This window comes from Vicugna pacos, chromosome 23 (assembly GCF_048564905.1).
Source record: "Vicugna pacos chromosome 23, VicPac4, whole genome shotgun sequence".
Taxonomy (NCBI): Eukaryota; Metazoa; Chordata; class Mammalia; order Artiodactyla; family Camelidae; genus Vicugna; species Vicugna pacos.
In genome coordinates, this window is record NC_133009.1 from 7,256,525 (window position 1) to 7,398,360 (window position 141,836).

General features: G+C 47.6%; 4 protein-coding genes across 15 annotated transcripts; 1 reads left to right on the forward strand and 3 right to left on the reverse strand.

The window, feature by feature from the left end:
- The first annotated feature begins 10,407 nt into the window (after positions 1 to 10,407).
- ADORA1 (adenosine A1 receptor) lies at positions 10,408 to 50,166 on the forward strand. Of its 7 annotated transcripts, none has more exons than XM_006218492.4 (3): positions 10,408 to 10,616; positions 11,480 to 11,877; positions 48,234 to 50,166. In XM_006218492.4, exons 2-3 carry the CDS (start codon positions 11,537 to 11,539, stop codon positions 48,871 to 48,873), a joined length of 981 nt encoding a protein of 326 aa, XP_006218554.1. In that variant the 5' UTR covers positions 10,408 to 10,616; positions 11,480 to 11,536; the 3' UTR covers positions 48,874 to 50,166. The 7 variants fall into 7 exon arrangements, with proteins under 7 accessions (XP_006218554.1, XP_072804525.1, XP_072804524.1 ...); XM_072948424.1 differs by having other exon boundaries at positions 10,422 to 10,616; positions 11,564 to 11,877; XM_072948423.1 differs by lacking the exon at positions 10,408 to 10,616 and adding an exon at positions 10,634 to 10,782.
- A 464-nt stretch (positions 50,167 to 50,630) lies between these two features.
- Positions 50,631 to 58,806, reverse strand: MYBPH (myosin binding protein H). The gene is made up of 11 exons (XM_072948421.1): positions 58,527 to 58,806; positions 58,282 to 58,416; positions 57,460 to 57,627; positions 54,924 to 55,012; positions 54,365 to 54,560; positions 54,040 to 54,179; positions 53,322 to 53,481; positions 51,962 to 52,098; positions 51,647 to 51,833; positions 51,266 to 51,317; positions 50,631 to 50,766 (listed from the first exon to the last, which is right to left on the reverse strand). Exons 1-10 carry the CDS (start codon positions 58,726 to 58,728, stop codon positions 51,301 to 51,303), a joined length of 1,431 nt encoding a protein of 476 aa, XP_072804522.1. The 5' UTR covers positions 58,729 to 58,806; the 3' UTR covers positions 50,631 to 50,766; positions 51,266 to 51,300.
- Positions 58,807 to 61,851: 3,045 nt separating this feature from the next.
- Positions 61,852 to 69,005, reverse strand: CHI3L1 (chitinase 3 like 1). Its single transcript, XM_006218490.3, has 10 exons — positions 68,869 to 69,005; positions 68,629 to 68,658; positions 67,528 to 67,729; positions 66,955 to 67,011; positions 66,051 to 66,201; positions 65,141 to 65,262; positions 63,977 to 64,100; positions 63,207 to 63,389; positions 62,633 to 62,749; positions 61,852 to 62,429 (listed from the first exon to the last, which is right to left on the reverse strand). The coding sequence occupies exons 1-10, from the start codon at positions 68,891 to 68,893 to the stop codon at positions 62,289 to 62,291; spliced, it is 1,152 nt and encodes a 383-aa protein (XP_006218552.1). The 5' UTR covers positions 68,894 to 69,005; the 3' UTR covers positions 61,852 to 62,288.
- Positions 69,006 to 100,929: 31,924 nt separating this feature from the next.
- CHIT1 (chitinase 1) lies at positions 100,930 to 131,538 on the reverse strand. 6 transcript variants are annotated; one of them, XM_072948241.1, is made up of 13 exons: positions 131,373 to 131,538; positions 130,783 to 130,976; positions 113,156 to 113,185; positions 111,694 to 111,801; positions 110,117 to 110,318; positions 109,133 to 109,189; positions 107,727 to 107,892; positions 107,435 to 107,559; positions 106,671 to 106,794; positions 103,805 to 103,990; positions 103,415 to 103,528; positions 101,943 to 102,069; positions 100,930 to 101,354 (listed from the first exon to the last, which is right to left on the reverse strand). In XM_072948241.1, the coding sequence occupies exons 5-13, from the start codon at positions 110,191 to 110,193 to the stop codon at positions 101,110 to 101,112; spliced, it is 1,221 nt and encodes a 406-aa protein (XP_072804342.1). In that variant the 5' UTR covers positions 110,194 to 110,318; positions 111,694 to 111,801; positions 113,156 to 113,185; positions 130,783 to 130,976; positions 131,373 to 131,538; the 3' UTR covers positions 100,930 to 101,109. The 6 variants fall into 6 exon arrangements, with proteins under 6 accessions (XP_072804342.1, XP_072804339.1, XP_072804341.1 ...); XM_072948238.1 differs by lacking the exon at positions 111,694 to 111,801 and adding an exon at positions 112,139 to 112,176; XM_072948240.1 differs by lacking the exon at positions 111,694 to 111,801.
- Between the last annotated feature and the right edge of the window lie 10,298 nt (positions 131,539 to 141,836).

Below are 141,836 nucleotides of genomic sequence, written 5' to 3' on the forward strand. Positions count from 1 at the left end.
CCCCACGCTCCCCCACCCAGAAGACTCTGAGATGTCGTGTTTCCCAGAGCACCTCTCCAGGATGGACCCTGACTGGATCAGCTCTGTTATCAAAGAGGCCAGTCTAATCCCCCAGAGGCCTGACCCTGAAAACAGGCAGAGGTGGAGGGAGGGCGGGAAGGAGCGAGGAGAGAAGGGACAAGCATGATAAATAAAGCACAAATAAGTAAAGCATTTTACCCAGAACTGAGGAACAGACAAACCACCTGCAGGTAATACATAAATGTATCTACCGAATGTCGACAATCCACAGCGAGGTGAGAAGAGCTGGTTGGCTGGGGGAGGAGCGGGTAAGGGGAGCTCCTCCAGAGCTGAAGATGCTGCTGAAGTTTAGATAGGGTGATCCAATCACCCACCCCTTGCCCCAGGCTAGGCCTGCCTGAGTCTTTGCAGGTTCTTCTGACAGCTAGATGAGTGAAAATCAAGAGAAAGCTTTGAACCAAAAATAATTTGGGCCAAGGAAATGGGCTGAGAGGCAGAGGCATGGATGCAAAGACTTTATGTTCATGTGGCACGGGGAGCAAGTGGACTTTCAGGACGCCATCGGAGTGTGGAGGAACTCTATAGGAGAAGTGGAGGGGGAGGTGGGGAAGGAGGGTTGACGTGACCCAGTTTCTCCAGCTAGGCTCTAGGGAAAGATGGCAATTTTACCCTCTGAGGCACAGATTCCTCACTCCCTCTGAAGGCAGACATGGAAGTTATCTTTCCCCAGGCGGAAATTCCTCCTCCCCCAGGAAGATCCAACCCGCCCTCACCCTCCTCCTCCTATCGACTCCGGCTCCAGCCCCACCCCAGGCCACTACACTTCAGCACAGACCCCCAGCAGAAGCAGTGTGTTCACCCTTGTCAACCAAAACAACAACAACAACAAAACACAACACGAGAGTTGTGAGTCAGGTTTTATTTGGGGGCAAAATGAGGACTATAGCCCAGGGGAGAGCCTCTTGGATCGCTCTGAGGAACTGCTCCAAAGAGGTGAGGGGGAGGTCAGCATATACGTGATTTTTGGGAAGGGGGTCTTCTGCAGTCAAGCAAGCACTTTGGCAGAAGTCTGCTGCTGGTCACAAGGAGCAGGTGTCGCCATTCATGATGGTAATGCTTTTCTAGATACGAGAGGACACAGGAAGTTGGGCTCATAATATCTTCTCCTAAAAATGTCTATCTGAAGTTCTGTTCTGCACAGTTTTCCACATTCCTGACCTCCACCTTGAACTCCTGTGTTGAAGGTCAATGACTGCAGTGGCTAGTGACCTAATCCTTGTAGAGGCAAGTGACAGGTTTAGTTAGCAGGGCCCCCTCAGGGTTATGTATTCGACCGTTTGGGGTTTGGGAGGCACTCCATGCCCATTTCGCCCTGCGGTGCCAGGAATGCTCGTCCCCAGGTCAGGCGAGGAGTTTGTTGCTAGGCCCCTCAGTGCGCTACTGCTGCAGCAGGCCTTGGTAACAGCAGCCACGGTCTCTGGACCACCTGTCCTGATCTGTCATGGTCCAGGAAATGATTCCCGCTTGATTCCATATTTAAAGTTGCACTATTATAATCACCGATCTCACATATTATATAATGTATCTAGTCAACTGCTTCAGGTCACCTAGTCATCATTTTACCAGAGGCTCAGCCACACATTTGGTAATGCAAGAAGCAACAGCTTTGTAAAGCAGACAAAATACAATTGTTGGGAGGAGCACTAAGGACGTAAGTAATTTATACCAAGAACGTCCACTGGGTATATCCCCAGGTGAGATGACTTAGTCTGCTCTGCACCAACCCTTATCCTTACGGGAAGCTGTGTACTGGCATTGCTCGTAAGGCGCCCAGCCCGGCTTCTTGGTGTTATTGGGCTGCTTATACTTAGTGCGGGTTAATTGTTCCCAACCTAATGGGGGGGGGTCTTAAACTTAAATGACCACAGCCTGGTGTTAGCCACAGAAGTCCAGCCCACAACTAAGGGAAGTTACAGTCCTTTGTTGAAATTTTGCTTGTTGCTCTGATTGATCTTGAGTAACTGTAGAAGAAAATTCGTATTTACGGCCAAGGTCGAGAGGGTATTAGAAATTCGCCAGGTGAGGGGATCCCACCTAGTAATACCCACAGTGGCTTGAACAGAACTATAATTTCTTTTTTTATAATAATTTCCTGAAGTCCTTCCAGTGAGAGCCTTGGAGGGGAGAAATCCACCGAGGTAACCCAGAGGAACTGGAAACAGGTAATTGACCATAAAACTAACAACTGGATTAACTTAAACTCTGCATAAGACTGGGAGATGCAGCTGGTTCATGCACAAAGGTGTGCGCAATTATCAGAGTAATTACAGGCCTGGTCTGACCTCTTGGGTCAGCTGTCTACTTCGGAAGTTGTTCTCCTCATCCTGGTCTGGTAGTTCTCCTCTGTTTGAGCTTTGTTTTAAGGTGATTTTAAGGTCAGCATTCCTCTCTACAGGCCAGTTCAGTGCAGGGGTCCTTTCTAAGTGGAAATATTAATCCAAGAGTCAATTTATCTTCAGTTTTGCTGTGCATGAGCTAGTTAAGGGTACCTGATAAAAGTCCTTCTGTTACCGAGTCCAAACTCGTTCTGCTCACTGCACGACCAGCCAATAAATCGGGAGATGAGGTGTTGGGGCGAGGAAGAGTGACTTTATTTGGAAAGCCAGCAGACTGAGAGGATGGCAGACTAATGTTTTGGAGAACCATCCTACTCCAATCAGAATACAGGCTCCTTTTATACAAAATAAAAAAACCCCCAAAAAACCAGGGGAGGGGATGTGGTTGATTGTTGCAAACTTCTTGCTGCAGGAATTCTTTGTCCTTGCAGTAGTCAGTGGGCCAGGCCATGATGTCCTGTAAACCTCCAGCAAAACAAGGGTTATTCTCTCTTTTGCAACTTGCCATCTCTACCTAAGTGAAGAAGTGCTGACATCCTTAAAGGTCAGAGCCTTGAGAACAGGCTCTCCTGTCTATTTCAGGCTAAAGGCAACATTGTTTCACAAAAGGAGCAGAGCTGGCAAGACTGAGCCTGGAAAACAGGGCACAGTGGTCAAAAGTAAAGAACAGATCCAATATGGAGTCAGATTTGTTCTCCTCTGTTTCAGTTCCATCTAGATTAGAGACAGTCCTTTAAATTATATCTTTTCTGGTATGCGTACTCTCCTGATTGCTGGTCATGGGGCATCTATCTTCATCCAAAGACAGATTACTGATATAATTTTCAGAAATAAACTTAGAAGTCTTTTTAATAATTTAATTAAACTTTACAGTAATATAATATAACAGCAAGGAGCTGTCTAGGAAGTGAGTCTTAGGAAGTACAGACCTCAATTAACAAAAGTAGAATTTAATATCCACTGAAATATTATCTTTTTATGTCAAAAATTACCCTCATTTCTACCAAATATAGCCAAGTTAAGACGAAACTGTTTGCAAAATAAGTCTGGTTTCAATAAACTTGACCTGATGATTTATATAAGTATAATTGATCATATAGGCGTTTAAAAAAAATTGGCTTTGCTGTAACTTTTTATAGGGATGCTCAGATTAAATTTTTTAAAAGGCCTTTCAAGGCTAGAGAAGCCATTCCAAAAGCTTGTCACAGATGTCACCTACAATATTCATAGATTTGGGTAATTTCTCCTTTTTCAGTGTCTCTAAAATACCGTAGGATTCCTGGACCTGTTAGAAGCTGGCCTTCCTAATTTACCCGATAAAACTGCTGGGAACCTAAGTGTTTCCAATCTCTGGAAGGAGCAAGTAGAGAGAAAGGATAAATGTTTCAGTTCTGCTTACGGAGGAGTAATTTACCAAATTGCTGCAAGTCATGACTAGCTTGAGGGGAAGGGTTTCCTTATATCTGGAAAACACAGGTTAATAAGTCAGTAATGTTTCAGTCAGAAACCATAAAAATTATAACCGTAGTCATCAGTTCACTCAGTCCTATGAAACTAACCCTATGAAAAATAGTTTTGTAAAGCCATCAGGTTTTTCATTAGATTCTTTAATGTCTTACCCAGTTCAGCAGTATGATCTGAAAGTTATCAGGAATCTGTACTTGTGAAAAGGTCTTTGCTATGAGTCTTCTTGAACAGGAAGCGTTTTTTGCAAAGGTATTAGAGTAAAACAGTAACTCTCTGGGAATGATAAAAGACTTAAGAAGTCATGGCTGAAGACCTGATTACAATGCAATTAAAAAAGACACTTGGTTACGGCTGCAACATATAAGATTTTAAGATAATAACTAGAATTATGACTGATAAATTTTACCAAGACATACCAGATTTTTAGGAATTCCATATAATTTCCAGAATATCTAGATTAAAAACATTTGCCCATATACTATAAGCTAAGAAGATTTATTACTCATTTGACTACGCTTCTCATGTAATGTAACACACCAAATGAGCCTAATTAGTTTAATATTTCTCTTTGGGATGTTTCAGGGCCCCCTTGAGGCATTCCAGAGTTAGCTAGAGGTAAAAGAAACTTCATTAGAATTTGATTTGGGAAGTTTGTCAAAAATACCAAGAAGATCTAAAAACACTTGGTCAGACAGTATCACAGGTCACTGCGAAACAATACTTACTCACTTAACCAGAGTAACAATAAAAGATTTCAAAGGCAAATACAGAATCGATCACTTAAAACGTAAAGAAACTTAAAATCTATAGGCAAAACATTATCTGACATACATTTCAAAAATTTTCTCCTAGAAGAAATAAAAGCAAGAATAAACAAATGGGACCTAATGAAACTTACAAGCTTCTGCAGAGCAAAGGAAACCAGAAATAAAACAAGAAGAAAACCTACGGAATGGGAGAAAATTTTTGCAAGTGAAACCGACAAAGGCTTGATCTCCAAAATATATAAGCAGCTCATACGACTCAATAAGAAAAAAATAAACAACCCAATCCAAAAATGGGCAGAAGACCTAAACAAGCAATTCTCCAAGGAAGATATACAAATGATCAAAAAACACATGAAAAAATGTTCAGTATCACTAATTATCAGAGAAATGCAAATCAAAACTACAATGAGGTATCACCTCACACCAGTCAGAATGGCCGTCATTCAAAAATCCAAAAATGACAAATGCTGGAGAGGCTGTGGAGAAAGGGGAACCCTCCTACACTGCTGGTGGGAATGCAGTTTGGTGCAGCCACTATGGAAAACAGTGTGGCGATTCCTCAAAAGACTAGGAATAGACTTACCATATGACCCAGGAATCCCACTCCTGGGCTTGTATCCAGAAGGAAATCTACTTCAGGATGACACCTGCACCCCAATGTTCATAGCAGCACTATTTACAATAGCCAAAACATGGAAACAACCTAAATGTCCATCAACAGGTGACTGGATAAAGAAGATGTGGTATATTTATACAATGGAATACTACTCAGCCATAAAAACCGACAACATAATGCCATTTGCAGCAACATGGATGCTCCTAGAGAATGTCATTCTAAGTGAAGTAAGCCAGAAAGAGAAAGAAAAATACCATATGAGATCGCTCATATGTGGAATCTAAAAAACAAAAACAAACAAACAAACAAACAAAAACAAAGCATAAATACAGGACAGAAATAGACTCATGGACAGAGAATACAGACTTGTGGTTACCTGGCGGGGGCAGGGTAGAGGGTGGGAAGGGATAGACTGGGATTTCAAAATTGTAGAACAGATAAACAAGATTACACTGTATAGCACAGGGAAATATACACAAAATGTTATGATAAATCACAGAGAAAAAAATGTGACAATGAGTGTGTATATGTCCATGAATGATTGAAAAATTGTGCTGAACACTGGAATTTGACACAACACTGTAAAATGATTATGAATCAATAAAAATGTAAAAAAAAAAAAGAAACTTAAAATCTGTTATCAAAATCAGATTAACATTTTAACAAAAAATTGTTTTCTTAACAGAGAAAAACCAGATTCAAGTTTTGCACCAGCTTACTTTTAAAGTGTATTTACTCAATCAAATTTATTCCAAACTTAGCCAATTCTGGCCATGCAGAAAACTTTTCTCAGAGTTTCCTTTTCCACAATTCTTCCATCGCTTTCTGTATCCATGTTAGTTTGTTCCTTATTTTTTCCATCCAGAAGCAACCAGCTCCAGGACAAAACTACTTTATTGTCCCTTAATAAAACGTGATTCCATTCTTCATACCTTCTTTCATTGAAAACACACATCTTACTTTCCTACTGTATACTGAAATGTTTCCTTTATTATTTCTAGTAGCATTAATGACATATTTGAATTAGAATCCTCTACTCTTATAAACATTAATTTCTAGTGAAAACTAAGAAGTAAGCGATTATGAACTGTCTTTTACACTAGCATTCTGTAGAGTGACAGACATAAATACCAATAATAGTTTCTAAAACCATGTGTTTTCGTATAGAAAATATCTCAGTGTGGCACCAAACGTATGTTTAACAGTCCTTAATACTTTTAATTTCTCTAAAAGAAAACTGATGTTCAGTAATTAATGATTTACTATGTTATTTTATTTGGGAATGACCTAACTATTCAATAAATGTCCATCATTTGACTTAATTTAGCACAACTGTAAAATGTTAACTTACCAGATATCTGAAGAGATTATTTTTAAATAGACAGTCCTAAAACATAATATTCCTAAACAGTTCACCCCAAAGCCATTCTCTTTTTTATACTTTTTCACTTATAAAAACTTCATCGTATCAAGTGATTTTTCTTGCTGACAAATTTGCAACAGATACAATAAGATCTTACTCGGCTTCTGTTACATGTAGGTACAATTAAAGTATTATATTTAATGCTGATGACTCTAAAGACATATATAAATTAATGTCATTTATTTAATACTGAATATTTCCTAGTTCACATAAACCTGAAATTCACTCTGGCCAGTGTACTTCTAGATTTCTGAGAACTTATATAAGTGCTTAATTTTCTTTAAGCCAATTAAGTGGATTTAATACCATCTAAAGGTATAGACATATATGCACACATAAACATATAGACAGACATTACCAGAGATCCCAGCTTCATTTGATTTAACAGCTTCATTTTATTTTTAAAATTCTTTTTGTTGTAGTCGATTTACAATGTTGTGTTAATTTCTGATGTACAGCATAGTGATTCATTTATGCATATGTATACATTCCTTTTCATATTCTTCTTCATTGTAGGCCATTACAAGGTATTGAATATAGTTACATGTGCTACACAGTAAGACCTTGTTGTTTACCTATTTTATATATATCTTATATATAAAAAGTTAGTATCTACAAATCCTGAACTCCCAATTTATCCCTCCCCACCCTCTTTTCCCCCTGATAACCATAAGTTTGTTTTCTATGTCTGTGAGTCTGTCTCTGTTTTGTAAATAAGTTCATTTGTCTTTTTTAAAGTTTCCACATATTGGTGACATCTTATGGTATTTTTCTTTCTCTTTTTGACTTACTTAGAATGACGATCTCCAGGTCCATCCATGTTGCTGCAAATGGCACTATTTTATTCTTTTTTTAATGGCTGAATAGTGTGTGTGTGTATGTATACACACACCCCCCCCACACACAACTTTTTTATCCAGTCATCTGTTAGTGGACATTTAGGTTGCTTCCATGTCCTGGCTATTGTAAATTGAGTCACAGCTTCATTTTAAAACTTAGTCGTGAGTGAGGTATTACAATATAAAACTCACTAGTTCATAATAGTTATTTAAAAGGCTTCTTGCCCCTGCTTTTCTCCCTCAGTCTCAGGAATTAGCGATAGTCTAGAGAAGGTAAGTGTTCTTGAGAACCTGGTCTCAAGGCACAGGGAGAGTAGAGCAAATGCTTCTAGAAGGGCTCATTCTCTCGGGGTCAGAAGTCCGAAAAGGTGTTTTATCAAGCCGGCTTTCTCTAACAAGTGCATACACAATAAAAGAGCTCATATCAGCCACTTTCATGGCAAAATTTTCCTTTAATTCCCTATTAAGTAAGGACTTATAAGTATAACTTTTGTTCTTACATAAACCTGGCTGGAGTGTTAGTCAGAAGCTGGCTTTCTGACACCTCTTATTTCTCTGAGAGATTCTGTTTCCCGTTTTAAAGTTGAATTAGTTGAATTTTTCAGGGATGGAATTTACTAATGAAATTGCAGTTGGGCCGGCGTGCTACCTGTGCGCTTAACGCCTCTAAGTGTCACTCTAGAGTTGTTTCAGCCCTTTTACGTGACTCAGTTTCTCCCTTCAGTGGTCTAAGACCACCGTGGGTGCTTGGATCACCGAATGGCCAGTTCTTAAACCTGATCTCTGGATGAGTAAGTCTTTTGATTAATGAGTAGGTTTCCCTATGGGACCACTGCACAACATGAGGACGCTGCCTCCACCACTCCAAAAAATTCCTCAGTTGCCTGAGAAAGCCTGTAACCACAGGGGGAGTCTTGTCCCCCTTCTTTGGAGCAAAGCTCTCATATCGTATCTTCACTTCTATCCCAACAAATTCTTTTAGGGTAGCCGAATTGAGGAAAGGTGCCAGATGAACCTCTTACCTGACCATTCAGCACAGATAGCTCAGTGTCTTTCAACCGAGCAAGCCTCCGTGTCTCAACCAGGCCCCCTCCCCCAACATCTTTCACCTGGGAGTGGGGAGGGGCAGATACCTGTTACAAACTCAGGGTCACCAAAGATTATGGGAGATCTGAGAACCAGGAGCAAGTCATCCAAATTCATCTAGACCCTCTGAGGAGGTGGAGGGGCCCAAGGGGCCCCTGCTGGTACCAAGTTCTTGTTCCTCCTAGAGTTCAGGTGAAGGAGAGGAGTCTGCTCTGGGTCCCTTTGTTGGTTGTCAAAGCTGTAGGCTGGAAAAAAAAAAAAGAAGCACAACATGAGTTGCGAGTGAAGTTTCAATTGGGGCAAAATGAAGACTCTAGCCTGAGGGACAGCCCCTCAGATAGCTTAAAGAACTGCTCTGAGGGGGTAGGTGGGGGAGGTCAGTATATATATGATTTTAGTGCAGGGGGGATGCACGCAATCAAGCACACATTTTGGCAGAAGGTTGCTGCTAGTCACAAGGAGCAGATGTCTCTGTTCATGAATTTAGTACTTTTCTAGATGTAAGAAGATGCAAGAAATTGGGTTCATAAAATCTTTTCCTCAAAACGTCTGACTGTCTGAAGGTCTGTTCTGCCAGTCTCTCCCAGCGCACAGTTTGCCTCCTTCCTGATCTCTGCCCTGAACTCCTGTGTTGAAGGTCAGTGACTGCAGGGGCTAGTTATCTAATCCCTGTGGAGGCAGATGGCAAGAGACAGATTTCAGTTGGCGCTCTCTTCTTAGCAGAACCCCTCTCTTGACATCCTGAAACCCGACAAGAGCGCAGGTGTGGCTAGGTGGCACGGAGCCCCCCAGCCTGACTTTCTGCTCTCCCAGGGCCCTTCCCCAATATTCGTGTACAGGGATTTCTCAGGTTGCGATCTCTGTAAGGCACCTGGTCTGAGTGAGCATCTGCCCTGGGGTAGTCCTTAGTCAGTACCGGTGGCCCACTTACACTGCAGCAGGAGACAGCCGAGCAAAGGATCAGGGTGGAGCAGAGTGGGGAGAGCTCCGTGCTGGGAGCCAGGAGCCTGTTTTCTCACTCTGGTCTTGTTAGGATTTGTGTGGGGGCTTGTGAACGTCCCTTCCTTCCCTGAGTCTGCTTCTTTATCAATAACATGAGGAAATGAGATGGGAGACCTTATGGCTTAAGTACTGCTCTATGAAGAGGGAGAAGAAGGAAAGATGATGGGCACAAAGGGGGCGACACTGGTGGAGATGCCCTTGGGAAGCTGGGCCACTTCTCTGAGCCTCAGTGCTCTCATCTGTAAAGTGGAAATTACTAAGACTAAAAGGCAGTTATGAAATATACAGGAGAAAGGAATGTAATGAATGACTCAGGATAGAGATGGCAAAGCGATGCAAAGCAACGTGTGCTGGAAGCTCCTAGGAATATGCAAGGGGCCGATTTCTTGGGAGAGCAAGGTTTCAGGATTGAGGGGTGGAGGAGGGTGCCAAGGCTTCCAACTGACTATTGGAGGAAGCGGAGAAGGAGGGGCATCCTGGAGTCCTTCAGGTGAGATGCTTTGCTGTGACCCGTGGAGGGATCGCTGGAGGCCAGACCAGCCGTTCTGGGCATGTCACATTTTGGAAGGCAGAGAGTGAACCCAGGGAGGCTGCACCTCTGTCTGCTCCCGAGACTGGATTCACACATCAGACGTTGCGGAAAAGCTCACATTTTCCCGGCTTTTCTCAAGCAGAATCACCGCCTTTGTTTAGAGGAGGGGGTGGGGGAGGAGACAGAGGGCCAGGAGGGAGGGGCCCGCGGGTGCAGCCGCCGCCCCCGCCCCCTCTGGGTGTGCGGAGCAGGATTGTCACTCAGCTCCGGCACCGGGGGCGACGGAGGTGCAGGCTGCCGGAGTAGAGTCCCAGCCAGCTACCATCCCCCTGGACCTGACGGGCTGGCCCTGGATTCTCCAGGCATCCCCAGAGCGAGCGCCTGCTGAAGGCGTAGAGCGGGGAGGGCGCCTGGACAGACAGAGCCGTTCAGGTGGCTGGGAGCTCTGCCAGCTTTGGTGACCTTGGGTAAGTCTGTGCCTCAGTTCGCCTCCGGGACGTCTCCAGTGGGGATGCAGCAAAGGGTTGAAAGAGGAAACCAGATTGCTCCCTTGGGGCGGGTGTGTGCGAGGGTCCCCGCAGAGCTGGACCGAGACCTGGGACTGCCAGAAAGCGGGCGCCAGCAGTGTGTCAGGTGGGCGGGCGCAGGGCACGTGTGGGCTGCACGCCGGGGAGGGAGACCCCGCGCCCTGGCCCGGTGCTGGGCTCAGTCCCCCAGACCCACGTCTGCCAGTCCGGTCCCAGGTGCGAAACAGGGGCACTACCTCTTTAAAAGCGTCCGGGCTGAGCCTCTGCCGCACCATGTGATTGCCTGAAAGGCCGGGCTGGGAGCGCTGCGGCGGGAGCCCAGAGGACCGAGAGCTGCCGCGCGCGGTGCCCAGAGCCCAGCCCTGCCTGGCGCGGCCTCGAGCCACCGGGCGGGCGGCACCAGGTGCCCGGAACTTTGGGCGCCGCCGCTGGGACCCCCCTGGCCACCGGCAGACAGGATGGTGAGCTCCCCGCATCCTGTTCTGTGGGCAGAGGTGGGCAGAGCCAGGCACGGGGGACCCCTGTGGGCTGTGTGTGTGCTGGGATCTGCCTCACACCTGATAAAAAAGCCAGCGGAGGAGCGAGTGCTGCTATTTTAAGTTGTTGAATGGATCCTCTGGGGATGATAAGGGGAGCGGACAAAGATTAGGCAGAGGAAGGGCCAGGGTACCCCACCAGCTTCGGCAGGCACTACATGTGCCAAGTGGGGCACCTCTCCAAAGGGCAGCTGGAGCTCCAGAGCTGCCTGGGCTCCCCTCCCCCTCCCAGGCAGGCCTTCCCAGCCCAGGCTTCCGTGACCACAGGTGCTTGCCTCCTGCCCCTTGGTGCCTGTCTGCTGATGTGCCCAGCCCGTGCCCACCATGGCGCCCTCCATCTCGGCCTTCCAGGCCGCCTATATTGGCATCGAGGTGCTCATCGCCCTGGTCTCCGTGCCTGGGAACGTGCTGGTGATCTGGGCAGTGAAGGTGAACCAGGCACTGCGGGATGCCACCTTCTGCTTCATCGTGTCACTGGCGGTGGCTGATGTGGCAGTGGGCGCTCTGGTCATCCCACTTGCCATCCTCATCAACATTGGGCCACAGACCTACTTCCACACCTGCCTCATGGTCGCCTGCCCTGTCCTCATCCTCACTCAGAGCTCCATCCTGGCCCTGCTGGCAATTGCTGTGGACCGCTACCTCCGTGTCAAGATCCCACTCAGGTGAGTCCAGAGCAGCTGAAGGTCCCCGCTGCACCCCATCTTGGGTGGCTTGAAAGCCATTGAGAGAGGGTAAAATGTAGAGCCTGAGACTCCAAGTGAGCCAGATATTCTCCGGGCCATTGTGCCCCAGCCCTCACTCTGCCATCCTGCCCTCTGCTCTGCAGGACCCACCAGGCTGAACTGCAGTTGAAGCAAGACGGGGCTGGATGGCTGGAGGAATGGGGTCCTGGGCATTGCCTGAACAGCGCTGAAACTGCTGCTGTTCTCCTGACGTGATCAGGGAACCTGAGGCTGCCTGTCCAGCCTAGAGTGGATTTGGTGGGGCCACTGAGACCGTCGCAGCGAGCCCTGGGTGGGAATGAGCTGAGCTCCACCAGTTGGAGGGAAGTGGGAGGGGAGGAGCAGATTGTTAGGCGGGGCTGAGGGCGTCACACCATGGGCAGGAGCGGTGCTCCTCCAGCCAGACCTGGGCAGGCTTCCTGAGGACACTCCTTAGCTCTTTTGTTCTCCAGACACCCTGTGCTAGCCAGCTACGTGCTCCAGGGCTGTCCTGCTGAACCCAAGCAGTCTGATGTCCTCTGCCCAGTTCCCACCTACGGGATCTCTGTTGCAGGCAGGAGGAGGGAGAAATACAGGCTCCCACTCTTAATGTTTCTGTTCTGTTGCAAAAACCACAATGTCTTCCCAGTCACAGCAGAGATGCTTTTGCTGTGTCCAGGCAGCACCAGGGTGAGTGGCATAGGGGCAGTCCCCTCATGCAGGTGTCCAGTCCACACTGGGGCTCCTTCACTGGGTCTGCCAGGCCATAGTCTCATCACCAGGCAGTGCCTGGGCCACCAAGTGCCAGCAAATGCCTGGGCACACTGCCAGGGCCAGCCTCACTGGGACAGTCTTGTGAGGCGTGCTTGCCCCCTCTTTAAATCTTCTCACCAGTAGCTCCCCTTTCTCCTGGGGAGATCTGGCCATCTTCAGCATCTGACATCCCTGGAGCCACTTCCGTATCTGGGGCATGGGGCCTCTGGCTCCACTGGGCATCTTGCCTGGGCAGGCCGAGTCACCCACGTTTCTCCTCTCTGCCTTACATTTGTGCACATTTAATTTTTCAAAGCTTTTTAATGCACCCTCCCCCTCCCTTTCACCATGATCCTGCGAGGGAAGTGAAGTAGGAGCTGGTAGAGGAGAAGCAGATCCAGAGAGTCTCCTAAAACAGAGCCTTGATTCCACTGCCCTATTGCTTCCGGATTCCCCTGTGTCCCGGCCCTGGATGCCAGTCTCTCCATCCTGTTTACCTCCCTCACAACTTCTAGGTTTCCCAGGGGAGGGGAGGTGAAGGCTGCTGGTAGGGGGAGAAGGGAAGGCAGGGGAGGCAGCCCAGAAGCCCTGTAACCTCAGCCACTGAGTGGCCTTCATGCTACCATTAGTCCCGGGTCATGCCTGGGTTGTGCCAGTGAAGCCGGTTTCAGCCCATTAGAGTGGGCTGGGCCTCTGAGCCTGACCATTAGGCCACATTAGGAAATTCACACAGATATGTGGATACAGGAAGGCTGCTTAAGAAATTCAGTCTCCTGAGTGTGTGCCAAGGTGAACCAAAGGCCTGGTTATGATGTAACAGAGACCATAGGCCCACAGAATGTGCCCTGCTTGCCCTGTGGGGATGGAGGTGGCTGTGCTGGCAGGACCTGGAGGCTCATTCCTCCAGAAGCCAGCTTCTGTTGCTCCTTGCTCCAGTCTGGAGGAGCTAGGGGTCTTGAGGAGCTGTCTCTGGAGGGCCAAGGGTGTGCGTAGGGGCTGAGAGCACAGGCCGGGGTTCACATCCTTGCTATGAATTCCTAGCTGTAGGACCTTGAGAAACTCACTTATTAACCTCCTTCAGTTTTCATTTCCACATCAATAAAAGGAGACATTACTTTCTTTCTAGGATGATTGGAAGATTATAATAAACTCCTGCATAAAAGCACTTAGTAATGTATAATACACTTAGTACTTTATGTAAGCCATAAATAGCAGGTTTATGTTTGTAGTCTTATTATCATTATTAATGTATTGCTCAGAGAGGGTCTGAATATGCAAGCCCTGCGCCCCCACCCTACACATACTCATTCTCTCATATAGCCACACATACGCCCACACACACGTGCACAACCCCCGTGGGCACACACAACACACCACATTTCCAGGGACACTGTTATATCGTATTTATACATGTTTTTTCTCCCTTGCTGGATTGTCATGCCTCAAGGGCAGTGACCTGGGCAGTGACCACATTTTGTTTGTTTCTGCAAATTCTTCAGAATGCCTGGCGTAGTGTCTGGCACATAGCAGACACTTGGTAAATGTTGATTGAATTGGATGAGTCTTCAAAGCTCACACGGCTGAGCCTCAGGCGGGCCTTCCAGGAGTCTCACTTCCATCCATCCTGCTGTGGCCGATGCCTTCCCAGCATTCTACATCAGCGGCTCCCATCAGCTCAGGCCGCTCCTTCAGAGCCACACATCGGCAGTGCCTGAGAGAGGAGGCTTTCTCCTGAGTCAGAGAAGGGTTCCTGGGACCTAGTTCCAAAGCTGGACTCCTGGAGGCTGGGCTGAGGTGATGGGCTGCCCCAAGCCCTTGCTGGTCACTGCTCAGGTGGCCCCGCAGGGGGAACAGCATGCATTGCTCCCCTCTGGGCTGCCGGAGTCAGCAGGCTGCTGGGTCTGGGAGAACACCTTTCAGCCAGAGGTCCCCAGGTGCCTGGCTCCCAGCCTTGACAAGCCAGTCAGGGGTGGATGCAGCCTTGGGCATCAGGGAGTAACACTGACGAAGCATTGGTGAGACATGGATGGGGCCTTCAGTGACAGGAGTCAGCTGGGCCCCTCACCAAGCAAGGCATCATTTGGTCAGTCAACCACAAATTTTACTTCCTTCCACTTGGCAGACAGCCAAGAGGAAAAAAAGGTTGACATCATGTAGTGTGATCCAGTTACCAAAAAACCAAAAGCTTAAATTGTTGGTTAGTTCCATGTATTTTGCAGGTTACTTGCACAGCACCTCTGCGTGTTTGGTAATTGACACCCTGTTCCCCTCAGTGCCTACTCCTAGGGAATCTCCAGTGTTCATTGCATCACACCCCTCGCCCTGGGTCTTCATGGTGGCACCTACTCCAGGGGACTCGTTATGAGAAAGGGTGCCCACAGTGGGCTCCCTGACCAAAGCCCACCCTGTGGGAAAGAGACCCCTGAGTAAGATCTGTCTGTAGCCAGATGGGTTGGGGTGGGGTGAAGGGGTGATGGGTATCGGGGAGTCAGGTCCAGGTCTGTCTAATAGATGCCTTTAACCAGTGAGCCCGTGTGCATTTTAAATCAGCCCCAAGAAGCTAAATGGAGGAGTTTCCTTAAGACTGTCAGTGGGGGTGATCTTCTCTGACTTCTGCCAGTGGCGTCTGCGCTCTGCTCCAGCCCACGCTTGGTGTCTCTCCCTCCCTCCTCACCTTCCCTCCAGTGGGCATTTGAGCCCTGGCAGCCCTGCCTCTGTCCACAGCTGGAGGCCTGCCCAACTGGGCTGCTGACCAGGGAAGCAGAGCAGGGCGTGGGCGAGGCTGGCCTGCTGGACCAGAGCTCTGGCTGGGAAAGAAATCTGGTAGATTAAGATGTGTTTGCTTTTAAGCATCAATTTGGCCCCCCCTTAAACCTCATTCCCCCCACCGCCCCCGCCAACCAGCCTGGGCTTTCCTTGACAACTAAAGTACTGGTACCCCAGCAGGTGACCGTCTGTGGCCTCAGGGTCCCAGAACATTTGCTCTCTGGTGGTGCCATCTGCTTCCAGCAGAGGAAGGCCGTCTCTGGCTCCTCTGTCTAAGGATGGAGTGGTCATCCGCCTAGGGTGTCTGAGACAGGAGTGGTAGCCAGCCCTGAAGCCCAGCTCCCTCGCACCTGCAGGAGAGGAAGCAGGCCCAGGGTTCCAGCATGTTCAAGGCCACTCCACCACAGGCCCTTTCCTTCTCCCAGTTCTGACTCTTGCTCCCTAGCCTCCGATGTAACACCCCTCCAGGAACAGAGCAGGAAAATGCCGCCTCCGGAGGTTAAGTCAGCAAATTAGTGATGGGCTTGGAGGGGGAAGTGATGGAAGGATGTCAGCTTTGTGATTAAAAAGGTAACTTCTTGGTTTGAATTAGGGATAGCTTTCAGGTGGCTTATGGTAAAGAGCACACGGAGCAATCTGGGTTAGTGTCAGCGGTGAAATCTCCCGGTTGGCACTGGAATGGCTTCTAGGAAGCCTCCAAGGGTTTGAGGAGCAAGATACCAGGTGTGAGTGCTGCCTGGAAGCAGGGAAATGGCCAGGACACCGTCTGGAGAACACCTCTACTCAGAGATCATGGAGTGGGGCCCTAGAGGCTGTACCCCGACATTTGATATTTATTTCTGAGTGTGAAAGCAGTCCAAGTTTATTGCTAAAAATTTGAGAAATATAGAAAAGAATAAAGATGGCAGAATCACCACTAATTCTATCACCTGTAGATAACTACTGTTAACATTCTGGTGTTCCAGAAAAATTTTCCCAGATAGATAGATAGAGAAATTATTTTTACATAGTTGAATGCATCTATGATTTTTATATCCCATTTTATAATACAACATAATTCACTTAATGTTATATTATAAACGTTTTCCCCCATGTCAGTAAAAAATATTTTGTAAGGGTTTTTATAATGGCATAATATTGGATTGTATTTTTAATTCATCTGTTAGGTCTGAGCTAAAACAGCCCCTTTTCAGGCCTTCTGTGACCCCCTCTCCACCTGGACCAGGTTCATGTCCTGTGTTAAGTCCTCCAGTTGGATCTGTTTCTCCTTCCCCATCTCTCCTGGCCCAGGTGCATTTTTCTGGGCTTGGTGAACACTGAAAGGGCCCGGATCACACCTGCTCAGATGCCTGCCCCCAAGGCCTGCCACAGAATAGGCATGCTGCAAACCTTTTTTTTAAAGAAATGATGACCGTATTTTATTGACTCAGACATCTTGACTGTTCACAGTGTTACTAATTTTCAGTTTTTATAAATAACACTGCATTACTAATTTTCAGTTTTTGTAAATAACACTGCAACGATTCCCACAATTAACATTAATTTGTAGGCTCAGGGCCAAGTCTGGATCTCTGGGTTGTGCCTCTTGGTAAACAGCGCAGTTTCTGTCTGTAAGGATTGTCTTATAAGGTTAAATATTTCCCAACTCCCTTTCCTCCAACTCTCCCTGCTCCTCCCGCCCAATTTCACCCGAATTGCAAACCCCAGGAGGTGCACCTGGCATCCGCCTGCCCGTCTGCCCTGCTGGGCTAGGTAGGGCAGGGCTGTCTGGGCCCCAAGTCTAGTCCACACTGCCTCGTCTCTCTTCTCTGAGGCCTGAACATCCTATTTCTTTGCCTCTTGGTGAGGGGAGCAGTCCCCAGGGTAGAGAGCTTGGAGTGTGAGACTTCCTGGTTGGCCCCACTTGGCAGGGTGAACACAGAACAGAGAGGAAGGCGGACACGCAGCTCCTTGAGCTGCATGAATTACCCCTTCAGCCTCAGCCTCCTTCACTCAAGCCCGAAGGAGGCTACCAGCCCTTAGAACAAAGGAAATGCTGGCAGCCGGTGGTGGGAAGGGACAGGCAGGGGAGGGAGGGGGCTGAGCCTTGGCATTCATGTCCCTTTGGAAATACTGGCTTTGGGGGTGGGCAAGGAGATGGGGGCAGCTGGCAAGGGGCTTCCCTGCTCCCAAAGAAAAGGAGGTCGATCGGGCGTCTTGTCATGCAGTGCGCCTCACAGGTTTTTCTTCAGCAGGATTTAGTGGGGTTAGGGAGCTGGGGACATCTGTTTATCTATTTCATAAGCTTGCTTTGAGCATTGACCGTGTCCCAGGCGCTTTGTGGGGCCTGGGGATACAGAGATGGGCCGGCTGCTCTGGGCTCTGCCTCTGTCTGGGAATTCTTAGCCACTGTTGAGATTGTGGATTCCTGCAGACCGAGGTGGCCAAGTATAAACCCCTAACCTGCCCACGGTGGGAGGAGGGGTGGCCGGAGGTGCATCTGACACTTTATGGTACTTGGGCTGAGCAGCTGGGCCCAACTCCACACCCACTCTCTGCAGCCCTGGCTGTGTGGGAGAGGGCCTTTGGGACTGTCTTCCTGCCACCTGTCCCTTGGGAGAGGAGGGTAAGGAGTCACCCTGACTTGTCTCCACACAGGGCCCTAATATAGAAGATGCGTGCCTTCGGTCATGCAGCAGGACTCACTGAGAGCCTCCCACGTGCCAGGCATTGCTGCGGGTGCTTGGGGTACATTCAGTAGCAAGCAAAGATGTTCGCAGAGTCTGCGTGCTAACAGGCTGGCAGACAGACATGATGCCTAATACGTAGAGTGTTTGAAAGTAAAAAGAGCAGGGCGCATGGGACTGGAAATGCCAGGAGAGGGTGGGGAGAAAGGTTTGCAATTTTCAGTGGGATAGTCAGTGAGGCTTCCTTGAGAAGTTGCCATTTGAGCAAAATCTTGGGGGTGAGGAGCTTTGCCATGCAGATACTGGGAGGACATTCCACACAGAAGGAACTCGCAGTGTGTGAGGACTAGCGAGGAGGTTTGTGTGGCTGGGATAAAGGGGGAGAGTGGTCGGAGACAGGCCTGGAAAGACAGTGAGCTGCTGGCTTGGAGGCCACGGGAAGGACATTGGCTTTTACTTTGAGGGAAGTGGGGAGCCATTGCAGAGTTTAGAGCAAAGAAGTGGCGTGATCTGACTTAGGTTTTAAAGGCTCACTGTGGCTGCTGTGCTGACAATGTGCTGTAGGGGCAAGCAGAGGATTAGTTAGGAGCTGTGGCAGTAATTCAGGCAGGAGGAGAGGGAAGTGGCTTGAATCAGAAAGACAGCAAGCAGAGGAGGTGGTGAGACGTGATTAATTCTGGAAGTGCGTTTTCAAATGTTAAATTTTTATATCCTTTTAATGATGTAAAATGTTCATACAGTAAAGTGCGTAAGCCTTAAGTGTATATAGCTGAATAAATATTTGCACATGGGTGTATCTGTGCCACCACCACCCAGATCAATATTTGGAACGTGTTCAGCGCCCCAGAAGGCTCCCCTCTGTCCATCCCCGTCAGTCCTTTCCAAAAGGTAACGATTCTGACCTTTATCCCCTTAGACAGATTTTGCCTGTTCTTGAACTTTTATAAAGAGAATTGAGTCGTATGTGCTCTTTTGTGTCTGGCTCCTGAAGCTTAAAATTATGCCTGAGATTCATCCCTGTTATTGAGTGAAATAGTAGGTTTTGTTTGTTTTTATTCTTTTCCTCATTGCTGTTGGAATTCATTCTATTGTATGAATGTGCCATGATTTTTTAAAATTTCAGATGTGTTTTGAAGAAAGAAAAAAATTGCTTATAGATTGGATGTAGGGTGTGGGAGTAAGAAGAGTCAAGTATGACCAAACTTTTAGTTCACAGCAGCTGGAAGTGCAGAGTGGGGCATTTCCCAAGGTTAGAAAGGCTGCAGGTGATACAAGCTTTGGGAGAAATAAAAGGAGTTGAGATTTAGACATACTGAGTCTGGAGCATCTATTATATGCCTCCATGGAATGTTGAGCAGGCAGTTGGATGGATACAAAAGGATGGTGTTCAGGAGAGAGATCTGGGCAGGGGTTATAAATGTGAGAGCCACTGGCATGCAGATGGGGTTTAAATCCACAAGGTCAGATGGGATCCCCAAGAGAGAAAGTAGAAATAAAACAGAGGATGCAGATTACATGAAACCACACATAGAAAATCCTAAAGACACCACCAAAAAACTGTTAGAGCTCATCAATGAATTTGGGAAAGTTGCACGATACAGAATTAATATACAGAAATCTGTCACATTTCCATATGTTAGCAACGAAGTATCAGAAGGGAAAATTAAGAAAACAATCCCATTTACCATCACATCAAAGAGAATAAAACACCTGGGAATAAACCCAAGAAGGCAAAAGACCTGTACTCTGAAAACTGTAAGACATTGACCAAAGAAATTGAAGATAACACAAATGGATGGAAAAATATAGCCTGTTCTTGGATTCGAAGAATTAATATTGTTAAAACAACTGTACTACTGAAGGCAATCTACAGATTCAATATAATTGCTATCAAAATACCAATGGCATTTTTCACAGACCTAGGGCAAATAATTTTAAAATTTGTATGGAAATGCAGAAGACCCTGAATAATCAAAGCAATCTTGAGAAAGAAGTAGAGAGCTAGAGGAATCACGCTTCCTGACTTCAGACTATACTACAAAACTACAGTAATCAAAACAGTATGGTTCTGGCACAGAAAAACAGACACATAGATCGATGGAACAGGATAGAGAGCCCAGAAATAAACTCACACACTTATGGTCATTTAATCTACAACTCAGAGGGCAAGAATACACAATGGAAAAAAGACAGTCTCTTCAATAAGTGATGCTGGGAAAACTGGACAGCTACACCTGAAAAACACGAAATTAGAACATTCTCTAACACCATACACAAACATAAACTCAAAATGGAGTGGGGAGGGTATAGCTCAAGTGGTAGAGCACATGTTTAGCATGCGTTGAGGTCCTGGGTTCAATCCCCAGTACCATCTCTAAAAATGAATAAACCTAATTACTCCCCTCCCACCAAAATAAAATAATACAATAGCAAAATGGATTAAAGACCTAAATGTAAGACTGGATATTAAAAAACTCCTAGAGGAAAGCTCAAGAATGCAGAATGCTCTGACATAAACTGCAGCAACATCTTTTTGGATCTGTCTCCTAAAGTAAAGGAAATAAAAGCAAAAATAAACAAATGGGACCTAATTAAACTTGAAAGCTTCTGTGCTGCAGAAGAAACCATTAACAAAATGAAAAGACAAGCACTGAATGGGAGAAAATATCTGCGAATGACGTGACTGATAAGGGATTAATACCCAACATATGTAAATAGCTCATGCAACTCAACATCAAAAACCAAACAACCTCATTAAAAAAAAAATAGAAGAATTGAACAGACATTTTCCCCGAGAGGAACTGCAGGTGGCCAACAGGCACATGAAAAGATGCTCGACATCACTCATCATCAGGGACATGCAAATCAAAACCACAATGAGATATCACCTCACACCCATCCAAATGGTAGCATCAGAAAGAACACAAATAACAAATGCTGGAAAGGATGTGGAGAGAAAGGAACCTCACCCTGTACACTGTTGGTGGGAATGAAAATTGATACAGCCTCTGTTGAAAACAGTATGGAGGGTCCTCAAAAAATAAAAAATTGAACTACCGTATGAGCCAGCAATTCCAGCTCTAGGTATATATCCGGAAGAAAGACAAAACCGCTAATTCAAAAAGGTACATGCATCCCATTGTCTGTAGCAGCATTATCTACAATTGCCAAGAATATGGAAACAACTTCAGTGTTCATCAACAGATGAATGGATAAAGAAGATGCAATGTTATGTAGACAATGGAATACTTCTCAGCCATAAAAAAGAGCAAAATTTTGCCATTTGCAGCAGCCTGGATGGACTTGGGGGGTCTTATGCTAAGTGAAATAAGTCGGGCAGAGAAAATTGTGTGATGTCACTAATAAATACAACTAAAAAATACAACAGACTAGTGAATATAATAAAAAAGAAGACGTCTCACAGAGAATAAACTAGTGTTTACCAGTTATGGGGGGCAATATAGGGATGGGAGGGTGGGAGGTACAGACCAGTGGGTGTAAGATGGGTTTAAGGGTGTCTTACACAACACACGGAATATAGCCAATATTTTGTAATAACTGTAAGTGGAAAATAACCTTTCAAAATTCTATAATTATTTTCACTTAAAAAAAGAAAGGAGAGGACCAAGGACTGAGCACTGAGGTCGGGGAAGAGGTGAGGCATTAGCCAGACGGACTGAAGGAGAGCCGCAGGTACAGGAGGCACCCAGAGCCCATGTGTGGTGGCCTGGGAGCCAAGCACAGAGACCGGCGAGGAGAACCAGAGACTGCCCGTCACATGCTGCCAGCGGGTCAGGTGGACTGAGAATTCCCACTGGATTTAGCAAGAGCAATGTTAATGGGGTGGTGGGAGCAGAGAGCCTGATTGGAGGGGCCTCAAGAGGGCGGAGGAGTGGACCTAAAGGCAGCTCTGGCGTAGATGACTCTTTTGAGGAATTTTGTGGCAGAGCGGAGTCACTGGGCAGGAGCTGTCAGGAGAAGTGGGCGCAGGGCATTTCGTTTTGTGTCGTTTGCTAAGTTAGGAAGGACATTGGTATGTCTGTGTGCTGACTGGGACTGCGTAGAGAGGGCAAAACCAATGATGGGGCAGAGGAGAGAACTTCTGGACTGACATCCTTGTTCAGGCACGCAGGGCAGGGACCTAGGACAAACACGGAGGGACTTGCTTTGGAGGGAGTGGAGATCATCTCACAGGCAGGCAAGCAGAAGGTGTGGATGCAGAGGCTGGAAGGTGAAGTTCTCTTCCGAGTGTTTCGGTTTTCTTAGTGAAGTGGGAAGCGGGGTCATCAGCTGAGCGGGAGGAGGCGATAGAGTAGCAGGTGTGAAATAAATCTTCAGGAAGTGGGAGAATGACTGCACTCAGAAAGGCGAGTGTAACTGGCAGCACTGAGGACCCCCCGAAGTTCATGGTGATAAACTTGAGTGTTCAACTGCAGGGGCGCAGGCACGGAGGAGGTGGAGAGTTCATTTCTTCACTAACTCAGAAGGGCCAGATTCTGTGCCAGGCGTTAGGGATCTCATCATGGTCAAGAAGGTGGCCCCGGTCCCTGCCCTCATGGAATTTAGAGAGTGGAAGCGAGCCAAGACATGGATAAACAAGCAGGTAGCTACAATTACAACTTGAGAAGAAGTCAAGGAAGGAAGCCATCCTGTCGTTCACTGTGGCTGCCCCTTGTTGGCTCCTCCAACCCCCTGTCCATGTCCAGAGAGACCTGCGTGGCCCGAGGGCTACGGGAAGGCCTGTAAGCCTTGTGGTTAGCGGAGCTCAGTGAGGCCTTTGAGCGCTTTAAGCAGGGAATGACACCATCCGAATTACATTTTAAAAATGTCAAATGTGCTTAACAAAATGTTAGCAAATCCAATACAGTAATACATAAAAAGGATAAAACCATCACAAAATAGGATTTATTCCATATATGCAAGTGTGGCTTTAACATTTAAAAAAAAATCAAATCGGTGTATTCACCCCATTCGCATAAGAGGGTCACCCTGCCTGCTGTGTGGAGGATGGCTTAGAGGGGGTAAGAGAAGACAGCAGGAGAGCGTGGCAGAGGCGGGGGGCTGGGGCAGGCTGGGAGCTGAGGGAGGAGGCGGTGGAGATGGGGAGAACGGGAAAGATTCAGGTATGTAGAGGTAGAGCCAGCTGGTAACGAACTGGATGTGCCAAGTGGGAGAAGGACCAAGTGTGACTCCCCAGGACGCTACGGGATGGATGGTGGTGCTGTTTTGGGGGACAGGGAAGGCTGGGGAAGGGAGGAATGAGGGGAGATTCAGATCCTAGTAGGTACTTGAGTGGAAGTGATGTATTGGTAGCTCCACTGGTGGTCTTTCTCTTTTTAAAAAAAATTTATTTAGAGAGGAGGTAATTATGTTCATTTATTTATTATTGTTAATACTATTTTTTAAAATGGAGGGACTGGGGATTGAACCTGGGACCTTGTGCATGCTAAGCACACGCTCTACCACTGAGCTACCCCCTTCCCACGGTATGCCCTACCCTCTCTTGCTCATTCCCCAGCTTCCGTCCCTTCACGTGGCCCAGTGGATGGGCCCCTTCTTGCCTCGCACAGCCTCAAGGAAGGAACCCCTCAAATACCCAGCAGGCTCCCTGTGTGCCTCCCGCTGCTCTGTCTACTGTTCCCGCCGCACTTCTCGGGAGGCTGCTGGCTCTCCTGGGCTGAAACCACAGCAGTGAGAACATGTGGCTTTGGGCTCCCCAAAGCTTCCAGAAGGAGACAGCAGAGCTGGGGTTTCGCCCTTCCCGCCAGGCTTTATTCAGAATGAGACACGGTAGCTTCTGTGGTACTAAGGCCCCCGATGTCCGCACATGCTCAGTCACGGGGGCACTCTCCTTGGATCCTCCGTGTGCACCCACAGCCTCGTTTCCCGCCCTCGTTGCTGGGACCCACTGGGGCCTGGCCCTGGGGATTGAGTTAACCCCCAAACGGTGCTCATGCCTCCCCATCTCCTCACAGCTGCTATATTTGGCACCAAGTGGCCCTGTTTCAGCAAATGCAGCAGAGAAGATGGTCAACCAATAAGCAGGCAGTTGTCGGTATGGGCTCCAGCCTCGCCCTAAGGGGCAGAGCGGGCAGGATGGGGGAGCCCAAGGCTCGCACAGGGCACACAGGGACAGGGTCGCGGTTGAATGGGCTGCTTGGAGACACGCCGTCTGCTCTTCTACGCAGAAACAATCTTTCGCCTTGTGTAGCAGAGCACGCTTTGCAGTGCACTTGGCAGGGTTGGCGCCGGCCCTGCGAGCCAGGCCTCCCAGCTGTCACCATGCCGCCTGCTCTCAGAGTCCACCGGCTTCCGACTCTCTGCTTCCAGCCCCTGGGAGAACAGGGACCTCGACTGCAGCAGGGCAAGAGCTGCTTCTCAGCCCTTTCTTTCTATCCCAGTGGCACCGAGGGCTCTGCTGCACCACCCACCCAGCTGGCATGGGAACTCAACAGGCGACATTCTCTTGGAAACACAAGAGGGGAAGCTCTATTGGATAAAAGGTCCCTCTGCCCCAGAATTTTTTCCTTTTTTTTTAAATTGAAATATAATTGATTTGTAATATTATATTAGTTTTAGGTGTACATCATAGTGATTTGATATTTTTATACATTATAAGATAATCACCAGGATAAAGTCTAGCTATCTGTCACCATACAAAGTTATTACAGTAGTATGGACTGTATTCCCGGACATCCCCGTGACTTATTTTCCCCAGATATTTGTAATGATCACCTTTGCAGAGCGGCGCCTCTCCCCCTTCCGTTTTGGAGGTATACCAGTAGAATGAAGGGTAAGCGCAGTCTCCCCAGACAGAGCGTTCAGGCACTTAGAACTGTGTCGTCTCGGAGTAGTTAACCCTTCTGAACTTCCATTTCCTCTTCTGCAGAAAACAGGCTTCTTAATACTTCCTTTCAAAGGTTGTTAGGAGGCTTAGAGAGGAGGCACATTAAGGGGCTGGCACACGGTAGGCACTCAGTAAATGAGGGTGATTACTGCCTCCCGATAATCCAGACTGGGTTTTCGCTTCCCACTTGACGTTAGGTGGCTGCTGGAGTCCCACTGGGACCAGGTCCTCGTTGAGATGAGCTGCCTGCTCTGTGAAAGCGGGTTCTGCCCATCTGCCTCACTCATTGGCCTTCAGTTCCTAACGACACACGCCTGGCTGGCACTTAATAGGTGGCCCAGTGTCTGTGATGGGAAAGAAGCCTTTGTGGGGGAGACTGAGCAGCCAGGCGGGGAAGAAGTCAGTTGCGTATTTCACATGTACCCACAGAGGGCAAACGCAGCTACTGGGCAGTGAAGGGTTATTTCATCGAAACACCCCCAGGAGCTCAGAGGAGTAAAGGGTCTCACCTAAGCTTACCTGGCAAATTACAGGGGACTACGCTGACCCCCAGTTCAGCTCCCGTTGGTCCCTATGACCCTGCTTCTATGAGGAAAGGGTGTGAACAGCCTCTCCTGAGCTCTGCTTGTCCTCCCTGAGGGCCTCATCCTTTGTTCCTGGAGGGTTGGCATCTGAGGGAGCTGAGCAAGGGCTCCCCTGGGGGCTGGCATCTCCATAAATCCTCTCTGGGGAGGAAAACATTCAGTGTGTTTGGGGACTCGCTGTGCTCAGGAGAAACACCTGCCACACTGGCCCATCCTCTGCAGAGTAAACACACCACCCCCAACCCCGCAGTATGGGCTCCCAGGGCCGCCTTGACGCGAATGGTCCAGCAAGGGCTGGGAGGGACACAGGCACCACGCAGAGCCGTGGTGTCAGGCCCAGGGGCTGACCGCCTGGGAGCAGCCAGCAAGCCAGAGAGGGGTGTGATGGCACAGCGCCTTCCCTCTGCCCCCGTCACCTTTAATCATGACAGTGGTTGCGGAGGCCTCAGGCTCTTAGCAGGGGTATGTGTGTGTCTGTGTCTGTGTGTGGCGGATATAGCTTTTAACTTTTAAAAGTCAAAAAATTACATCCTGGGTTTCCCGACCTTCCATTCAATTCTGCTTGCTCACCCCTGCCCCCTCCCATCCCAGTCGTCCATCCAAGGCCCAGGGAAGAGTCCCGGCCAGACTGATCTCTTTCCTGTTTGTGCTCCACCCAGTCCTCACGCCCCAGCCCCACCGTCAGTCCTTGACATAGGACCACAGTTTATAAGTGCAAGTTGACAAGTATTTTCTGACCACACAAGTCCTGCCCTCGAGGGCACAGACCCACAAACTGCTGGGCAAGATTGATGGTTTACCCGCTGCCAAGCAGCAGGCGGCCTGAGCAGGCCTGGCCCATGTGCAGGCATGAGGCCGGGGTTACTTCCCCAGCCCGGGATGCTCAGCCCACCCCTCCTGTAACCTGTGCTCACCGCTTGCTTTCCCTGCCTTCTGGCCAGTCACATCTTAACCCGTCCAGGCCTTGGAGTTTCGGAGAAGGATGAAAGTAGGCTATTTAACATGTAAGACGGTTTTAAACCGTCTTAAACACACACATACCCTACTCAGGAAGCTGTTCCCTTCTTGTATCTAATTCCTATTAGGAATTCCTATTAATTCTTTAATACTCAGTTCAGGTGACACCTCCTCCAGGAAGCCTTCCTTGTTTTGTTGTCTTTACAGCTCCCCCACGCTCCCCTGTAAGACAGCCGTTGTCACATTGCACTGACATAACCTCCCTCACTGGAGGGAGCAGTGAGCAACTGAAAGGTGAGATCCAAGCCGATTCACCCCTATCTTCACAGTGCCAGCATAGTTTCTGCCCATTTTTGATATCCAGTGCCTGACCTAATGACTCAATAAATGAATGGTAATAGCAGCAAGTGACTTTTTAACACCTAAGATTTGCGAGGCCCTGTGCTGAATACTTTGTATGGAGTTTATTTAAATCCTTGCACAGTGTTATGAAGAGGCACTCACAGTGTTTTATAGTAATAGTTATATTACTATGTTCCATATTTTCTGAGGAAGCTGAAACTCAGAGACGACAAACAACTTGTTATTCCTCACACAGCAGCTAAGAATAACTAGAATTGCTGAATGAAAAACTGAACAAATGAATGAAAAGACCTGTATTAAAGCCTAGATTCCTACACTTACTGCTGGGTGATTTTTCAGTAAGTCGCTTACCGTTTTGGATCTCAGTTTCCACATCTATAGAATGGGCACAATTCTGATCCCTACCGCAAAAGTTGTCTATAAGACAGTGCTCTCAGAACAGAAGAGGAGAATGGCTTCATTGTTTCAGGGTGAGTTGGTTCTGGGCGTGTATGTGGGGGGAGGAGGCAGGTACCCCCACCCTGCCACCCCAATCTGTTTTCAGGCCTGTAGTTCAGAGTAAGACCCAAGCACTGGCCTGCTCTGGCACTGCGGTGGCAGCAGGAGCTAATTTGGGCTGCAGGGCTGTGGGTATGTGAGTGGAGCAGAGACCCGAGGGACATACACAGCTGCTGCTGGGAGGTGAGAAGGATCGGGAAGTGGGCGCTGCCGCATGTTGGCAGAGCAGCCGAGTTAGCCGTTGGAGCTGACGACTAAGGAGAAAACGTCTGCCTTCTCGGATGTCCTGCCACACTGCCTCCCACCTGCTGGGAGCTGTGGACGGCTCCTGGCTGCGGGGAGAGGGGCCGCGAGCCTCCAGGCACGCTCAGCAGGCAGCGGGCTGCCGACAGAATGGGGCTGCGCCCGCCAGCGCCTCCGGCCGGCAGCGTGAGCTGGGCGGGCATGCCCTGGGCTTGGCGGCGGGGGGCTGGCGGGGGTCGGCCGCGCAGCGGGTGCTGCGCCCAGGCCCTCCGGGGGTCTGCACAGGAGCGGGTGTCGCCTCCCCCCGCTGCAGCCCACGCAGGCGGGAGGGGCGTTCTCCGAGCCGCAGTCTTCCTGCCAGGACATGGCCCGAGTCTGAGCTCAGTCCACTGTCGAGATTTGAAGGAAAAAAAATGTTCCAGGGAAACACCTGGGAGGAGAATCAAGAACAGGGGCGCCCCCTCCCAAACCAGGGAGACATGATCCCCCAGTTCGCTCAGTACCCAGGGAGGCTCAGAGCTGGGAACCGGGGGCTGGACTCCGGGGCTGGGCTGCCACCGTGCACACTGGGACAAGCCAGCCTGCTTCTCTGGCCCCGCGTCCTCATCCGTAAAGGGGACCCATGGTCCCTGCCCGACTTCTCAGGGTCGCTGCAAGGGCCCAGTGAGCGGTGTGCGTGCGGAGTCCGATGAAGGAGGGGGCGCTGAGAGGCACGGAACCCCGACTGCCTCAGGAGTCAGGCGGGCGGGGTTGGTCCCCAGTCCTGGCTCTGCTACTTGTTCTGTGATCTTGGCCCAATTCTCTGAGCCTCGGTTTCTTCATCTGTAAAACGGAAAGAATGAGATCTACCTCATGGGATGGTTAAGAGGATTACATGTGAGAATAATGTAAACCTGCCGTCTCTCCTGTATCATGCGATTTTATTTTATTTAAAAAAATTTTTGATGTTTTTTCTTTTTTAACCATTTTTATTTACGTATTTTTATTTTACAATATCATATTTTTAATTGCAGTGTAGTTGATATACAATATCATGTTACAGGTGTACAATATAGCGGTTCACAATTTTTAAAGGTTATACTCCATTTATAGTTATTATACAATATTGGCTGTATTCCCCACAGTGTACAATGCATCCTTGTAGCTTACCTTATACCTGATCGTTTGTGCCTCTGCATCCTCCGCCTCCGTCTCGCCCCTCCCCCTTCCCTCTCCCCACCAGTAACCACCAGTTCCTTCTCTACGTCTGTGAGTCTGTTTCTTTTCTGTCATATTCACTAGCTTGTTGTAGTTTTTGAGATGGCACATGTAAGTGATATCTTACAGTAGTTGTCTTTCTCTGTCTGACTTATTTCACTTAGCAGAATGCCCTCCGAGTCCAGCCATGGTGTCCACCAGAAACTAATACATTTTAAGTCAGCTGTATTTCAATTAAAAAAGCAAACAGCCAACCCATTTAAAATATGAGCAGAAGAACTGAACATTTTTCCAAAAGAGGAAATGCAGATGGCCTAGAGGAGCGTGAAAAGCTGCCCCACATCACTAATCTCAGGGAAATGCAAATCCAAACCACAACGAGACGCCATCCCACACCTGTCAGAACGGCCATCATCAAAAAGAACACAGATACCACATGTTGGCGAGGAAGGGGGAAAGGGAACCCCTGTACACCGCTGGTGGCAATGTAAATTGGAGAAGCCATCATGGAAAATCACATGGAGGTGTCTCCAAAACCCAAAAACAGAACCACCATATGGCCCAGCACTGCCACTCCTGGGTATATATCTGAGAAAGATTCAGTATCATAGGATTTTAACTAGTTCTTTGGGGGCAAGGAAGAGTTATTAGCCTTATTTGCTTAGTTATTTTTTTTAACTGGAGATACTGGGGACTGAACCCAGGACCTTGTGCCTGCTAGGCATGTGCCCTACCACTGAGCTACACCCTCCTGTCCTCTTCAGTGTCTTAGGGCTCCTTCTTCCCCTTTCCTGCTGCTTCGTGGGAGGGAGGAGGGTGGGCGGAGAGCGGCGTGTGTGCATGTCTTGGTTGTCTCTTGCGGTTGGGGTGGACAGTTGACACACCCGCCCACCAGTGTGGCTTGAAGGGTTCCTTTACATGCATGCCATGGCCTAATGGTGGCAAACCTGGCCTTGGGGAAGTGGCTGTGGCACGGCTGGGAGGCACATAGAGCCCTATACACAGGGACGGGTGTGCTGTGTCACGGGACAGCGCCCAGGGCACCTCCCTCTTGGCTTTAAGCTCCTCCCTTAGCCCAGGGGCTGCTGGCATGAGGGGACCCTGTGGAAGGAGACGTGTGCTCTGGGCCACATGTAAATACCAGGGACAACTTTGGGGGCCTTCTTTGGTAGCATATTTAATTTTATTTGGCCCTGCGAGGCTAGTGTCAACACCATTTTATAAATAAAAATACAGAGAAACGGGGAGGGGGTTAAGGAACTTGAAAAGCGTCCTCCAGCTAGTTAAGTAGCAAAGCTGGGATTTGAACACCTGCTTGCCAGATACCAAAGAGAATATTGCTTGTGATACACCCAGTCCCCTGGCCACTGTCCTCAGGGATTTACAGGCTGTGGGAAGCCACAGCCCTTGTCCTCAGAGAGCCTCTAGGCTGAGATGGAGGCAGAACGCAAGATTTTGGAGGTGAACAGGAGAAATCGACACGGCCAAGCTAAGAGGGCTGAGACCTGGGACAGAGGCTGCGGGTACACACAGCCTGGTCTGCCAACTGGCTTCCTTCAGGCCCTGCCTTCTTTCTTCTGGGTTCTGGGGCCTGCATGGGCTCATTTGCACATCTACCTCCATCACAGGTGCAGGGAAGCTAAATCAGGAGGTGTTGCTAGCATCACGGCGGCAGAAATAATCCCATGAGGTCCTTGGAAGTGCGAGTGATGAAGATGGGCTGGAGAGGCAGCCCTGCGGGCCCTGCGCCGGGTCCTAGGGCTGCGTGACGTGAGGGGTTCCGGGTGGCCTTCTCTGCCACCCACAGGTAGCATGTGTCCTGTAGAGGGCACTGGGCCAGAGTCAGGAACACTAATCAGCCAAGCGGTGGCCTTGGGCAGGCACTGAACCTTCCTGGGCCTCGGTTTTCCGGTCTGTAAAATGACAACAAGATCTGCCCTTCCTGTCATGCTGGCTGATGTGTGTGAGAAGGACCCTTGGTTGCAAGTTGGGTAGCGCTGTGCTGAGCCACTGTCGTTTCGCTGAGGTGGGGAGCCTCTCGCCCTCTCCCTTCTCCCATCCTGGCTCCCTGTCTTTCCTCTCTCCATGCGGTGGAGATGGCTGTCCGTTAAGACAAACAGGTCACACAAGTGGGCTTGCCAGAGACCTGGCACGGACCTGAGTTCTTATTTCCTGCAGAATCTGAGTCAACACCTTTCCTTTATTTCTGGGCTCCTCAGACAGCCTACTCCCCAAACAAGGGTGGGGAGAGTGACTTTTGCGCCAGCCATCAGGCTGGTTGCCATTGGCCTTGCCACTCACACACGGCAGTCTGAGAACTTGGACAATAAGGGGTGCTGGGGAACATAAGACTGTAGTCCCCATCCTCAAGGTCCTCACAGCCTCATGGGAATATCCTTGTGTGAAACACAAAACACTGGCTTGGGAGGCGGCTGACCTGAGTTACAATTCCAATTCCGGCCACCGGCTGTGTGACCTTGAGGGAGTTACCCAGTCTCCTCAACTGTAGAGATGCTGCCTTCCTCCTAGGACGACTGAAAAGAGGGAAGGAGAGACGATGTAAAGCTCAGTGCCAAATAGTTGCTATAGAAACGCCAGGAGGTGGGCTGGACAGACATCAGCTCCACGTTAGATGAGGAAGCTAAAAATCTGAGAAGTGACACAATCTGCTAACACAGCAAGTTTGTCTGATTCGAACCTGGGGCCTCTAATGCCTGTCGAATGCCTGCCAGTGTTTTGTTCCTGGAGCCTCTTGCTTCCCTGGCCAACTGGTTTGACTCTGTCAGAGACGGCGGGCACCAGCTCTGGCGGCCGGGGGTGGGGAGGGTTGTGGGTGGTCAGGGCTTTGTGGGATTTAAAAGTTGGGGGCCCTTGGGTTGAACCTCCCAAAGATCCCAGATTATTGGTATTAATGTCATCTGGGGCAGGGAAGCCCCTTCGATGTCCCTCCCTCCCCAGCTGACAGCAGTGCCTGTCCCACCTGAATGTCCCTCCCTCCCCAGCTGACAGCAGTGCCCGTCCCACCTGAATGTCCCTCCCTCCCCAGCTGACAGCAGTGCCTGCCCTGCCTGAGCCTTGCCTGGCTGAGTCCCCAAGGCCCGTTATTGCCAGCTATCCACATTTTCTTTTTGCAGCTCTGAGCACAGCACTTTGAAGTTTTCGTGAATGGCGGATGGAGACAAAAAAAAAAAAAAAGGCTTTGATTTAAAAGCTTCCTCCTCTCCCACACACATCATAATGTGAGAGTCCCTCACCCAGGGTCGTAGCAGATGTGAGTGGTTTACAAGGCTGGCAGAAGTGGCTGAAGGGACTGAAAATGAGGTCACTGCTCAACCCTCAGAGAAGCTGCCTTGCCAGGCCCCTGCCCTGGGATTCAGGCAGCGGCTCCACGCTGTTCCATTATCCCGGGGCAAGGCCAGCTCCTTGCCGAGAACGAGACAGGCTGTTCCCTACTCCTACCCAGGGCCAGCAGCGAGGAGAGGGGCTAGGAGGAAGTGTGGTCAGACTCTTGCTAGAACCTAACTAAATGGCTTAATGTACTAAGCTGGGTGACACAAAGGGGCTGGGTGACTGAGGCAGAACCTTAGAATGGATATGAATCTGTTTTCTCTTCTAAAAATGTTGTCTGCCTACTGGGTGCCAGGTACCGTGGTAGGTGCTAGGAATACAACACTGAATGAGACCCGCCTCCTGCCCTTGGGGAACTTGCAGTTACATGCTCAGGCAGGAAGACAAATAATTTTCCTGATTGTCCCACGTGTGGAAGAGGAGGGCACCAGCCCCCTTCTTGATCCAGGAGAGCCTCCTGCATGCTGTCCCGGGAAGGGGGATCTATGCCTGACCTGCATCTACCCGGGCAAGCCTGGGTGCTTCCCCACCTTCCTCTGCATCAGGACCCTCCTCCCTCCCAGCCTATCTCTGGGGCTGGGGCAGAAAAGAGGGGGAAAACATGGAGCAAATGCAGGGGGTTTGAGGCTCAGGGTGGGTGGGGTTCAGGGCTGGCAGTGGCGGCTGAACTCTTCTGTGTGCTGTTGGCTGGGTGGCTGCCCTGGTTCCTGGATTGGGCCTGGCCTGAGGCTTCATGTAAATGTTCCTGCACATCGTGGGGCTCAGTGGATAAGCACATGGTGGGATACAAGACAAAGAAACCATCAAGAGACACCAAAAAGGGACGATGGACACCGCTGGGGGCTGGGGCTCTTACCACTGACATTCAGACTCCAGACCACACTGACCTGGATATGAGGTGGGAAGAAAGGCCAGGACCTAGGAGAATATGACTGCGTCTTCTTCCAGGTCCCAAGAGCAGTACTGCTTTGGGTTGTGATGCAGCAGGAGGGACTGAAGTTAGATCCTGGGTAGGACTTCCTGATGTAAAAGTACAAGCTATGGCATGGAGGCCTGAGGGTAGGGGTGGACCCTTTCTTTGGAAAGACTTCCAAGGTGGAGGAGTCTCCCTGTCCTCTCTGTCCTCCCCCAGCATCCTGCCATCTGTTGTTTCTTTTCTATAGCAGAGGGCTAGGTGCTCTGAACTTTAGGGGGCCCTGAAAGCCCAGGTAGCAAAAGCAGAGAAAGAAGAACTGAAGCCCCGTGAGAGCAGCTGCCTCCTCAGGGCTAGATTCCCCATCTTGCAGGCCAGGGACAGTCTGGGCGGGGCAGTGACTATGACTCCAGGCTCTGGCCACGACAGCACTGGGTCTGCTGCCTGGGGCTCCCCAGGCTGCTGCCTTTGGGCTGCTCCTGGAGTCTGCGTATTGTCTCTCCAGCAGAGCTGGGTCTTGGTCCCTTGCAGGAAACAGGCCTTTAGGGGGATGCTGAGTACTGGTTCTAGACAGGCCAGAAGATGAGATGCGCAGAAGGGAGGTGGGAGAAAGGTTTCTCCCGAGTCTGCCTCCCCTGTGTCAATGAAAATAGTCAATAAACAGTCAGTAACAAGAATAGAACAGAGTTTTATTTGAGCCAAACCGAGGACTATATCCCGGAAGCCCGCTTCCCGGATTACTCTGAGAAACTCCTCCTGAGGAGCAGGGTTTCAGCACAGTTGGATATCTTGTCCGAGCAAAGGACATGAAACAAGTCAGGGATACATTTCCTCAAGGTTTCGAGGGGGGAAAAGAAACCAACCAGACCAGCACATACACATGCAGCACGAACAGTGTGTCCTTGGCAGCTGGGAAGGGAGTCTTACCATCAAAGAAGGACCACAGTGGGTCCCGATATGAAGGGCATTTAATCTTTATTTTTAACACGAGCATCCTTTACTTGTGGTCGGTGTGCGTTTTTCTTTTTCCAGTTAAAAGAATTAGCTATATTCAGGCACTGGAATTCCATGTCCCTATTTATCTGTTGTATGTATAGTAGCGTGTGTCTGTTAATCCCAACGTGCCCTCTTCTTTAATAATTAAAGCAGATGTACAATGCATGTTTAATAGGCCACGAACAGGCTGTTCTAGTTGGCATAAAATTCAAGTTAGCTCATGTATAAGCCAGAATGACTTCCCCATACCTCAGTATGTGAAAATTTCTTTTATCGCCCATCTCCAGCCCCCATGCTGGCCACTTAACCCAAGAACGCGTTACTGGGCTTAGCCAGGAATTGTGGCTCCATCAGGGCCCTGTATGGGGTTTGGTGCTGGCTCAGCAAGCTCCCACATCCTCACCCACACCCCACCTGCACCCCACCGCGGACTCAGACACTAGACAGATCAGGGAACGCAGACTGATTCTGTACCGAGGTTGAGTTAGGTGGGAGAGCTGGCTGTAAAACAGATTCTAAAGCCATGTGACCATGTCAGTGCTTCCGGAGTGAAACAAGTAACTTTTGTTTGTCCCTGCAACCTGTTTTGTATCTTTTCAGGAGCTGACTGTATTTTCTGGCGAAGTCAGGGATGTCCTTGGAGCGTGGGAGGTGGCAGGTGGGTGGACAGGAATGGGCACCAGTTGCCGCTATTCACAGAGGGTCCGAGGCAAGTCACTGCACCAGCCTCGTGGTCACAGGAAGCCAGCCAAGCAGGGCTTCTTGTCCTGTTGTGCTGAAGACAAAACCAAGGTGCAAAGAATTGTTCTTGGTGAAAGCCGCAAGGTGTTAACTGGAGTCAGATCTAACTCCAGGGCACTTTTCGTTCATTGATTCACTCACTCACTCACAACAAATATTTATGTCTCTTTCCATGCCCCGTGGCTCCCCCATCTTCCTCGTCACGGGGCGCACAGCTGGGGCGCGCTGTGAGGAGCACGCAGTCCTCAGCGAGGGGGCTCCCTCCTCGGGAGCTGTATGCTCCTCTCAGCTGCTGCCCCTGGGTTCCTCGCCCGCAAACTGGTTTTCAGTGCTCCCTCCCTTCTGCTAGTGCCAAGCTTACCTCTCTCCACCTAAGACGACTTGACACGTTCCAAAAGAGGGGAGTCTGACCTTTCAGAGCTCAGGAAACACCTCATTCAGTCTCACATTATCCAGCTGAGGATACAGATGCCCCAAATGGGAGGAGTTCCACGCAAGGCCAGCTCGCTCCCTCCTGGCAAAGCCTGGACCAGAACCTAGGTCTCCTGGCTCCCGTCACAATGAGATACTCCAAGGGAGGACTACTTCTCTCTGGGAGGGTTGGGGGGCCTCACATTGCTGCTGTCCACGCAGAAACCTGGACGGGCAGTGGGGGGCCCTGCGCTCTCGAGCCCTCACTTCCAGCTTCTCCCTGTTCTCGCCCTCCCAGTGTGCCTGCCGGGCTGCAGGACTCCCTGCCGCCTCTTGAAAGTGACAGCTCTCTTCAAAGGCCAGGGAGGCCTGAGGGGGGTGATTCAGTCAGCTCCCTCCCTTTGTCGTGCCAGGCCTTTCCACTTCATCGGAAAAGGAATTTGACCCCCTTTACCACCACGGTCATCCCATAGGGCTCCACTGCACCAGCGACTCATAGGTCATTAAATCTATACTCAGACAGGATGGATTTTTTCTGTCCCATCAAATGAGTCAGAAAGTCTCCCACGGCTGGCGGGGTCATTTGGCCGCGGTGTTTCAGCCATCCTGGCCTTACTCCAAGAGCTAGAGAGAATCAGATCTCAGGGCAAGACACGACCGGGAATGCTGGGGTCTGGGTCCAACTTCCTGAATTTATGGTTCAAGTCAGACACCTTCCTCCCTGAGGACCAGTCTGTCACTGGGATGTGGGCTGTCAGAGGGCTGGGGGTGGGGAGGAGGTGGCTGCATCTTAAAATTCCCCATGGGATTCTGTCAAAGCGCAGTCCCTGGGCCTCCCATTGTCTCTGTGGGGACATTCTGATGTGCCCTGGACTGGGTGAAAGATTGAGGGATCAGAGGCAAATCTACTTTGAAAATACGCCTTCCCCAAACCTGAGAACCTCCCTCCCGACACCCCACCCCTTGTAGCCTCCTGTGGATCAGATTCCCTGAGTAAATCCCAACCCCCTCTTTGTAAGGATGAGGGACACACCTGGTGATGAGAGGCACTTTGTCACAGGTGCACAGGCCTATGATGGAACTTGTGAGGTCAGTTACCTGTGCCACCGCTGAGCCTGTGGTGGACGCCAGGAACTTCGGCCTTGCGTGCTGTAGCTTGGGCTGCTCTCCCATCAGACTGGGTGCGCGCGCTGCTCAGGGGCTACACCCTCCCCGCCAGACAGCGCGTCCCTTTAGGGCAGGGGCCGCGTTTCTTCTGCTCACTCCCAGAGGCAAGGTGGGGCTTGGAATCTGAAATGGGGAGGGGAGGGGAGGTTGCTCAGCATACATACATAGACATCGTTGTTTTTCTCAACAGGCCGGGGAGCTATTTGTCCTCAGAACATGACCACGAGTTAATTTCAAGGCTCATTACACTAATAACCTAATTAATCAATCCAGATCTGTTCTTTCAAGGAGTTCAGTGTCTGCCCACCCCCATCGCCTGTGGTGCTGCAGACTAGCCCTGAGGGTGTCAGACAGACCCCCCTTTGGGGGATTATGGACACTGATATGCAAAGATGACCGGTGATGCCACATGGCCTGAAGCAAGCCAGATTCAAGGCAGGGTTATTAGGACCCAGACATCCTGGCCCCTCCCCAGGGGCCCTGATCCAGACTCCCCTGGGCAATGTTACTATTAAATCTGTGGCCTCTGGAGTGTGCCCAGCACCTTTGATTGTATCGTTTCCTGTTCTCCTCTGAGAGGAAGACTTTCTCTGCAGGAAGTAGTTTAATAGTCTGAACGCCTTACTCTCCTTGTCTTGAGATCCAAGTTCCAGTGAAAGTGGCTGAGGTCCTTGATAAGAAGCGGGGCCAGGAAGGAGATGGCTAGAGGTGTAGACTATGGCTCCTTCTCAGACATCAAGGAAGGGGGTAGGGAAGAGAGGAGTCAGCCCCCGAGTCTCCCAACGGCAGGTTGCGGAAAGAGGCAGACCCGCCTTGGGCCCCCACCCAGCCTGCACACCCAGCACCTTGGCGAGGAGCAGGTGACAGGAGACAGGGACAGCTGGGCCCGAGCCCCCTGCCCTGGTCTCAGCAGATCACAGGACACTTCATCACCCCTGCCTTCAAGCAGAACCATATTTAGCCTTTTTCAGACCCGCTCTGATTATCTCTTCCTCTGAGTCAACATGTATTTATTGACAGTCTGGTCAGTTCTCTCGTCCCTCTGGTGGGGAGAGGAGGGCGATGAGCTGTGATGGCTGACTTCAACTCTTCCTGTTCCACTCTATTGAGTCTAACCAGGAACACAGAAATCACTTAGGTATTTACAACTGAGAGCTTTTAATGCCAGGAATTGGTCACACAGGTGACGAAGCATCTGAGAAGCCAAACGGGATGGTGAGGTAGCTCAGATGGACAGGAAGCCACCCTTAGGCTGAAGGACAAAGGGAGCAGGTCGTCCTGGAGCCCAGGGGCTGCAGGGGGCCAGTGAAAGCCAGAGCCATGGTGGGCCTGGCTGGTGGGACGCAAGAGAGATACCCGCCGTCGGAGACCCATATTCTCCAATGCCTCGCGTGAACCTAGCTGACTCAGGAGCTTGGGAAACGCAGCCCACAGGGGTCGAGGTCGGCCCCCTTCCCAGTGACCCAGAGCAGCGCTGGGAAAGCTGAGGACAGACAGCTTCAGGACCAGCACGTTCCAGTCTTGTTTGTGCAGTGATGGAGCGGCTTCTCTGAGTACCTTCCTCTGTTGGTCAGTTCTCAGTCCACTGAAGAGATTTTTTTAAGGAGCTCTAGACACCCCCTTCTCTTTCCTCTGTCAAATGCTGCTTTCCAGCCTAGGTCCCCTGGTCTGTTCATCACCTGATGTCCTTCTGACCTGTTCCTGTTCTAAAGAGTCTTGTTGTTAATGTTCTCAGAGTCAGCCTAAAAAATCAGTCCTCAGCGATGTCCGGGAAGGGTGCTCCTCTGAGGCTGTCGGCAGGGGGAGGCCACCCCTCTGTGCACAGTCAGGCCTCCGACTGGGAGTGATCTCATCCATGAAAGGGGCCTATTCATGAAGCCAAGAGCCAACAGAGAGCTCAGGCACACTCATGGCTGCTGCTTGAGTTGGAGACACGGCTTCTCTGGAAGACTCGGGGAGGCTAGTTCTGGCGGGGGGAGCCTCAGCTGGTATCACGGTGTGCAGGGACAGCGCTGGGGCCCAGCGCTGCCGTGGATGTGCTGGAGGCTGGCTGGCGGCCTGGTGGCACTCGCTCATACGTCTCATAAGAGGCCTTCATCAGAGCAACCTAACTTGTCACAGGGAGCAAGCAGGGGACCGGGAGCTGTCTGACTTAGCAGCAGGCACACCGCCCCTTCTAACTCAGTGGAGTATGGGCAAGAAAAAACTCTTTTCATCCAAGGCACTGTAATTGGCACTGTAATTGCTTATCTTTATGTATTTTCTTTATTTTTTATTTTTTATTCTATTGAGTTATAGTCAGTTTACAATGTTGTGTCAATTTCCAGTGTAGAGCACAATTTTTCAGTTATACATCAACATACATATATTCATTGTCGCATAATTTTTCACTGTGAGCTACCACGAGATCTTGTATGTATTTCCCTGTGCTATACAGTGTAATCTTGTTTATCTATTCTACATTTTGAAATCCCAGTCTGTCCCTTCCCACCCCCTTCCCCGCTGGCAACCACAAGTTTGTATTCTATGTCTATGAGTCTGTTTCTGTTTTGTATTTATGTTCATTTGTCTTTTTCTTTTCTTTCTTTCTTTTTAGATTCCACATATGAGCGATCTCATATGGTATTTTTCTTTCTCTTTCTGGCTTACTTCACTTAGAATGACATTCTCTAGGAGCATCCATGTTGCTGCAAATGGCGTTATGTTGTTGGTTATTATGGCTGAGTAGTATTCTGTCATATAAATATACCACCTCTTCTTTATCCAGTCACCTGTTGATGAACATTTAGGCTGTTTCCATATCTTGGCTGTTGTAAATAGTGCTGCTGTGAACACTGGGGTGCAGGTGTCATTTTGAAGAAGGGTTCCTTCTGGATATATGCCCAGGAGTGGGATTCCTGGGTCATACGGTAAGTCTATTCCTAATCTTTTGAGGAATCTCCACACTGTTTTCCACAGTGGCTGCACCAACCTGCATTTCCACCTGTAATTGCTTCTAAGACTACAGTTATGCCTTTCTAGTTTGACTGTCTCTAACTGAACACCTACCGTGTAATCATTATCTCTGCTTCCTGAGATGTACTCATATGGTAGGTCCTCAATCAGTGATGAGTGACTGAATAAGTCATTTTGATTTATCATTGAATAAAATGTGTTTATCATTGAATAAATAAATGTATGGATTTATGTGTCCACTGTCAGATGTATTTATTCATTCATTCAACAAATGATTTTTTCCTTTTTCAGTTTTATTAGGAAGAATTATTACAGTCTGACTGCACATGCACATTATATTGCATGTAAATACATATATACAGTATACTGCACACTTTTTTTTAGTTTACATATATGTACTGATCATTGTTTCAAGAACAGATTAGAGCTTTAGAATTTTTTTTTTAGTTTACATTAGGGTTTACTCTTGATGTTGTACATTCTATGGGTTTTGGCAAATGCATAATGACATGTAGCCACCACTATGGTCTCGTATAGAATAATTTCATTGTCCTAAAAATCCCTTTTGCTCCATCTATTCATCCCTTCCTCCCTCCTTCTCCCCAAACCCCTGGAAACCACGATCTTTTTATTGTTTCTGTAACTGTGCCTTTTCCAGAACGTCATTTGGTTGGAATCGTACAGTTTGTAACATTTTCAGACTGGCTTCCTTCATTTAGTAGTATGTCTTTTAAGTTTCTTCTGTGTCTTTCATGGCTTGATAGATCATTTTTCTTTTACTGTACATGTATTCTTAATTTACATATATGTACTCTTCATTGTTTCTAAGAACGTTTAGAGCTTTAGCTTTTTAAACTTACATAGTTATCAAAGAAATAAAGCCAACCACAAAATAAGAATCAATAGAATGCGGTAATCCAGTCATAAAGGACAGTCAAATGTGCTTACACATATTCAAGAGATCAGTCATCTGAGTTATAAATAATAAGTAGTTCATTTGTGTCCTTATTTAAAAAAATTTTTAGAGTCCACTATAAGTGATATCATATGGCATTTTTCTTTCTCTTTCTGGGCAACTTCACTTAGAATGACGATCTTCAGGTCCATCCATGTTGCTGCAAATGGCATTATTTTATTCTTTTTTATGGCTGAGTAGTGTTCCATTGTATAAATATACCACAACTTCTTTATCCAGTCATCTGTTGATGGACATTTGGGTTGTTTCCATGTCTTGGCTATTGTCAATAGTGCTGCTATAAACATTGGGGTGCCTGTATCTTTTTGAATTTTATTTTTCTCCAGATATACGCCCAGGAGTGGGATTGCTCAATAACATGGTAAGTCTATTTTCCATTTTTTGAGTAATCTCCATACTGTCCTCCATAGTGGCTGCACCAATCTACACTCCCACCAATAGTGTAGAAGAGTTCCCTTTTCTCCACACCCTCTCTAACATCTATCATTTGTAGACTTTTCAATGATGGCCATTCTGGCTGGTGTGAGGTGATACCTCATTGTAGTTTTGATCTGCATTTCTCTGACAATTAGGGATGCTGAGTACTTTTTCGTGTTCCTATCGGCCATTTGTATGTCTTCATTGGAGAATTGCTTATTTAGGTCTTTTGCCCATTTTGGATTGGGTTGCTTGTTTTCTTAATATTAAAGTGTATGAGATGTTTGTATATTTTGGAAATTAGTCCCATCAGTTGCATCATTTGCAAATATTTTCTCCCATTCTGTAGGTTGTCTTTTTGTTCTGTTGATGGTATCCTTAGCTGTGCAAAAGCTTTTAAGTTTAATTAGATCCCTCTTGTTTATTTTTGCTTTTATTTCCATTACCCCAGGAGCTGGTTTAAAAAATATATTGCTGTAATGTATGTCCACGAGTGTTCTGCCTATGTTTTCTCCTAGGAGTCTTATAGTATCTGGTCTTACATTTAGGTCTTTGATCCATTTTGCATTTATTTTTGTACATGGTGTTAGGGAATGTTCTAATTTCAGCCTTTTACAGGTATCTGTCCAGTTTTCCCAGCACCACTTATTGAAGAGACTGTCTTTTCTCCCTTGTGCATTCTTGCCTCCTTTGTCGTACATTAATTGACCATAGTTTATGGGTTTATTTGTGGACTTTCTATCTTGTTCCACTGATCTATGTCTGTTTTTGTGTCAGTACCATACTGTTTTGATTACTGTAGCTTTGTAGTATAGTCTGAAGTCAGGGAGTGTGATTTTCCCCAGCTCTGTTCTTTCAAGATTGTTTTGGATATTCAGGGTCTTTTGTGTTTCCATACAAATTTTAACATTTTTTTGTTCCAGCTCTGTGAAGAATGTCATTGGTAATTTGATAGGGACTGCATTGACTTTCTATAAATTGCCCTGGGCAGTATGGCCATTTTAACAATATTTATTCTTCCAATCTAAGAACATGGTACATCTTTCCATTTGTTTCTGTTGTCTTCAATTTCCTTCATCAGTGGCTTACAGTTTTCAGCATACAGGTCTTTTGCCTCCTTGGGTAGGTTTGTTCCTAGGTATTTTATTCTTTTTGGTGTGATGGTAAATGGTATCATTTCCTTAATTTCCCTTTCTGCTATTTCATTGTTAGTGTACAGCAATGCAACTGATTTCTGTATATTAATTTTGTATCCTGCAACTTCCAAATTCATTGATGAGCTCTAGTAGTTTTCTGTCACTTCTTTAGGGTTTCCTATGTATAGTATCATGTCATCTGCAAACAGTGACAGTTTTACTTCTTTGTTTACAATTTGGATTCCTTTTCTTTCTTTTTCTTCTCTGATTGCTATGGCTAAGACTTCCACAACTGTGTCAGTCAACAAATAATTATTGAGCACTGTTGTAGGTGTTGGGGATGCAGTGAAGAACTTGCAAAATAAAGCCTCTGTCCTAATGGAGCTTACATTCCACTGGGGAGAAATAGATAATAAATTCATGAAAAGCTGCCTGTCTGTACATACATCTATATAGAAAGAGGAAGAGAATGACAGGTGGATGGATGGATTCAGAGAGTCAAGAAGTGATAAGCTCGCTCAAGAAAATTAGAAACAGCAGGAGGCTACAGAGTGACAAGGGCTCCTTTTGCAGGGTGTTCAAGGCATCTCTGAGGAGGTGATATCTGAGCTGAGATCTGGATGTGGGGGAAGGAACCTTCCCAGTCATCTCGGAGAGGTGAGCAGGAAGTGCAAAGGCCCTGAGGTGGGAGGTGCCTAGAGATGCACACAAAGGACTGCAGTAGCGCCAGGAGTGAGCTAGCAGGGGGTTGGGAGTAGGGGAAGGGCTCCTGGCAAGGGAGGAGTCAGCTTCCCCTCAGTGGTCAGGATCAAAACCTGAGCATCATCCTTGTGATTCTTTCTCTCACCCAGACATCCAAACTCAGCAGCAGGTCCCCTTGGCTCCGTCCCCAAATACATCTCAAAGCCATGCACTTCTCCCCACTTTCCACTGCCATCAGCCAGAGCAACCACCTCATCTCTTCCCTAAAGAGCTGAAATGGGCTCCCGTGGTGTTCTCGCTGCCCCTGGTACACACCACGCGTTCTCCGCCTGCAGCCCTTTGAAAAACAGAAATTGGATTATATTAACTCCTTTGTTTACGATGGCTTCCCCTGCACAGGAATGAACCTTGAAACCTTTTTTTATATATAATTTTTTGTCGTTGCATTTCTGTTTGTTTTGGGGGTGAGGATTAGGTTTATTTATTTATCTTAGTGGAGGTACTAGGGACTGAACCCAGGACCTCTTGCATGCTAAGCATGCGCTTTACCACTGAGCTATACCTTCCTCCCAGCCTCACCTCCAGCCTTGGAACTTTTCATGTGACCTGCCCAGCCCCGGGTGGCCGTCCCTGACCACATCTCTGATGGCCCCGCCCTGGCCCTTGCCTTCACTTCCGGGACGCCCCTCTCGGGCTGCTCTGCTCCTTGAGCCCACACCGGCCTCAGGCTCTCACCTGCCAGTACCTTCCGCCTGGCTGTTCTGCGTGATCACCTCTCAGCTCGGTGTCTCCTGCCCAAAGAGGAGGACTGGTCCCGCCCACCCACCCAGTCCAAGCCAGCAGCACCCGTGCCCAGCCACTCGCTCTCAGGGCATCCTGTTTATTTCACTTGATAGGTCTTTTCACTCTCTGTAACGATCCGTCTATTGGTTTATGATTTGTTTCCTATCCCCTGCTTCTAGAACATTCCTGTCTTGAAACCCTGTTCTCTTCAATATTCCTGAACCCCAACACTTAGACCTTAGCACCTCAAGGCCCTTGGCAAATATCTGTTTAATGCATGAAAGGGAGGGCACCCCAGCTGCCTAGCTGTTCCAGCATGACGACTGAACGGCCAAGCAGACCATGAATAGACCAGTCTAAGGGCTGCAGAGAGGTCGGACTTGGAGGGCACTGGGAGGCTCCCGGGCAGGTCTGCCACCACTTTCAGAACCCGCCAGTCTACGGAGGTTTCCTGAAGCAGGTGAGGCCCACCGTGACTCCCTTCCTCTACGCTGGACTCCCACCCTCAGAGCCCCCCTCATCCTCCATCCTCCTGGACTGGCACAGCTGGGGCCCAGCATGGGCTTTGGATTTGAACAAATCTCAGTTGTAGAAATCCCATCCCTGCCTCTCACTAGCTGAGTGACCTTGGACATGTTTCATAATCTGAGGCTCATTTACTGCGATTTGCAAATGAGAATAATAAGCATAATAGTAACTAACTACGGGGCTGTCTGTAAAGTCAGTGCCAGCACACAGAGAGCATCCGTAAATGTCAGCTGTCATTAGTATGGTTATTGCTATCGATCAGTTAACCATGATTTTTGAACCTCCCTCCACCCCCGGGACAGCCCTGCCGGCGTGTCCAGGGAAGTAGCAGAAGCCTCCTCATCTCGCCCTATTTGGGTGCAGGGTTTGTAGCCCCTTCCCTAATTTCTACCTCTGAACCACACTTACTTACTCCTGCTGTTATGTTATGAAATACTTGTCTGTTCGGCTTGGCCAGCTCTCGGCAACAGTAGACTTTTCTACCTCTTTCCTTAAGCTCTCCCTTCCCCTCTCGGGGTCTCTGCCACCCCTGTCCTAGGTACCCAGTTTTTTTCACGTTATCATCATCAGTAAGAAGACACTGACTAATAGGGAGATGGGTACACAGCTCGGTGGTAGAGCGTGTGCTTAGCATGCACGAAGTCCTGGGTTCAATCCCCAGTGCCTGCATCTAAAAATAAATGAATAAACCTAATTATCTTACCCCCAAAAAACAAATAAATAAATTGTACCAAAAAAAAGTATTCTAAAAAAAAATAAAAGAAGATACTGACTAATAAAGTAATTCATACTATGGAGTTAGTGTTATCTTGGCTTTAAAAATAACACACAGAGGATGATTCTTGACCCACAGGAACAGCTCACCAGTGGCTTGTGCACTGCGAGGGAGGTGTAGGGGGCCGGGGGTGGGCTCCCCCGGGGTCCTTCCATGACACCTTTAAGAAGCTGCCTACCCTGCCTGCCTGAGGACCGGGCTCCACTTGGTGTTTTGGTGCCTCCATTCTGTTGCCCGAGACTGCACACTCCTGAAAGCAGCCATCTCTCTGGCTGGTTCTCAGCGTCGCCCTGGGAGTGGTGAGGCCTTAGACCGCGATTTGGGAGGGACATGCATTTAAGGCACATTCAACACGCCCCACCCCGTGCACCCCAGAACTGCTTCTCTTCCCCACGTGTAGGGAGAGGTGAGTTTCTCCCCCAGCCCTGGGAGGCAGCCCTTCCTGTGAGAGCCTGCTCCACCTCAGCCAAGGTCCTGGGTCCAGCCCTTTCCCACCGTGGAGAAAATAGCAAAAAAAAAAACAACAGATGAGAACTGATACCCTAAGCGGCAGGGTCTGCTGGGACCTGGCCCTGGAGGAGCCCCAGGAAAGCTTTAACCTCAGGGCTCCAGGCTGTTGGGAAGGGTGAGGGGAGGAGGGGAGGGGGGCACCTCTAGCTGCAAGTTGCCTCCTCCTTCTCTCCCACCTGAGACACTGTCAGTATTCGCCTCTTTTCTCAGTGGGTCGTCAAGGCGGAGATGTGCGGCCTGGGCTAGGACCCCACTCCCCGCGTCCTCAGGCTGATCGGCAATACCAGAGGTCGCCTTGCCCCTCCCCCTTACTCTGGGCGGTACCACTTTTGTATTCTGACGGGGAGGGAATTAAGTTTCTTCATTGATTTCCGCTTGGAGGAGGTTCGGGGACTGGACCCAGGACCTCTTGCGTGCTGAGCACGCGCTCTCCCGCTTGAGCTGTACCCTCCCCGTGGCGGTACCACTTGTCAACAGGGGCTGAACATTCCCGTTTTAAAGCTTGTAAGAAAAGGACATTCCTAACCTGCCATCCACCCACACCCGTTATCAGCCCGGGGCCCGGAGGAGAGCTGGTCTTGGAGCAGGAGACCAGGGCACGTTATTGCCCGTTTCTGGACCTCACGTTCCTAGTCTGTGAAATGGGGATTCCACAGTGTGCTGTCCTGACCTCGCAGGGGGGTTACAGGGATTACCTGAGCTATGAGTGAAGAAGGGCTTTGTAAATGATAAACATGGTGTAAAATACATGCATGTGATGGGGGGGGGTGCCTGGCCTCCCTTCTTCCTTCTGTTGCTGCAGCCACATTTGGTCCTGCTGAGGCTCACCCTGGGGACGTGCCTTGGGAAGCTATGGCACTGTGTCCCTTGGCTGTTTTCTCTTTTAACAGAGTGAGCTGTGTTCCTTTGGTCTCACTCCATAGACTCGCCCCGAGCTTCTTTCGCCATAGGACATGTGGGGAGCACTTTGAGCTCATCAGAAACAAGCCCTGAGCCAGATGTTTGCAGAACCATTAGGCTGTGTTTGCTGAGCATCCAGAGATACCAGGGTTTCCCAGCTATGAGTGTTTCCCCGGGGCATGGAGGGGTGGGAAGTCAGGTATGTTGGTGGGGTGCTTACAGAGCATTTCACGTATGTTATCTCATCTGAAGTGGGTCCCACGGTCTCACTTTACAGAGGAAAAGCTGACCTCCTAGACTGCAGACCCAGGGCCCAGATATGAGTCTCTGACTCCAAAATATGCACCAGGCTGGCTGTCTTGCTAGGGAGCCAAGAGGCAGGGATGGGATTTAGTTAGAGCAGGAGAGCAAGGATTAGATCCAAGACAACTTCAGGGAGGCGTAAGCAAACTGGGCAGCTTTCAAGGCTCCTTGGAGCTTTGGGGACACAAGGACCTTGTGATTGCAGAGGAGCGGGTGCACCACACCGAAGGTGCTGGAATCCTCTAGAGGCCTCAGTCTCCTCATGAGAATGCTGCGATTGGAAACGCGGTTCCCAAGGTCCCTTCTGGTGCTTGCTTTCTAGATGAGGAAGAGGTGGGGTCTGGTTGCTCTCAACCCCCAAGTCTTTCCCCTTCCCACCCCTGTAGAGCCTTCAAAAAGCAGTGGGTTTGAGGGGAGGCATTGAAAGATGTCCAGGATGAGAGGGACCTTAAGTGTCATTGCTGTGAAGGAGAGAGTCGCAACAGATTCCACAGGCTCGGGACCGAAGAGAACAGAGTCTGAAGGAGGTCTCCCTCTTCGCACCCATGGGACTCAGTAGCTGTTTACATGCTTAGGAGGGCACCCACCCATCTCGGAAGCTGCACTGGAAAATAACTCACGGGCAAGCACAGAGCTGGGAGGGCTCCGCCCTTGGCACTCGCTCCAAGGCCAGTGTGTGGGCAGAGGAGTTGCTGGCTGCAGGCTGGATTGGCATAAAAGGAAGCGGGGAGCCCCCCGGGGTGCCCCTTCAGCTCTGGGGAGGTGGGCGTGGGCGTGGGTGCCTCCCCCCTCGCCCGAGGGCAGCCTCATCCATTCTCTATGTCACCCAAATGTTGTCGTCTTCTGTGTGTGTCATGACATTGGAAAAGATTGGAAGCTCTGTCCCTTGATATTGTCCTGTTTACTTCCTTCAAAGGACATGTGCCAGTCTCTAATTGTCTTGTTTATTTCTTTCCTTACTTTAGTGTTAGCTGTTTTTTCCTCCAAAATGTAAGCTGTGTAGAGGTAGGGATTCTTTATCTTATTCCCAGCACAGAGACCAAGGCTTGGCCCAGAAAGCGCTAAAAAACGAAGGAACGGACCCATGCAGGCAGGCATAAACGGGAGTCCCTTACGGGCAGTAAATGCTCAGCGAACCTAGGTTTTCTTTGCTGAGGATAATTTCCAACTAGCTCGGGGGTGGAGAGCTGGTTCTTGAGATGAACCCCTCAGGAGATAAGCACTTTACAGTGATTGAAGCAGGGAGGGGAGGTGGGGATGGAGGTGGGAGATGGGGGCACTGGCAGAGCTGGAACAGAGCCAGAGGAAGGAGGCTGTGGGAAGGTGTCTTATGGCAGTGCGTTAGCTGGCCCAGGGAGGGGCGGGCTGTGAGTCACCTGGTGGTGGTGGTCACCGCCGACATGTGTGAGGAAGCACAGGACAGTGTGGCCACCTTCCATGTGGTCTCGGGCAGGACCTGTGACTACGCTGAATCTCCGTCTCCTCAGCTGTCAAATGGGCACTCACTCCGCTGCTGCTTTTCTGCCCCGAGGCGACAGTCACAAAGCAACGGTGAGGTCACCAAATGGGGGTGTGCCAAGCTCACGTGAGGGGTTTGTACTTTGATGGTTTTATGAAAACTCTGAAAGGAGGTCATTGTGTTCATTTCTACTATGATTTTTATTATTAACCAGGCTTCCCACCCCCAGCAGGAGCCATGAGCCAGTGCCTTGCAAGCTCTGGCCTAAATTTTAGACCCCGAAGACTTGGTTCTCTAGTCAAAGACATGCCCCTCCCCACTCACTGGGCCGTGGTTAGGCAGAGGGCCTCCCCTCAGAGACCCCCGGAGGCTGGGTGAGTGGAGGAGGGGCCTCACGCTCTGCCCTCCCCTCCGCTTCCCCAGGTACAAGACAGTGGTGACTCCCCGAAGGGCTGCGGTGGCCATCGCTGGCTGCTGGGTTCTCTCCTTTGTGGTGGGCTTGACCCCCATGTTCGGCTGGAACAACCTGCACGCGGTGGAGCGGGCCTGGGCGGCCAACGGCAGCGTGGGCGAGCCTGTGATCAAGTGTGAGTTCGAGAAGGTCATCAGCATGGAGTACATGGTCTACTTCAACTTCTTCGTCTGGGTGCTGCCCCCGCTGCTGCTCATGGTCCTCATCTACCTGGAGGTCTTCTACCTGATCCGCAAGCAGCTCAACAGGAAGCCGTCGGCGCCCCCCGGCGACCCCCAGAGGTACTACGGGAAGGAGCTGAAGATCGCCAAGTCGCTGGCCCTCATCCTCTTCCTCTTCGCCCTCAGCTGGCTGCCGCTGCACATCTTTAACTGCATCACCCTCTTCTGCCCTTCCTGCCACAAGCCCACGATCCTCATCTACATCGCCATCTTCCTCACACATGGCAACTCGGCCATGAACCCCATCGTCTACGCCTTCCGCATCCAGAAGTTTCGGGTTACCTTCCTTAAGATTTGGAACAACCATTTCCGCTGCCAGCCCGCACCCGCCGTTGACGAGGACCCTCCGGAAGAGAGACCCGATGACTAGACTCCACCTTCTGCTCCCACTGGCCCGCATCCGGGGCGTCATCTCAGCCCAGTCCTCACCCCCCTGCTGTCCCACCTGTCTCCCTTGTGTCCCTGACCCTTCCCTGCTGGGCTGTGAGCCCCCTGCACCTCTGGGTCCTGGAGGAGGTTTGGTAGGGCAGTCCACGGGGAAAGAACCGGGTGACCGGAGGGGAGGAGGAGAGGGGCTTGAGCCTCCCCACCTGCCTGCCCATCCCGCGGGCAGCCCAGCGCACCAGGCTGGGGGGCCCTGGGAGACTGAGGCTGCCGAAGGGCCAGGTAGGCCGGGGGGCAAGCCCAGCTCCCACAGTGGCCAGGGGTGTCTGCACGTCTTAGGTGGTGGTGGTGCAGCCCTGGGACCACACTTAAGGAGGGGAGAAGATCCAGTCTGAGATGGAGGGAAGGAAAGAAACTGGCTCTCCTGGCCTTGCTTCCTCTCCTGTTCTGTGGGAGCAGGTGGCCAGAGCCACTGACAGGCAGGAATCAAAGAGCCTCAGTCCGCACCTCGTAGGACCCTATGTTCCCAGCTGTGCTGGGCGCCAGGTGCCTGTTCTCCATGCCCTGGGGACTCCAGGGTTATACTGGGAGAGGCAGAAAGAGCGGGTCCAGAAATAGTTTCCACTACTTGCTTTACTCTCTACTAACCCTTGGACCTTGAGTGGGGGCCTGCGTGGAATTGTAGGTGTGGGCCTCCGATGGCCACTAGGCGGCAGCATTGGGCCCTCAGTCTTGTCCTGAGCGTCCGAAGCAGGCAACTGGCATGTAACTAACTACCTGTCATCTGGGCCACCAGCTCTGCCAGCCTCCAGTGATGGGACGGTACCCTCCTAGGTGACATCCATCTCTGCTGCTTCTGAGACAGACAGAAAGCAAAAACTCTTGGGAGCGTTCCGCCTGCCTGGGGAGGGGACGGACAGAGGAAGGCGGGCTGCTGTGGGCACTCTGGGATGAGGTGTGGCAGGCTGGTCAGGCCAGAGGCGACCCTCCTGTGCGTGGGCAGGAAGGACTTACTGGCATTTAAGTGCCCTCAGGAGCCCTGGCGCTTAGCACAGTTTTCACGGGCTTTGGGGTTGCAAAGTCTAGGCCTTTAGACCCTTGGGGAAGGGGCCACTCCCTGCTAAGCCCGGAGCTCCGGATACAGAGGGGTGGGGGCCAGCTTCTCAGTGTGAAGAGCAACTCCAGGCCTCGATTCCAGGCCCTTCCCACTCTCGGGGGTGGGATGTCCCCTGGCTCCTGGGGAAGGCCACCTGACTAATAAAAATGGCTGTGAACCCTCTCAGAGAACACACCCCATCACTGTCTGAGAGCAGCAGACAACCTCAGCAGGGAAAAGGCAGTGGTGGGGGCGGGGGAGAAGCAAAGCGAGGGGGGCTGTGGAGGCGTTTGGAGCAAGAAGGGTTGCGGAGAAGGCTGTGTCTATGCCTCGGTTACCCTCTTGAGGTAGCAAACCCTGAACATGAAAGTGAGGTCCTAAGAAGTGTCAGGCCTGGAAACCCCCGATACCTCGAGTCCCCTCCGCTCGCCCCTTCCTTAGGGTGTCATAGGTGGAGACGCCCTCATGATGAGATGTTCGTCACCCCCTGGCGGTGACAAAGTGCCGCCCCCATCTCGATGGTGCTCGCTGGCGCAGAGGCCCCTGCACGCTTAACAACACACCTTTATTCAAGTGTCTCTCGCCCAGCAGGGCGCGCCAGTCTTTGTGGTCAGGAAGCCTGGCCTGGAGCCTGGGAAGCCCACCCCCAGGGGAGAGAGGGAGGCTAGGCAGGCACCAAGGAGCAAAGAAAGCCAGCAGCCGTCACTATGGAGATGGAGGTCTGGGGCATCTGCGGAGCTGGATTCTGGGCCCGGCTGCCCTGACGTCTCAGGCCTACGGCACCTGGCAGAGAGCACATCTCATGAGCCCCTGGTGTGCAGCAGAGCTGGGCCCCGCGTGCCCTGCCGAAGGCTGGGGTGGAGCAGCGGAAGCAGACCCTTTTCCCTTCCCAGGCCTCCCTCCCTAAGGGCCCGGTGCCCGGTCTGAGCTCTGCCCCCTGCAGCTCTAGGGTATGTCGTCCCTTGTCCAGAGCCTCAGAATCCCCTGGGGAGGGTAGCTAGGGCGTGGTCATTGTGTCCACCTTTTTGACTGTGGAAACAGGTCCAAAGGAGGGCCCTGGCCCAAGGTCACTCAGCCAGGACTAGACCCCGTCCTGTGTCCATCCCCTGAATCACCCCCTTCCAGGCGTCACCAGCGTCACCTGCCCTGCCGCGTTTCTGGAGCACCCCAGGGCGATGCGTGTGCATTGCCTGGGACCACGGATGTGTACCGGAGCTGACTGCCACCTTCCCTTCTCCGCCCACCCCCAGGGGCAGCAGAGGGAGTGCCCTGGGTCACTTACTTTTTCTCCTCATCACAGCCACCTCCAGCCGCCCTTCAGTGTGTCGCTGAGGCTGGGAGAGATCCAAAGGTTAGAGCTCGGGGAGGGGGTGGGTGTCCGCCAGGGACCCGAGTGGGGAATGAAGGTGGGTGAGGGAGTCAGCCTCCCTCACCCCAGTGATCCATCTATCTGCCAGGCAGACTCGACCATCTTTTTTCCCGCACAGTGAGCCATCCTCCCTCTTGGGAAGTCCTTCTGACAGTCTGACCTCAATCTGCACTGTCTTGCTTGTCTTGCCGTGATTTTTCTGAGCACAGCCTGGTCTAGTCCAGCAGGAGAAGTGGCTTCTGTTTTCCCATCCATGGGCGGGTTCTGAAGGAGTGACCCCTCCCTAGCTCTCACCTTTGACCTCGAGCCGGCAGTCCACGGCTGCCTCCCCCAGCGCATTGACGGCCTTGCAGGTGTAGACTCCGGAGTCGAAGGGGCTGGGCTTCCGGATCTCCAGGGTGCAGACGCCCTGCTCAGAGAGGGCGCGGTACCTGGGGTCGCCCTGGATGTCCATCTTGTTCTTCATCCAGATGATCTTGGGCTGGGGGAGCGAGGTCACAAGACAGCTGAGAAGGTTGAATGCAGTCCTCAGGCGTGAGCAGAGACTTCTGGAAAGTTTCTTCAACCCCGCTGCCCCCGCCCAGGGCACGGTAGGACCCTGCCCCTCACCTTGGGTGATGCTCGGACGCTGCAGAAGAGCTGAGTGCTGTAGCCAGGGGTGGAGGTGTGGTCAGCGAGGGGCTGGGTGAATGAGGGGGCTTCGGAGAAGTCTCGCTCAACAAAGCTTTTCGGCTTGGCCACAGTATCTGAGGAGACAATATTCAGGGGAGAAAGTGGGGTGAACTTGAGGTTTATAGGAGGAGCCCTCTTAGGACTGACTGAAATATTTCCCTAAAATAATCAGTACAGCTTACACCTGGCTGTCTCGTTTAAGCTGCACAGCTTTCCTCTGCAAGGGTAGGCTTCTCATCCCGGCTGACAGAGGGGAAAGTGAGGCCCTTCATGGGTGAGTTAATACCACTTAGTGAGTGTGGGGCGTAAGGCGTGGAAGGTCACGTGATGACACAGAGCGGGTGGTCCGGAGGAAGATCTTCCATGAGGAGGGTGGGTGACACTCCATTTCACGCACACCCCGTCCTCTGGAGCCCCAGGGCAGGGCCTGGGGCTCCTGGGGTCTTTGGGAAGTCAGGCACAACCATCCCGTGGGAACTTACTGACAGAATGTCTCAGAGAGGCAGAGGGAAGCCGAGGCCGTGGCTGGGTGAGTCACGGAGGGGAGCAAAGAGGGGAGTGGGCAGGAAACCCAACAGATGAGGTGGCCAAGCAGCCGGAGGCACCACATGTCATTTCTGTTTGTCTTTGGAGACCTGGCTGGCTTTCCTCTGTTAAACAAAAATTTGTTCCTAATTCCGCGCAGCTCAGGCTAGCATCAGAAAGAATGTGCCTTCTGGAGCCCACACAGACTGCGTGGGGGAGGGCCTTGGAGACCGCAGGGTGACAGGGAGAAAGGGCCTGGAATCTCACATTTGACGCAAGAGGGTCATGTGCCTGCGTGGAGACAGTAAATACCCATATCTCTCTTGTCCATCTGTGTGGTGATATTTTAGGGTCCAGAGGTTTGTGCTTTCAGCAAACTCGCCAGTCTACCTCTCCACGCACGTTGCCCTTCAGAGTAGCTCCCGTGGGACACTGCGCATGAGAGTCAGTGACCACTGGGATGCTGGCAGCTACCCGACATCGTTAGCATAAGCGCACAGCCTCCCTAGGGGTGCTTCTCGTTTGCATGGGTGTGCGCTGGTGTGTTCGTTGCAATAAGTCAACCACATCCATCTCTTTACAGTCACTCCACATGACCATGTGTATGTGGCTGTGAAGTTGGGTGTGGAGGGGCAGCAAAGGTTCCATCAAGGGGCCACCCACGAGAAGCCTAAAAGCAGGGATGCTGATGCCCCAAGGACAAGGCAGAGACGGGGAGAAGGGCTAGCTTGGCCAGGCCTGGCTTGGTTTCCGGTCCTGGCCCCGGACTCACCTGTCTTCTGGATGTGAGCCATCTCCTTGGTGACGGCGGCCGACTCACTGAGTCCACACAGGTTTTCCGAGAAGACCCGGAAGGAGTAGGAGTTGCCCACGATGAGGTCGGAGACAGTGCAGGTGGTCGGGTGGTAGCGCTCCAGCACTGTGAACCATTGCTGCAGGCAGCCTGCCCTGTCAGCCTCACTTCTCGTCCCTGCCCCCATCCCTGCTCCCGTGTGGCCCCTTCCCCGGGGCAGCTTGCTCCCTTCCCCATCCCTGGGAGGCTGAACCAACGAGCTTTGGGCCTGAGGGCCTTTGAATTGGGAGAAGGAGCCCCTATTGGAGCAGGTGACCTCTGGGGTCCTCAGAGAATTCTAGAGGCTTATTGATCAGAGTGTGGCCCGAGGACCTGCAAACTGAGAATCTGGGAACTTCACAGAAGTGCAGGATCTCAGACCCCACCCCAGACCTACTGAATTAAGATCTGCATTTTAGCAGGTAATTCATATACACGTTACACTTCCAGAAGAACTGCTGTAAAGCGTGAAGGGCCAGAGGGGGAAACTGAAGCCCAGAGAGGAAAGAGATTCACCAAAAGCCACCTAGGGAGTCAGGCTAGCAGTGGGTAGGCCAGAACTCCTTGGTCCCTTCCCAGCCACCCAGGCCACTTCCTCCCACCCTACCCCGTCCACTCAGCCCTTGCTCCTCCCCGCGCTGGCTCCAGCGGGCCTCACCCCTGTCTTTCTGTCTGCCTTCTGCACTGTGTAGCCCAGGAGCTCTGTGTTGCCTGTGTCCTGGGGTGGTGTCCACTCAAGGGCAGCGTTGCAGCCCCAGACGTCCAGGAGCCTGATGGTGCTGGGGCATCCAGGTTTCTCTGCAGGACCAGAGTGTGAGGGAGAGTGAGGGTCGGGGAGGGGGCTGGGCTTGCTGCAAAACCCTCCTACCCACGATCTGGCTCCTGTCCTCCTCCCTTGGCCTGACCCCGCTGGCCATCAGCTCAGGGGTAGCAGGTGGACTCTGGGTCCCCAGCAAGTCAGCTTTGCCTCCCTGACCCCGTACCAATCACCAGGACGTTGATGGCTGCCTTGGCCTCCAGGCCTTCCAGCTGCACGGTGAGCTCGTAGCAGCCCGAGTCGGAGCGCTGGGCTGAGCGAATGAAGAGGATGGAGTCCTGGTCCCCGGTGCGCACATTCACCCGCTGGCTGTCCAGGGCGTGGCCGTTGTGGGTCCATGAGGCCTGAGGCTTAGGATTCCCCTGGGAGGGAGGAGCGCTCAGGGTGGGTGCAGAAGGTGCCAGCACCCCCAACCCCACACAGATCCAGGGATTTTGGAGCTGTGCCCAAGGGATCCAGTCCCATTGGCCCTTCCTAGGAGGGTGCTGCCTTGAACCTGATTTCCCAGGTGTCCATCCAGCCCCGGGACCACCTACTCTGTTCACAAGCTGGAGAATCACAACTGAGTCATGGTCACAACAGAGGAGAGCTGAGCCCATCTTAGTGGGTGGGACCCAGGCAGACCCCCCACAGGGATACTGACATCTCCTGGCTCCTCCAACACACCTCAGATGGGGGCCCTGATTTCCACACAAGCTCTTATCTTGGGCTGGGGGCGTACCCACCTGGAAGGGGATTTGCAGGTTAATCGTCTCTCCCACCTGACGGATGTAGGTCTGACGAAGGTGGCGGGGGACACGGATCTTGGGAGCCTCTGCATTAAAGAGAAAGGCTAGGCTTAGCACAGCAGGGGGAGCTGCGGACTGGAGGCTTCCCGGCAGGGGTAAGGGACAACTGCTGAGGCTGCTGGCTGGGTGGGAGGGCGCCCGGTTGTGCCCCGAGGCTGCCTCCTTGTGGGAAGGGCCAAGCTCACTCCTGAGATCCAGGGGCCCAGATACCCTAAGGCCCTTGGGGACTTGAGAGCCAGGAGGTTCCGGGAGGGCAGGGCCTCCATGGTGTGAACCGGTAGGCATCCCGGGCACTCCCTTGGTGCCCCGACCCTGCCAGCCTGGGATTTGCCCCGCGGCCCAGGCATTCCTGGGCTCCAGCTGGGCCCCGGCTGGCTCCCTGGCTCCACCTAGCGGGGAGCAGATGCTGCACCTGTCAGCCTGCATTCCCGGGGAGGGTGGCAAGGCTGTCTTCTTCCTACCCCTCTGCCCGCCTGGCCCACACCAGGCCCAGGCCTTCAAGAAGCCCCTGGGAGACCCATTTGCCCATTGCTCTGGCTCCAGGCCATATGGCGGTTGCACCTGCCTAGGTGATGATCAGGGAGGTAGCTCTCTACCCTAGCACGGGGCTGAAGTGAGGTGTCAGGGAGGACTTCCCAACTGCAAGACTGAAAGGTAGTGGAAAGGGGGACAGGAGGAGGGGGGTATGTCTGCTCTGGCTTCACTTAGGCAAGGAGAGCCCCCAATCCTCCCGAGGCTGCTGGGTGTTCCAAGGGAAGGGGCCAGAGTGCCTGCACTGTCCCCTGGGCGGGGGCGGGGTAGTGGCGGCTGAGGCTCTTCAGTGGCAAACAGGTGGCAGCAGTTGGTCAGTGGCACGCCGGGCGGAGAGGGAGGAGACAGTGAGAAGGAACACTGTGTCTCTGAGGATTAGCTGGGCAGGCACTTGGCCCTGGGAGCATGGGGTGTGGAATGTTCCAGGGGCAGCTGCGGGGGGCCAGGAATGCTTGGTAGCTCCAGGTGGCTGGGGAGGGACAGCTGAGCAGCCGAGGATTCTGGACAGGGTCCCCACCCTGCCCTGCCCTGAGGAGGGCCTGGCTGCTCCCTGCGTATTCTCGGCCTCCTCCCCATCTTCTCTCCAGGAAGGCTCCTTCTGTCCTGCCAGAGGAATTTTAACAGAGTAGTGGGTGCTGAGTCTGGCTGGCTCCTCCAGTGTGAGGCCTTGAAGCAGAGGCTGGCGCCTGCAGCCTCTCAGAGCCTGAGCTCTCTGCACCCAGGGAAGGTCCAGGATGCCTCCCTCACCAGGAGGACTTCCTGGCGCCTCCAGGCAAGAGTCAATGTGTCCATGTTGAGCTGCCAGGTGGGGCCACTTCTCACCCAGACTCAAAGGATGGGACTGTCCCTCTGGTTCTGAAAACCCCCAGAGAAGACACCCCGTCGCCTGGTGGGACATGGACAGTCCTGTGTGGGAGTCAGGTCCTGGGACTGCCGCTAATAGGCTGGGTGACCTCAAGGAGGTCTCGGGGCGCCTTGGGACCTGCCTGGCTTGGACGGCTGAGCCATGACAGTCTACACATCTAAGATCCTAGCCCCGTGGCTCCCACATCTCTCAGGCCTTAGAGTTGAAAAGTATTTCCTTGAATCCAAACTTGACCCCTTCGGTGGCCATGAAACCCCTTTTACTAGAGGCCTTGTCTGGAACTATGAGGTCCCCCTCTGGGGGCTGAGAAGGGGGAACAAGAAGGAAGGCGAAGAAGACCTCAGGCCACCTGCTGGCCTGTGTCTCTCTTCACCCTGGGGCTCTGGGCTGTCCCCAGAGACCTCGGATCAGCCCAAATGACTCATTGCCATTAACAGGCTGAAACCTGATCAGTCCTGGGAGGGGAGCAAAGGCAGGCGTGAGGCTAACGCACCCTACAAATAGAAATCTTAGCAAGGGGACAGCAGCTGGTTCCCAGAGCGGCGCTGGCCTCTGGGGATGGAGAAACCTTCACGAGCTTTTGCAGGAATTTGCCTTCCTCCCACCAGGGACATGGGGCAACAGGAGGCAAGCAAAGACTTCTCTCTGTTCCAAACCTTGCAGAGAATCTGGAAGCCAGGCCACGTGAGATGAGCAGAAAATGGGCTGCCATGGCCGCTGGAGGGATTAAGATCAGATGGGAGGAAGCACGGAATGACTCCAAGCATTGGGCCTGAGGCAGGTGACCTGGGGGGCTTGAGCTTTCATTCTGGGGGGGGGTCAGGAAGCCCCTCCCCACTGTGCTGGGGGCTGGGCCACTCAGGAAAGTGGCCTCTTTGACGTCCAGAGGCCCCTTGCTGCTGAGGAACCTGGACTTTCCTTAAGGCAAGATGCAGATAGCAAGGTGCCATGTTCACCTGAGTGTGGGACGGGGGACGACCACCCTGTTCGTTCTGCCCTTTGGCTTCCGTTTCTCCATCCATTAGATAAAGTGCCTGAGGAGGGCTGGGGAGCGGGAGGTGAAGGGACAGGCTTTACCGATGGTCTCTTGGATGTGGACAGGCTGGTCCAGCACAGCTGGTGGGCCAGACCCTGCAGAGTTCACCGCAGCCACACGCACGAAGAACTTGTCACCCAGAGCCAGGTTCCGCACGGTCTGCTGGGTCACCATCATGGGCCGGGCATTCACAGGCACCCACTCCGAGGCTGAGGGAAATGAAGAGAGAACGCGTCCGTGGCCCCATGGCCGGAGGCGACCTTCTCTGCGGGGCTTCCCTGCTCGCTGGTGATCTGAGGAAGCTGACCTCCTTTTCTGGGTTTTATTTCCCCCTTGCTCTTCCTCCCTGACTTCTCATTGTCAAATGGCATCAAAGACATCTGATGTTTGAGCCCTTGAGCGGTGGGCAGAGATGGGGTTGCTGAAGCCCAGAGAGGGTTGGACACATTTGCCAAGTCACACAGCAAGGTAGAGGCAAAGGCAGAGGCCAGGCTGAATTGGCTGCCATGGCGGTGGACCACAGGACAGTGGCATCAGGAATTTGGCCAGAGTCCCCGTCCTCTATTTCTCTTCACTGTCTCTTGCTCTGACTTACCCGCCACCCCCCCCCCTCAGCTTCCTGGCTGTCCTGGAGCTGGAGGACAACGGGCCTCCTGAGGTCGCTTGGACACCCCCCTTTTCTCGGAGGTGCGCTGGTGGAGCGAGAAGCTGGGGTGAGTGGGTTGAGGGGACTGCTTCCACCTCCTCTTTCTGTTTGTTCCCTCGGACTGAGCCAACTGCAGGGTCTGAGGGCTTGTCCCTGCCACCGTGCAAGCTCCCCTCCCCTCCCCCCATGTATATGCAGGGCTCAGCCCAGGGCTCACCTCCCTCTCGGCGGAGCTCCAGCACGTAGCCCTGGAACCCCAGCTTCCCTAGCCTCTCGGGGGGCTCCCAGCTCACAGCCACCGAGCTCTCGCTCACATCCTCCACGGCCAGCAGCAGCGGGGCACTGGGGACATCTGAGGGAGAAGCAGCGGGAGGTGAAGTTCAGGGTCCATGGTGCAAAGCTCTAACCCGCCACTCCCTGCCGTGCCCACCTCCCTCCTCCACCTGCCCTGCCTCTTGTCACCTTCACTCGGAGGGGCAGGTTTAGTGGCTGCGGGGGCAGGTGCCTGAGGGGCAGGCTCCTGTGGCTTGGGAGCCTGGTCTCCCCCAGGAGACTCCGGTGCTGCCACCTTTCCAGAGGGCTCTGGGGGGCCCACATCTGCAGACTCAGAGGCGGTCTCCCCTGGACCACGGGTGGGGGCCTCCGAGGTGGCTTTTCCTGTCATTCTGGGCTGGGGGGTCAGGCTGGAGAGTGCAGGGATTAGCCGCGGAGGGTCTGTGCTGCCAGGGCGCCGGGACACCTAGGTCCAGGCTTATATAGGCAGGGGACTGCCCCACCCTCCCAAGCAAATGATTCCCAGCTGTGCGGTCAGGTCAGGCAGGGGGACTGGGGGGGCAGGGAGGCGCCTCCGAAGCCAGGAATAGCTCTAGGGGAGGAACTGCAAGGGTCCCTTGAGGAGCATGCAACCTCGTCCATCACCCTGACTGCATCTCAGCAGCCAGGGTTCTGGTGCCCAGATGGGAGGAGGGACAGACGGGCGAGATGGGACATTGCCGGGAACCTGTGCCAGGGCTCAGAGCTTCCATCTGGAGAGTAAGCCCGGACCAGGCTGCGTGTTTGGTCTTTGTGAGGCCCAGGGCTTTTCAGCTTGGGTGGTGGGGTCCAGACAGCCTGAAACGGCCTTCCCTGGGGAGCACTCCCAGCTCCGTCCCTGAGGTCCCACCATCCCCTGGTCCTCACATTCCCTGGGGATTCTCACTTGTGCTGTATGAGGTTGAGGGCCCTAGGGAGAGAGTGAATTGGGCTGCCCAAGATGGGGTTGGTTGGAGAAGGTCTTCCAGCAATGGGACTCCAGGGAGGGCATCGAAGACCCCTGTTTACCCAGCTTCCGCAGTCCCTGCTCCAGGCCTCAGTTTCCCCATCTGTTACAGAGAGCACTGCCACAGTCCCCTCGTCCTTGGGGGTCAGATAAAGTCATAAGGCAGAGCTGAAAGAGGCTTTGGAGGAGGATATCTCTCTGAGACGTTTAGACTCTTTGAAGTGAGACATGGTACGAATATTTGCATGCCATGGGGGAAATGAGGCAGATCCAACCAAACTTCTAGCCTTTGATTCATTCGTCCAATAAAACATTCAGATTGGTAATGACTGAATAAGTCTGAAAATAACATGTGTCAGGGAAGGGGGAAGTCAACAAGAACTCTCGTGGCTGGTGGGAACATCGACTGGAGAAATCTCTTTGGAAAAAGTGAGACAGTATCTGGTCAAGTTAAAAATGTGCAAATGCTATGACCCAGCACTTACACCCCCAGAAACACTCCCCGCTGTGCCCCAGGCGACGTGCTTGCCAGCATTCACCGCAGTGGCGTTTGTAACAGCCGGATATGGAGAACACAGCTCTCCGTCCCCAGGGGATAGTGAATAACCGTGGGGTATATACGCACCTATAAACCAAAAATGGAATAAAAGGGACAAGCTTCAGCGGCACAGATGATCCAAAAGGCAACGCTGAGCGAAAGGAGGCGGTGGGGTCTCTCATTCGTGTTCAATTCAAACGTGGGCAACACCAGCTCTCTTCTTCCAGGGGCATCTCCAGGTGGCGGGACCACAGAAGGCGGGGAAAGTCGGGACAGTGCTTGTCTCCTGGCGGAGGGCCAGGGATGTACGTGACTGTGGAGTTTGGGGGGCACTAGTGAGGTCTCATTTCCTGTCCTGGGGGGTGGGTGGTGGCTACACAGGCTTTCACTATACAGTAATTCTTTAAATTAAACAAATACATTTTATGCACACTTTAGCATGCATGACATATCCCACAATTTAAAAATAAATACATGTGTAATCTATTTAGGGCTCACATGCTCACCCTCCCCCTTCCCAGGGGGCCAGGGGCACCACAGCGAGGCCACCTCTCATCCTAACTGTCCTTGTTAGGGAGAGGCAGTGGAAGGCCTGGGGAGCCTCCAGATCCTGCCCTGCTTGGGTGCTGTGCCCTCTGCTGTGTGACTCAGTGTCCTGCCGGGCAAGGGGCCGGCCGTGGAGACCCGATCCCCATCCCTGGCCTCTGACTCTGCAGCTATAAGTGACTGTGACTAAGTCTGCAGGACCCTGAGTCAGCCCTGCAGAACCTGTCCCAGGAGGATGGGGGAAGGGTGGCCAGGGGAGGCGCGATGTGGGTTGGCTGCCCTGGAGGACTCACAGCCCCTGGGGTTTTAAGCAAAGACCCCTGTGTGGTGAGGTGGGGAGGAGACTCTTGGTCCACTGGCCAGCAGCGAAATGCCAGGTACGCCCCTGAGGCTCTGGCCAAGTTCTCGCTCTCTTTGCCTTTAGCAGGGTTGTGACCTTGGGATCAGCTGCATCTGCCGAGCTCCAGCTGGTTCAGATTTCAGGGTCGCCAATAGGTATTTCCTTCCCCACACCTCAAACTAGTGTCACAAACCATTAGGCCAAGGCACAGATAATCCAAACACCAGGGAATCCACAATTAAATTCTCTTTGGGTTTGGAGTGTGCACCTGGACTCGCTTTGGATACATGGCATGTCCGGGGCTCTGGGAATTCACAGGGACTGGTGAGAACAACTCCACTCCATCAAGGCTGGAAGGTGGGCTGGTCTTCTGAGCCCATCCGTGAGATCCGTCTCATCCCGTCTGCCCTCCACCTCCTGTCCCAGGCTGAGCCAAGGAGCCCGGGTCTCTGCATGGGCTGAGGGGGGCTAAGTGTGTTCGGAGATGGGGGAGACGGAGGGCTGGGCCGCAGCCCTAGGACATCTGACAGAAGCCAGCCCAGCAGTGGGAAGGGCTCCTTTAAGGCAGTGGGCTCCTGGTCACCGGGGGTGTCGGGGGAGGGGCTGGAAGGCCACCTCTCAGGGCCCTGCAGAGACTCCAGGCCTGGGATGGAGGGAGGGCGTGTGAGAAATTGGTGTCTCCTTCTAGCCCTGAGAGTCCAGGGCAGGGCTCTCTCACCTGGCCCCTGTTGGCTCTTACAGCTGCTCAGGGTGAGAGGAGATGAAGGGCTGGGATTAAAGGGCTCCCTCCCTCGTGCCTGCTGGCCTTCTGGAAACACAAAAGGCTTCTTTCAGCAAGTGACTGCGTCGTGAAGTCTGGACAACAATGACCTTTAAGATCTGAAGGCTACCAGCCCTCTTGGGTTAAGTCCACGGCAGATGGATCTGGGGGTGTGGGCCTCCTCTGGGGACTCCCCGGGGTCTGGCAGAGGACAAGGTGGCTTCACCTTCTGCAGCTCAGGGCTTCCAAGCCTGAGAGGGGGGAATCCAGAAGAGATGTGGGCGGTGAGCCCAGCGGACCCACAAGAGACTGAATCAAACGTCAACACGCTGGTGAGCTGTGGTGCTTTACTGAGCAGCTGCAGAGTGAGGAAGGGGAAGCGGGACGGGGCAGGATCGTGTTCCTGGGGACGCGTCAAGTCGGGCTTTGCAGAGTATAGTCAGTGTGGCCACTGCTTCTTGTAAGATGCTTGGCTCTGGGGTGGTAGGGCTTGCCCAAACGGTGTCCCGAGGCAAGGGGGCCTGGGGGTGAGGGGATTGAAACAACTCCCCTTGCGTGGGGCGTGGAGCCACTGAGCAGTCTCACTGATCAGCAGGTATGCCGGCCCCACAGCCCCACCCCTACCTGCCTGTCCACCAGAGCAGGGCTCAGAAGGGATGGCTGTGGCCCTCCGCACGGGCCCACGAGAGGGGACTCAGCAGGGCAGGAGATCAGGCTTCTGGCCAGTCAGAGCCAAGCCGCGAGGGGCGCCCCGGCCCCACCGTGCGCTGCAGGACAGAAGGCTAAGCCGCTGCAAGTGCATCCTTGATGGCACTGGTGAGAGGGAAGTGCAGGTTCCGGCCACAGAAGGTGCCCTGGAAGTCGTCCAGGTCCAGGGCCCACACCATGGCGCCAGCCAGCTTCCTGCTCTTCAGGTACTTTGCCTGGTGGGGGGACCCAGAGGGGCAAGGCTGGGTTCCCTGGGCCACGGTCTGCATGGGGTGGGGGGCATGCTCTCTGGACGCCTCCCCAGGGGAGAGCAGAGCAGGTGCCTGAGACCCCAAATGCCCCTGTAACCCAGGCCTGCCCTCAGAGTGGGGGCTTCCCTCCCCCTTTTCATCCCCGGGGTGAGGTCTCGGGAACGCACCTTGTTTTTGACGCTCTCCTCGTCATCATAACCCACCCACTGGTTGCCCTTGGTGGCATAGGGGACCTGCTGGTCCAGGAGTCTCTGGACCGTGGCGCCGTGGAGGAAGTCACAGATCTGAGAAGAGAACAGGGCAGGGGTGGTGTGGGGAGTGGTGCTGAGACTTTCAGGTCACTGGGGGATGCCGCTCCCCAGGTCTCTTTCAGCCCCTTGCTGCAGCTTGGAGGCCACATCTGCCCCTGGAAACTGTAGGCTTTGTGTAACTTTCCTTAAAACACGCAGATATCCCAGGGTTCCTTGACTGCTGTACCCTGAAGGCATTAAGGGGGCTGGACAGATGCAGGAAATGGAGGGTTGACACTGAGGACTGGCCCAAGGCAGCACGGAGTAGCAGAGGCTGGGCTGACGCAAAAAAACCCTCCTCCTCGACATGGTTCTGCCCTGGGCTGGAAGGCAAGGTCCACTGGAACTGTTTTTCATTCCCAAAAGAGTAAAAGTAGGGACAGGGTGGGAGGCTCACCTTCCCCGGGACTGCGGGTGCTGTGGGAACATTGACCTACTCCCCAGCTCATACCTCATAGTAGGCGAGCATCCCTTCTTCCTTGGTGAACCGGCCTGGTGCTCCCGGCCCCGAGATCGGGGCTCCCACATCTGTCTTGGAAGAGGCCAGGGTGAAGGTCCTCCCAAAGGTGGGGATGCCCATCACCAGCTTATCCGCCGGGGCCCCCAGCCTCAGCACGTAGCTCACGGCGTAGTCCTGGGTGTGGGTGGGGCAGGACGGGTCGGGCAGTTAGACACTTGGTGGTGCGAGAGGGAAAGATCGCACAGAATTCCCACTGCTGCCTTGGGAAGTGGAGTTCCAGGTCGAGATACATCTGGAATTCCCTTCCTTCTAGGAACCTATAATGTCAGCCTGAAGTGCACTGTAGAGTTTCAATCTCGAAAAAAATCCTCTTAGGTATAGGAAGGGGCTGTTGCTATTTGATAGTTGCAGAAATCAAGTGATTGGCTTGGGCCACACAGCCGGCAGGTCTAGACTAGACCTGCACCTCCTCAGCCCCTAGACCCCTTTGTGTTCTCTCCAGTCTGCCCTCTGCCTTCGCTAGGTCCACCCTTCAGGCCCATCGGGAGATGTCCTGCTCCTTTATGGAAGTACCACCTCCTCAGTTGTCAGAGATGTGGAGAGCGCATAAACTTCTGGCCTCAGTTTCCTCATCTGTGAAGCAGGCTCCATGACCCCACCCTTGCAGGATTACTGAGGAGTGGAGAGGTTGGGGTGTGAGCACTGGCAGGTGGCAGGTCTCTATGGGCCCCTCCTGGCCCTGCCTCCTTCAGGGCACTCACAGCATTGTTGAATCTGTCAGACCTTGGATCCTTCTGGCCTCGGAACAGGGGGCTGGGATGTCCTACGGTCTGGCGCCAGGCTCCATGAAAGTCGTAGGTCAAAAGGTTGATGAAGTCCAGGTGTCTGTGAAAGACGGGATGGAGGGCGAGGCGGAAAGTTGGAAAAGCTCTTGGCCTCACACGCATCAGCCCAGTGGGACGGAGCAGGAGAAGCAGGCAGCCAAGAGGCAAGGCATCGACCCCAAACCCGGGAGAAGCCACTGATCTGCCACCCTGGTTGCTGCACCACCTTTCCCGAGCCACGCCGGGGAGTGGGCTCAGGGCCCTGCAAGAGCTTTTAAGGCAAGAATGGGGTTCTTCTGTTCTGCCCCCAGCACGCAGTTGGAAGCTGGCCTCCATCTCACCTCGCCCCCTCCACCCTGGCTATGCTCATCTTGGTGAAAGCAGATTAAAAGTGGCATCAACAGAGCCTGCGGGGAAAGAGCAGTACCAAAGGATGGCCTGAGCCTGAACCTGTGATCCCTTGGGGTGCGGAGCAAGGTTTCCACACACACAAGGGCGGGAGGTCTGCAGGTGTTCACTGCATGAACATGCGCTCCAAGTGTTTGGGGCAACTGGTTGAGAGCCACCTCTTTCCCACCCTCTAAGGGATCAGTTGAAGCACTGAGTCGACACCTCCCGGAGACCCTAAAGACAATTCTAAAGTCAGAGTGAAGAGCCTTTGTTTCGTACTCTTGGGTTTCCTAAGCCCCGTGGCCGGGGACTGCTCATTCCCGCGCGCATCTGGGGGCGGGGCAAGGAGGGGCGGGGCGCCTTGAGGACTCTCAGCAGTTAGAAATGAAAGGTTGGTTGCTTCTGCAGAGACTGGTGCCCCTCGGCTCAGCCTGGCATGGAGAAGCGCCTGTTAGTGACTGGCTGGTTTGCATAACGTTTCCTACTTCCCTTTCCGCAAATACATACATTCATGGCAACTTTCTCAGCAGATCAGCACGATACCCCTAGCGACAAGGAAGGACCGGGATTATTACGCCCATTTGCCAGAGGAGGAGGCTGAGGCACAGAGAGGAGAAGTGACTTGCATCAAGTCTTTGGAGGAACAGGGACTGGAAACCCGGTCTTCTGAGTCTGCATGGAATGCGGGGCAGAGCAGGTAGGGTGACTCACTGGGAAATCTGGGCGATGTCATAGCCCGCGTCGATGGCCACCTTCCCCGCAGACACTGCTGCGCTGAGCAGGAGCTGCTCTCTTCCTCCCTGGGCTTCCCTTGCAAACTCAGCCTTCATTTCCTGGTTGGGGAGAGAGGCAGGTGCATGAGGGCAAGCCTCGTGCAGAAAGACTCTGAGCCTCCCACAGGCCTTCCGGGTCTGTTGCGATCCCCGGCCTGACCAGGGCTCGGAGGGAATGATAAAGTCGCCCATCCTCAGGCTCACTCGTCCTTTTCCTGAAAAACAGTTTAGATCAATCTCATCCCTACGCCCCATGCATACCCATCAATACTCAATTACTCTCTGTCCTGGAGGGGCCGTGAGGATAGAGGGCGATCCCACTTGGCCCACAGAGGGTGCTGGGGGAACTTTGCCTGTTGTCCTGTGCTTTGTTCAAGCACGTACACGAGAACACAAAATGAAAGTGGCTTATATTAGTACCGTGAACAATTTGTTTAAACGGCCACTCTGCCCCTGGGGTAACTGGGGATGCTCGGGCTGCCCCAAGACGGGGCCGAGCACCCCCGAGCAGTGCATGCTGGGACGTGGGCAGCGCCAGTCTGGGAATGAATAGTGGCCAGTGATGCTCTACTAAGTGGGCAGTGAGGAGCGGGCATTCTGCTTAGTGACCTCTGCCCCTTAGAACCGCGTCGCACTTTCCACTGTCGTCACAAGATATCTTCCCTGCTGTGTAAGCTCTCAGGACACAGGCCAGCTCATCTTATCCCTGGTCCAGATCTCAGGATCTTAAGCAAGGAGGCTTCAGTTTGCCTGCCTCAGGAGAACATCCCTGAAGGCAGCTTCTACCCAACCCTCGACTCCCTGATGCCCGCCTAATCTTCTGCCTTTTTCCCCGACCCAACCGGCACCTTGACCAGAGTGGTGAAATGCTGTTTGTCTCTCCATCCAGGGAAGAGCCAGGCTAGGTCCAGTCCATCAAAACCATGGGTCCGCAGAAATGTGGGCACCGACTTGATGAAAGTTCTGAGACTCTCGGTGTTGGAGGCTATTCTGGAAAATCTAGAGCCAAAATTACCCCCAGAAGACTGCTCAGCACCAGTATGCTGGGTGCCTTGGCTCTCTGATGCAGTCCCTGGGGCACGTGGAGCTGGGAGCCTGAACCCACACAGCTCTAGGAGGGTGTGGTTGGAACAGGACCCACAGCCAGGCATCTTAGAAAGATGTGCTTTAGAACCAGTTATCCCTGGCTTTATCACCTACTAGCCAAGCCACTTTGAGCAGGTTGTAACCTGAGCCTCAGTTTCCTCATCTGTAAAATGGGCATAAATACATCTCCCAGTGCTGTTGTGAGGATCACATGTGATTATGGCTGGACAGAATGCCTGACATGCTCAACAAATGGGAGCAATCATGGCCATACTTTGTTCCCTTTTTAAAGCCTGGTCCAACTCTACCCACTCCAGGAAGTCCTCCCAGGGTCTCCACTCCCAAACTTTCCCATTCTTTCAATCTCTCTCCTTCCAGACCTTAGGACAGTATCCCCCGGAGGATGTTTGTTGTCAGGTCTGAGAAGTAGTAAAAAAGAGCATTGACAAGAAATCACAAGATCCGCTACCAATTCGCTGTGTGACCCTTGGCAAGTTCCTTTCCCTCTCTGGGCCCTGATTTCTTGATTGTACGTGAGGCAGGCCCCTGACAACCATTTAGGCCCCTGTGCCTGACCAGTGTGGAGTCCCTGTGACCCCCATAGAATGGGTGAGGAGAAACCCATGCCTCCTTCAATTCCATCATCCCCTGGGGAATGCGTCCTACCTTTGAGAACCAAAGTTCCACCCTCCAACAGACAAGAGGGTCTTCAGGTTGGGGTTCCTGTGGGGCACAGGGAGGCAGAAGGGCAGAGGTGGAGTGAAGCTGTTGTGGCAAGGGGTAGCCCCATGTTTGGGAGGCTGTAGCAGGTTTCTGGCCGAATCAGGCCTCTGAGGTCCTTCCAATCCTGAGATTCAGTATTCTAAGAGGTTGAGACTTTGTGGTAGCTACTCTGAGGGATGCTGTTCATTTTTGTTCCCTCCAGTGGAGAAGCCAGGATATGGCAAAACAGAGTCATGAGCACTTTCCATGTGTCATGGAGAGGGACCCTCAGGGATGGAGGGGGCTGCCTTTCTCAGGGGAGCTCAGCTGTGCCTTCTTCTCTGGTCTGCCTCTTCCAACACCGCAACACCTGCCCTCACCACGTTTTCCCACTTAAGCCAAGGCTCTCCTGTTCTCCACCCAGAGGTGAGTACTGGGGGCCCCACCCATCCTCTTGAGCAGAGGGGCCTTGCCCTGACACCAGCCCTGCCATGCTCCCCACGTCTTCCTCCTGTCCTGGCCAGCCAGTGGCCCAACCTGCTCTTGAGCGCGTTCAGTGTGTTGTAGAGCGTCACGTCATTCCATTCCCAGGTGTCAATCTCATTGTTGCTTATGTTGGCAAAGCTGTAGATGACGTGGGTGCAGAGGAAGGGGTCGATGGCATCTGGGAAGCAGCTCCCATCGCCCTCCCGGTACTGGGACCAGCTGGTGTAGTAGCAGACTAGCTTGTATGCCAGGCCTGAAAGAGAAGCACAGGGTGGGGCCTGAGCCAGGACTGAGCCAGGGACCCTCCGGCTGGCCCCGATCTGGGCACCCACGGGGTGTTGGCGGTCTGGTGGGTGGGCGGAATTGCGAGCAAAAGTTAGAATTCTCAATGAAAGGGGCCGGCTCAGCTCCCTCTACCTCAGGGGGCATTCCTCGCCTAGTCTGAAAATGCTTAGAAAAAATCAAAGGCGGTGGATGAACATACTGCAGACTAAGGACAAAACGCTGTGCAGGGGGAGGGTGGGGCTGAGGAACAGAGATGAAGTGGGACTTGGTACAACTAAAGAAGACTTCCTGGAGGCAGCGGCTTTGAAGGAGAGGAAGAACTGAGCCTAAAACAGAAGACCCTGGCCCTCAGGGGAGAGCCTTGCAGGACCTTTAGCGGAGCCTTGATCTGAGAGACATCAGCCAGCCTCTTCTCTACCAAGCTGTAACCCGCAGAAGGGCAGTCCTCAGGCCCCCCAGTCCATCCCCCAAGCTGGGGCACAATATCACAGCAGACCAGGCCGCTCTTCCTCTCCCCGCATCCTAATTTCTCCTGCGGCAAAGTTGGCCTTTCCTGACCTCTTGGTTACGGAGGACCAGCAGCTGGCCTCACTCATCCACATGGCTCCTGGCCTCTGGCGGGTGGCTCCCACCAGGCCCTTAGTTGAAGCCTTCACTGAATCTGAGTCTTTGAAAGTTTTTCATTTTGAAAAATCTTAAATAGACAGAAAAGTTGTGCATAGTATAATATACATATCTATATCCATCACCTTAGTTGAACAGCTAATATCTCAGCGTCATTTGGATCACAGGAGAAACGGGGAAGGTCTCCCCCACACAGCCCTCCCCACACCCCCACCTCCCAGGACGTAAAAAGGGTTTACTTACAGCTCTGGAGCAGCACCAGGACCACGAAACCTGAAGGGAAATCCAAGGTGAGACCCCTTGCAAGTACCTCCTGCCCTTCCTCCTGCTTCCTGCACCCCCTCATCAAGGAATCAAGGGCCTCTTACACCAGCCCCTTCCCCTCTGCCTCCCCTGGCTCTGCTTCCCCCCCACCCGCCCCTCCCCGCCAGCATGTAGGAGTCCAGCAACTCTGTGCCGCGGCTCTGTGGCCAACCCTGAGACCTGTCGGCGCCACCCTCAGCCCCATCCTGGCTGCAGCAGAGGGGGACACGGAGTGGCCTCTGCCTGCGTCCTCAGGCTCCTGGTGTCCAGCTGCCTAGACCAGATGGCTTCCCCAGACCTCACACTTCCTCTTATACCTGTCCTGCTCCACTCCCCCGCGCCCCAGATCATCCCATTTAGGGGAAATTAGCTGTGTGTCAAGGAAGGAAATACCAGGCTGGAAAGTGGAGGGGGAGGAGCGCTGCCGGCCAGCCAGGGAGGATTGAGAAACCCTGGAGAGTTTTGAAAACTTGGGCCAGGTCTTCCTGAGGCACCTGCCATCAGAGCCACCATCAGGGTGCTGTCCGGGGGCTCCGGGTGAGTGACTCAGCCTCCCACTCTCTTTTCTCGAATTTTTTTCCACCAGCAGTTTCCCAGCTCTTCTGGCAGCCTCTACCTTTGCCTCCCCAGCCCTCCATCCAGGCCCTCGGCCAGGTTGAAACAGGGCGCAATTGAGTTTGTGACCCACAGAGCCCCAGACAAGACCATTATTTACTCTCTCCCTGAGAGCAGTGCCCTGTCTGGTCTCCTCTCCCCTCTCATGCTGTTTCCCAGCGCCCGAGTCAAGTGGGAAACTGTCTGAGCTGTTTCACAGCAACTGATAAACTGAGTATTTTAAGGACAAACTGGGACCTCTCTGAGACCTGGTACCTGACATTTTTGGAATGTCAGTTAAAAAGGGCCAGAACGAATCTGCAGCAAGCCTGGGGGAGTAAATCCAGGTGAATCTCAGTTTCCCCCAGGAGCAGATAATCTCAGAAGCTCAATAATCTCCATCAGCTCTGCTCTCAGCATCTCATAATCTCCATCATCTCAGCTCCCCTCTTTTGAAACCCAAGCCTAATGATGTCACCCCTCCCTAAATCCCTCAGTGCCTTCTTAGCACTCTTCAGAGACGAGCAAAACTTCTTAACAAGGCTCTGCATGCTTTATCCTCTGTGGATGCTTTTTTAAACTTTTTGGCCAAAGATCCTGGACAACTCCACACTTTGCAGGCTATCCATTAATTAATAGGCAGTGAGTGAAAAGTTCAGAATTCCAATTCCCAGAATGGATCAGAGGGCTTCTCAACAGGTACCTTTAGTTTTACAAAAACATTAGGAAATAATCCGATATTAGCCTCGCTGGTTTCACAGCCCTCTCTTGTAAGGGCTCTCCCTCTATCCCCCTTCTCTTCCTTTCTCTCCCTAGAAAATTGAAACAACTCCTCCTCTTTACTGTAAGAGAAATGGACAGAAATTGATTTGTCCAGAGCCAAACACGTGAACACTGTAAGGGTCGCTGCTTCTCCCGGTTGCAGCAGCTTCTCCCCGTTGCTGCAGCTTCTCCCTGTTCCAGCAGCTTCTCCCCGTTGCAGCAGCTTCTCCCTGTTGCAGCACCTAGCCTGCTTTCATACCTAGATGACTGACAGCAGTCGAAGTCTGTGATAACTTGCCCTTGTCCATGGGGGTGCTGGGAAGTGGACCTCCTCTCATCTCTAACAGAGGTATCACACAGTAGCATGCATGCAAAGATTTTCATAACGGTGAAGATGTTAAGAAAACCCCTATTTTCACTCTCTTTCTTTGTTAAAAGTTATTTCACGGGGTCGGATTGGCCCAAGTCTTGTCCTGTGCTCACCCAAACCCAGTTTATTAATCCCACGTGTTCCGTGTGATGGAGGCATTGTCGTAACAAATGGCCAAGACATCCCACAGGCCTTCCTCTGCAGGACTGGCCGAGGATCCCAAGGCACATCGCCTCCCTGCTCGTCTCACGCCGTGCCCCCTTCACTCCCTGTCACCCCCGTGCACGCCTTCTTTCAGATCCTTGTCTTTGCTCTCTCCTGTCCCACCAAAGAGCCTTTTTATATGCCATCCCCTCGCCTGTCCATAACTAGGAAAGGCCTGAAATTTTATAGTGCTTGTGAGCTAATGAGGTGGACAGCCGTAGTCTCATGGGTTCTGGCAGGAGATATGAGAATCCTAGGTCAGAGACAAAGCACTTACTCGTAACACAGCAAATGGCATGAATTTCATGTTGGCATCACTTCCGGTGATAAGAAAACAGCTATTTTTGACGGGGTTGCTGCTATGGCATTTGCTTTACGTTTCCCAGGGCATCTTTTTTTTTTTAATGTCTCTTTGTTCCTTTTATTTTATTTATAAATTATTTTGGGGAGGAAGTAATTAGGTTTATTTTCTTACTTATTCATTTTAATGGAGGTACTGGGGGTTGAACCCAGGACCTCGTGCATGCTAGGTGTATACTCTACCGCTGAGCTACACCCTCCCGGCTCCCAGGGCACCTTTTAAAATAAACATTTAAAGTTGAGCCTTTGGAAAGTTAGTGACTGCTCCCCAACCACCTTATAAGTAAAAGGTCCTTGCTGTCTGTGTCCTACTGGTTTGTGACCTGGAACAGCGGACTGCCCCTCCCCGGTTCATTGTGCACAGCACCCCACACACACAGTTTCTAGGATCTGTAAGTAGTACATTTTGTTACTTTACTTCCTTTGTGTGAGTGTATTGAAACTGTGCCTTCAACCAAAATGGCCCCGGGGATTTTTATTTTTATTTCCCCAAAGGGGAAGCTCGGACAGTGAGGGAGCTACTGGCCAGCCCTGTGCAATGGCTTCTGCCTCCTCATTCAGAGGGTCATAATCTCCGTATTCTTAACATACCAGCCGAAGCCCCGCCCCCAGCACACTTCCCTCGGCCTCAGGCTGCAGGGGGCTACGCTGCAGCAGCCCAGGAGGGTGCTGCGCATGCGGTGGGCCGCACCACAGCAGAGGTGCTCTGAATGTAAGGAGCCCCAGTCTTCTGGACTGAGCTAAGCTGGCCTCTCCTTGCCCCGGACGGGAGACATTATCTTTGTTATACTGGACAGTAAACAAATCTGCCTTTTGCTCCAGAGGGAAATGCTGCTTCTATCTGCCAAGGCTGTTTGCTCTACAAACACCTTTGAAAAAGTAGCTTGGAACAAAGACAGCCAGAGCCTCTGGTCATACGATGTGCAGAAATGCAAGAGACCCATTGAGAGGTGTGTCTGGATCCCACCCTTCTTTGGCCAGTTTACCCCTTTAGAGCTCAGCAGGGTTCAGAGAGGGCGCTTACTTTATTAACATAAATGAACTGATTTTCTGCATATTTAACAATGTATAAAATAACCAACAATTTTCAAATATATTACTTAACCAGCTATGCCTGATAGCAGAAATGACTTTTCACAGCCAATAGAATTTTTGAATGTTTCCATTAGATACCAAATAATATCATGTTCCATATAATAAACATTGTGCTGCTGTAAATGATAGAATTAAATATATTTTTAGAAGCCAATTTGTGTTATTTACCCCAAAAAAGTTATTCCTTAAGTTGTATATAAATATATAATTCCACTTACGCCTTAAAGAATATGTCTAAAAAGCATTAAACAATTAGTCAAAGCAACTGATATTTCAAAGCCACTGTGGAGTAGATATATCTTAAATTATCAAAATCCCTTTGGTCCCAGTCTCCCGGAAGCCAGTAATGGAAGCAAGGGTGGAACTGGATAGAGAAGGAGTCTTTGTTTAGTCAAATATCCATCAACTGCACTAAACCACATCCAAGTAAAATTATATGAGTCAAAGTATTGTTCCTGTTATGTGAACTTAATATCAAGACAAGTTTCTCAGGTGCCCCTTTCCGACGACTGAGTCTGTCTTATTCACCTTTGTACCATCCCTAGTGCTTGACACATTGTAAGTGCTTAATAAAATACGGACTGAGTGGCTGAATAAATGAATGAATGATCTCAAGATGGTACACAGATCTTCTGTTTCGAGTTTGGAATCTGATGTTCTAGAAGTTTCATCGCTTTCAATAGTTCTTGTCACATGTAAATAAACAGCCTAGGAGGTACCATGGGACCACAGAACAATCACCCTGCCTTGGTTTCACCCTGATCCAGTCTTTCTAAGCCCTCACACTGCCCTCATCATTCATTTACTCATTCAACCAATGCTTGCTGGGCACGTCCAGTTGCCTTGCACTGTAGGAAGTGGTGGAGGCAGAAAGGTGAGTGAAAACAGGGAATCAGTGCCTGTCCTCATGAAGTATATGATCTGGCAAAGAATATGGACATTAACTAAAGACTCACATACATAAGTAATTTGTTACAACAGTGAGAAGTTCAACAAGGCAATTCTGAGGGTCGGGAGACTGTATAAAGGGGTGCAGGTGGTCAGGGAAGGCTTCCTTGGGAAGTGATGTTTTAGCCAGGGTCAGAAGGAACAGTAGACAGTAGCCTGGCAAAAGCATGTGAGGCAGGAGAAATGGAAAAAGCCTGGGGTGGGAAGAGGCTGCCATGTTCCAGGACCCAGAAGGATTCAAGGGTGGTTGAAGCACAGAGTCGGGGCAAGGAGGGTACTGATGAGGCTGGATCAGGAGCCTCTGGATGGACAAAACCACCGCAGAGGACCAGTTCCTGCATCCCAAGAGTGGCCTCTCAGGCATAACTGTTTTGAGGACCCCTTCCTTTTGCATGGAGTGTCAGAGCAAACGAAGGTGGTGGCAACATCCTGCTAAATATTTGAGAAGTTCTTTATTTACAGGTAGATCTCTTCCTCCAAGTTCATTTCCAGCTCCTCTGCTCCAACATGATGTTGGTGTCAGCACATAGGAGATGCTGCCAAAGACTCAGCAACAGTTAGACATGAAAACAACTTATTGCAAAAAGGCAAAGGGAGTCAGTCCGACTTCAGAAAGAAAGATTGGTTTGCCAAATACAAAACATAAAGGGGAAAAGATGACCAGGGCTGCCGTGTTCATGGCAATAGCTTTCTCATGTGTCCATCATACTCACAGTTTATCTTCACTTGTTAGCAAGTAAAAATCAGGGAGAAAATGATCTTTGTCAGAGAGTCCACGTTTATAAGAAGTAGTCAAGGTTTATTATTTTGGAGTCCTGAACAGGGCAGGATAGCCCGTTGTGTTTGGTTTCTCTCCAGATGCACAATGTCCACATCCCCAAACCCCCACCCCTGAGTGGTACTTAGTCATGAATGAAGCAGAGCAAAGTGTCAGGTTTTGCTTCTGCAGTTTTTCTTTTCTCGTGGGCAAGTTCTTGCCACTGAGAAAACTTAAGTTGATTAACAGTATTCTGACTTGGTGTTACTAAACTGATATTTCGTTGTATTTGGCTTAAATTTATTTCCACAGGCGTAACAACAGCCTTGATGTAACACTTCCACTTTGAATGGCGAACAGAGCTAGAGACACATAATGTTGAGGCTTGACAGACAACTTCTGTCTGGAGGCTTGCAAAATTCCTGGGGTTGGGAATTTCTTTCATCTGTCAGAAGAATTTTTAGCATCCTCATTAGCACAGTTTTCTCTAAGATTCCCATATTTGTTAGCATTTCTGACCTGCCAGAAAATGAAATGTTTACTATCTGTGAGGCTGGAATTTCAAGTCATAAAGCCGTCCCACAGAAGTTTTCCTGGGAGGACTCCATAGATGTCATTCTCACATGTGAAATGTAGTCTTTGTTCCTTAATAAGGGGGTGATCACACCTAATCAGTGGAACTTTTGGAATAGTCAATAGTCCGTTGTAGTCTGGTAGAAAAAAGGACATATTCTTACTGAACCCATATAAATAACCTACATGCTCCCTTAGAGATGAATGAGCTGTATCAGTTTGTTTGGTTACATTGCTTCAAATTTATAAAATAAGAAATTTGGCCATAAAAAGTATAGGACTACAGTAAATAGTGCTGCTTTGACCACTGGTGTGCAGGTGTCTTTTCGAATTAGAGTTCCCTCCAGATACACGCCCAGGAGTGGGATTGCTGGAGCATAGGGTAAGTCTATTTTTAGTTTTTTGCCGAATCTCCATACTGTTTTCCGTAGTGGCTGCACCAAACTGCATTCCCACCAGCAGTGTGGGAGGGTTCCCTTTCTCCACAGCCTCTCCAGCATTTATCGTTTGTGGACTATTTAGTGATGACCATTCTGACTGGTGTGAGGTGATATCTCATTGCATTTTGGATTTGCATTTCTCTGATAGTTAGTGATATTGAGCATTTTTTTCATGTGCCTATTGGCCATTTGTATGTATTCACTGGAGAATTGCTTCTACCCATTTTTAGACTGGGTTGTTTGCTTTTTTCTTATTAATTTGTACGTGCTGTTTATATATTCTGGAGATTAAACCCTTCTCAGTTTCATCTTTTGCAAATATTTTCTCCCTTTCTGCAGGTTTTCATCTTGTTTTGCTTATGGTTTCCTTTGCTGTGCAAAAGCTTGTAAGTTTAATTAGATCCCATTTATATACTTTTGCTTTCATTTCAGTTGCCTGGGTAAACTGTCCCAGGAGAACATGAGCCAAGACATGGAAGCAACCTAACTGTCCATCAACAGGTGAATAGATAAAGAAATTGTGGTATAGTTAATACAATGGAATACTACTCAGCCATAAAAAATGATAAAGTAATGCCATTTGCAGCAACATGGATGGAACTGGAGATCGTCATTGTAAGTGAAGTAAGCCAGAAAGAGAAAGAAAAATACCATATGACATCACTCATATGTGGAATCTTAAAAAAAAAAAGAAAAAGGAAAAGAGTACACTAATGAACTCATCTACAAAACAGAAACAGACTTGCAGACATAGTAAACAGTCTTACAGTTACTAGGGGAAAGCGGGTGGGAAGGGATAAATTTGGGAGCTTGAGATTTGCAAATGTTAACCACTATATATAAAAACAGATAAAACAAATTTCTTCTGTATAGCTTGGGGAACTATATTCAATATCTTGTAATAACCTTTAATGGAAAAAATATGAAAATGAATATATGTATATATATGCATGACTGGGACATTATGCTGTACACTAGAAGCTGACACATTGTAACTGACTATACTTCAATTTAAAAAAAGCATAGGAATTTAGAAAAGGCACTTTCCATATTATTTAACCTGTGTTATCATTATTTTGTAGACAAGGCTAATCAACGCATGTCATTATGATTTACAAAGTCATTCTTCTTAAATTGTCCTAATGATATATTAGCTTGTAACCTATATTAAGATCATTCACAGAATATTTTTTCCTTTTGAAATTTCAACATTGAACTGGGACAAAGTGACATTCAAAATGTGTTCAATGGGCTGTAACTATAAAAATAAACACTGGATTTAAAATAAAACTGAAGATACAGAATGAAAAAATGTAAAATACCTCATTAATATTTTTCGATTGATTACATGTTAGAATATTAATTTGTGGATATATTGGGTTAAGTAAAATATACTATTAAAAAATTTTTAAAGGACTGCTTCATTTCACTTGTCTAAGTTGAGGTCAAGAAACACATTCAAAAAGAAAAGGTTTTTTCTTAGCTCAATTAATATAAATAATCATTATGAAGTCAGTTCATTTAGTGCATTTAGTTCTAGGTAGTTGATTTTTATTTAATGAAACTGGGGTTGGATACTCTACTTCTACAAATTTGTGTGCTTTTGGCTCAGCAGTGCATTCCGTGTGCAATCACTCAATCCGCAGCTGTAGTGGGAAGGCAGCCATAGATAATGCTGACTCTGTGAGTGTGGCTATGTTCCAATAAAACTTTAGTTACAAAAACAAACAGCCAGTTGGATTTGTCCAGAGGACCATAGTTTGCTGACCCTTCTGAATCTAGACCAAAACCACTCTAGGGATTCTGGCCCACTCAACTGGTTTAGCCTAACAAGTCCATGGTAACAGTGTCCACTTACACAGGGAGTCTGCCCCTGTGGGTAGATAGCCCTTGGTGTCCAAGCCAAGAACACCAGGGTCAATTCTTTACTGATGTTCTTTTGTTATTTCAGAAGACTGAATTCCTGATCTTTGGCTTTCATCAGGGGTCTTAGTAGATGCAAGAAAAAAGGAAATCTCATCTATAATTATAAGATTAGTTACCTTCTGTAATAATAAGATTAATTAGTTCTGATTAATCCACAGATTGGGGGAACATGGAGCTTTTTTATTAAAGTATAATATGTGATCAGTTTGTATAAGAGAGAGTGAGGACGTGAGCAAATCTCCAGGGCCTTTATTTTATGCCGTAAAGTAAGAATGTCACCACTTGACAGGGATATTGAACCTAGGGAGAAAACCTAATATAAATAGATGTCTTGGCAATTGTTGTGTCAGTTTCTGTATATGAACATCAGAATGTTTCTTTTCAAACTGCAATGTGAGTATGATTGTTTTCAGTGGCATCACTGAAATGTTTAAATGAGCACATTTTACTTATTAATACTTAGCTCTAGAAAGCTGAATGTTTCTTTTTGATGCGCAGAATGAACAGGATGGCTTTAACAACTATGTTGAGCTAATCAATCGTCTGGAGAATGTCAAATATAATTATTTTTCATATCTCAACTTGTATAAGGTAAAAAGTAAATTCATTGTTTTATTCTTTTTATGGCAGAGTAGTATTCCATTGTATAAATATACCACAGCTTCTTTATCCAGTCATCTGTTGATGGACATTTAGGTTGCTTCCAGGTCTTGGCTATTGTATATAGTGCTGCTGTGAACACTGGGGTGTATATATCGTTTCAAATTAGAGTTCCCTTGGCTATAAACCCAGAAGTGGGATTGCTGGGTCATATGGTAAATCTATTTTTAGTTTTTGAGGAATCTCCATACTGTTTTCCATACATTCCCACCAGCAGTGTGGGAGGGTTCCCTTTTCTCCACAGCCTCTCCAGCTTTTATTGTTCGTGGACTTTTGAATAATGGCCATTCTGACTGGTGTGAGGTGATACCTCATTGTAGTTTTGATTTGCATTTCTCTGATAATTAGCAATATTGAGCATTTTTTCATATGCCTATTGGCCATTTGTATGTCTTCATTGGAGACTTTCTTGTTTAGGTCTTCTGCCCATTTTTGGACTGGGTTTTTTTTTTTTTGTTATTAAGTTGTATAAGCCATTTGCAGCAACATGGATAGAACTAGAGATTGTCATTCTAAGTGAAGTAAGCCAAAAAGAGAAAGTAAAATACCATATGATATCACTCATATGTGGAATCTTTAAAAAGAAAAGAAAAGGACACTATGAACTCATTTACAAAACAGAAACAGACTTGCAGACTTAGTAAACAATCTTATGGTTACCAGGAAAAGGAGGTGGGAAGGGATATATTTGGGAGTTTGAGATTTACAAATGTTAGCCACTATATATAAAAACAGATTTTAAAAAGTTTCTTTTGTATAGCACAGGGAACTATGTTCAATATCTTCTAATAACCTTTAATGGAAAAAAATATGAAAACGAATATATGTATGTATATACATGACTGGGACACCAGAAATTGACACATTGTAATTAACTATACTTCAACTAAAAAAAAGTAAATTCATGTGTTACCCATGGCCATCTTAAAAAAAATCTATAAATGGTTTGGTGTAAAAGACATCTTAACAGTTTTACTATTCTGAATATGGGGCCTGAATTTGGAAAGATAAAATTTGAAGGAGTTGTCAGAGGACACAGATATGAACTTACATCATAAGTATTAAAAGGCAAGAAATAATTACAAACAATGTTTTCTAAAAACACACAGAAATAGGTAGTCATAATGATTAGAAATGTTAATGTTTTCAAAAAGAAGGAATTTTTGTTAAAATGTAAAAACATGCTGAAAGAACTGAGAGTTAACAGCATATGTTGACAATAAAAAGAGACTTCTGTTGTTTTGGAGGACGTTAAATGGATTATATAAGCAGGCAGAAACATCTCAGTAAAGAATGCAATACTAATGAGTAACTTAATTTACACTGGGCTAACTTCATTTTTGTTGTGGTGGTTGAAGTGTAGTCAGTTACAATGTGTCAATTTCTGGTGTACAGCACAGTGTCCCAGTCACGCATATACATACTATGGGCTAACCTCATTTTAAAATTTAACACATACCATTATAGCTTTCAAACTCATTACTTGTAGGCATTTTAAACACAAGAAAATAAAGTTTCCTTCCCCTCAGATCATCCAAGCTTATGGCACAACCTCAACTTTGTCTCTTATTATCTCCTTTTATGTCTTGGCACAGCAAGAACATTTTTAGTTAAAGATAAAATTTTATTCTTGGGGGGAGTGTGGGTATAGCTCAGTGATAGAGCACATGCTTAGCATCCATGAGGTCCTGGGTTCAATCTCCAGTACCTCCATTAAAAATAAATAACATGAATAAGAATTTTTAAAAATTATTCTTTTTCCCCCCTTGGTTAAAAACACATCCATTATCTTGCAAACACATCTCCCTACTGTCACAGACATTTTGTACCTTTCTTAAAAACTCAGTGTGTACATATCCCAAAGGCATTTATATAAGCTTTCAACCTCTTCCTGCTGGCTCTGTTGGAATGTATTAAACGACAGTAAGAATATTTCAAAATTTGTTGTTCAAGTATCCAAAGATTGTTTATTACTAACTCAAATTAATACAGTATTAGTTGAAGGTCATAAAGTTAACTAAGGATCTGGAAATTACAATTTAAATTGACACATCAAGTCTGTCATCTTTTAGCATCATGTAAAATAATCTCCTTTTGCAAAGATATTACTTACTATCAACTATTCAGCTGAACTCTTTATTTTGCAATTTTATAATCTTAAATAAATTGACATTAATTTATATGACAAGGAAAAACAGTAGAGGAAATTCAGGCAATTCAAAATAATTCGGTTTTTCATGAGAAAATAAACCCAAGAGTTACAAATTAGAATATTGCGTTCACATTGTTTTCATAATGGTGGTAAAAACAGGAAGAAGTCATAGAGCTGTTTTAAATAAAAAATGTTAAACCAGTTTAATTTTTCTAAAGAATCATCTTGAGAATATTATACAGATTCTTCTTCTTATACAGCTATATATTATATATTCAACCTTTCATCTTGTTTAACAGTAATGCTTTTGCTTCTTATTTTGTACACTAGTAACCAAGGTCATTAATTAAACCCATAGTCAAAGCCTTTTTTTTCTTTCTTTTCCTGAATTACAGCTTTAGCAAAAAAAAAAAAAAAATCTGAACTAGTCAACAGATTTAAAGCATGAAAGTAGAAAATGCCTCCAAAATCTGGATTATTTTACATTTATGTGATTACTTGATATGGTAGCATGTTTTTGTAAATAAGACCATCTGGAACAGGAGCGTGCTCCGTTAGATTTAAAAACCTTATAATTTGATAAATCTTTATTCTGACTTATCTCCAGAAGTGGAAAAACTATATCAGATTGTTTGCTCAACATTTTTCATATTTATAAATATGAAATTTATAAATTATAATAATTTATAATAAAAATTATAAATATAATTTTATCAACTCTTGTTCAAGTTGGAGGAACTAACAGCGTCTAAGGTAGAAACAGGGACTACCAACATCTCTTAAGAAGAGTGATCTAAGACGTATAATTAAGCACCATTAGTTCTTGCTGGCTTGGGGGAAGCATCATTGTTGAAAATCTGAGTAATCTGGGGATTTCCTTCTGAATTTAGCTCTCTCTATTTTAATGTCCATTTCCCTTTTTAACCTTATATACAAATTGCGGAAGAGACATTAATTTTTGAATTCCTTAATTGTTTAGAGAAATTAAAGAAAGCTGGTACGTTTCCTGTCACTGTCAGTACAGGCCTTCCCCCTTTGTAGCTGTCAACGGCTACTGGGACCATACTGAGCTATACACTCTAAAAGCCAGAATGTGGGGATGAGGAAAAAAGCTCTGAGTTAACAGAACCGCCACTGGCACCATCATGAAACACATGAACATAGAGAATTCTATCAGTGGTGACAGAAACACAGACACACACACACAGACACACACACGAACTTTTTCAACTCTATATTCTCAGATGCCAGGACGTATCAGAGTCCTCAGACAAACACATTTTCCTCAAAGAAGCCTACCAGGGAAATCAGATTCCAGAAGCCCCATCTACTGCCCCCTGACAGAAAGCACTTAATGGCCAGTCCACATACCACCCCTCCTGCCACTGGTGTGGACACAGCTGGCTGTGCTCCATCAGAACCAGAATGAAAACTGGCTACGAATCAGCTTTAGCACTGTCACCTCACACGAGATTCCCCAGAGGAGTCGGGAGGTGAGCCAGGGATGCAAGGGGACTGGGACCGGATAAGGTGCACCGTAGGCTCCAAGTGTCTGTTGGCGTCATTGGTGGAACACCTAGGAATGTCAAAAGAGGACCAGAAACCAGTGCATTTAGAAAAGGGAAGAAAACATTCACTTGGAAAGACTGTGGATGGGCTGGCCTTCAGACAACTGGACTGGCTGGTCAAATACAAAACACAAGTATTTGAAGGAAAAAAATTTTAATGGCCAAGATGACCATATTCATGGTGGGAACGGCAGCTTTCTCACATAACCATCACAGGCACATCACATCCTCAGGTTTCAGCATGGCGAAACTCAGGGATTCAGTCGGTTTTGTTAGGGAGATTAAATTTCCAGGAAATATTCAAGGCCTATTATTTGGGGGCCCAGAACCGGTTAGGCTAACCCTGTTGGTTTGTTTTTCCCTTTTTTCTGACTGTGGTATGTGTGTGTGTTTAGTCATTTTGGAGACAGGGCAGGATCCGCTTTTGTTTCTGTAGCACTCGACACACATTTGTTAAATTAACTGCAGCTGATGGTCCCTCACAAGACCATGAAAACCATGGTCTCCCTGGAGAAACCACATAAAGATGGCTGTTGGACATGTGATGGTACAAGTTCTCCTTGGCCAACCTGAAATCAGTTTCTTGGTAAGCAGACAGGGTGGGCCAAGTGCCCCAGCCCCACGTCTCCTGGACAGATGGGAAGCCAGGGGAGGGCCTTGGGGAAAGGCTTTCTCTGTAAGGGCTCCCTGTGGATCTGTGTTCTCTGAGGAGTGGATGGGAAGAGAGAGCCAAATGAGGAACCACTCAAGAACTTGGGGCCAGCGGTCTGCATCCATCCAAGGATGTGTTTATTTTTCTATGGGACCCATCTTGTTGAATAAGTGATGACCACGCCATGTGATTGCCCGTCCAAGGCCTCAGTGGGCTTGCTCCCACCTCTCTCCCCTTCACAGACCTCTCAGATTGCTGAGCTCCTGTCCCAACTCGCACACTCTGGGTGCCAACTCCCTCCTTCAGTTCCCCTTTCTCTGCTTCCAGGCTCACTTCCTCCTGGAACTTCCCTCTTTAAGCAAGCTTGCATCTTATGGCTCCTTTCTATGACTCTGGCTTTACAACCACTGAACCGTGTGGACTGGGGAACCCCTGCCTCTGTGGTGGTGTGTCGAGTGCCTGGTGTGTTACAGCTTTCCTCTCAGACTGGGAGCACCCCGAGGGAAGGGGCTGTTTCTTTCTGTCTGCCACACATGGATCTCCCTGAACGTAGGAGCTCTTTCCTCCCTTCCTTCTCAGATCTGGTGCCTCCTGAGCACAGGAATTGTGTCTCCACCACCATGTCTGTTGAGGAGAATGGCTCTCAACAGACCTCTTTAGCTCAAGGACTAGTCTCTGACAGATGTCTTTGGACTGATGATGACAGTGATTTCAAGCCACTATTTGGGGGGATTTCTGGCACCCATCCACAAAGTGAATACAGATGTGTCTTCAGTGGGCCTCCCTTCCTGTCCAGTTGACAATCTTAATCTCCCAACCCCTAGGACATTCCCCCCGCTTTCCCTCTCCGTTTGGTTATCCAGAGGTAAGAAGGCGCTAATGTTTCTTTCTCTCTCTCCCTCCCTCCCTCCCTCCCTCCCTCTCTGCTCTGTAAGCTCTAAATCTCATCTACAGATGTATAGCTCTAGCCTGTCTAAATAGCCATTTTCACCACAAGAGATGGTCCTCTTATTGGGATTGCTTATAATGCCAAGAGAGAAGAATTGCTGGTAAAATATAAAACCAGGGCCCCACTGACCCCAACTCCACACTGTGTTCAGGAAGACTCGAAAAGAACCCTTTTACTCCTATTCAGCTCTGCCACCCGCTTACCTTGGGAATATTATTCCATCCTTTTGAGCCTCAGCTTCTCCCAGGACTAAGTGAAAGATCTGAATGGAAGGGTCTGGTACAAAGCAGACGCTCGTCAGACGCTTCTCCACTCCCCACCTTAATTTCTGGCTCTTCCACAGGACTTCCATCTTTGGTAGCTGAGATGTTTCTGGGGCTCTCCCACTAAGTAGTGAATTTTGTAGAGCAGAGCTACATGAATCTCTTATACCACAGCCAGGAGACGATTCAGAGAAGACTAAGAAGTTCCTTTAAGGGCCTTCAACACTAAACCAGGAAACTGGAGGCATCTACAGCCCCTCCATCCTCAGGGATCTTGAGCCAGTGATGAGACAAGAAGGGCCCTTCTGGAGCCTGAGAAATGGATGAGGTTTGAAGAAAGACACTTATACAGTAGGAAGATGATGATAGATAGAATGATGGTCCCCTAAGGTTAGTCACATCCTGATTCTCAGAACCTGGGAATACGGCACCTTACAGGGAAAGAGGCTTTGAAGATGTGTCTGAGCCAAAACTCTTTTTTTGTTGGTGATGACTTTTGTTTGTTTGTTTTTGAAAATTATTTTTTTAATGAAGAAGTTTTGCTCGAATAATTTGTTGGGATACATCCATACATCTTTGACAGTAGTCATTACTGAAATGTGGCAAAGTCTTAACTTTGATGATTAAAACCCCTTAAACTAAAAATACTAGGAAAAAAATCATAGTATTTCCATGTCCTTATGTAACTGTCCTCAATGCTATATAAGAATTACTATATTAATTTTTAAGTTCCAATTTCCAGATTCAATTTTATTTTTATTTTTTTTAAACATTTTTTATTGAGTAATAGTCATTTTACAATGTTGTGTCAAATTCCAGTGTAGAGCACAATTTTTCAGTTATACGTGAACATACATATTCATTGTCACATTTTTTTCGCTGTGAGCTACCACAAGATCTTATATATATTTCCCTGTGCTATGCAGTATAATCTTGTTTATCTATTCTACATTTTAAAATCCCAGTCTGTCCCTTCCCATCCCCTGCCCCCTTGGCAACCACAAGTTTCTATTCTATGGGTGATGACTTTTTTTGACATTTCCATTTGATTTATTTTGAACATCTTTTTTTTAAATTGAAGTGTAATCAGTTGACAATGTGTCAATTTTTGGTGTACAGCATAGTGTTTCTGTCATATATGTACTTACACATATTCCTTTTCATATTCTTTTTCATTATAGGTTACTATAAGATATTGAATCTAGTTCCCTGTGCTACACAGTAGAAACTTATTGCTTATTTTATATATAGTAGCTAGTATCTGCAAATCTCAAACTCCCAATTTATCCCTTCTCACCCTCTTCCCTCCCAGTAACCATAAGTTTGTTTTCTGTGTCTGTGAGTCTGTTTCTATTTTGTAAATAAGTTTATTTGTCTTTTTTTTTTTTTGGATTTCACATATGAGTGATCTCATATAGTATTTTTCTTTCTCTTTCTGGCTTACTTCACTTAGAATGACGATCTCCAGGTCCATCCATGTTGCCGCAAATGGCATGATTTTATCCTTTTTATGGCTGAATAGTATTCCATTGTATAAATATACCACAGCTTCTTTCTCTAGTTGTCTGTCTTTAGACATTTAGGTTGTTTCCATGTCTTAAGTCAAGACTTGGGATGGGGAGATTACTTTGGATTATCTGAGTGGGCCTGGTATACCCGCAAGGGTCCTTCAGGCACAGAAAAGGGGATATGATGATGGAAGCAGAGGTTGGAGTGATGTGCTCTGAAGATGGAGGAAGAGGCCACAGGCCAAGGAATGCAGGTGGCTTCTTGAAGGCGAAAAAGGCAAGAAAATGGATTCCATCCAGGAGGCTTTAGAAGGAATACAACCCTGCTGACACCTTGAATTTAGCCCCATAAAACTTATTTTGATTTCTTTCCTCCAAAACTGTAGGAAAATAAACATGAGTTGTCTTAAGCCACTAAAATCTCTGGTAATTTGTTACAGATACAGAGGTCGTTTTCTCCATCTAGCAACGAGGAAGCTGAGGGCAGGTGACATTGCCTGGTCACTCAGCTGCTGGTGCAAAGCCTGCCCGAGAGCCCAGACTTGTTTTGTTTCACCAGGCACAGCCCAAAGCAGATCTGAGTTCAGGGACTGTGAGGACGCCCTGAAAGTGCATGTTTTCCTGCAAAGCAGACGCCTTGGGGAGGTAAAACCTGCCTGGTGTGAAATGAAGGCCTCTGAAATTTTGAAAGGGTCATTCAGCGCTCTTAAGCAAACAAACTCCAGGCAGGGGCTGCCCTGGAAGAATTCCCACGTGGGAGGGGCGCCGGAGCACTTGGCCCTTACTCTGTCCCAGGATTCACCAAGGTGCACCTTCTCGAGAGGTGATCACCAAGATGGCCTTGGGGACACCGGCTGTCCTTTAACACTCAGCAGTCTGTGCCCAGGAAGGGGCACAGACTCCCTCTACAGAGCTCAGCCTGAGCCACAGCATGCAAATAAGACTTTCCGGAAGGCTCCAGGTGTCAAAGGGGAGCGCACACTGCCAGGCGGGTACCGGGGAAGCAGACCTCTGGCTGTGCTGGGCCCAAGAGAATCAAGCCCAAGAGATGGGAGGCGCTCTCCCGGCTGCCTAAGACCGGTCCTGGGAGATCGGGGTTCCAACGAAGATAGGCCCTTTCCCCACTGAAGTGCAGCCCTTGGTCCCAAGCCAACTCCTCCTCACTTTCCTCTTCGGGGAGACCGAGCTGCTGCCCTACAGACGTGACCTGGCTCACCATTCAGGCCACAAGAATGTACCAGTCACCCAACACCATATCGGTTACATGCGCACCCTGTTTGGTTAAAGCACTAAGCTGTTCACTAGCGCCTAAGAGTCTTTCGGCTAAAAAAATCACACCATTTACCCATCCCAAGGGGGAAAAGGGCACTTTTTGATGGGTTCCAAATACTAGACATATGTTATGCCAGCCACCCCTTGGCAATTCCTGGAACGGATGTACCGTTCTTAGCCCTGTTTTACAGATGAGCAAACTGAGGCTTGGAGCGGAGAAATAATTTGCTCAAAGTCGCACAGATTTTATGAGGCAAAGCAAATGCTTGAACCAGACTGTGGCCTTTCAACTAAGCGTGGGGGTGGTTCCAGAAAGGTTGCTCTCGTGGGGAGGGGAGAGGGAAGGGAAGGGCAGAGTGGCCATATGGGAAGAAAACTCATGGTACATAGTCAGACAATAGAACATAACGGTGAAGTCGGGCCTGTCCTAGATCACTGGTAGGACCTTGCCAAGAAAGGCAGTCAGGAGCTAACTATAGAGCACGGCCATGTCTACAGGAACTCTGCCAGTCTCTGGGCTCAGCAGTCTCTCCCCGTTGGTGGTTTTCCACTCTCCTCCCTTGTTCCCCTGCAGTGACTCAGTGACTAGCTTTTAAGCCCTGAAGCTGACGGCGACAGCCAGCAAGCAGGTAGCCGAGGAGTCTTTGTCCAGCTCTGCAGCTAATTTTGGAGAGGAAAGAAACCCCTCCATCTGGTGCTTGTGTGGGCGGTTTTGAGAACATGTAAAACTGAGGGGAAGGTGCTGGATCCCTGGTGGCGTGGAAGGAGGAAGAAACAGACCTCCCAGCAGCCGGCCTGGGCCCTGCCTATTCCTTCAGGGAGCAGTGGCTGGGCCCCTGTCAGGTGCCAAGTCCTGGGCCAAGCTGGGCGGGGTGAGGAGTGGGTGGGGCACTTACTTTAGTTTGGATGATCAGAAAGGCCTCTGGGAGACGAGCTCAAGCTAAAGTCTGAGGGACGAGAGGGAACTAGCCATGCCAAGAAGCAGGGAAGTGATAGAGAATGCCAGACGCCAAGTCCCAGAGGTGAGAAAACAGCTTTGGGTGTTAAAAAGAGAAAAGTGAGAGCAGGGCCGCGTGGCTGGAGTAGACCGAGCCCAGGGGGACAGAAGCAGGGGGCCCGGAGGAGAGAGGGGACGGTCGGGGTCGGGGGACCTGGTGAACCATGGAGGGGTTTTGCTTTTGTGGGCAAGCAGATGCCACTGAATGCTTAAGCCAGGAAGTGCAAGATGGATTTATGTTCTGAAGAGCCACTCTTGCTGCTCTGTAGAGACAGACATGGAGCAGGACAAAAGTAGAAGAGGTGAGCCCATAAAGAGCTATTAAAGAGGTCCAGGCAAGAGACGCAGGGGCCTGGACCAGGCTGGTGGCCATGAAGAAAAGTGAGCGGCTTCTAGACATTTCTGGGAGGGAAAACGAACAAACTTACCAATGAGTTGGATGTAAAGGGATGAGGGAAAAGGAGGAATCAGGAACCCCCTGGGGCTTCTCCCTTTAGCAACTTGGAGAGGATTGTGGTAATTTTGTAAAGTGAGGAACACTCAGGGTGAGGACAGACTTTAGAGTAAGCGGTTCTGCTTCAGGCATAGCTGTTTACACTTCATCTGAGTGGAGATAGCATGTGGGTGAGTAGATATATGTGTCTGGAGCTCAGAGGGGAGCCTTGGGTTGGAGATGCTTTGAGTGTGGGAGTCATTGACATAAAGATCCTATTTAAAGCCATGGGAATGTATCAGATCATGCAGGGACAGAAGGGCAGAAGGCCTCTGTCCAAACCCCGAGAACCCTGACATTAAGAGATCAGCTGGAGTTGGAAGAGACCAAGAAGTTGCACCTCCAACTACTTTGTTCAACCAAACATTTATTAAGCCTACAGACTGGGCTGCACAGGCGACAAATGCTGGAGACCACGGGGGACTAGGACGAGGCCCTTGTCCTGAAGGGGCTCACAGTGTCCAGGAGCAGGTGTACAAGCTGGTAATCACAGTGCAATGTAGTGAAGTATTTATAGAGATGGGCTCAGGAGAAGGGAGAAGTTCTCAGATCCCTGAAACTGGGGGTATGGCTGAGTCTATGGGAAGACTGTGGGCCTCAGAAAGATGATGAGAAGGGATGTAGAGGCTTGGAATTATTCCAGACCTGGTGGATCTCCCTCAAGATTCCCCAAGTCTTCTTGAACCCAGCTTCACCTCTGCCCTGCCCTCAACATCCTGGTCTTCTTCCACCAGAATTCCCCCATCCACGCCAGCACCACGGAGCCCTGCTCATTCTTCATTTCCATCCCCATCGCCAGGCCCCCAGGACTCCACCCCTTCCCAGACAGGCTCGCACCCTGAGGAGGAGAACTGTTTTCTGAAAACAGAATTAACTTCATAGCAAAATGACCATAGCCTGGAGCCTTGCCCTCTATCAAGGCAGGACGCTGTTTTAAAAGCTGTTGCTTCATTTCCTGCTGTTGAGAAATGTGTGTTGACTGGCTTGTTTTTCACACTCCTTGGAGAAATGAGAGAAATCTGTCTCACTGAGCTTTGCAGAGGGAAGCCAGGTCAGCCCCTTATTGAGTGCCAGCGAGGACCCTCCACCGACCAGTCTCCCTCTGAAGTGGGAAGCCCCATGAAAAGACCAGCAGGACCCCCAGGAAGGACCACTACTTTCCCGTGGGCACCATCCAGTTCCCCGGACTAGGGGCATTATCTCGCTTTCGTGCTTCTGTAAAATGTCTTGCTTCTAGGAGAACAGAATTTACCTCTAAGATTCTATTGGTTCCCAAAGCTCTCTCCCGATTGGTCCATTTCTAACACCTCATCTGCATATGGTGCTAACCTAGCTCACTCCCATTTGGCCCATTTCTTACACCTACTCTGCATATGATGTTGCAAAATGTTGTAAAGTCTTGACTGGTAGCCTATAAAAGCCTGTGTAAACATACAAACGGGGTCCAGAGCTTGGAGTGTTAAGTCCTCTGGGCCCGGTGGTGAAATAAACCTGAGTTCTCCAACCCTCTGCGTGTCGCCTGGTCTCTCACCTGGATCCGGGTTGCTGTCGCACTCTGCTGTAACACCTCCACCTCCCCTGCTCGGCCTGGGGCTGGGCTACCCTCGCTCACTCTGCTGCCTGGGTCATGGTGCCCACGTGGCTCACTGTCCCATGGCTGTGATCAGTCCACAAACCTGAACAGTCTGGCCCCAACCTCTCCTATCCTGACCTCCTGCTGCCTCCTTCCTGGGCCCCATGTCCGGGGGATCCCGGCTGTCAGTCCTCGTCTGGGTACTGCTCTGTCTCTGAGACCAAGGAAGGTCTGAACTCACGTTCAAGGCTCTGTCTCAGTGCCGGGGACTTTATCTGTTAACTTCCTTGCTGATCACCCAACCAAAAAGGACTTCTCCTTCCGCTGAACATGTTTAGTTTTTTTCCCCCCACTGCTTATGGCTGTTTTAACCTTGACTTATAATGCTTCATGGGCAGGCATATTGCCCCGTCTAGACTCTATAAACCCCAGGAGATCAGTGCCTTGAGTCTGGGGTCAAATCTCATTTATCTCCATCCATAGTCTCAGCGAAGAGCTTGGCCAGGCTTGTGGAATAAATGAGTTTTGATGAAAGTTGTTGTGGGAGGTGGGGGATTTGAGCTGATGTGGGACATGTAGCCAAGGGCTTGCTTTTATTGGTTCTCTGGGAAAAGGTACCTCTCTGCTAAGAGCAGAGCCTATAAAGGGACAGAGAGCGCTTTGTCCATTCATTCATCCATCCGTTCACTCAGCAAACACTTATTAAGCAACTGCTGTGTGCTGGAAGCTGTGTTAGATGCTGAAGACACAGTAAGAAAGCTGGTAAGTTCTTGCTCATGTGAAGATTCTGTTCTACCCTGGAAAGACAGGTGACAAACAAGGAAAACACCACGCAGCAGTAAGTGCCCTGGTGAAAAATAAGTCAAAGTGACGTGACAGTGTGCCTGGGAAGTGGTTGCAAGGGTGCCCTGAAGAAGTGACACTTAAGGAGAGACTTGAAGGATGAGCCCAGGTGGCCAGGGGAAGCTCTGGGTATGAGCAGTCGGCAAAAAGGGACAGATTACACAAAGATTTGAGGTCAAGGAAGGGGGGGAGAGAGATGAGGTGAGTTTAATGGGTGCAAGAAACAGAAAGAAGGAAAGAGTGACTGGGTCACGGGGAGCAAGGGGGTGATGAACAATGACAGATATGAACAAAAGTGGATAATCAGCAGTTCAACAGGGAGGTAATGGTGGGACAGCCAATAAGAGATGGTGCAGTGTGTACAGCTTTGGACCAAGGTATGAATCTGAGTCCTGATGCGAACCATAGTGGTGTGGGACCTGGGGCAACTTTTCTGGGTCTTAGTTACTTGATTTATAAAATATCTAATTTTACGAGTTCCTGTGAAGATGAAATGATAAAATAGAAATAAGCACTTACCATGTTGACTCTTTATAAATGGTGACTTGTAAGCCAGGAAATAACCTAAAAACCAGCGCCACAAAGTCAGGGGTGGCCAGGAACATGACCCAGGAGGGGAATGGGTTAGCAGTTGTCCTAATGAGCCTTCCTCACTCTCTCCTAGCTTCATCTCTCTTTCTCCCTGATTTTTCTCTCTCCTTCACCTCTTTTCTTACCTTTTTATCTTCCTTTCTTTTCTCACAGCACAAATTTCTTACTTTTGCTTTCCTTCACATCATGTCAAGTTGTATCATCTCAACTGTCCAAAATTTGGAAAAAAGAGACATTTCAAAATACTGATAACTTAGTACAGCTTTGTCTTCCTTTTCAAATCAGGTGTGTTTAGTGCTCATACATCTCTCCTACTTAGAAAGAAGCACCAGCAGCATCACCACCTAAATTAAGTCATTTTATATGATTCTGTGACCCTCGGATGGTTATTTTCTTCCCACTGAGGTCACTGTCTCTTAATAGAAAATGGCTCGTACCTACTGGATTAAAGGATTGGAAAGAGATCGTCTCAAGGCATTTGAGGACTGGTGTGCCGAGAGGTCTCCCCACCGCTGGGGAGTGGAGGTCTGGATGCCCTCCAAAGGGAAGTGACCTCTGAATCACGCTCCAGGGATGCTCTGGAGCACAGCCAGGGTGTCATGCTCAGCTGCTGGCTGGCTTTGGCTCTGAGACCACCCCTGCAGTTGCGGAACAGGGCAGCTGGGGTCTGCTAGTGGAGGGGAAGGCCCTGAGTAGTGTGTAAAGTCAGACACTGGCTTGACGGGTAAGGTAAGGTGCCCCTGTTCCAGAGTTGCAGCTCCCTTTGCTTGGCCAAGAAAGGACAAGTTTCCTGTGCATGCTCGCATGGGTGTGAGTGTTGTGTGTGTGTGAGGTAGAGGAGGGGGCCACAGGGCATGCTCCTTACATTCAGCTCAAGATTCACATTGAAAGGGGCCTTTCAGGTGGGAGAGCAGATGGGGAGGTAATATTTAAGCCAAGTGGAGGCTCTGGCCATCCCTTGCTTTCTTTTCTCCTGGGACAGGGTGTTCAGTGGCTGGTGGTGGCTGGCTGTGGCAGTAGGTCATCCAGTCCAAGCTGCCCCCTGTACAGTGGGACACCGAGGACTCAGGATGACAAGTGACTTGCCCAAGGCCACACGGGAGGCAGAGGTAAAGGCCTAGTGGACTTTCTTCCTTATCAAGTCACTTCTGAGTCTGAGCGATGGTGTTAGGAATATGATGGGGTGACGTTCCTTCTGCACTCTGATTGTAGGGGTCCCAGGTGCCCAGCTTCAAGTCCTGCCCTGGCTCATGTTACAGGGTCTGAGCCTCTCACACTCAAAGTCTGCCTTTAAGTGGGCCAGGGCTGAGGGACGGAGCCCTGAGTCGTACACTGGAAGGCAGTCCAAGGCTCACCCATGGACGCAGATAAGCCACACGGGACAAATGAGACCTACCATTAAAAACGAATAGGGTAGAGGTTTCCATCCTTACGGAGGTCCAAATAAGTTCGCATGAGCTCTTGTTACAGCTCAAGGAGCTCAGATTGAATCTAGGAAGGAGCTTGGGAAAGCCAGACCAGGAGCCTGTGGTCTGGGCTGCGCTGGGCTGGCCCCTCAGACCCCAGCTGTTCTGCTTCAAAGGAAGGCGAAGGGCAAGTTGGGGTGATGATGGACGTTAGAGGCACTGGGTGCCGTGGTCCTTTTCCTCCAGACGCCTCCCCTTCTCACGTTGCCCCTTCAGTGCCCCTTCTTGGAGTGTGGTCTCTAAGAAGGGAAGGAGCTGAGGGGGTGGGGTGCCTGGGGGGCCTGGGAGGGTGTCCTCAGCTAAGCCTGGGCTCCTGGATGCCTGGTGTTGTCGGTTTATTTATTGGCCTGGGCAACAGCTGAGAATGGCAAGGGCACTGAGGAGGGAGCGGGGTGATGCCGGGGCCGTCCTAAGCTCCCAAGATCTCACATGCCATGTGGCGGGGGCCAAGGAGGCCGGGGGATGACAGGAATGCTTGTGTGTTCGCCCCTCCCTTACTCCCAAGTAAGAGCCCAGAGAAATTGAACAGTGGGCCTTTGAAAGTGATGTTTTTCTCCTCAACATGTACTTGAAAAACATATTTTTCACCTGAATGACTGAATGAATTGTTGGCTTAATTAGTTAATTTATGACTGGCTGCTTTCTCTTTGCACCAAGCTCTGAATACGGGGAAAGGGTTTTACTTACAGCCGAAGATGGTGGGATGAGCTCTAGGGGAACTCGTTAGCAGTGGTTCCAGCTGAACCGGTGGTGGCAGCTAGTGAAGATGGTTAGAAAAAGTAGCTGCCTGGACGACAGCATGACGCGGCTCGGGGCTGCCCGGGGATCCATGAGCAGCTCTCCACTCCTAACATGCCCTCCACAAACCTCTCAGATACTCTGCCACCCTTCTCCATTTTGTACCTGATGGTGCTGCTCCCTCGGCCAAGATCCCTTCCCGTTTCCCCCAAAGTCAGAGACAGTGGGTCCCAGAGTCAAGAGAAATGCATGTTATCTCCCAGGCGAGAGCCTTACAGTGCAGGAGAGTGACATTCTGAGACTTTTGCCTTGTGGGGTTGGGGCAGGGATCAGGGCAGAGGAAGGAAGCAGAGAGGCGTGGAGGAAGCTGGTCACTGAGCCTGCACCCTCTGGAGATTTGGGGGAAATCTGTGAACCCTCCCAGTGGGTGGAAGTAAGGATGGCGCCTCCAGGTGAGCAAACTTTCCAGGAGGTTCGTAACTGTCCACAGGACCCTTCCACAATCTGAGTCCACTCCAGCGACCTATGAGAAAATTGACCCAGCCATCTCCTGACCAGCCCTCTCCGGGGCCACTTGGGAGGGACAGATGGGAAGGAGAGATAACTGCCAACTCATCTCAGATAAGGGCTCTACCCAGGGAACACAGGGATGCTGAGTTCTGAGTAAAACAAGAAGCAAGCTCTAATGCCACCAGCTGTCACCCTTAGACCTACTGGGGAGGAAGGGGAAACTCTTTGGCCTAAGAGGGGATAAAGAGTTTCAGCTCTCAACCTACTCAAGGAAAAATAAGAAATGTTGGGGAGGGTGTAGCCCAGGGGTAGAGTGCATGCTTAGCCTGCACGAGGTCCTGGGTTAAATACTCCAGTACCCCCACTAAAAAATAAATACATACATAAATAAAAACATAATTATCCCCTCCTCGAAAAAAAAATGCAATGGTCCTGTAACTACTAAGAGATATGGAGTCAGCAGTTACAAATTATCCTCAAAAGAAGTGTGGCGCCAAGATGGTGTTCCTGGGGACCGCTCCCAAACATGCAAGGAACAGATAAGTCCTTTGACACAACTCTTTCAGAAAGTGGAAAGAGAGAACCTCCCCAACACATTTTATGAGGTTAGCAAGATCTTGAGACCCTGAATTAGTTTATTATAAGCCTGGATGGCAGCCAGAGATGGCAAGGACATCTTAGAATGTAAGAAAGAAGACATGCAGGGCCGTCTTACTCATTTTACTCATCTTACTCATAAGCACAAAAATGTGAGACACAATATTAATCAGGTCCAGCAATGTACACAAACAATAATCTATCATGATGCAGTTGGATTAACCCTAGGAAAGCAAGATGAATTTAACAGAGGAAAACTGATGAATATAATTTGCCTCATTAACAGAATAAAACCATTTGACAAAACTCACAGCCCTTCTTTTTATTTTTTAGAGCCTCACAGTGTTTCAGCTTCATTCTCTAGATATTTTTCTTCTAGTTTTGTTGAGATAAAATTTACATACAGCACTGTATGATTTGACTTACCTACACCATGAAGTGATTATCACAAGTTTAGTGACCATCCATATAGACACAAAATTAAAGAAATAGAAAAAATATTTCCCTTGTGATGAGGCCTCAGGATTTATTCCCTACACTTTCATGTATAGCATACAGCAGTATTAATTATATTTATCATGTTGTACATTACATCTCTGTTACATACTGATCTCACAACTGAAAATTTACACCTTTGGACTGCCTTCATCCAATCCCCTCTTCCCCCTCATCAGCCTCTGGTAACCACAAATCTGATCTCTTTTTCTATTAGTTTGTGTTTTTTGGAAGTATAATTGACCTCCAGCACTATGTTAGTTCCTTCCTGTTACACAACACAGTAATTAGATATTCCCATAATACATTTCAAAATGATCACCACGATAAGCCTAGTTATCATATGTCCCCGTACAAAAATATTACATAGTTGCTGACTATATTCCCCAGCTGTGAATTTCATACGCATGACTCATTTATTTTGCATCATAGCCCTTCTTATGAAGACTCTCAGCAAACTAGGAATAGAAGGAAACTTCTTTAGTCTTATAAAATTCATCTACAAGAAACCTGCAATGAACAGCCCACTTAAGGATGAATGTTGCAAACATCCTCTTTCAGGCCAAGAACAAGGTGAAGATGCCTACTGTGACTGTGTTTATTCACCACTGTACTGGAGGTCAGCTAGCGCAGCAGACAAAAAAAAAAGTGATAGAGTTTGGAAAGAAAGAAACAAAACATTCATGAAGATGATACGATTATCTACATAGAAATTTTTGCAGAATAATTACTGAAATTAAGAGGGCAGGAAGAGTTTGTGGGCACAACATCAGTACAGAAGCATCAATGACATTATTATACACTAGCAACAATTAGTGCTAAAATTTAATTTTTGAAAGGATAAAATTTATCAAAATTTAAAAAAATTAGGAATAAGTATCATAAGAGGTATATGAGAGCTTTAAGAAGAAAATTATAATTTCTATTAAGTTATATTTTAGAAAATATAACTAAATAAAGAGATAGACCATGTTTTTAGATTGGGAGATTCAATATCATAAAAATGTCAGTTCTCAGATGACTGGATAAAGAAGCTGTGGTATATTTATACAATGGAATACTATTCAGCCATAAAAATGATAAAAATAATGCCATTTGCAGAAACATGTATGGCCTTGGAAGATGTCTTTCTAAGTGAAGTAAGCCAGAAAGAGAAAGAAAAATACCATATGATATCACTCATACGTGGGATCTAAAAAAAAGAAGAAGAAGACAAATGATGAGCTTAAATATAAAACAGAAACAAACTCACAGACATAGATTACAGGCTTGTGGTTGCCAGAGAGGAGAAGGGTGGGAAGGGATAAACTGGGAGTTCTAGATTTGCAGATACTGACTGGTATATATAAAACAGATAAACAAATTTATACTGTGTAGCACAGGGAACTATGGTGAAAAAGAATATGAAAATGAATATATGTATATTCATGTATGACTGAAGATTGTGCTGTACACCAGAAATTGACACAGCATTGTAAACTGACTATACCTCATAAAATAAAAAAAGCAAAAAAATTGGAAGCCAAATCTTTAATAACAAGGATGAAACAATCCTCAGGGCTAGGTTATTTCCTTTTGCTCCTGAGAATAATTCCTTTCTACTCTATATATGCTTCCACTTCTCAGGGGAGCACGATGCCAGCCACTCGCATGTGATCAGCATGAATCCTCTTCAGCTAGAGCCAAATATCATGGAATAGCCAACTTCTAATGGGATTTGGCCCTCTCCTATGGGAAAAGTATTTCTTCAAATTGGAAATCAAACCTATTCTTTTTGAATGGAATAAATGTATCCATCTCCAAAAAAAAAAAATGAAGTCAGTTCTCTACAAATTGACCTGTAGATTCAATGCAATTCTTATAAAAAGCTAAAAAGAATTTTTAATGGAACTTGACAAAATGATTCTAACATGTACATGGAAAAGTAAGTGCTAAGAATAGTCAAGACATTCCTGAAACAGGCAAAACATTATCTCACATACATCTCAGCAATGTTCACCTAGGGCAGTCTACCCAAGCAATAGAAATAAAAGCAAGAATAAACAAATGGGACCTAATGAAACTTACAAGCTTCTGCACAGCAAAGGAAACCATAAGTAAAACAAAACGACAACCTACAGAATGGGAGAAAATATTTGCAAAAGTTGAAACTGATAAAGGCTTGGTCTCCAGAATATATAAACAGCTCATACAACTTAATAAGAAAAAAACAAACAACCCAATCCAAAAATGGGCATAAGATTTAATCAAGCATTTCTCCAATGAAGACATACAAATGACCAATAGGCACATGAAAAAACGCTCAGTATCACTAATTATTAGACAAATGCAGATCAAAACTACAAGGAGGTATCACCTCACATCAGTCAGAATGGCCATCATTCAAAAGTCCACAAATGATAAATGCTAGAGAGGCTGTGGAGAAAAGGGAACCCTCCTACATTGCTCATGGGAATGTTGTTTGGTGCAGTCATTGTGGAAAACAGTATGGAGATTCCTCAAAGACTAAAAATAGACTTACTATATGACCCAGAAATCCCACTCCTGGGCATATATCCAGAAGGAACCCTAATTCAAAAAGACACTTGCACCCCAATGTTCATAGCAGCACTATTTACAATAGCCAAGACATGGAAACAACCTAAGTGTCCACTGACAGATGACTGGATAAAGAAGTTGTGGTATATTTATACAATGGAATACTATTTGGCCATAAAATGACAACATAACGCCATTTGCAGCAACATGGATGTCCCTGGAAAATGTCATTCTAAGTGAAGTAAGCCAGAAAGGAAGAAAAATACCACATGATATCACTCATATATGGAATCTAAAAAAAAAAAAGAAGAAGAAGAAGACAAATGAACTTAAATATAAAACAGAAACAGACTCACAGACACAGAATACAAACTTGTGATTGCCGGGGGGGAGGGGGGTGGAAAGGGACAGACTGGGAGTTCGAGATCTGTAGATACTGACAGGTATATATATAGAATAGATAAACAAGTTTATACTGTATAGCACAGGGAAATGTATTCAAGATCTTGTATTAGCTCACAGTGAAAAAGAATATGAAAATGAATATATGTATATTCATGTATGACTGAAATATTGTGCTGTACACCAGAAATTGACACAACATTGTAAAATGACAATAACTCAAAAAAACAAAAAAGACATTCCTGAAACAAAGAGCATAGTAGAAGGATTTGCCCTCCCATATACCAGAATTCATCATGAAGCTTCAGTAATTAAGTCAGTGAGTTACTGAGGCAGGGGTGGAGAAATAGATCAAGGAACAGAAAGATACCCATGCATATATAGAAACCTGGTTCATTAGCATCCGAATGATAGATTATGTAATAAATGACACTGGGACAACTGGTTATCCAAATGGGGAAAAAAATTGAATCCTACCTCAAAGCAGACTCAAATGTCAGTTTCAGAAGGATTGAAGAGGTAAAGAAAAAGAGCTATACAAATTTTAGACGACGATTTGGGAAAATACATTTTTAACCTCAGACTACAGAAAGATTTGTTAACCAAGAAGCAGGAAGCACAAACCATAAAAGGTATAAGATTGATAAATTTGACATTAGACAACACATAAAAAAATAAAAAGCCAAGCCTCAAATGGGAGAAAATAGAACCAAACTTGTAACTATCAAAGGATTTGTGTTCAGAAGATAAAAAAAACTCCTACATTTCAATCAGAAAGAGACAAACAACCCAACAGAAAAATGGGCAAGAGACATACACTCTAGTCACAAAAGAACAAATACATACAAAAAAAAAAAAGAACAAATACAAATAGCTTATGACATAGGAAAAGATGCTAAAATAATGAGTAATTATAGAAATGCATCTTTAAATCATAACAACGCACCACTTTGCACCTTTTGGATTGGTATAAAGTAGGGTGTAGTAATGGTGAGGATGGAGTGCAATGATAACTCTGCAATGGGAGGGAGACCGTGCACCACCACTTTGCACCTAATAAAACTGAACTTGCATGCGCCCCCCCATCCTATCAAGTCCACCCCTGTACACATTCTGCACACTTACCAACAGTCATCATGCTGAAGAGTGTTCACACACGATTGTCCACATTAGCCAAACACTGGGAACAACCCAAATGCCTACTGAGAGCAGACTACAAATTGGGGTACAGTCACGTGACAGAATACCACACGGCAATGAGTTCAGCTATGTGAAACATATGAGGTGGGTCACAGAAGATCCCACCCAGCATATTTCTATTCATTTAAGGCTCAAAAACAGGCCTAGACTAAATAATACCTTGTTTAGGAATGTACACATGGTTGGTAAAACTACCAGAAAAAAGAAGGAATGAGTAAGCAAAGCCTGGCTAGAAGGGTGTGGGGTTGGCGAAGCAGCACGTGAGAAGCCTCAGAGCTGCTGGTAAGGTTCTGTTTCCTGATCTGGGTGAAGGGCTCCTGGGAGATACTGAAACATACAAATTTTAAACACTCTTCTCTCCATGTGGTAGATTTCATAATTGAAACAAACAAAATCGAGTTTCACTTCCCGGGGCTCCAGGGAAGATGCAGCAGATTTGGAAGCGGTTGGTGTGGGGGCAGAGGACTGTGGGCCCACCAGGAGGGCTGGGTCCTGGGGCAGGGGTGGGAGCCGAGGAGTCGCCTGGTGTTCCAGCAGGAGTCTTAGACGTGGTGGTGTGTGCTCTGAGTGTGCTCAGAGAGACGGCCAGAAGAACCGCTCCTCCGTGGGGCTGAGAGTGGTCGTTGCTGATAGGGACAGTGGGTTGAGCCACCAAAGCATAAGTGACCCCAAAATTCCTTTGTGAAGCAAACTCTAACAATTCAAGCAGTGTTTGCTCCTGACTTCCAAGGCCTGCTCCATACAAGGGGGTATCACCTGGTTTGCAAAGTCAAGTGTGTGAGGACAGTGGGGCAGCCTGTGGGTAAAGGGAGATAGTCTTGTTCCAAAAGCAGTATTTGCTTTCAGGCAGGGGCTCAAACCTTGCAGGAGTGATGGCAGACATCTGGGGGTCCCACATGAGAAGCTGGTGTGTCCAGTGCCGATAGCTGGGGCGCCTGGCAACCGAACTGGGGTGGGGTGACAGGAGGTGAGAACAGTAGAGGGGACTGGGGCCTGGCAGAGCATCTGTGCTGAGGACAGAGACTTTATCTTTAGGCCGGAGGAAGCTGTTGGTAGTTCTCAGGCGTGGGAAATGACAGAGTTTGACTCCTAATTTACAAAGATCAAGCTGCTCACAATGTGGAGGTTAGACTGGATGAAGGAGGTGCAGGAAGCAGAGAGACTGGCCTCCGCTGAGGCAGGGACCTCATGTTTGAAGAGGGACAGGGGTGTGCAGACCAGGGAGGGGCCGGGGACAACCCCACCCTGAAGATAAAGCCAGCACAGAGTTAGTACTTAGGAAGCCAGTAGCAGAGCTCATCCTGCTAAAAGGAGACTGTTTGCTGAATTCTTGTTTTATCTGGCCCACAGAAGGTAAAGAAGGACTGAGAAGAGGGGAGGGAGGGTGGCTGTGTGCTGGTCACATTAGGTGGGAGCGAATGTGCAGTCCTTCACCCAGTCCTCACCCACCCTGATGGGAAGAGGTCGTCCCCATCTAACAGATGAGGAGACTGAGGTTCCATCTTTGCCCAAAGTCACACAGCTAGAAGGTGGTGGGGCCGGAAGTCAGCTCTGAGCCTGTCTGGGGCTCAGGTACCGACCCTACCAGCGCCACCACCGTAAGGAAACTTCCAACCTAGACTCCACTCTGAGCAGACGGAAAGCTCCTGTGGGTTGAGACCTCCAAGGAAGGAGCAGGGGCTGAAGGAGACCTGTGTTCTGGACTGAAGAGCAGATCTCCAAAGGCCTGAGCACAGGCAGCGTGTAGAAGTGGGGAGCCACTGTCAGAGGGCTCTGGAGCTGGCTGCACTCCTGCGAAGGGCCAGCTCATCCTCTCTGTCTCTACCTGTCCCCATCCCAGCTGCCTGCCCCCGTCCCACCCCCAAAACCAGCCTGGGGTGAGGGCATGTTCGGCTGGACCATTAGGTTACGTGCAGGTTTTCTTCAAATAGAATGACCAAGATTCAACCCAAAGCTTCCAGGACTGTTTGGGTTTCTCTGTTCGTCCAGGATGCTCTGGGTGCATCTTCTGGCCTATCATGAGCCATTCAGAGGCCTTGGTTCTGGTCTCGGAACTGGGTCAGAATTAGCCTTCAGTTTAAATACCTGTGAAATGAGGATAATAACTGTCCCTGCCTCGTCTGGTAAATGGGTGCTTAGTAGCAGGGGTTTGGATTCTCTCCCTTTCTTCCATTAAAGATAGTCAGTTACCGCTTGTCAACTTCTGGCGTACAGCCTCGTGTTTCAGTCATACATACACATACATATGTTTGCTTTCATACTCTTTTTCATTATAGGTTATTACGAGATATTGAATATAGTTCCCTGTGCTATACAGAAGAAATCTGTTTTTTATCTATTTTACATATAGTAGTCAGCATTTGCTTCTCTTTTTAATGCGGAATGGCTGTGAGCAGAGGCCCTGAGGCAGGGAAAAGCTCTTCTCTGCTACCATCTGTTGTGCATTTTGGGGATAACACCTGAGTGGAGGCCACTAGGAGAAGTTCTCTCCAAAGGCTTCTGAGCCAGTGAAGAATGTGTCAGATCCAGGGCCATGCCCCAGGTGCAGCTGTGTGCCCACTGAAATGTGGGGTCCTCGAGGCGAGAGCTGGTGCAGCGATGGACCACCTTCTCCCCTGGTTCTGACCTAGGCATGCCTTATGCCACCCTCCCCTCTTGGAGCGCTACCTTCCTCAGGGCAGTTTTTGAACTAATAGTGTGCTTAGAGAGCCTCTCTGTAAGTCACTACGTCCAGGAGCAGTGTGGTACCAACCAAAGATTTATTCTGCAAGAAAAATAGGCAGCCCAGAAAGACCAGAACAAAAGGAACCCAAGGCTGAGACAGAAAGTTTGATTGTGGAAAGACGCAAGGAGCCAGATTGCAGCCACCAGGGACAGCTGGGAAGGTGGGCCGTGGGAGTGATGGGCTGGAGGGGCCGTGGAGACTCAACTCCAAGTGCAGCATTTGCAAGAAGAGCTGAACACCAGGCTCCTCGGGCAGCTTTGCTGGAACAGCCACCCCCTTGAACAAGTGAAGTAGCTGGACCGGTCCAGAGGGTTGGGGTAGAGCCCGTCAGCTTTGCCCTGGCAGAAAGCATCTTGTCCAAGGCTGGAGTCATGCTCAGGTTCAGAGGGCTGGCCTGGTGCGGGAGCTTCAGGCTCTGGGGGGCCCAGAGGCACACGTGAGAGACCTGGGAAAACAGCGATCAGTGATGCAGCCAAGTCTCCCCCCAGGGGTCTCAAACCCACAGGCCAAGCACACAGGCAGCAGCCCAGCACCCGCACCTGCAGGAGGGCACAGTCAGGGACCCGGGCAGAGGGCAGCCCGGCCCCAGCCACACCGACAGCCCGAGCACAGCTCAGCAGGAAGCACCGGGGCTACACGTGCACGAGGCAGTCAGTGACCATCCACCTTCTGCAAAACCCAGCCAAGCAATGGCGAGGGCCAGTGGGGTCTCACGCTAGCGGCCCAGGGCAGGCTTTCTCCTTGAGAAGGGAGGGGCCAGCTGCTGCTGCCAAGCTGAGGGCCCTCGGGAGGGAAGCCCTGGTTACCCACACCCTGAGCAGGCATGGGAACAATCAGAAAGGGGAAGAAGAGTGTGAAGAGAGAATCATTCCAACAGCTTCCTTAGCTCCTCGGGGAGTGGGGTGGGGGCATGAAATTTGGGAAATCACAGTATTGGGACAAAGCCTCAGACGGAGGCAGGACCTGAGGTTCAGAGAAGGGGACTTCATGCCCTGCCCTGAATTCTGCCCCTGGTCCCTGGGCCCTTACTCACTCAGCTCCAATGACAGCATCTTGATGAGGGGGTATTGGCCCTGGTTACAGAAGAAGCCAGCAAAGTCATCCATGTCCAGTGTCCAGACCATGGCCCCGCCCAGTCCCTTCTGCTTCAGATAGCTGACCTGTGTGGGGTGTGAGATGGGGGTGGAGGAGCCCAGGGAAGCCTGGGCAGGCAGCCCCAGAGCTGGCTTTCCCCATCCAGGCAGGACCCGCTTTTCTCCATCACCGCCGGGCCTGTGAGTCCCGATCCCTGCCAGGCACGATTCATTCTGGAATCCTCCTGTCCTAATATTAGCATGGCCCGGGGTGGACATGGAGGTGGAGGTATGAGGAAGACATGGATGTGGGGACTTCCCTAGGTTGGAAGCCTTAACATCTCAGCCTTTTTTGAGCTGAGCTGCTGTGTTTGGGGGAACTGCCTGCTGGTTGCGATGAGGTAAGTTGCCCTAGGGAATGACTGAGCTGCCCCAAGGATCTGAATCAACTCCCTGTCTTCACATCTTTGTCTTCCTTGAGGGTCTTTTCTCCTCCACCAGATCCCTGAGGCTTCCTCAGGGCACGGCTGTGTGTTCCCTCTGAGTGGGCGTCTCTGTCCCCTAACCCTGCCAAAGGGCCATGGCTCACCTCTACAGTGAGGCTAGGTTGGAGGGCAGGGGTGGTCTGGAACCCTTGCTGGCCCCAATCTCCCTCCCAGCTATCTCCCTTCCTACATCAGTCCCCATTCAGGGCTCCAGCCGTGTGGGCCAGCATCTTGTTCTCAGAGGCTGCCCTCCCCTTTCTTCTCCATCACGTCTTTGCTCCTGCAGTTTCCACCCAAGAATGCCCACCTTCTCTGCTTTAAGACTTTCTCAAAACCCCTTCCACCATGATCTGTTCTCTCATCTCCCCCAGCCAGGACCACGCTCCCTCCTCAATCCTCCAGAACGCTCTGTCTACCCCTTCAGAAGAACCTGCCTCTGTCTGCTCGCGTGATAACCCACATGAGACAAGCAGATGGGCAAATGCAGGTCCCTCCGCAGATGCCAACGGCCTCGCGGGGGAGAGAGGGATGGAAACTCAAGTTGTGAGCCGCCAGCATCGGGCAGGAGCTGGCGGCGGGGGGCACATAAGTAAATCAAAAGTTCTCTAATTTGAACATGCGCCAAATATTGTCAATGGGCTGACTAAAGTGATACATCTCCCTGTATGTATTTCTCCTCTTCATATGTCTGGAGAATTTGTATTTAATAAAATACAAATTTTGTATTTATATTTAATAAAATACAAATACTTTCAAGAGTGCTACTCAATGTAGAGCAATTTTTTGTCATTGTGTCTTTTCTCAGTCAATAGGTGACAGGGGTACAACATGCTGTCCCATGGAGCTCTGTGAGATGCTCAGAGAGGTTCTGGACGCTGTCACTGAATGCTATTGACAGGCCTTGGGCCCACCCAGGACCAACCCCTCCCAGCCACGCTGAGCCTCACCTTGGCTTTGAAGCTCTCCACGTCATCAAAACCCACCCACTGGTTGCCCTGGAAGGCATAGGGCACCTTCTGGTCCTCAGTTCTGCGCTCAGCAGCCCCCTTCCAGGAACAGATCTGTAGGACGGAGGGCAGAGCTGAGGAGGAGGCGGGAGGCACCAACAAGTATCTTCTCCCTGCCAGGAGGAGACTGGAGACGCCTGTCTGAGGGGCCCGGGGAGCCCAGGAGCCACGGATTCAATGAGGCACCTGGGCTTCAGGCTAAATCCAAGGCGACAGGCACAGGCTGGGGCTCAGCTGGCCGGAATGCGCGACGCCCGGCATCCTCGCTCAGAAACTGTGGGAGAGGGAGCCCTCTTCCCCACAGCACTTGGGGTGACTGGGTTTTCCTACCTCATAATAAGCCAGCAGTCCCCGCTCTTTGGTGAAGGGACCAGGAGTTCCAGGCCCTGTGGCTAGGGCCCCCACTCCAGTGTCCAGGGAGGAAGCCAGAGTGAAGGATCGTCCATAGGTGGGCATGCCAAGGATCAGTTTGTCGGCGGGGGTCCCCTTCCGCAGCCACCGTTGCACAGCAGAGTCCTGGAGAAGCAGAGGAGGAGGGTCAGGGCTAACTGTCTGTGCCTTCAGCCTGGTTCTGATCGTCCAAGCCTAGGGGCTTCAGAGGAGTTTCACAGACACTTACTAGTGCTCAAACCTTGCCCCATCTTCTTTAGATCCCGTCTTAGACCCTCAACCCCAGTGAGAGAAGCTGCATGGCCCTACAGCCACGAGCTTGAGCTCTGGGGTCAGGCAGCAATTCACCGAGTGAATTTTTACTGCTGGCCCGCTGTGTGCTGGGCACTGTCCCAGATGCTTGGGGTGTCTCAGTGAGCACAGATCCCGGCCTCACTCAGCAACTTTAACCTTGAGCTTCCTGTCTATAAAATGGAAACAATAAAAATATCTGTCTCTAAGGGCGCTGTGAGAATTAAAAGGTACAACACACAGATAAGGCCCCGCACGGCGCAGCGGAGGGGAGCCAGGATCATCACCACTACCTCCCTGCTGCGGCATCCTCAGCATGAGAGCAGGGAGTGGGGTCTGTTTTATTTATTCCTGGGTCCCTGGAGCCTAGAACAACGCCTGCCACTTGGATGCTCAAATAGAGAGAACAGATGTGCACAGGGCTTCCTCACGTTCTCTGCACGAGGCCTTCCCCCATCACACACTACTTGACAGATGCCCCAGGCTTGTGATGTGAGGAGGTACCCAGTACAACTATGTGGAATAAACAAATAATGCACATTCCTCCCTCCAGCCAAGATCACGGGCTCACTGTTCCCAAGAAGCTGCCCCGCTTGAGTCCAGGTTTTTCAGTCACTCTGCAACCTTTTAGCACCAGGGTAAGGAGCAATTTTCACTCTATTATGTGCATTTCTTTTTGCTGGTCTACGTGATTTACCTTTATCAAACTGGAGCTTTCTGAGGACAGAGGTCAGAGCACTCTGCTAAGCTCTGCGGAATTTTTGTGCAGATTTGGGAAAGTCTCTGCTCCGTCCGGAAGCCAGCCGGCAGGGCACACAACTTGGGGAGCAGAAGGCTTCTTTGCAGGGGGAGAAAGGCCTCCCTCTCCCCGCATGGACCCAGGGCATGCGGCTCGGACAGCACCGTGCTGGGGGGACTTCAGCCCCCTCGCTTCGCACTGAATGTCCTTGTGTGCCTCCCCACTTGAGCGGGCTGGCTCCTCCTGGGACCCACAAGGCTTTCCAGATGTGGGTGGAGGAGTTGGGCTCAGTGAGAGATACGGGTGCTTGGCTCCAGTGCTCTAAGAAGTAGGCTTTATTTGTGAAAGAGTCACAGAGGTCCAGGATGCTCCACCCAGTGCACGCACACAGATGTGGGCTCCCCAGAACTAGCAAACGTCCTAATTTAGGCCTTTTTGTTGTTGTTTATATTAAGAAGGAGAAGTGACATGGTCAGTCTTGAATTTGAAATATAGAATGGGCTTATAAAAAAGTGTCTAGCCTGCTCAATGAGGGAGAGTTGGGCAGGAAATCCCCACCCACCTCCGTCTAAAACCAAACCCGCCCTTTCCAGGGACTGAGGTGGGATAGGGGTGGTTCTGCCCTGATTGACAGCCCCTGAGATGGTATTAACCTGGGAAAGCTCTCACCTCTGAAAGCACCTTCCAGAAGGTCAATCAGGGACCAGGAGCAAAAGTTACCCATCATCAGACAGAGGAAACCCTCCTACACTGTTGGTGGGAATGTAAATTGGTGCAACCGCTGTGGAAGACAGTATGGAGGTTCTAAAAACTAAAAATAAACTTACTGTATGATCTAGCAATCCCACTCCTGGGCATATATCTGGAGAAAACTCTAATTCAAAAAGACACATGCACCCCAATGTTCATAGCATCACTATTTACAATAGCCAAAACATGGAAACAACACAAATGTCCATTGAAAGGTGACTGGATAAGGAAGTTGTGGTTTATATATATAATGGAATACTACTCGGCCATAAAAAAGAATAAAAATAATGCCATTTGCAGCAACATGGATGGACCTGGAGATTGTCACTCTAAGTGAAGTAAACCAGAAAGAGAAAGAAAAATACCATATGATATCACTTATATGTGGAATCCAAAAAAAGGGGACACAAATGGACTTACCTACAAAACAGAAACAGAATCACGGACATCGAGAACAAACTTATGGTTACCAGTGGGTAAAGGGGGTGGGAGGGGATAAATTGGGAATTTGAAGGTTGCACCTCTTAGGGAGTGATGGAAATGTTAGCTGTCTTGATTGTGGTGGTGGTTTCATGGGTGTACACATCTATCAAAATTCATTAAATTATACATCTGAAATATGTGAAGTTTACTGTACAGGAATTATACCATAATAAAATGTTAAAAAAAAAGAAGTTATCCATTGTCTTGAAGGAAATGGGATGGGGGTATGAAGGGAGCAGGAGACATTTTGGCTGGAAAGTCCAGCTCAAAGACGGCCTCCCAATGAGTCACTGACGTCGTGGGATTGGCTTGCTGTGTCTAACACCAGCCAAGATGCTACACAGAAGAGAGGTTTGTACTCTGCAGTGGCACGGGACAGGAAAATAAAAAACAAACAAACAAACAAACAGGAAAGAAACAAAAACTCCTGCCTCCCCGGGCCCTGCTCGGTACCCTGCTTTCCTTTCCCATAGGTTCCTAGACGCTCAGAAGGGCCGCGCCCCTTAAGCAAGGGAGGTCGAGCCGCAAGCCTTCTGCTCTCACCACGTTCAGCTCGGCCGCGGCGTCACTCTCTCCCTGCCTCTGGTAGAGGGGGCTGTTATGGCCTGTGGTCTTCTCCCAAGAGCCATGGAAGTCGTAAGCCATAAGGCTGATGAAATCCAGGTTCCTGCAGGAGGCAAGGGAAGTGGGGGTGAGGAGTCCCCCCGCCCAGTGTGTGGCCCAGGGAGAGACCCTCATGGGAAGCAGGGGGCGGGGGGCAGAGGGCAGGCCCACTGCCGGCTCTGGGAAAGGTGACGTACACAGCACTCCCCAGTCCCCCCTGTTATCCAGGCCATTCTCGTGTCTTTAGTGGCCTCCCCCCGGCTGTCCCCTCAACACCCTCAGGACGCAGTCCACGTGGGACACCTCATGCTATTTTGCTATTTGGAAGGGAAGTGTCACTCAGTGTTTCTCCCACTTCAGTTGTGCACATCAGTGACCTGGGAATCCCATTAAGGTGCAGGTTCTGATTCCGCAGCCATTGGCTGGGAAGGATCTAAACAGCTCACCCTCTTGGGGATGCCAAACGCTTCACCATTCCCCATCTCAAGGGTATTTCATGTTAAGACTGAGCTCTTAAGGGAAAGGGCGAGGCTCCAAAGAGAGGGACCCTGGAGTGGTGGACAAGCAGACGCAGTGGGTGCACCCTTCCTGGGTCTGCTGGCCGTGCAGGTGAGCCCTGCTCCCTCCCTGGGGATGCGCAGACTGTCCCCGGTCTCTCTCCCCTACAGGGAACACAGGGTCCATGCCACCTGCTTGACACTCACTGAGCAATTTTGTCCACCTCGTATCCAGCTTCCATGCAGCGCCGCCCGGCTGGGACGGCTGCGCTCAGCAGGAGGCGTGCCTTCCCTGCTGTCTGGGCTTCCTGCCGGAAGGCGCTGGCCAGGTCCTGCAGGGGCAGCTCAGAGTGAACACACAGACAGGGGCCAGGCAGCCCTGTGAGCCCCAAGCAGATCGCTGTTTTAGCTCAGGAGTCTGAAAACTGACCCCAGGGCTGGTCTGCACTCTGTGTGGCCCCCTGGCTAAAGAGGTGACCCCTGCCCCACGCAGCCATACCTGCACCAGGGCTGTGAAGCGCTGCTTATCCGAGGGAGGGCTCCCCCGGCTCCCTGGGTACTCCCAGTCAAGGTCAAGGCCATCGAAGCCATATTTGCGAAGAAACTTGATGGTCGAGTTGACAAAAGTCTGTCGGTTGTTGGCTGTAGCCACCATATCCGTGAACCTGCGGGGTGGCAGGGCGGTATGAGCCTGTCTTACACTGGACAGCGGGTCACTGTCCCTCACAGGCAAGTGAGAAACAGCTCAGGAGGTCGGCGCTCAGCCGTTTAGGCCAGGAGGGCACTGGGAGGGCTGCTGCAGAGGCTTCCGGGACATTTGCTGGTGACTTATGGGCCTGGCTGGGGGCAAGGGGTCATCTAGACGTGCGTCCTTCCGCCCACACGTTGACATCACTGGGGGCACATGGACTCGCTGGAGCTCCGCTCCCCGAATGCCCTCCAGAAGCCAGCCGCCATGTGCCTGCCCAGGGGTGTGTCCTGCCCTGACTCAGAGCTGGCTGTCAACCCCCATGGAGGTTGAAAAAAGCACTATTAATGGTCCAGAGCTCATCAGAATCCCTGAGGTGCCCCAGGAGCCACCGCCCCACATCTTACGTTCTCATTGTTTCTGTAAGAAGTCCCTGGACATATTTAGGGGTCTTGAGTTTTTTTTTTTACTAGACTCCTCCTATTTGACCTTATTTTTTTAATTTAATTTAGTTAATAACAGCAGTTCTTAAGTGGGGTTCACGTGCCTGGGAACCCCAGACTAAGAACCCCTGCATTTCAATGGAAAAATCTGCGTGTAAGTAGCGTTTTGGGAAGGTGATGCATGCATTTCATCAGGTTCTCAAAAGGGCTCTGGTCTAGAAAAATATTAGAATGACTAGGTTAACTTTGGGGACCATATAGTCAGGGCTTTCTAGGAAAAGTCTGGTTCCAAAATATACCATTTTACTGTCTCCACAAATCATCAAAAATGTCCTGGAAATTCTGGCAGCCAAGTTCAATCTCACAGGTTGCCCTTGACATCCAGAAGGGGAACAGAAGTGCTCAGAGAAGATACTCTGTTTCAGAGCTCAGAAAATATGGACTTTTTACGTGGCCCAGGATTAGTTGAGATCTTCCATCTACCCATTTCATGAAGGAAGAGACTGAGGCCTGAAAAGAGGTCAGCATCTCTGTGCTGCATTTAAAACAAGACTGGATGAGTAACAGCCTGGAGCTAAGCCCACTCCGCTGCCTCCCGATGAGGCACCAAGAACCCAGAAGAAAGGTCAACCCCCCGAGTCCACTCTTCCCTCCCGTCCCCCCACCCCCTGGCCACACGTCCGCCTGGCTGATTCCCTGACCAGGGGTCTCTCTGGCCAGTGAGCCTGTTCTCCACCAGTGGCGTGGCCCCACGGGTGCCCACAGTCAACTCACTTCTGCGTGCCGAAGTTCCAGCCCCCAGTGGCCAGCAGCGTCTTCAGCTCCGCATTGCTGGGAAAGACAAGGGAAGCGCTGAAACGTACCCAGCCGGCTCCCAGGCTCACCTCACTAACGGGGACGGAAGGAGCCCGGCAGGGCTGACGGGCCAGGTGGAGGGCACATAAAGCCCTGTGCCGGGAAGGCTCTAGGATAGGAAGGAAAAGTCATGATCCTAAATCAAGGGGGAAGATGTGGGACACTGAAAATTAGGGATGCTGCATGGGCGAGGATTAAAAGCTGTCCTGTAATTAATTACGCTCATGCTGGGACGCCTGTTCCATCTGGAACGTTCTGGGAAAGAGACAGCTTGACTGCTGATCTCATGTAATGAAATAATTTTTTTAAAATGAAGATAAATGAAGACACTAGAGAGGAAAAGAAAGACAGTCAGAAACTCTAAGGAAATGGGAGAGCTGACTAAGAAAGGAAATTTATCATAATACTGGCATTTAAAATTCTTGGATTTATGTTTTGAAAAAAATGTTTTCTGCTGACCTCATGCTTCGAAAGGCCATCCCAGCTCAATGTTAAACACATACTTACTTTAAAAAAAAAAAAAGACATGTTCCTGCCTTTGAGGACCTCTTATCTGGCTGTGGAGATGTATAATTAAGGAATTTGGGAAGCGAGAGATCAGGGTAGAACCTAGGAGAGGCTTTATTAAGGCAGTGATAATATGAGCTGAAGGACAGATAGATTTTAGGAGAAAGGACATTGATTCCCAGCAGAGGGAAACAGTGTCACAATCCGGATTCCACTTAGACCTGAACTGGAAGGGCCCTTAAGGAGTCTCTGTCTGCCCTCACCTCTTCCACATAAGCACAGGGAAGCCCAGAGAGGTGACGAGACTTGCCCAAAGCCACACAGCGGGTCTGCAGCCGGACTGTGGTGCCGGGGAAGGTTCTCCAGCTCCCATCCCCACCCGCCTCCCTTGCTCACATCTTCTTCAGCCCATTGAATTCCTTGTAGAGCGTCTCGTCGTCCCACTCTGTGGAGCTGAGCTGATGGCCGTTCATGCCAGCAAAAGCATAGATGAGGTGCGTGCACAGATTGGGGTCCACATCTTTGGGCAAGAAGCGAGCGGCCCCTTCTCTGTACTGGGCCCAGTTAGTGAAGTAGCAGACCAGTTTTGCAGCAGAACCTGGCCAGTTGTGGCAAAGAAAAGAAATGGTAATCGTCAGGGCCCGCTGTGGACAGGTGGCCTCCGCCCGGGGGCAGAGCATGTCCGGCCAGAGTGTTAAACCTGGCCCTTCATCTGCTGGAGTCAGAGGGGCCGTACTTTCAAAATACAGCTTGGAATACTTCAGGGGGTTAATTAAAATGCATATATGAAGTAGTAGAGAGGGGGCCTCAGCTACAGGCCTGGGTTTATGTTTCTTTGGGCTGGTTTTAAAGAGGTTTGCATTTACTATAATTTCTCGTAGAGAATCTGTTAATATCACTGACAAGGTTCTACAAAAAGAGCACATTTTCTCTAGGAAAAGGCAGCTAGTCCCCGGCCTGCCCACACGTGGGGTGGTTTCGCAGGTAAGGCCTCTCCTCCCGGGAAGGGGTTGTCCAACAGTGATGCTCCCACCCAGGGCAGCGCTGTACTAGGTTGACCGAACACCAGAAAGCAAGGGTGCTCAGCTCCATTTCCACATCTGGCAGAAATGTACTCTCCAGCCGTGGCAGTGGGGGCCCATCTGAAAATGCCGGGGTGGTCTCTGAGGTCTCTCCCAGCCTCTCTGTCTGCAGTGGTGTGGTTTGTACACACCACATTTCACGCCAGGGACTTGGCAGAATGGTGAGGCTGGCCTGGAGCATATCTGCAGCCATTGTCTGGACCCTGGGATTTCCTTTTGCCCAGACGGGGTCTCTCCACACCCTGCTCCAGCCCCCAAGCAGCCAGTGAGAGGATAGGGGTGGGGGGTGAGCAGAACAAGGTGGCTATAGGAGGGAACCCCAAGCACGAGGGGCTGCCTGAGGCACCCCTGGGCCCATGGATGGCTCCCTGAATGGAGGAGTCAGAGCGCTTGGGTAGTCACTGGCCCTAATCAGAGGTCACCCAGAAGTGAGGCTTGCTGGTGGGGGTGTAGCCTGCAGTGACAGACGAGGGTTGATAAACTTCCCAAAGCAAAAGAACACCCAGAGAACACCCCTCGGGATCATCTAGAGAGCAGCCAGGAGGTTCTTTTTATTTTACGTCATGTCCTGCTGTAGCATATCAAATATTGTGCATGGATTTGGTCCTATAGAGGCAAGAAAGTGTGGTGGTTCAGAGCATGGACTTTGGAATTTCAATGCCTGGGTTGAAATCCCAACTCGACAAATTTCTAGCCAGGTAGTTCAGCTTTTTCCTTCATAAAAAGGGAATGACCATTGCTCCTATCTCAAGGACCATCATGTGGATGAAAAGTTAACGTATGGGAGACACTCAGAGCACTGCTGGCCGACAGTAAGCTCTGTTCAAAGGGCTTTACATGTATTAACCCTTTGTCCACACAAAATTCTACTGTCATAAGTATATACCATACCATAGCATTCATATGCCCAGAAGTAGCTTGGACTAAAGCTTTTAGGAAATCTTCAACCTTTCTCTCCTTCCCATGTTTGTTTTTTCTCTGGGCCTTGGCTGTTCCCTCCTGTGAGACCAAGAAGGGAAATGTGTGTCCAGTGCCACAGCCCAGCCTCAGGGCAAGGGTCTGGGTACAGGGAGTCGGGTGGGATGAGAAGGGAAACTAGGAGTCTGAACTGCTAAATGTCATCCAGAGAGCTCTCTCCTGTCTCACACAAGAAGGAGCCCCTCCTGAACTCTAATTCAAAAAGATACATGCACCCCAATGCTAATAGCAGCACTACTTACAATAGCCAAGACATGGAAACAACCTAAGTGTCCATCAACAGAGGACAGGATAAAGAATCTGTGGTATATATATACAATGGAATATTACTCAGCCATAAAAAAGAATAAAATAATACCATTTGCGGCAACATGGATGGACCTGGAGATCGTCATACTAAGTGAAGTAAACCAGAAAGAAAAAGAAAAGTACAACATGGTATCACTCATATGTGGAATCTAAACAATAAAAAAAAAGAGGACACTAATGAAGTCATCTAACTACAAAACAGAAACAGATTTACAGACATAGTAAACAATCTTCTGGTTAATGGGGAAAACAGGGTAGGAAGGGATAAATTTTGGAGTCTGAGATTTGCAAATGTTAACCACTATATATAAAAACAGATTAAAAAACAAATTTCTTCTGTATAGCACAGGGAACTATATTCAAGATCTTATAATAACCTTTAATGAAAAAGAATATAAAAATGAATTTATATTTGCATGGCTGTATATCAGAAATTGACACATTGTTAACTGATTATATTTCAATTAAAACAAATACACTAAGGAACCCTGTTGGAGGTGAAAAAAAAAACCTCAGAGGATTGAAGTTTATCAACCCAAAAAAAGGAAGAGTCCCCCTGGCTCTCCTAAGCTCCACAGGCAATCAGCTCAACAGACACGGAATGAGTGTGCTGTCCTTGCTGAGCCAAGGGGCTGGGACGTGGAGCTGGACAAGGCTTAGGTTTCCCAGCTCAGAGCTTGGCCAGGGAGACACTTCAGCCAAACATTAGAAACACTGGGATTTACACTGTAAAATGTGTTCAGGTGTTTTGAGAGCACGCAGGTTGGAGCAAGTGACCTCAGAAACGACCTGAGCGAGGCTGACATTTAAGCTGGCCCCACAGGCGCACAGGAGTTCAGCTAGTGGGTGAGGAAGCCAGAACCTTCCGAGAAGAGGGAACGGCTGGGCCACGAAGGGGACGGGGACGCTTGCAGGGGGCTGAGCTTCGGAGAGGAGTCCCCACTGAAATCTGGCAAGAGCTCTTGGGGTGGGAGTAAAGTTGGGGGCAGTGAGTGGAGGAGGGTAGTAGAGCGCAGGGAAGGGGCTGAGAGGATCCAAGGCTGGCCTCAGGAAAGGTGCCACTTACCCCACTGGATCGTCAGCAGAACCATCAAACCTGAACAGCACAAAAGAGAAGGCAGATGTTAAGGTGTCGCTCTCACTTTCCCAGGCCCTGTGCAGCTACTGAGGCGCAGCGGGGAGAGGTGGTCAGGGAAGGTGGACTCAGGGTGCTTTCCTACACATTGGGCCTCCTCTGCCCGGAAAGGACCCAGGAGGGCACTGTGTCCATCCTTACACCCCGGCCAGACAGCAGGGCCCCTGCCCTGGCCTGGGCTGGTCCTGCAACTGATGGAAGTTTCCACGAGCTGAGGCTGCTCCTCCCTAGAGCATCAGTGAGGGGAGGTGTGGATTTAGGAAGATTCTAGGAAAACCACTCACTTTTATGGTTTTTAGAGAGAACGTTTCTCTTTTGGAACAAGCAGAAAACCTGTGCTGGGGCTAGAAAGAGCCAGTCTGAAAGGGCTGGGCCAGAGATCTCACCTCTCGGTCAGGCCTCTGCACCTCTGCTCACAGCCACTATTTCCCACGCTCTGCTGCTTTTCGACCACATCCCCTGAGAGGTTGGCTGAGTTACCAACATCCTGGGAGACGTACGGGTCAGCAGGACTCGTTTGAAAATATGTATTTCACCCTCCTGGTGACCTTGGATTTTCCCATCAACCTAATAAAACCTGTGTGAGTATCTGCAAGGACATCCAGGGTCATGGCCCCTGGGCTGCCCTTTGCAGGACCACCAGTACCAGGCTCGGGGCAGAATCCCTTGGCAGTGGGCACCTCTTGGAAAGGCCCAAAAGTGGGGACCAGAGAACACAGAAAAGACAAAACCAGCCAATGTCGAGGTGTTCACTGACTCTGGGCTTCCAGGACGGGAGAAGAAGTCATTTTCAGCCTGTTGAGAAAAGCTTTTCCTGGCAACACAACGGCTTTTGGGCTGAAAGACCCCAGGGGGTGGGGAGCCCACAGGAGCGGCGATCAATGACTGCAAGCCAGACAGAGGGAGGAACCGACTGACCCGCCCAACTTCTCCCGAAAGCTCCTTGCTTCCTTGCGGGCAGCACCAGGGAGCTGTTTCACGAACACAGGCCCCCTTCCCCACAGCTCCCAGGGCCCAGCCCACTCACCTGTGCAGGCCGCAGACCGCACCATGGTGCTGGCTCAGTGACGGACGCCAGCCTGTTTTTATCAGGCCTCCCCGTCCCACGGCAGCCAGGGGTGTGGAAATCAGGAGAGGGCAGAGGGAGGAGACGAGGGGGAGGGCAGGGGATGTGGCGTGGAGGGCCAGGCTGTCAAGTGGCAAGGATTGGGCAAACGTGACACAATGGCCTTTAGCAATCCTTGGTTTTCTGGAACAATCACAGGGCGGAAACTGGACTTTTTTCATTGCCAAACCAGGAGGCCAAGGGAGAGAAGCAGGAAATATTTCTAAGCCTTCTGCTGGACAAGGATGTTTCTGATTTTCTCTGCGTGGACTGGCGAGGACCATGAGCAGCCCTGGAGTGGGTGGGCTTTGGGGGAAGAGAAGCACCTTAGGAGTCAGGGGAGCTGGCTTCCGGAGCAGCCTGCCTGCCTGTTCGCCACGGCCCTCTCTGGAACTCAGGTACCTTCTCTGTAAGATGGCGGTGTTGCAAATATAATCTATATTTCACTACAGTGATTTTTTTAATTACTATCCATTTGACAGTAATATTTGTATATCCACTGGGGAAAAGACATGACGAGAAATAGTGACTACGAGCTTGGTAGTATTTTTAAATGCATGTGTCTTTTAGAAAGAATTGTTTCCTGTGGCTGCTGTAAGAAGCTACCACCAGCGAGGGGGCTAAAACAACAGAAGTTTATTCTCACAGTTCTGGAAGCCGGAAATCTGAAGCCAGGGTGTTGGTAAGGCCATGCTTCCTTCAAAACTTCTAGGGAAGACCCTTTCCTTCCCTCTTCCGGCTTCTGGCGGCTCCTGGTGTCCTTGGCTTGTGGCTGCATCACTCCAGTGTCTGCCTCTGCTTTCACATGGCTTTTCCCTCTGTGTGTCTTCTCCTTTTCTGACTCTTATAAAGACCCTTACCAAAGGATTTAGGGTCCATCCTAACCCAGGATGATCTCATCTTGAGATGCCTACCCTCATTACATCTGCGAAGTCCCTTATCCAAGTAGGGTCACATTCTGAGGTTCTGGGTGGAGATATTTTTTGAGGGGAGGAGGATGGGGTGGGAGGGACACCATTCAACCCACTACAGGACCTAACTGGTACATATTACTTATTCTGTCTACAGACTATGTCGGGTGCATGCATGGACCTCAGGGTCCCGGCAAAACTTTGCAGCTTCTAGGGGACCTGATCCTTGGTCCTTGGCCTTAATGTAAGTGGCCTGGATGGCTTAGTGGGAACGTCCAGGGGCAGCAGACCCCGAAGTCAGGTTGCCTGGGCTTGAACCCCAGTTCTGCCACTTACTGCCTGTGTAACCTCAGGCGCATTTGTTAATTTCTCGGGGCTCCAGTTGCTCCATCCGTAAAGGGAAGTCCTCAGAGGACTGTTGTGAAGGCATTGCCTGCTGGCTGCTGCTATTCCCGGTGCTGCCCGGCCCTGCCACTTCGGCCAGCTGTCTGTGGCTGTCAGGGATCAGGGCCCCAGTAACCTCTGTGAGGTCCCTGAGAGGGTCAGACCTCCGTGCCCAGATGGACAGTCCCTGCGTCCTCGCCTTCCCTTTCACCTGGAAATCCTGCCTGGGATTCTGTTCTGGGTCACCCGAGATCTGGAGATGCCTCAAGTCCCAGGATATGGGCAGGAGAAGGGTGAATGTGGGGGGCCTTGAGGGGCTTCTCCGGAGAGGCGGGTGGCCACTTTATCTTGCTCCCTACCCCCATCTACGTAACTGACCTGTCAGCTTTGAGCTTTCTGACCCAGCTTCATGTCACCAAAAGAACCCTACGCTGTGTGCCCAGGATTCTGAGTCACTCCAGATTCTGCCCTGCCCCGGGTCATCCGGTGTCCCCACCATGAGCGTCTCGACTTTGGTTGATGCAGCTGTTTCTTTTCTTCCCCCTTCCTGCCTCGTTCTTGCTACTCCTTCCTGAAGCAGCCTGCTGTCTTCCTAGCCCTCATCCTAATTTGCAATTATATACCTATTTCGCATTTAACGTGTGTCTCTCTCACTAGACTGGAAGCCCCAAGAGCGGGAACTGTGTCTGTCCACTACTGTGCACTGACAGCCCCAGTGGCTGGCACATTGAATAGGCCTCAACAAATATCTGAAAATATTGAGTGAGTTGACTATTGAATGTTATTTCCTCCATCCCCTCACCACTCAATGTCAAGTACTAAGCAGCTGCTTGATGTGAGAAGTGCAAAGCTCTCCATCAAACCTACCCATCATTAGCAGAAACTATCCTCCCATATTGCAGTTGATGAAAGGGAAGCCAGAGAACTTGCAAACTTGCCCACAACTGGATAAAAGGGAGCCAGGGCTGGAGCAGAGGTTCCCAGGTGCTTTCCTTTCCTACCTGGGCATCTTCAGATGGGCCTGAGCCCCAGGCAGTCATGCTGAAACCCACATCTGTGGGTCCCCGCTACCCTCTGGGGACAAAAGGCACACTGAGCCCTCTCTGATCATGCAGATTGTGGTCTCGCCTGTCCAAACGTCAGCTTGTTTCCTGATTCTGATGGGCCATGTCTCCGTGGAAACTGCTTCTCTCACCAATAATCATAGGTTTGAGCCTGAGGCAGTTGGTACGCAGTGGGTACCAGAACCAAGAGGGGAAGACGGGGCGTGGGTGGTGTGGCCCAAGACCAGAGCTACAGCCTGCGCATCCCGCAAGCCCCCTCCAGCACCTGCCCTCCATATAGGTCCCTTTCCTTCTTTTTCTTTTCTTCTCTTTTTCTCACTCTTTTTCTCTCTTCCCCTCTGTTCTTCTCTCCTTTATTTGTTTCTACGCATAATTATTGGTGTAAAATAATGTTCATTGTATTCATTGAAGTATTAAAAGAGAAAATAAACATAAAAGTACTAAAAGAGAAAAATAAGCTTATGTGTTGCCTATTGGAGCCTAGAACTCCACACCCATTAAAAAGAAATAAAGGTTTCCTCAATATACTGTTAAAGGGGAGAAAAAGCACAGTGTACCCATCGCACATGGCAGGTTGAATGCAGATACAGATATCTATCTCCACTCTCTTCTGAATCCCCCCACCAAAATAGCAGTTAAAGGAATAAAATGGTATAAATCAACTTGCACAAAGTAAATAAACAGAAGAAGGGAACAAAATAGGTGAGATATTGTCAACAAATGTTTGGGAGATGAACCAGAATGAACAAGTGGAGCTGGCTCAGCAGACCTGGAAAGAGCTGAGACCTCAGACTTCAGGTGGGGAATGCACAGGAGCAGGGGAATCATGCCAAGGCACCCTGAAGAGGCACAGGAGTTAGCAGAAAATTGTGAAGTGGGGTGAAGCTGACAGCAGTAAGTGTGAGTGAACTGTTAGACCCTCCGATCTTCTTCTTCATGCCCACAAAACACAAGGTGAACCAGAGTAACTGTCAACTTGGGAACACGTTGCCCAGCAGAGAGCGGAATGGGGATGGGATGAGGAGGATGCCAGACTGAAGACTGAGACTGACAACCAGGGAATTAAATGGAAGTTTCTGACCATGGGATGCTCAGGCCAGCCAGCCCTTCCCTCCACAAGAGCCCCAAACAGAGCATTTAAGAAACTACCCCCAGGAAAACAAGCCAGCCTAAGAGAAAAGTTACCAAAACTCAAACGACATCTTGGAGTCCCCAGTGAAACAGCCATGTCCCTATCCCATCACCCCAAGGTGGGGCCCTTGGAGAAGACGCCACCAAGGCCCGGGACTCCTAGTCATGATGACTCACTATTGTGCGCGGAATAAACACCGGGATCACCAGGCAATTGAGGAAAGATCCCCCACGTGGAAGACAGATCAAAATAAGCAGGAAGAAGGAAGTTGGAGAGATCCAAGTAAGTGAGGGCTGCTGATTTTCTAACCTCAGACAGATGTGTTCCAATGGTTAACAATGAGCATACGTCACTTTTACTTTTATTATTAAAAATGTAATATGCTTGTTTGCTGTACACCTTCTAGATAACAAGGACTGTGCCAGGCACTGGGGATGGAGTCACAGCCCCTGACTGTGCGACTTGCAGCCTACAGGGTTCAGCACTGCTTCTCACCAGGGTCGGTTCTCAGAATGAAAATCCCCTCGAGAGTCACTCATGCTTCAGCCTCTCTTCACGGGTGCAGAGAATTTTCAGTCCCTACTGTGGCCCCTCAGCCTTTTCCTGTCTTTCCCCAAACTTGTTGAAGCTGAGACTCCTTGTTACTCAAGGTTTTAAACGTGCAAGGGGCAATCGACTTTAGCTTGGGGCCTTGGACCAGGGCCTGCTGGTCCCCCTGAGATGGCTCCTACTTGCTTCTGGAGAGCCTGGCAGAGAGGACTGGTCAAAAAATGCTCCATGTGGGAGCATCTTGGCTCTGGCCATTGCCCCATGAATATGAAATCTCAGCTCCCACTCAGGGGATGTGCACAGTCTTCTATTTTGGGTGCTTCCACCCACTCACTGCCTGCTAACTCAGCAACTTTAAGAATCTGCTTCCTCTCCTGTCATCTCCTCAAGGTCATCATAGGATGCTTTATCACAGGCTCTGGGCTGGGCCTGGCAAGACACATCGGATGATGGTCCCTTACAAACTTGTTTATAATTCTCCCTCCTATTTCTAGGCATTTGAGTTTTCCTTTTTAAAATTAGCATTGCCAAATCTTTGTGGATATCATTTATCTTTTAAAGGAAACAAAGAACATATGCTTCCTAATTAAGTCTATGATTTTTAATAAACCAGTAGAAACCCTTAAACAGTGATTGTGATGAATTATTGGAGACTCAGTAGGAATTAGCTTGAGAGCTAGAAACTCTTGGAAGCCCAGTCCAAGGTGGAGAACACTGTGTGGGAGCATACTGTGGGGCATACGGTGTGTTTTCACTTCCAGAAGCTCCAACCAGTTCTCATATTAAAGATTGGAAAAAAGTCCTGTGTTCCCTACAGAGGAAGAGGAAAAGCAATTGTTTGGAAGTATGCCTGGAGAATAACAAAGCTTGTCTTCTGAGGGAAACTACTTTACCAGAGTCTTACCTGCGCTGGGGAAAATCGGTTAGCCAGCGCCAGCCCCCTCTAGCCTTCCTGTGTCATGTAAGGGGAGTAAACCAAAGGTTAAGAAATCCTTTCAAGGGCACAGCTCAGAGACTGAGATCCAATTAAAAAGCTGAGATTTAATCATAGAATGCTTCCCTTACCAACAATTTGCCCACACATCAACAAAGTTCTAGTGGACTCCAATAATAGTGGATTACAAATGAGAAAGCTTCAAGACACAGTCTCTCTTTAAGAAGAGTTCTAAAGGAAACCCAAAGGCAACAGGGAAAGAAGGCAGAAAACAAACAAGCAAGGAAACTAGAGGACACTGAAGCCTCTGGCACTTACAGGTACATCAAATACAAAACTCAGTCCAGCTCCTTGCCCCATTCATATAAAATCTCATGTTAAACGCCTAATTATTTTGGTTTCTATTACGTGGTTCATCATAGCCAGCTTTCAACAAAAAATTACGAGGTGTGATAAAAGGCAAATGGAAACACAATTTGAAAAGAACCAAATTCAGGCAAGACAGATTTTTGAATGATCAGATAAGGAAGCTAACATTACTATGATTGATACGTTAAAGGCACTAATAAAAATGTGGACAACAGGCAAGAACAGATGGGTAACGTAAGCAGAGAGGTGGAAATCCTAAGGAAGAATCAGGAGGAAATGCTAGAAATCAAGAACACTGTGACAGAAAGAAGAATGTGTTTGATGGTCTCACCAGTAACTGGACACAGTCAAGGAAAGAATCAGTGAACTTGAAGATATGTCAGTAGAAACTACCTGAACTGAAATGTTAAGAGAAGAAAAGAATTAAAAAAAAAAAGGACAGAATACCCAAGAAGTGCAGAATAATTGCAAGAGATGTAACATATATGTAATGGGAATATCCAAAGGGGAAGAAAAAAAGAAGCAGAAGAAATATTGAAGTAATAATGACTGAAAAATCCCCAAATTAATGACAGACACCAAAATCACAGATCCAGCAATCTCAGAGAACACCGAACAGGATAAGTATAGGAAACAAAGAAACAAACAAAAAAACACCTAAGCATATCATAGTCAACTATAGAACATCAAAGACAAAGAAAAATCTTGAAAGAAGCCAGAAGGAAAATATATCTTACCTTTAGAGGAATGAGTTTAAGAATTACATCAGGCTTCTTATCAGAATCCACACAATCAAGAAGAAACTGGAATAAAATATTGAACGTGTTAAAAGAAAAAAAAACCTATCAACTTAGAATTCTGGATCTAGAAAAATTATCCTTCAAGTGAAGAAACAATAAAGACTTTCAGCCAAACAAAAACTGAGGAAATCTGTTGCTTGTAAGAAATTTTAAAGAAGCTCTTTAGAGAGAAGGAAAATGATACAGGTCTAAAACTCAGATCTCTATAACAAAAGGAACAGTATCAAAGAAGGAATGAATAAAGATAAGTTAAAATCTTGTATTTTTCTTATTCTTAGTTAATATAATAGATAACTGTTCAAAATAATAATAACAATGATATATTGGGTGATTAGAGCATATGGACAAGTGAAATGAATGACAGCAATGCTAGAAGAGACAGGAGGGAGGAATTGGGAATCCTCTGCTATAAGGCACCTATACTATTCACAAAGTGGTATAATGCTCTTTGAAGCTGGACTGATGTTAGTTGTAAATGTATATTGGGACAACCACTAAAAATATTTAAAAGAAGAACAGCTCATATAATAAAAAGAGAAAATATATCCTGTGGAATGTTCAGTTATAACTAGAGAAGGCAGAAAAAAGGGGGAAGATAAAAAAGAACAGTGTGACCAATAGATCACATGTACAAACAACTACATCAATAATCATTTTAAATGTGAATAGTCTAAACATACAAATTAAAAGACAGAAACTGTCAAAATTGATTAAAAACAAGACCCAACTATATGTTGTTTATAAGAAATCCACTTTAAATATAAAGATATAGATATGTTAAAAGTAAAAGAATGGAGAAAAATAACATGTTAATACTAATCAAAGAAAACTGGAATAGATGTATCAATTTGAGACAAAGAAGATTTCAGAACAAGGAAAATTATCAGAGATAAAGATGGGCATTACCTAACAATAAAGGGGTCAATTATTCAAGAATACATAGCAATTATTAATGTGTATATACCTAACAACAGGGCCTCAAAATATGTGAGGCAGACACTGAGAACTTCAAGGAGAAATAGAGAAATCCACTATTACAGTTGGAGACTTCAACACCCCAGCAGTAATTGACAGGTACAGTAGGCATAAAATAAGTAAGAATACAATTGAACTCAACAGCACCATTAACCAACTGGATCTAATTGACATTTATACTTTGTTCAACAACAACTTAATCCACAATCTCTTCAAACTGTTATGGAACATTCACCAAGATAGAGCACATTCTAGGCAGTAAAATGCATCTTAACATATTTAAAAGAATAATGGTCATGCAAACTATTCTCTTAGACTACAGTGCACTTAAACTAGAAGTCAATAGCAGAAATATAGCTGGAAAATCACAAAATATTTGAAGATTAAACTTCTAAGTAATGTATAAGTCAAATAAGTCTCAAGAGAAATGAAAAAAATAGTTTGAGCAATGTGAAAATGAAAATACATCAAAATTTGTGTGATGCAGGGAAAAGGAGAGATTAGAGGAAAATTTAGAGCACTGTATGTATCTATTAGAAAAAAATAAAGCTCTAAAATCACTACTCTAAGTGTTCACCTTAGGAAACTAGAGAAATAAGGGCAGTATTAGCCTAAAGCAAGTAGAAGAAAATAAATTGAAAAATTAAGGCTGAAACCAATAAAACTGAAAACAAGTAATCAATAGAGGAAATCAATGAAACCAAAAACTGGTTCTTTGTAAAGATCAATAAAATCAATAAACCTTTAGCCAGGCTAACCTAAAAAAGAAGAAGAGAAGACAGAAATTACTAATATCAGACATGAAAGAAGGATCATCACTACTTATCCCATGGACATTAAAAGGATAATAAAGGAATATTATGAACAAATCTATGCCCACAAATTTGATGACTTAGATTAGGTGGATCATTTCCTTGAGAGACACAAACTACCAAAACACACATAAGGAAAAATAGATAATCTGAATAGGCCTTTATCAATTAAAGAAATTGAATCTATAATTAATAACCTTCAAAAACAGAAAGCACCAGGCCCAAAGGGTGCACAGGTGAATGTTACTGAACAATTATACAAGCAACAAACAATTGAAATCTGAAATGTAAAACATAGTACTCTATTACATTAGCACACATGTGCACGCACACACACACACACACACACACAGAAATCTTTAGGTATAAATCTAACCAGATATGGGGGAGGTGCCAAGATGGCAGAGTAGAGAGACTTACAGCTCACCTTCTCCCACAAATACACCAAGAATTACACGTGTAGGCCCACTGAACTGCACAGAACACCTACCAAACTCTGGCAGAGTGTCTCTCGCTTCGAAATATGGGAGGATTCTCACAAAATTCAGTAAGAGAAAAAAAAAAAAAAGAAAGAGAAAATCAACCACGCAAAATCTATGGGATGCAGCAAAAGCAGTCCTAGAGGGAAGTTAACAGTGATGCAGGCCTTCCTCAAAAAACAAGAACAAGTTTAAATAAACAACCTAACCTACCACCTAAAAGAATTAGAAAAAGAAGAACAAGCAAAACCTAAAGTCAGCAGAAGGAAAGAAGGAAAGAAATAATAAAGATTAGGGAGGAAAGAAATAAAATAGAGATTTAAAAAAATTGAAAAAAAAAATCAATCAAACCAAGAGCTGGCTTTTAAAAAGAGTCAACAATATTGACAAACCTCTGGCCAGGCTTACCAAGAAGATGAGAGCACAAACAAACAAAAAAAGAAAGAAAAATGGAGAAATTATAACCAACACCACAGAAATACAAAAAAAAATCATATGAAAATACTATGAACAACTATATGGAATAAATTGGACAACTTAAAAGAAATGGACAAGTTTCTGGAAACATACAGCCCACCAAAACTGAATCAAGAAGAAACAGATCATTTGAACAGACTCATCACTAGAAGTGAAATAGAATCAGTAATCGAAAAAAAAACAAAAAACCTCCCTGCAAACAAAAGTCTAGGACCAGATGGCTTCACTGGGGAATTCTATCAAATCTACAAAGACGACCTCATACTGATCCTTCTCAAACTCTTCCAAAAGATTGAAGAGGAGGGAATACTCCCAAACTAATTCTATGAAGCCACTATCATCCTGATACCAAAGCCAGAAAAAGACACTATCAAAAAAGAAAACTATAGGCCAATACCATTGATGAACATAGATGCAAAAATCCTCAACAAAATATTAACACACAGAATCTAACAACACCAAAAAAGATCATACACCCTGATCAACTTGGGTTCATCCCATGGAAACAAGGATGTTTCAGCATATACAAATCAATCAATGTGATACACCACATCAACAAGAGAAAGGACAAAAATCATATGATCACCTCAATAGATTCGGAAAAAGCATTTGATAAAATTCAACACTTCATTTACGGTTAAAAACTCTAACCAAAGTGGATATAAAGGGAACATATCTCAACTTCATAAAAGCTATTTATGACAAACCTACAGACAGCATAACAGTGAATGGTGAAAAGCTGATAGCCTTCCTGCTAAAATCTGGATCAAGACAAAGATGCCCACTCTCATCACTCTTATTCAATATAGTATTGGGAGTCCTAGCCACAGCAATCAGACAGGAAAAAGAAAGAAAAGGGGTCCAAATAGGAAGAGAAGAGGTAAAATTGTCACTATATGCAGATGACATGACACTATATATAAAACAACTATATATAAAAAAAAAAACTCTTAAGTCTCCACACAAAAACTACTAAGAGTTGATAAAAGAATTTGGCAAGGTAGCAGGATACACGAATTAACATGCAGAAATCAGTTGCATTTCTTTACACTAAGAATGAAATATCAGAAAAGGAAAGTAAAGAAACAATTCCTTTTAAAATTGCAACCAAAAAATAAAATTCTTAAGAATCAATCTGACCAAGGAAGTGAAAGACATATGTGGAGAACCACAAAACATTGACTAAGGAAATTAAAGATGACTTAGAGAAATGGAACGACATCCCATATTCTTGGATTGGAAGAATTAATCTTGTTAAAATGGCCATACTACCCAAAGCCATGTACAGATTTAATGCAATCCCTATCAAATTACCAAGGACATTTTTTGCAGAACTAGAGCAAATAATCCTAAAATTCATATGGAATCACAAAACCCCCAGAATTGCCGAAACATTACTGAAGAAAAAGAATGAAGCTGGAGAAATAACCCTCCCAGACTTCAGACAATACTACAAAGCTACAGTAATCAAAGCAGTGTGGTATTGTTACAAAACAGGCATATGGATCAACAGAACAGAATAAAGAGCCCAGAAATAAACCCACAGACTTTTGGTCAATTAATCTTTGACAAAGGAGGCAAGAATATACAATAGAGTAAAAACAGTCTCTTCAGCAAATGGTGTAGGGAAACTGGACAGCTGCATGTAAATCAATGAAATTAGACGACTCCCTCACACCACACACAAAAATAAACTCGAAATGGATTAAAGACTTAAACATAAGACAAGACATTATAAACCTCTCAGAAGAAAACATAGTCAAAATGTTCTCTGACATACATCTCAGCAATGTTCGCCTAGAGGAGTCTACCCAAGCAATAGAAACAAAAGCAAAAATAAACAAATGGGACCTAACTAAACTTATAAGCTTCTGCTCAGCAAAGGAAATCATATGCAAAACAAAACAGCAACTTAGGAATGGGAGAAAATATTTGCAAAAGATGCGACTAACAGAGGTTTAATTTCCAGAATATATAAACAGGTCATACAACTTAATAAGAAAAAAACAAACAACCCAATCCAAAAATGGGCAGAAGACCTAAACAAGCAATTCTCCAATGAAGACATACAAATGATCAATAGGCACATGAAAAAAGGATCAATAGTGCTAATTATGAGAGAAATGCAAATCAAAACTACAATGAGGTATCACCTCACACCAGTCAGAATGGCCATCATTCAAAATTCCACAAATGATAAATGCTGGAGAGGCTGTGGAGAAAGGGGAACCCTCCTGCACTGCTGGTGGGAATGTAGTTTGATGTAGCCATCATGGAAAACAGTATGGAGATTCCTCAGAAAACTGAAAATAGACTTACACTATGATTCAGCAATCCCACTCCTGGGCATATATCTAGAGGGACCCTTAATTTGAAAAGATACCTGCACCCCAATGTTCATAGCAGCACTATATATAATAGCCAAGACACAGACACAACCTAAATGCCCATTGACTGATGACTAGATAAAGAAGTTGTGGTATGTTTATACAAAGAAAGACTACTCAGCCATAAAAAAATAATAAAATAATGCCATTTGCAGCAACATGGATGGAGCTGGAGATTCTCATTCTAAGTGAAGTAAGACAGAAAAAGAAAGAAAATACCATATGATATCGCTTATATGTCGAATCTAAAAAAAAAAGACAAGGAAAATTATTTACAAAACAGAAATAGACTCACAGATGTAGAAAATAAACTTACGGTTACCAGGAGGGGAAGGGGGTGGGAAGGGATGAATTGGGAGTTTGAGATTTACAGATACAAGTTTATATTGTACAGCAGAGGGAGCTATATTCAATATCTTGTAGTAACTTATGGTGAAAAAGAATATGAAAACAAATATATGTATGTTCATGTATGACTGAAGCATTATGCTATAAACCAGAAATTGACACAACATTGTAAACGGATTATTACTTCTATAAATATATATGTATATAAAGTTAAAAAAAATACATACAGGATGTTCATGAGGAAAACTACAAAATTCCAATGAAAGAAATCAAAAGAGATCTAAATATATAGAGAGATAGTTTATGTTAATAAATAGAAAGAATTCATATTGTTAAGATGCATATTCTTACCAACTTGACTGTCAGTACATACAATACCAGTCAAAATCCTAGCAAGCTATTTTATGAATATTAACAAACTGATTCCAAGGTTTACATGGAAAAACAAGAAGCCAATACTGAAAAAAAGAAGAACCAAGTTAGAAGGCTGACTTTATATGACTTCAACAGTTACTATGAAGCTATAGTAATCAAGACAGCATGATATCAGTGAAAGAATAGACAAATACATAAATGTAACAGAATAGAAAGCACAGAAATATATTCACCCAAATATTGTCAACTGATCTTTGACAAAGAAGCAAAGGCAATTCCATGGAGACAAAATAGTCTTTCCCACAAATGGTGTTGAAGCAATTGGACACTCTGTCAGGTGTCCCCAAAATCACCCTCACATTTAATGACTCACTAGAAGATCTCAAAGGACTCAGAAAAGTTGTTATGCTCATGGTAACAGTTTACTACAGTGAAAGAATACAGATTAAAATCAGCCAAGGAGAAAGACACATGGGATGGAGCGCTGGGAAGACTGGGAGCTAGCTGCCACTTGTCCTCTCCCAGTGGAGCTGTGCAGATGGTGCTTAATTCTCCCAGCCATGACATATGACAACATATACAAGTATTGTCAACCAGGGAAGCTCACCTGAGCTTTGGTGTCAGTCACAGAGGCATGGAACATTTGTGTGATTAACCTTAGTTACTCCGTCTCCAGCCCCTCCAGGGGTCAAATTGATACAGCATCACACAAGACCCCCAACATAAATCACATTGTAGAATACACTATCTGGCATGACCCAAGACCCCAGGTGTGCAAAAACAGGTAGGATATTTCGAGAATTTAAAGGTTATCTTCCAGGAGCAGTTCAGGAACAAATCCCTTCTTTTGAATGTGTGGGGCTTGAACACACCCCAAGCCTGCTGAGTTAACTCTTTGCTGAAGAGACATCCATATGCAAACAAATAAAATGAATCCACACACAGACCTAATACCTTTCACAAAAATGAACTCAAGATGGACCATGGATCTAAATGCAAAACACAAAACTATAAAATTTTTAGAAAACAGTGTAGGAGAAAATCCAGGTGACTTTGGGTCTTGACAGTAAATTTTTAGACAAATCCCAAAAAACCACAAAGCATGAAAGAAAAAATTGCTAAGTTGAACTCTATTAAAATAAAAAAATTCTCTGTGAAAGACACTGTTAAGAGAATGAAAATAGAAGCTATAGACTGGGAGAGAATATTTTGCCAAAAGATACAAAGAATCCTAAAATTCAGCAATAAGAAAACAGATAGCCCCATTAAAAATGGGCAAAAGATCTGAACAGACACTTTACAAAAGAAGACATACAGGTGGCACATAGACATGTGAAAAAATGTTAGCAATACATACATACATATTAGAATGGCTAAAGCAACACAGACACAAAAAACTGACAACATGAAATGCTGGTGAGGATTTGGAACTTCAAGAACCCTCATTCCTTACTGGTGAGGATTCAAAATAGTACAATCACGTTGGAAGACAGTTTGGTTGTTTCTTACAAAGGAGAACATAGACTTAACTTACCAGTCATGCTCCTAGGTGTTTCCCAATTAAGATGAGAACTTCTGTATACACAGAAACATCTACATGAGTGTTTATAGCAGGTTATTCACAACTGCCCCAAACTGGAAGTGATCAAGATGCCCTTCAATAGGTGAATCGATAAGCTGTGGTACAGTGCATGTCCATAAAAATGAGACATGATTTAGCAATAAACAGAAATGAGCCATCAACCTATAGAACTGGACCATTAATGTAAACTATGTACTTTAGTTAACAGTAAAATACCAACATTGGTTCCTGAATTATAACAAATATACCACACAAATGCAAGATATTAATAATAGGGGAAACTGTGACAGGGGTTATCTGAGGATTCTATTGTACTAGTAGCTCACTTTTTCTTTAAATCTAAAATGATTCTCAAACTATTATGTATCAAATAAATAAGCATCAAAGATATACTGTAGAGCAGAGGGAAATACAACCAGTATTTTGTAATAATTTTAAATGGAGTATGATTTATAAAAATATTGAATCACTATGTTGTGCACCTGAAACTAATGTAATATTGTAAATCAACTACACTTCAATCAAAATAAAAGAATAAAATTATTCTAAAAATGAAGTTTACTAATTTTTAAAAAATCAGTGGAAAATGGAAGTGGTCACATAGGGTATCTGGCTGTGCTCACAATATTAAATCTTAAATCTTTCAACATTGCACCACTGAGAATGATGTTTTGAAGATACACTTAACGAGATTAACGATGTTTCCCTAGTTTTCTAGGTTGTCAAAACTTTTTTCCCCAAATGATAGACGCTGAATTTTATCAAATGCGTTTTCTTGTCCACTGAGATGATCACACTTGGCTTCCCCTCCACTCTGTAACAGTGGCACATCATACTGACCAGTTTTTAGAGCTGAGCTCACATCACTGCAATACAGCAGCCTAGGCAGGAATGCACTTGCTTGGTTGCCTGGTGCATTTGTGGATATTTTGTTATGACTCTTGCTTCTATGTTCTTGAGTGAGATTAAACTGTAATTTTCTTTTCTTGTAATACCTTGCCAGGTCATGCCAGCAGGACCACGCTAGCCTCATAACATGAGTTGGGATGAGTTTCCTATTTTGTATTCCTTGGGAGAAATGGAGAAGTTTGCCATTTTGTATCATTTGCCTGTGAAGCCACTTAGACTTTTTTTTGAGAAAGAAATTTTCATCACAAAATGTTATGATAACTCACAGAGAAAAAAATGTGACAATGAGTGTGTATATGTCCATGAATGACTGAAAAATTGTGCTGAACACTGGAATTTGACACATTGTAAAGTGATTATAAATCAATAAAAAATGTTAAAAAAAAGAAATTTTCATCGCAGATTTTTTATTTTCTGTTAGTTATAAAACTACTTATCATTCTTATTTCTTTCTGTGTCAGTTGTGAGATTTTGTCAAGGAATTTACTCATTTCACCTAAATTTTCAAATGCATTGGCACAGAAAGTGTTTCTATCTTCCTAGGTTTTTAGTGGCTTTATGATCTGTAGTGATGTGTCCTTTCACATTGCTGACTTGTATTATCTGTGTCATTTCCCTCTTTATCTTGTGTAGTTTTGCCAGAGGCTTGTTAATTTTTTTAGTCTTTATAAGGAAACAACTTTTTGCCCTTGTTGACAATTTATATTTTTTCTGTTTTATAATTTTCAACTTTTTATCATTTTCTTCTACTTTGGGTTTATTTGATTTCTAACTGCTTGAGCTGGGTGCAGTATCATTAATTTGCAGCCATTCTTCTATGTAACAAACAGTGTTAACATCCCTCTAAGCCTGTTTAGCTCCATCCCACAAGTCTTTACACATAGTTTTTGCTATGCTTCACTTCAAAATACTTCCTAATTGCCATTATGATTTCTTCTCTGCTCCATAAGGTATTTCTTTTTTTAGAATTGTAGTTTTTATTTTCTAAAAATAGGGGATTTTCTTATCATCTTTTTTTTTTGTTAATAATTCCCAGCTTAACTGCCTTGTGGTTAGGAACATTCTCTGTATGATTTCAATTCTCTCAACTTTGCTGAGGCTCGCTTTACGGCTCAGCGTATAGCTAACTTTTGTAAATGCTTTATGGGTGTTTGAAACAATGCGCATTCTATGTTGTTGGGTGTAGTGTCCTATGTGCATCAGCTAGGTCAAGTTTGTTCATTGCATTCTTCAGCATTTTATAATTCTTACTGACTTTTTGTTTGCTTAAATCTTTTACTGAAAGCAGTGAGTTTAAGCTTTCAATTATGATTGTAAATTAACCTATTTTCCTTGCAGTTCAGTTATTTTTAGAAAATTAACAAAATCCTGGGGGGAGGGTATAGCTCAGTGGTAGAGTGCATGCCTAGCATGCATGGGGTCCTGGGTCCATTCTCAGTACATCCATTAAAATAAGGGAAGGAAGGAAGGAAGGTAGCTAATTACTTCCTCCCGGAAAATAAATCAATAAATAATAAACATTAAAAAACTGACTGAATTCCATACTTTTTTTGGATTGCACCAGTCTTTCCCTAAAGTGACTTTCCTGTTTCAGGATCTCACTGAGGACACCACCTTGTATTTTGTTGCCGTGGCTCCTTAGCCTTCCCTGATCTGTGATGGTTTCTCAGGCTGCTTTGTGTATGTGATGACCCTAACAGTTTTTGAGAGGACCGGCCAGGTATTTTTTAGAATGTCCTTCAATCTGGGTTTGTCTGATTCTCTTCTTAGGGTGAGAGGCGGTGGACCTGGGAAGGCAGGGCACAGTGGTGAGGGGCCAGTCTTGTCACATCATGTCACTTTCCTGTACATCCTTTGCTTCTAGGCTCTCTCGGTGGACAATATATATGAACTGACCCACAAGATCAGCCAGTTTTGGTTTTATCTATTTTTAGGCTTTGAATAAATAAGATAAACACATACTTACAATTACTATACTTTCCCAGTGAATCAGTTTATCATTATGAAGCATCCTTCTTTATCTGTAGAAATATTTTTGCTTTAACGTCTATTTTGTTTGATGTTAATACAGTGACACAAGTTTTGAAGAGGTTCGTGTTTGCCTAGTGTATTTTATCCATGCTTTTTCTTTCTGCTATATCCTCAGGTTTTAGATGTATTCTAATAAACAGAAAATTGTTCTTTTAAAATCTAGTCCAAAAATCTCCTTACATCTAATATGATTATTCATGTATGTGGACTCGTACTTACCATGTTAACAATGTGCTTTCTTTCTGTCCCATTTATTTCATGCTCCTTTCCCCTTCTTTTGATTGAGCATTTTTATTATTTCATTGTTTCTTCTGTTAGTTTAGAAATTATATGCTCTTTTCCAATTCTTAGAAATTACAGTAGTCATCCTATAGGTAGCACTTTTACCCTCTTACCAGTAATGCATGGATAACAATTTGACTCCATTTAACCCCCTCCCAACTTAGTGATTTTAATTCTCTCTGTATTTTATACCCTAAAAATTATTGTTGCTGTCTTATATATACAATATTAATTTAGATTTACCTATGAATTTAGACTTTTCGCTGCTTTTAAATCCTTTCATAATCTCTCATCTTCCATCTGGGATTATTTGTCTTCTGTCTCAAGAATGTCTGTTAGTATTTCCTTTAGTACAAGCATGAGGATAAAAAAATCTTCTCATTTTCCCTTTATCTGAAAATGTCTTTATTTCATGTTTATTCTTGAAGCAGTTATTTGCTGGGAATAGAATGTTTCTTTTAGAACGCTGAGTACATAATTCCATTGTTCTTCTCATTTCCGTGTCCCTGTTGAGACTTTGATCATCTATATTTGTACTTCTTCGGATGGTTTCAAGATTATATCTTTCTCTTTTGCCTTCGGCAGTTTACTCTGATATGTATCTAAGAGTGGAATTCCTTTTATTTATCCTTCTTGGTATTTATGAGGCTTCTTAAATCTGTGGATCATATCTTTCAACTATTTTTGGAAGTTTCACATTGTTTTTCTCTTCATATATTTCCTTCCGTTCTTTTTCTCCTCTCCTTCTAAATATACACTTAAATATATTTTAAAACTTCTCACTCACTATGTTCTCTATATTTCTGACATCACTGTTTTATCCCAACTTTTTTGCCTCTCTATGCTTTTATTCTGGACATTTTCTTCTGATCTGTCTTCCTGCTCACTAATTCTCTTCAACTGCATCTAACCTGCTGTTAAATTCTCTTTTTTTTTTTTTGAGTTTTTATGTTCAGTTATTTTATTTTTTTCAGTTTTATAATTTACATTTGAATCTTTAAAAAAATAAGTTAGTTCATTTTAGTTTTCAGTTTTCTGCAAAAAAAAAAAAAAATTCCACCCTCATGACTTTACTCACCTCCCAAAGGCCCCACTTTCTAATGCCATCATTTGGAGGTTAGGATTTCAACACATAAATTAGGGAGGAACACAAACACTCAACCCACAACATTTGAATAAATGCATAGGTGTCAGATTACAGAGTCAGTAGGTAAATGGGAGGCTGCCGAACAGCCTCCTAAAGTAGCTGTACCATTTTCCACATCTAAGGGCAATGTGTGAGAGTTTCAATTATGCCAATTACTTACCAACATGTGTTGTCTTCTGTTTTTAAATTGTAAATATTCTGGGGGGCGTATGGTGGTAACTCATTGTGCTTGGTTTGTCTTTGCTGACGAGTGATATTGAGCACTTTCTCATGTGTTTATTGTCCATATGTATGTCTTCCTTTATAAAAGTGTCTGTTTGAGTCTGTCGTCCACATTTGCACTGAGTTTCTTGGTTTTATTACTGAGTTATGAGAGTCCTTCACATGTGCTGGACAAAAGTCCACTTTCAGATATATGTGTTGCAACCGTTTTCTACCAGTATGTAGTTTTGTCTGTTTCTAACCTTAGTTGAGTCTTTTGATGAATAGCCTCTAATTTTGAGTAAGTCATATTTCATGTTGATTAAGACTTCACAAGAGAAGAATTTCTTTCATGATTAGTGTTTTTGCATCCTATGTACGACATCATTTGACCATATGTGTGTGGGTCTCTTTCAGAACTCTGTTCTGTTTCATTCTGTTTCACTTCCATTGACCTGGCTTCAAATTCACATGCTGCTTTCTTTCAATGTTTCCAGTCTGCTGATATGGCCATCATATGAATTCTTCATCTCTGACATAATATTTATCATTTCTAGAATTTTCTTTGGACTCTTTTTTATAGTTTTTATATCTCTGCTGAAATTCTCCATGTGATTATGTATATTGTCCACATTTTCTACTAGATTCTTTAACATACTTAAAATAGTCTCATAATTTCAACATTTGAGCCATCTTTGGGTCTGCTTCCATTGACTATTTTCTCTCCTAATGATGGGTCACATTTTTTTCTTCTTTGAATGGCTCATTTTTTAAAAAAATTCCAGACATTGTGTGTGAAAGAACAGTAGACTTAATTATATAAAATATTTGCTTAGGACAGGACATGCCCCTTCCTCTGTCAGGCTGTTAGAGGGATGGACAGAGTTAATCTGACATGTATTTGAACTAGGTCTAAGCTAGTTATAGCTTTAGTTTGACTCAGCTCACCACTGGTTTCAAAGGGTTTGAAGGCAGAATTAGACCCTTCCCTTCAGTGAGTATCAGGGAGATTTCAGAAATTTCTTTGTGCTTTACTGTCCAGCAAAGTAGTTTTTGAACTGCGGGAATATATCATGCAGTTTTTTAAATGGCCACTAGATTTTGGATCTTTACAGAGTTTTCTTTGCTCTGCACTCCAGTCTCCGGCTTTCTAAGCTTCAGGAGAACTTTCTCTGTCCTGATCCCCGCCCCCCACCCCCGCCCCGCCGCCCAGCTTTGGAGTACTGAGGCAGTACATTCAGTGAAAGACCAGCCCGCTTGTGAGCCATTTACTTCAGTCATTCCCTGATCCCAGCTAATTTGCTTCTTCCAAGCCTAGAAAGCCTAGGAGTCCAGAATAACTATAATCTAGTTTCTGAAACTGAAAATGCTTTGAGTCACTCAGATGACTTAAAGCTGGACTGCAATATACAAGGACTAGATGACTTCCGCCTCTCATGCAGCACTTTTGGATTCCAACTCAAAGTGTGTGTGTGTGTGTGTGTGTGTGTGTATGTTGGGAGGAAAGCAATGTTACCAAGGCCCCCGCCCTTGGTAACCCACCCTTGGTGTGTTCTAGACTTGAACTGTCCCACAGACCATGAAGCTGTCAGAAAGAACGCTTAGCCTCTCACATGCATTTTCTTGATTGGTAGACATCCCTAGGGCAAAAGTGGCCCCAATGCAGGGCTCAGCTCTCAGCACATGGGTTTTCTTCTAGATCTGGACCCATGATTCTTTGACCCAGTACTTTGTTAGTGTTCCTGAGCTTTCAAAGTGTTATGTTATTTTGCTCAACTCATCTAGCTATTCTCAGTGAGAGGACTGGTCTAAAACCTAATTTGCACTAGCGGAAGCTGCCTGCTCTGTATCTTAGTTTATTCCTCATTCAATCTTCGAAAGATAAGAGCAGTGTTTTTATTTTTACTTTTTAAAATTGAAGTACAGTTAATGTGCAAAACCATGTAGACTACAGGTGTACAATAGAGTAATTCACAATTTTTAAAGGTTATACTCCATTTACAGTTATTATAAAATATTGGCTACATTTCCCGTGTTGTACAAGGTATCCTTGTAGCTTATTTATATCTAATAGTTTGTTCATGTCAACTCTCACCCCTCTGTTTCTCCTCCTCATTTCCGTCTCCTCACTGGCAACACTAGTTTGTTCTTTGTATCTGTGAGTCTACTGCTTTTCTGTTATAGTCACTAGTTTGTGGTATTTTTTATAGTCCACATAAAAGTGATATCATACAGTATTTGTCTTTCTCCATCTGACTTATTTCATTCACATAATATCCTCCAAGTCCATCCACGTTGCTGCAAATGACAAATTTTTATTCTTTTTTGTGGCTGAGTAGTATTTCATTGTGTGTGTGTGTGTGTGTGTGTGTGTGTGTTTATCACGCCTTCTTTGTGCATTCATCTGTTGATGGACACTTAGATTGTTTCTATATACTTGGCAATTGTAAATAATGCTACTATGAACATTAGGGGTGCATGTGTCTTTTTGAATTTGTGTTTTTGTTTTTGGATATATACCCAGGAGTGAAACTGCTGGGTCGTATGGTAGTTCTATTTTTAGTTTTTGAGAATCCTCCATACTGTTTTCCACAGAAGCTGCAACAATTTACATTCCCACCAAGTGTATGAAGGTTCCCTTTTCTCCACATCCTCACCAACATTTGTTATTTGTGTTCTTTTTGATAACAGCCATTCTGACAGGTGTGCGGTGATAGTCATTGTAGTTTTCATTTGCATTTCCTTGATGATGAACAATGCTGAGCATCTTTTCATGTGCCTGTTGACTGTCTATATTTCCTCTTTGGAAAAATGTCTATTTAGTTCTTCTGCCCATTTTTTAAAATCAGGCTGTTTGGTTCTTTGATGTTGAGTTGTATGACCTGTTTTATATATGTTGGCTATTAACCCCTTATTTGTCATGTCATTTACAAATATCTTCTCCCATTCAGAGGTTGTCTTTTTGTTTTGTCTGTGGTTTCCTTTGCTGTGCAAAAGCTTTTAAGCTTAATTAGGTCTCTTTTGTTTATTTTTGCTTCTGTTTCCTTTGCTCTAGAAGCCAGATCCAAAAAAACCTACATCTTCCTCTAGGGGTTTTACAGTATTTGGTCTTACATTTAGGTCTATAATCCAGTTTGAGTTTATTTTTGTATATGGTATTAAAAATGTTCTAATTTCATTCTTTTATACGTAGCTGGCCAGCCTTCCCAGCACCATTTATTGAAGAGATTGCTTTTCACCATCGTGTAGACTCGCCTCCTTTCTCATAGATTACTTGACCATGAATGTGTGACTTTATTCCTGGGCTCTCTATTCTGTTCCATTAACCTATATGTCTGTTTTTGTGCCAGTGCCATGCTGTTTTGATTACTATAGTTTGTACTATAGTCTGAGGTCAGGGTGTGGAATTCCTCTGGCTCTGTTCTTTCTCAAGATTGTTTTGGCTATTCAGGGTCCTTTGTGGCTCCATACAAACTAGGATTATTGTTCTAGTTCTGTGAAAACTGCCATTGGTATTTTGATAGGGACTACATTGAATCTGTAGATTGCTTTGGGTACTATGGTCATTCTAACAATATTAATTCTTCCAATCCAAAAACATGATATATCTTTCCATCTGTTTGTGTCATCTTCAGTTTCTTTCATCAGTGTCTCATAGTTTTCCGAGTAGGTTTACTCCCAGGTATTTTGTTCTTTTTATGCGATTGTAAATGAAATTACTTCCTTAATTTATCTTTCTGATAATTCATTGTTAGTGTGTAGAAATAAAGCACATCTCTGTATATTAATTTCACATCCTGCACATTTACCAAATTCACTGATGAGCTCTAGTGACTTTCTAGTGGTGCCTTTAGGATTCTCTACGTACAGCATCATGTCATCTTCAAAGAGCTGACAGTTTTACTTCTTCCTTTCCAATTTGGATTCCCTTTATTTCTTTTTCTTCTCTGATTGCTGTGGCCAGGGCTTCCACAACTATGTTAAATAAAAGTCATGAGAGTGGGCATCCTTGTCTTGTTCCTGATCTTAGAGGAAATGCTTCCAGCTTTTCCCTACTAAGTACGATGTTAGCTGTGGTTTTATCTTATATGGCCTCTATTGTGGTGAGGTATTTTCCCTCTATGCACACTTTCTGGAGAGTTTTTTTTTTTTAATCATAAATGGATGTTGAATTTTGTTTAACGTTTTTCTGTATCTGTTGAGATGATCATATGGTTTTCATTCTTCAATTTATTGATGTGATGTATCACATTTGCAGATATTGAAAAATCCTTGCATCCCTGGGATAAATCTCACTTGGTTATGATGCATGATCTTTTTAATGTGTTGTTGGATTCAGTTTACGAATACTTTGTTGAGGGTTTTTACATCTATGTTCAGAGATCTTGGCCTGTAACTTTCTATTTTTGTGTGATATCTGTGTCTGGTTTTGGTATCAGGATGGCACTGGCCTCATGGAAAGAGCTCAGAAGTGTTCTTTCCTCTGCAATTCTTTGGAATAGTTTGAGAAGGATAGGTGTTAACTCTTCTCTAAATGTTTGGTAAAATTCACCTTAAAGCTGTCTGGTCCTGGACTTTTGCTTAGTTCAAGTTTTTAAGTTACTGATTCAATTTCATTACTGATAATTGGTCTGTTCATATTTTCTATTTCTTCCTGGTTCAGTCTTGGGAGATGGTACCTTTCTAAGAACTTGTCCATTTCTTCTAGGTTGTCCACTTTATTGGCATATAGTTGTTCATAGTAGTAAAGAGCAGTGTTTTAAAATTTCTCTTCTCCTGTACCGTTTTCAATGTTACAACTTTCTGAATTTTAATATATTTCATATTATAGATTTTGATGTAATACAATCAATGCCTTAACATTTATGACTATTATCTACAAATGAGGAATATCTTTATGCCTTCTATTCCCAGTCCTTGCTTTTTTGCCTTTTCTACTTTCTCTGAGTTTTTAAAATATACTTTCATTTATTTCATATATTTTTGCCTACTCTCTTATTTATTAACCGATGAGAAACATTTTTTCTTTAAGTGTGTCTTACAAAAAACATTTACATTTACTATGATTACTAGTATGATGGAGCTACTGTAATCTTTTATAATTTGTATATTTTTGTTTATTCCTTTTCATCCTTTTCTTGTTTTTTGCTGCATTTTTCCTTGGTCTTTCTCTCTCTAGTTACTTAGAAATTTTCCATTCAACTTTTATTCTACTAGTGGACAGATACTTCTTATTTTTAAAATTTCTTAAATGTATTAACTTCAAGAATAAAACCATAGCAACGGACAACTCTATGATAGGTGAAAAATTGAACACACTCTCCTTTGCCACCACCCAGTTTTAAAAATATTTATTTATTTGTTTATGCATTTATTTTATAATATATTTTTAAAAATTTAAGTATAGTTGATGTACAATATTATATGTTACAGGTTTACAAAATAGTAATTCACAATTTAAAAAGTTGTACTCCACTTACGATTGTAAAATATTAGCTATATCTATATGTTGTACACTAATCCTTGTAGCTTGATTTATACCTGACAGTTTGTACCTCGTCCTCCTCCCCCTCCCTCTCGCCACCCCTTCCCTCTCCCCACGGTGACCACTGGCGCCTTCTCTACGGCTGTGAGTCTGTTTCTTTTCTGTTACTTTCATTAGTTGTTGTATTTTTTTAGATTCCACGTGGTAGTGATATCTTACATTATTTGTCTTTCTCTGTCTGACTTACTTCACTGAGCGTAAGTCCATCCATTGCTGTCTACCAGAAACGAATACATTTTAAATCAACGGTACTTCAATTAAAAAGCAAGTAAACAAGCAACCAACCCATTTAAAATACGGGCAGAAGAACTGAACAGACGTTTTCCCAAAAGAGGAAATGCAGATGTCCGAGAGGAACATGAAGATTTGCTCAGCATCATTCACATCAGGGAAATGCAATCAAAATCACAATGAGACGCCATCCCACACCTGTCAGAATGGCCATCAACTACCATCCAGCTTTTGTCAAAGTAATTTATGATATAAAACTCCTAGTTCATAACTATGAAAACTTTATTATATACAATTGTAAGAATTATTTTTATCTCATTTTTCTTGCATTTCATATATTAATCACAACAATTTGGCTTACATAGTTTTATTAGTTCGATTTAATTATTTTTGCCTTTTACAGTATTTTTTTCTTTTAAGTTCTTCACTTTGATTCATTTCTCAGCTGGCAGGAATATTTCCTAAAAATGATATTTTTCAAAAAGACTTTATGGAAAAGACCCCCAGCCTCCCAAAGAAGCCCACAGTGTCCTGTACCAGTTATCAGTTTATTACATTCCAGCTACAGATGCATCTGGAACGTGTCCCCCTTGCCAGCCGGCACAAGTTACGTGCTGCACTCTATCAGCAGAGGGTGCTGGAGGGGCGGGGCAAGGTGAACATCCTCCTGGTTCCCTTGCACTTTCCTTCAGACGTGCTTCTAGGACTCTGACCTCTGGTGAGGCTTACCCCCAGCACGTTTAAGCAGCACTCCTGCTGGCGTATCCATGACTACTTCTGTGGGTGTCCCGCCTGGTTTTCCAGCGGCGAGTTTAGCTGCACCCTCGTGGGTGGATTCCTGACGAAAGGCAGGAGTGACTCAGCCAGTTTGCGGGAAAGTCCAGCTGCAGCGCTCTCCCAAGGAGGCTTCTCAGCAAGTTCTGTTCCCTCAAAACAACCTCCTGGGGAATTTTGTGGGCACCTAGTGGGAAGTTTCCGCTGGCAATCCCAGCCTACAGTTCTCTGCTCATCAGCCTTGAACTCTGACTGTGGACCAGTTCTGTCCAAAGACAACCCAGAGAACTTCTCTGCCATCCAGTAGGCTGCAACCACATGTTCTCCAGCAAGGGCTGAACCCCAGCCTTAGGGGTTCCTCTCCCCTTCTTTGTGTATTTCCCATCAGCCTTAGGAGACTCTTTAACATACCCTTTAATTCCCATTGTGTAGTTAATTCCCTGAAGCTAATTTTTATATCAAAACTTCCCTGTTCAAATGCTTATGTAAGGGAAAGCTGTGGGGAATTTCTTGCCTTATTTACTCAGAATGGAAAAAAACCAATGGAATCTTTTGCTATTAACATTTCTGAGTTTTGCTCTTGTTTCTGGAATCTGTACAGAGCAGGAATCCTGCAAAATTATGACTTGCTGGAAAGGTGCTATGTAGGGCAAGGTCACTGCTGATGGAGCCATAACAGGAAGCCAAGGCAGTTGGAGAAAGGGCTGTCAAGTGTTCCATAAAAATTATGTCCCCTGTGACTTCCGCCCCGTGTCGGTGGACCCACTGTTCTCCTAAGACCCCTTGGCTGGAATCATAGTCCTCTTTCCCTCTTTGGTGCCCTGCACAGGCTCCCTTAGCCACCCTCGCTGCCCCTGCTCTGTCCGGGAGCTGATCATCCAGCCTAGGAGTTCCTCTGCAAATGCTGTCTCCCTTGACCCCATGGGTTCCTGAGTGCCCAGCCTAAACTTCACCTCCCAGAAAGCTTCCCCACCAGCTTGACTCAGTGTTTCTTCCTGTTCTGCCTTCTCCCATTATCTGTGCAGGTCTTAAGGCACTTCCTTAAGTCCGCTCGCCAGGAAATGGGTCTCCCCTACCCTCCTGGGCTGCCTTGATCAAACCCTGTTCAGATCAGCAGAGGAAAAGCACAGTATTTGTGTGGAAATTGCGCCCTCTGTTGGTAAGTGTATATAATGACTGAATTTTTGTCCTCAGCTGTGTAAGGACCCTCACTGTCCAAAGCTGAGAGAATCAAGACAGTCCAGCTGCCCCTCTCTGCTCATCCCACCTTTTTAGGAGGTAAAATTCAATCCACTGACCAGGCCACCAGATTTCTACCCCGTTACCATCATACTAAGAGGTTCTGATGTTAGGCCCCTTAGATAACGATCTGTAACATTTATTGAACACCTGCTATAAGCCAGACATGGGACAAATTTCTTTATCTATATTACATCACTTTATCCTCAGAGAAACTTTATGAGGTAGACACTTGGGTCAGTTTCCCTAAAGGCAGATTTCAGTACGTGCTATCTAGTGAGGAAAACCACTCAGGAGAAAGAGAAGGAAGCAGGCTAAGGCAGGGAGCTACGCGAGGCCACGGTCGCAGCTGCGGCTTAGCCCCCGTGCGGTCCACAGGGAGCTCTCGGGCATGGATTGCGTCAGGGCTAATCCCATCTTGAGGTAACTGGGGCTGGCCTTCCCTACCCCAGTGTCAGGCAATTACTGGCTGTGGACTCCCGAGCAAAGCAGCTCCCATTCAGCTGAGGGAATTTCCTGGGGTGAGGGTATAGCTGTCAGCTGTCAGCACCAGTCTCTACACAGCTGAGGGGTGTGTGCACCAGCCTGGAAAAGGGGGACTTCTGGTTGGGCACAACGTGCCAACAATAGTATTTTTATTTCTACTACACAAATGCAGAATCGTAATATTTTGCATTCGTACGTGCTTGCAGATTTTGGAATGATTTTATATTCAGTATCTCATTCAACGTGGCAATAACCTTGAGAGGTGGTAATTGTCATCACTAGTATATGAACCAGGAGCGTGACAAGGTGGGAGACTTCCTCAAGATCAACCAGCCAGTTAAATACACCTCCACTGTTTGGGAATAGCACCTTCCCAGATACACGGCCAGCTGCTGTGGGTTCTGGCTCAGACCCTCCTCTGTGATGGAAAGGCTCTGATGGTTTACCAGTAGGATCTTACAGCCCTTTTAACTCAAACTTCAACACAGCCCAGGAGCTAGCAACCACCCCTTCTAAGATCGGGTAAGAGAAAATGTACCTCCTTATCAGAAGGGGGCCAGGCCTTGCCGGGCTCATAAAAGTCCTGCAAGATTCCCCCACGAAAGAGGGTGCTCCTAGGGCATTGTTCGCCTGACTCAGCAGGTTCCCTTAGCAAAGTTTTGTTAGAGATGTCCCAGGAGACTGGAGTCTGTCAGAGGAGACTGGGGGCCCCTGGGCTGCCTGAGTGCAACCTTCACCTGCCACAAGGGGTGGCTGTGTGGCAAAACCTGTGGCAGAAAGCTGGGGTTTCCTGGATCTTAGGTCAGGGGTGTCATCTCCACCACTCTCTCAAAGTCCTGGGCTTTGACCCCCAAGGTGCCTCTGGATCCATCAAAGACCCCTGAATTGTCTTTGGATTAAATTAGTATAAAGAGTCGCATTAGGTCCCCTCCTCCCACTCCCACCCCATCACAGCTCCGAGTAATGCTTCACGCCTAAGTGCTGATGGAGGTACAGCAGGAACACATGCAGGGACCCAAGAAACATCACATCATGGTGGGAAAGCGTGGGTTTAAGATCCCATTTTCTGAGGTTCAAATCCCCC

Excerpts from the sequence above, each read along its gene's own strand:
- ADORA1 (XM_006218492.4), top strand. The coding sequence starts at position 11,537 with ATGGCGCCCTCCATCTCGGCCTTCCAGGCCGCCTATATTGGCATCGAG. Across the intron at positions 11,878-48,233 it reads CGTGTCAAGATCCCACTCAG|GTACAAGACAGTGGTGACTC; the intron begins GTGAGTCCAGAG and ends CCGCTTCCCCAG.
- MYBPH (XM_072948421.1), bottom strand. The coding sequence starts at position 58,728 with ATGACAGGAAAAGCCACCTCGGAGGCCCCCACCCGTGGTCCAGGGGAG. Across the intron at positions 55,013-57,459 it reads CCACATCCAAGAGACCATCG|AGGCTCCCAAGATCCGTGTC; the intron begins GTAAAGCCTGTC and ends TCTTTAATGCAG. Across the intron at positions 53,482-54,039 it reads AGGCAGACAGAAAGACAGGG|CAATGGTTCACAGTGCTGGA; the intron begins GTGAGGCCCGCT and ends GGCTGCCTGCAG.
- CHI3L1 (XM_006218490.3), bottom strand. The coding sequence starts at position 68,893 with ATGGGGCTGAGGGTGGCGCCGACAG. Across the intron at positions 66,202-66,954 it reads TGGAACTTTGGTTCTCAAAG|ATTTTCCAGAATAGCCTCCA; the intron begins GTAGGACGCATT and ends TTTTGGCTCTAG. Across the intron at positions 65,263-66,050 it reads ATTTCACCACTCTGGTCAAG|GAAATGAAGGCTGAGTTTGC; the intron begins GTGCCGGTTGGG and ends CTCCCCAACCAG.
- CHIT1 (XM_072948236.1), bottom strand. The coding sequence starts at position 112,229 with ATGAGTGATACCATGTTGTACTTTTCTTTTTCTTTCTGGTTTACTTCA. Across the intron at positions 103,529-103,804 it reads GACTGCTGGCTTATTATGAG|ATCTGTTCCTGGAAGGGGGC; the intron begins GTAGGAAAACCC and ends TCCGTCCTACAG. Across the intron at positions 102,070-103,414 it reads TGGAGAGCTTCAAAGCCAAG|GTCAGCTATCTGAAGCAGAA; the intron begins GTGAGGCTCAGC and ends CACCCCACACAG.